This window comes from Narcine bancroftii, chromosome 4, assembly GCF_036971445.1.
Source record: "Narcine bancroftii isolate sNarBan1 chromosome 4, sNarBan1.hap1, whole genome shotgun sequence".
NCBI classification, from domain to species: domain Eukaryota; kingdom Metazoa; phylum Chordata; class Chondrichthyes; order Torpediniformes; family Narcinidae; genus Narcine; species Narcine bancroftii.
In genome coordinates this window covers 180,038,115-180,182,293 of record NC_091472.1, presented here as the reverse complement: position 1 = coordinate 180,182,293, position 144,179 = coordinate 180,038,115, and the positions used below count along the sequence as shown (strand labels likewise).

At 40.7% G+C, this 144,179-nt stretch overlaps 1 long non-coding RNA gene across 3 annotated transcripts; it reads left to right on the top strand.

The window, feature by feature from the left end:
• The first annotated feature begins 55,732 nt into the window (after nucleotides 1-55,732).
• On the top strand, nucleotides 55,733-104,624 carry LOC138759996 (uncharacterized). 3 transcript variants are annotated; one of them, XR_011355311.1, is made up of 4 exons: nucleotides 55,733-56,341; nucleotides 97,574-97,630; nucleotides 100,535-100,738; nucleotides 104,302-104,624. It is a non-coding gene; the product is annotated as an uncharacterized lncRNA (long non-coding RNA). The 3 variants fall into 3 exon arrangements; XR_011355313.1 differs by lacking the exon at nucleotides 104,302-104,624 and adding an exon at nucleotides 102,544-103,097; XR_011355312.1 differs by lacking the exon at nucleotides 97,574-97,630.
• The last annotated feature ends 39,555 nt before the right edge of the window (nucleotides 104,625-144,179 follow it).

The following is a 144,179-nucleotide window of genomic DNA, read 5'->3' as shown; positions in this document are numbered from 1 at the left end:
GCCTTCTTAACCACCTTTTCAACATGGGAATCCATCTTCAAGGAACCCTGCACCATAACTCTAAGATCTCTTTGTTCTTGTGCATTCCCCAATGTTCTCCCCTTTACTACATATGTCCTATTCTTATTTTTTCTAAAATGAAGCATCTCACACTTCTCTACATTAAATTCCATCTGCCATATTTCAGCCCAATTTTCCAGACAAACCAAATCCCTCTGTAATCCCTGAAAACCCTCCTCACTATCAACCACTCCCCCTATTTTTGTATCACCTGCATATTTACTTACCCAGTTAACCACCCCATCATCTAAAGCATTAATATAAATTATGAACAACAGGGGACCTAACACCAATCCTTGAGGCACACCGCTGGTCACAAGCTTCCATCCTGACAGACAGTTGTGCACCATGACCCTCTGCTGTCTCTCCTCCAGCCACCTCTGAACCCATCTTACTATTTCTCTATTAATCCCTAGTGACTGAACCTTCCTTACTAACCTTTCAAAAGCTTTACTAAAATCCAGATAGACTACATCAACTGCCCTATCTTTACCCACCTTTCTTGTCACTTCTTCGAAAAACTCAACAAGGTTCGACAAACATGACTTCCCCTTCACAAACCCATGCTGGGTACTCCTGATCAATCCCTGCCTATCCAGATATTTATACACACCATCTCTAAGAATACTCTACATAACTTTCCCTACCACCGAAGTCAAGCTTACAGGCCTATAATTAATTGGCTGACACCTCGTGCCTTTTTTAAATAATGGAACTACATTAGCAACCCTCCAATCCCGCGGCACCACACCCTCCTCCAGTGATCATTGAAAAAAATTACTGACAGTGCCTCCGCTATTTGCTCCCTGACCTCCCTTAACGTCCTGGGGAAAATCCCATCAGGACCAGGAGATATCCACTTTTACTGAACCTAGAAGCTCCAAAACCCTCTCTTTACTAATCCCTATCTTTTCCATAACTAAGCCATTTGCCTCACTTATCTCACATAGTCCAATGTCCTTTTCCTTCGTGAACAAAGATGAGGAAAAAATTGTTTAATATCTCTCCCATCTGATACAGTTCCTCGCACAGTTCACCGCTCTCATTTTCCAGCGATCCTATTCTATCCTTAACCCTTCTTTTACTATTCACATATCTGTAAAAACCCTTTGGATTCATTTTTACCTTATCAGTTATTGTCACCTCATACCTTCTTTTTGCCTTTCTAATTTCCTTCTTCAGGTTTTTTCTGCAATCTATGTAATAATCATACATCTTATCCATTTTTTGCTTCTTAAATTTAGTATATGCCCCTCTCTTATCCTGAACCAACTTCCCAATTTTTTTTCTAGAAATCCATGGTTCCCTTGAACTTTTGACCTTGCCTTTTGATCTGATTGGCACATAAAGATCCTGTACTCTCAATATCTCTTCTTTAAATACCCTCCAAATCTCCTCTCCATCCTTTCCAGAAAAAAGATCAGCCCATAAAATTTTCTGCAAATCCCTTCTCATTTCTTCAAATCTGGCCTTCCCCCACTGAAGACCTTCAACCTTGGACCTGACCTATCCCTTTCCATGTTTAAGTTGAAGCTAATGGACCCTTGATCACTGGATCCATTCCAGATTATTAAAAAGTATTCCATGTTTTCCATTGCAGAAATTCTATGTCTACAAATCACTTTAGTCATATCAGATGCTGTTGCCATTCCATGCTCTTTAATTTTTATCTTTCCTCTGTTAGTTCAGCTAATGATGCACCATCTTCATGTTGCTTAATAATTTCCAGCTTCTTTTCCAATGTTAGCCATTTATGTTTATTCCCTTCACCGCGTTTCCTTTTTCTGCTCATATTGCTTGAATCAGTGCACTTTTACACAGCAGAATTAGAATACACCTGTATTTCAGAGAAGCCACTGCCTTCCTGCTCAAGAGTCTGGAGCAATACTATTACAAAGTAGACAATAATGACAAAGAATGATCACAGGTGAGCATTAAATTATTGCACCACTCATAAAATTTAACAATTTTTGGACATGACTATATTAAAATTATAAAAAGCATTATATCAAAACCATGCTATAAAAAAAAACCTTGTTATATAGGGTATGCCTGCAGTTTGTCATGAGGCCTGACTTTTTAAAACAAACAATATGTTCTTCTGACAGAGAGGTCGTTCTTTGGCTAGTGCAGCAGTTTATGAACTGTTCTTACATCTCCAGATCTGGGATGGATTCTAACCCAGACAGATAAGGGGAAATAAAATCACCTTTCTCTTTCAGCTGTTTAATCAAATCAACTCTGTGTGGCTCTAAACCAGATCTCCTTAGAATTATCACCAGGGTTCATAAATGACCGTGGTTTAAAATAAACCTGCAGTTTCATCCAGGGAGGTGATGCAGATGGTCGATTTCCAGCCTGTAGCCGAACCTGGACAGCAACAGCCTGAGGCTGACAAGTGGAAATTAGCATTTATGTCACACAATTGGCAGGCAATGACCACCTCCTACAGGAAAAGGCATAAATGCTACTTCCCCCGTGATCTTCAATGGTTCCATTAACACCAGGTCTCCCAGAAAAATCTGGGTAGTACTATCGGAAGCTGAACTTTGACCAGCTATGTCAACATCCTTACTACAAGAACAGAACAGGAGCTTTGTACACCATGGCAAGTACTTCACCTCCTGACCCATCGTTTCTTCCCCACCTTCCAACGTGATCCAAGTTGGGGGAAGGGATAGAACACTCACCATTCGTCAAGAGCTGCTGCAGCCCTTGAAGCTATTTGACACCATTCTGGGCAACTGGAAAGTTTGTCGCTGTTTTTATTGGCCTAAATGCTCCTGAGAGTGCTATTGCATGGAATGCCAAACATCGGAACCTTCAGGATTCCTGCACAGATGGGCAAGAACATTGAATCCCAAACTTTCTTAGTTGCGGTCTCTCTCCGTCAGTGTCCTTTCTGCACCTCAACAATAGGCTTCTCACAGCAGTCAATACTGTAGCCAAGAATTAATATTTGCCATGGGAACTTATCACAATGTTGTTCTCCATAAATGATAAAAGACAAGAAATTACAACTGGAAATGAGAAATGTTGTACATTAGATCTATATCCAAAGGGAGATTAAATTAAAAACTTCCAAATGGTGTTTTAATTTGAATTTTCATATCCAGAAAGGACATAAGTCTTATTTTGCAATTGCACTTTTGTTTCCTCCTCTAGGACTTAGAGCACACAGTCGCCACTTAATTTATCCATAACTAAATGACTTAATATCTCACTTGAAAGCATAGAGGAAGTGGATACATTTCTGATAACTTTTGTACAATAACATTGACACCAACCATTTCCACCCTGAAGTTCCCAGTGCAAAAAGTATTGAACCAGTTACAGTACTATTGTATTGATTACTTGGAGAGACAGTCTAATTGAACATATGTGTAGAAAATGAAGCCAGTGAATTGTGTGATAACTAAAATATTATTCATTAAAAGTATTTTGCTGGTAACACATTGTTTATAAATAAGCAATTCCAAGTGTACCAAAGTAACAGACATGGGAATGATACTTCCTTCAATGGAGAATAGACACTCATTTCTAAACATTTAAGAAATATCCTTCACTGTTTGAGATTATATATTTGCATCCCACTAAATTGGCCATTCAGTGTCCCAGGATAGGAATGGTGTTTTTCCTGTTTATCCTTGACCATTCTTAACTGAGGCACTGCATGCATTCACACATGCAAGAAGCCATCCCCAGTGTTAGGACTGTTCCACCTTCTACCGGTGATGTCATGACACATCGAGTGATGGTGGACTTGTCCTAGATCCTGATCAATGTATTACAATCTCATACTTAAACAAAATTAATCATGCCTAATTATAACATAATTAAGCTTTACGTACAGCACAGTATAAGACTTGAGCCCCTGTTGTTGTTCTGCCGACCTATATAAACCTTTATAAGGGACTGTGGGAAGTGCTAGCAATAAATAACAATAGCAGACAATTGTTAAACAATGCGGGAAAGTTGGTAGCGCTACAGTGCACAATATAGAAATGCTGTGGGAAGAAGCAATGGTGGACCTGCCCTCCCAGAATTACGTGTGGAAGAGAAAGGGCTGTCTGCACAGCTGCATGCATGGAGCACTCATGGAGGGGGTTTTCTGCTGCACGGCATTCCAGGAAGTCAGGTCCATGGAGGGGGTTTTCTGCTGCATGGCATCCTAGGAAGTCAGGTCCACCATTGCTTCTTTTCTGCGGACTTTTTAAATAATGCTCTATCTATAGTGCTGTTTAAAAATTGTCCGTTATTGCTATTTATTTCCTCTCTCTCTCTCTCTCTCTCTTTCTCTCCTGCTACAACTTTCCCATGACAAAGTTTATACCTTCATTTTAATCTTTTCTTCCTTCGTGCTCCTACACTCACGCGCAAACTTGGGTCATTTCTATTCCAGAATGCAATTGCCCATTCTACACTTACCTGATTGCAATGCCGGAGTCTGCAGACGCCAGGGATTATACTAGGGGTCGAGGCAGTCTATCCCTGGGATGAGATGGCATCATTTCACACCTGCATTGAGAAGATTTTCCTTTCACACTAGACCAGTGGTTTTCAAACTGCCCCCTAAACTCACATTCCACCTTAAGCAATCCCTGTGCCATAAGTGCTCTGTGATTAGTAAGGGATTGTTTAAGGTGCTATGGGAAAGAAAATGTTTGAAAACTACTGTTTTAATCATATCTAATTGACTCATTATGTGCATGGTTTCATATCTCCTGTGACAATTTTTCTCAAGCAAAATATTTCACTAACTATTGGGTCTAGACCAGTGGTTTGTAACCTTCCCTTCCCACTCACATACCACCTTAAGCAAACCCTTATCATTCGCAGAGTACGTATGGTATAGGGATTGCTTAAGGTGGAAGTTTAGGGGAGCAGTTTGAAAACCACTTCACTAGATAGACCTTTTTAGGCCGATTGGCCATTAATTCCTGCGACCACTTGCAAGTGTGTAAGTGGCTGCCGAATCTGCTCTGTCTTATTTCACAGTACATCCTTTTTACTTTGGACCACAGTTGTTTTCAAATTTTAAATTTGTTCTTATATTGGTACCAGCAAAAATGACAGCTTTCAAATTATCAATGAGCAATGAGAAAATTATTGATTGCAAGTGATTCATCTTGCAATCACTTTTGCACACTAATTTATTTTTTTATAATTGCATTTACGGAATTAAAATTTATAATAATTTAGCATCTTGTTCTGCACATTTCTGCTGCTGGAAAGTAACACATTTTGTGACACATGTTCATGACAATAAACCTGATTCTGAAAATTGTAAAAAAATTAGATTTATCCTTGATTGCCAAGAAATTCAATGACCAATATATTTTGTATTAAGATCATAAGATATAGGAGCAGAAGTAGGCCATTCATCCCATCGAGTCTGCTCTTGCCATTCCACCAGGAGCTGATCCATTTTCCCACTCTGCCTTCTCCCCATAATCTTTGATACCCTGACTATTCAGATACCCATTAATCTCTGCCTTAAAATATACCCAATGACCTGGCTTCCACTGCCGCCTGTGATAGAAAATTCCAGAGGTTCACTACTCTCTGGCTCAAGAAATTTCTCTGCATTGGTTTTAAATGGGTGACCTTAAATCCTGAAGTTGCGACCTCTTGATCCCCTGTATCATGAGAAACAACGTGGCCACATTTACTCTGTCCAGGCCTTTCAACATTCAAAATGTTTCAATGGGGTCCCCCTCATTCTTCTAAACTCCAAGGAGTACAGCTCTAGAGCCGTCATGTTCCTCATATGCTAATCCACTCATTCCAAGAATCATTCTAGTGAATGTTCTCTGAACTCCCTCCAATGCCAGTACAACCTTTCTTAAATAAAGAACCCCAAACTGTACCCCATACACTAAGTAGGCCTCACCAATGCTCTATAAAGCCTCAACATCACATCCCTGCTCTTATATCCTTGTCCTCCAAATACCAACTGTATTCACCTTCTTCGCCACTGGCTCAAACTGGAGGTTATCGTTGCCGATATCCTGCACGAGGGCTCCCAAGTCCCATTACACTTCTGAATGTTGAATTTTCTCCCCATCCAAATAATACTTGGCCCTTTTATTCCTACTAGCAAAATGCATAAGAGTACACTTATCCAACATTGTATTTCATTTGTGAATTTGCCCTTTCTCCTAATCCAAGTCTCTGCAGTCTCTCTATTTCTTCATCACTACCTGACTATGTATCAATCAATTCGTTAGAAGAGATTTTTTAACTTACTCAGAGCCACCAACAGACAACTCCAATGCATCAGTGAAAATGTGTGAGAATTGAAAATTAATTCAGGTTCTTGAAAATTCCAGCTTGTCATGGTTATTTGATGGGTCACAATTTTGTCACATTCTTTTAACCACTCATAATTGTAATTGATGCCAAGATTGCCATTGTGTTTATCATTCAATCATCTCTGAACCAAGTGCTATTTGTTTAAGTTAAATGTACTGTGGTATGACATGGATTCAGAATTTATATATCAATAGGAACAAGACAATGGTTATACTTGAAGAACCCCTCCACATAGATGTAACAATATTGTTGGCAAAGGCTTCCCATTTCCAATGGTTGCTGTCAAATACAACTAGAAAAAGTAGCTGAGCACAAAAATATCATTTATTTTACAGGCAGAAAGCTGGAAACGGAAAAGCACACTTTTTAACCAGTCCTTGAAATATTTTGCAGAGTCTGAAATAAAGATTGGGAAAATTAACGTATGCTCAAGGGTCAAAACAAAACAAAAAAAAACGACATATGTTTCAGGGTATTTTCTGGTGGAACTGGTCCATAAATACCCAAAATAACATCTGACACTGTAGAACATTGTCAACAACTCAAAATATTCAGCAGGGTTGCCATTACTGTGAAACGGTGCACCTGCTGAAAGGCCAAGATCACTAGCAGCTACCTGATGCAATGGCATTGGATGACATTATCGTCACATAATCCAGGCATTCAGACATTCAATGCAAGTGCAGGTCTTAAATGAATCTATTAATTTTAAGTTCATTATAAGCTTTATGTCAAAAACGTATCTGATAATAAATTGATTTGACACTAGGATTCCTGCTTGTTGATTCATTTGCATTTACTTGTCGCTCCATTTATTTATTTATGTATTTCCCGGTGTGCTCACTACTCTCGTGAATTTCACTGGTGTTTGTTTCACCATTGTGGTGGAACACAGTACTGCAGGCATGTCCTCACTAGGCTGTACCTGTAGCCCCCTCTCCATAAGATCCCCTAATAAAGGCTGAGAGCCCTAGTCTCCTGCCTCATACCTGCCTTGGACATGAGCCAGCAGCATGTCGAGACGTGGCTGGGTTTTCTGATTAATAAAGCCTTTGACTGCTTGCTTCACGTCTGCAGGTGGTCATTGATTATGCTACAATTTATTAACCAGAACACCCAGGCTGCTAGCTCATGTCCAAGGCACAGACGTTAATTGCTCACTTTGTTTCTGGGCACCTTGTTCATTTGATGGTGATTCTTGCACTATTACATTTCATTGATTTTGCTTCTCTATTCTTTGGATTCAATTGGTCACCCAAAATGGAAGACAAGCTCTGGAATTGGCATAAACCTACAGCCATCAAGATCATCTGCAAAGCCATCTATCCAATCTACTCTATGGCAAGTTTCAGAAGATGTCCCAAGTTGCTAGGGTCCAATAAATATGAAATCCATTAGGATCATTAGCCAGGAAATATCCGCATTACCTCCATGCACAAATTGAATAACAATTATCTGAAACTGTAAAACATATTTAGTTCTTTGCCGGAATCCATTTGATAAATGCATTTGTCAGAGTAGATTATTTGACAATTTTTTCAGTAATGAAATGTATCTCTTCAATTTCCCCTCTTTGGGATGTTTCCTTCCTTTTACCATTATTATTGCTACCGTGATAAATACGTTAGTAAATTGAAGCATTTTACAAGGTGAGTAAAGAATTTCATTGTGTTTGGATTGTCCAGCAGAACGTTAAGATGTTTACAATATGGGTAGCATGGTTTAATCTATATTTTAGTTGAAACTTAGCTGCAAACAATTATAGGTAGCCTTATCTGCTTCCAGTATTATTGTACCAAGGAATAGATAGGTCACTAAAATTCTTGGCATAATCCTCATCTTGCTCCATATAGAAATGTTATTTTTTATGCTCTATGCTGAAATGCTGGGATTTCTCTCTGAAAACTCGGGCCCCCAAAGTCCTGACGGATCTTCAGTGGCCTGCTCTGGAATCCCCTCTTGTCTTGTCTCCTCGCGAAGCCCACTAACAAAGCAAAATCATGCAGAGGAATTTGAACATGTCTCTTGTCCCTACAATCTTCCAACCTAAAGTATCCATTGATGGAGTGCTTTGTATTTTTACACAGTGAATGGAATTGAATACATTTTTGAAGGTAGTTTTTTTTAAATTTCCCAAATCATTCATACATTTAAAGCAAGGCAGTCAGACAAGGACAGACACCCTATCATCTTCACCTTGCTTCCTCTGCTTTCACCTCCTTCCCTTCCTTCTTTCTGTGCAGAGTGCATTTTTTTCTCAGCCCTCTCCACCTTTCTCCATCGCCTCAGCTTTCTTTTATTCATTGTATTCGCCTGCCAGATTGTGTTCCTCCCCACCTCCCCAACCCCACCCTCTTATTATGACATCAGTCCCATTCTTGCTATTTCTGATGAAGAGTTTCTGGCCTGAAATATAGTCTGTCTATTGCTTTCCATGGATGCTGCCAGACTTGTTGACTTACAGTACTTTCTGTGTAGCTTTCGATAAGAACAAATGTCAGAACATGTTTCTTTATAACATAACAATATGGAAAATCCAATTTCCATTGTGCTATAAACTTGGATATTGCATTCAGCTTGGTTAATGACTTTTCATTGCTCAAATAGCTGTTTAAAATAATTACATTGTTAACCCTTTCATTTTATGCAAACATACTAGCCGTTGCAATACAAATGCATCAGAAAAGGATGAAATTTCTGTTCAAAATGGTAAATCTAAATACTATTGTGGTTTTGCATGAAATAGAAGCTTTCTATTGACATGGAATCCCTGGAAATAAATACATCTTTTAAAAACCAGTTCTTTGCCTCAAGTCCAAATTAGAGACTCAAAACAATTGCTGCCTTATTTGTACAGCATTTTTGTGTTTATGTTTCATAATTCTAGTTCTAAGATATATGTTTCTAAGCAATTGAACCACAAGGCTTGAGTATCTTGTAAGACTTAACATTTAACTCTTTCCTTGATGCACACATGTTCCATTTTAAGGACAGTTTCCATGACAAATAGACAAATAACGTTGCATTATTTTCATTCATTAAAACCCGGCTAGCTTCTAAATAGAGAAAGCTCATTTGTGATCAACAGAGAGAGAGAGAAAACAACCATTCCTGGGTTAGAATTCAAGAGTGTACAGGATTCAAAAGAAACCAAAGAAACTATTTTTTCCAGCGGAAGACAATTTTTTAAATACATATATTTCATATAGAAATATATATCATACAAATAAATTAAAGTGTATATTTACATTTATTAATTTAGACATTTGGCTCAGTAACAGGCCCTTCTGGTCCAAGAGCCGTGCCACCCAATTACCCCAATTAATTTCCAACCCTGTATATTTATGAAAGGGGGCAGGAAACCAGAGCACTTGAAGGAAACCCATGCAGACACAGGGAGAACATACAAACTCTTTAGAGACAATACCTGATTAGAGCTGAGGTTGCTGGGGCTGTAATAACTAACCGTGACTCTGTGTGTGTGTGTGTGTGTGTGTGTGTGTGTGTGTGTGTGTGTGTGTGTGTGTGTGTGTGTGTGTGTGTGTGTGTGTGTGTGTGTGTGTGTGTGTGTGTGTGTGTGGTGTGTGTGTGTGTGTGTGTGTGTGTGTGTGCGCGCACGCGCGCGCGCATGCACATATAAAAAAGTATACATATTATACATATATATCGTATATTTTGGCATATGTCGACTGGCGTATAAATGAACCCCCCCTTTTTCAGTCTCATTTTAAGCTTTTTATGGTATATCTGGTGTATAAGTTGACCTCCATTTTCTGGCTGGCATCCATTGACCACCATATAAGTCGACCCCCAAAGCTCACAATGCCTGACATGGGCCGTTGACCGACGTGTATGTCAACCCCTGTAGATTGCGCGGATTGATCTACTGGACACTGGCTGGAGGTGATTGCTATCATGGAGGGTCCATTGACATAACGCAGCACATGATGAAAATATGAAGCGAGCTTTAAGTTGAAAGTGATAGAACTGGCCAGGAAAACCAGCAGTTGAACTGCTGCAAGAACATTTGATGTGGATGAGAAGTTGGTAAGAGATTGGTCCAAGAAAGAAGAGACTTTAAGAAAAATACCAAAAGGGCAATGTTATTTGAGAAAAGGAATCGCTCGTTGGCCAGAGATGGAAAATCACGTTGCAGAATGGGTACGTGAATAGAGGAAAGATTGCTACATTGTCAGAGAAATAAAATAAGAAAATTTGCACTGCAGTGGGTCAAGTCGCACCCAGACCTCAGTGATGATGTTGAGGCTACAGTAGGCTGATGCAATCATTTCATGAACAGGAAAAATCTGGTATTATGTCAAAAAACAAAAATTGCACAGAAACTACCAAAAGATTTTGATCATAAAGTTGTAAGTTTTCACCAGTTTATTATATGGTACCAGCAGAAACACCAGTTTACATTGGCAAATATCAGAAACATGATGAAACTCCCATGAATTTTGACATGATAAGCAATAGAACAGTGGAATGGAAAGGTGTTAAAACTGTGCAAACCAGAAGTACAGGCCTCAAAAGGACCAAGTTTACCTGGTGTCATCGTGCATGGTCAACGGGACAAAGTTAAGATCCATGGTCATCTTCAAATAAAAAGTTAAACGGAAAATGAAATTCCCTGCAGATATTTTTATACATTTTCATGAAAAAGGATGGATGGATGAAAATGGTATAAAACTATGGATAGACAATGTGTGGAACAGGCAGCCAGGTGGTTTACGCAAAGAACAGAATTTGCTGGTCTGGAAAGTGTTTCATAGCCACTTAACTGAGAACACTAAAACCCTGATGGTTTGACGTCTATATTTCAACCTCTCGATGTCTGCTTGAACAAGCCATTCAAGGACAATGTGTGTGAGGAATGGAATACATAGATGTCAAGTGCAGAAATGTCGTTTACAAAAGGTGGGGCAATGTGTGCTACATCACTTGATATGCTGTGTAACTTTGTGCTCAAGGCATGGGACAAAGTCAAAGTAGAGACTGTGATAAAATCATTTAAAAAGTGCAGTATCTCTTGTGCTATTGATGGCAGGGAAGAATGTTTGCTGTGCTCTGTGATTACAAAAATGTGGCTCTAGACTCTGCTGCTTCTGTGAAGACATGAGTTGGACAATACATTTACATAAGTGAGAACCCAGAAATTGGTGCACAAATGTCTCTGTTGTAAAGACCTGCTCAGAAGAGATAGGGTACATGATGGTGAAATGCAGACCGTTTTACAGGTCCAGGGAATTCTCGGCCACGCTAATTGTCACAGTTTACATTCCATCTTCAGCTAATGAAGGTGAAACATGAAGGAGCTTTACTGTCCTATCTGTGTAGCCCTGCCTGACATTCCACTCCAATGGTGTTATGATTGTAGTTGGTAACTTCAACAATTCAGTCACCAGAGTTTCAACAGAACGGAAACTTCGCCACCAGAGTTGAGAATACCTGGTTCAGGTATACACCCACATCCCTGGTATGTGCAAGACTGCCCCCTGTCCCCACCTTGGTGACACAGATCACACATCTGTCCTGCTAACCCCAGCCCTCAGATTGCTGGAAAAACCATCTAGTCCAGTTCGCAGGGAGATCAGGATGTGGCCAGGGAAGAGCTGTGTTACAGGACTGCTTTGAAACCACAGACTGGAGCAGGCCACCTACAACAGTTATATAAACATCAAGAAGTATAGGAGCTCAGCGACTGGCTACATTAGCAAGCGCACTGAGGATGTTACAAAGATCAAATGTTTCCTAATTAAAGCTATCCAGAAACCTAGGCTAGATGCGGAGGTCTGGGCACTTTTCAGAACTCTTGATGCTGCCTTCAGGACATGAAACAAGATGGCACTAAGACAGCCATTTCTCTCCCATGCAATCTGGAAGGCAAAGCATTGGTATGCACAAAAGATGCATAGATAGCTGCCCAATACCAGAGACATGAGGTGCAAGGGGTCAGGACTAGAAGAGATCATAAGACAATGTTGTGAGTTAAAGACAATGATGCCTCCCTCCCGGCAGACTGAACCATCTTCTGTGCACGGTTCAATGAAAACAGTAGGCTGATGCTAAAGAAAGCTCAGCATCACCCTGATGAATGGGCTCTCTGCAAAGCCACAGCCAATGTGAGCAGAACTTGCATCTCTAGAAATGCTGGATTTTGCCAGGAATGTTCCACCCAATGCCATTCGGTCAAATGGCCGTCGGCAAAGAATTGGCTTAAGGGATTGTCTTACAAGGGAAGAGAGCAGAGATGGAGAAACTTGAGGGAGGGGTGGAAATCATAGAGCTTTGGGTCCTGGCAGCTGGAGGATGAGAATAGATTTCTTGAGCAAACGCAAAAATCTTAGCATTATATTGTTGGAGGTGGTGAGTATCATGGAAACAAGGATGAAAACATGAAAGCATCATCATTTCCTCGAGAGATCTGAAGGCTCACAAATACATCGAGTGTGGTTGGATTGTACAATTTGAGTTGGACATGCACAGCAGGTTTTGACCACTCCAGCTTAATGAAAATTAGAACATGGGATGTCAAAAAAGAGTGATTTCTAAAGGTACCAAATGCATTGATGATGTTTACATGAACCGAGGCAAAGGCAAGTTAGCAATTGTGGAAATAGGTGGGGTTAGTGATAGCATAGATTTATGATTATGGTATCACCATGGGGTCAGATATGGCACGAAGACAGTGAGCTGTCTTGATCAGCACCTGTTGCCAGGGAGATTGCTGGCTTGAAACATTTAATAATACAAATGTTGATGGTTTCCATGGAGATGTGGCTTCAGGATCTGTTCCATTATGGCCGGTCTTTTGTTCTTGAGCTACTCAGCTTTGTGAAATGAGTTACTCCAGCTCAATCATAAAAGCTACAGCACAGCATGTGGAGAGGGACTCAAAATTCTGCTCAACCCCACTTCTGTTCTTGAAATTGTGTGTTGTGGTGCAGACGTTGTGAATACCATCAATATTACAAAGACCAGGTTTTCAGATCCATTCCCATATAAATGCAGAAATCTCCTTCAAATATCCAAAAGTAAATCTTATTGCATGCCCTGGATTCTTAAAACCACTAATGAGAAATTTTATATTATAATCCACTTGTCAACACAGGACTTTGTAGAAACCTACACACCAACATTAATTCTCACTAAAGCCTCATGAAAGTGTCTATCTGCATATGAATTGGAAGAAACTTGGAGAAATCCTTTGTGCGTTCTGAGAGGGAGTCAGTAAACTTATTTAGCTTCGTCTTTAACACAAGCTTGGCTCCTTTACAAGTATTCCTCCTTGCTGCCTGTGGTCATCTTTGCTCTAAAATATATGCTTGGCAATAAAGGCCTAATGGAATCAACTGGCCAAGGACCAGTTCTTGAAAACAGGTCATCCCAGATTTACGACTGCAATAGGGCAAGGATTGGTTGTAACTCGGGTTGGTTATAAGTCGGATTCACTCCACTGCGCATGCCCGAGGCCATGCAACATTCAACAAATGAGCTTTTCATGGGGACCTCAGGCTGACACGGGGAACGGGGATCTCAGGCTGCTGGCAGGGACGGGGAACGTGGACTTTGGGCTGTCACCGGGAGTGGCAAACACTACTTGCAGTACTTTTAATACAAAATATGTACTTGTACAGTACTTTTAATAAAGATTTTTTGAAAAAAAATTTGGTTGTATGTGCGGGTGGACGCAACTCGCGCAAGTCGGAAGTCGAAGGCTACTTGTAGACCTGAACAGTATACCCAAGGCATTCTGCAACTAAAAAGACCAAAATAAGGCATGGCATCTGCCAAGATCCAATTAGGTCTTGAGCACTTTATCTATCCAAGAATTCCATAATACAGAAAAATACTGATTTGCAAATTTTGTTTGAAATTGCACTGAGATTGGGAGTATAAAGGGTTACAATTTTAATCCAGTGGGAGAGACTGAACAGTTGGGGCTGATTGTTCCCATGTTCCAATCTTATTTGATTGGCCATTGGCATCCTTCCTTATTAGCTCCCCATAACAATCCCATCAATCCAGGTGAAGAGGAGACAACAACTAACCAACTAGGAGTCTAAATTGATCCCTTAAATGCATTGATGTTTGCTCCTCTGTGGTTTACTGTAACCCTTCCATGGTCTACCTCAAGGGCTGCTGTCAATGAAGTAAACTGGGTGGCTTTGTATGGCTGGACTGCTTGCAGAGGAATAAATGCCTCATCATCTAGCCTAAATATGCCAATGGGTCAAATAATTTACACTTCAATGATCCATTGGGGAAATTCTTAAAATTAGAGAAAACTACAACATTTGTCTGTTTAGTGTACGTTTGCACACTCTCTCTGGAAGAGCAGCATGCTTAGCTCCTCTCCGAGTTCGGATGACAGGCCAGCTACCTGAAAGTCCCAGCATTCTTTGCTTTTTCCTTTGGTTTCACATCCCTGGTGAAACTTTGTAAGCTCCTCATTCTCAAGTTACTTCTTTCCCCTTCACACATCATGCATTCCAGGCCTCTTCAGAAAAGGCAAAAATTCTCATCCCCGTTTAGATTTGAAATTAATGACCTCCAATTGTTGATCCATTCATCTGGGGAGATAGTTTTCTTTACCCATACCATTTAAACCATCTTAAAAATAGTTCCAAATTCTATTTTGCTTTGAATTCCTTTGCTCTTGGTATTTTTCCCATCAGCATAAATTTGACTCCTTCTTACAGAGGCTGTTGGCAAAATATATAGTCCACTATCTAGCCCCTTTTCCACTGGAACCTTGACTCAGGAATTGACGGCCAATTTTACTGGTCTAGGGTCCAGTAGAAAAGAGAAACAATCAATACGCCTGGGTCAAATGACGTAGCATCTTGCCGGGGATTGACATTCTCGACCCCTACTCACATCCCCGGCGTCAGCTGATGCCGGCGTGCTGATTAAACCAGTGGACAAAGGGCAACTTAGTTGCATCTCTATTGTTGAAGGTACACTCTCCTATCCCCAGAGATGTCTTGTCGTTAGTGGGAAAGTAGTTTGTGTCCCAGTTAAAAGTGGCCCAGCAGAAACAGCAAAAAAATATTTCTTTAACCGGGACACTGCACGGCCAATTAACTGGGATGCCAGTGGAAAAAGGGCTTCTGATCATGAAAAAACACCAATGAGGTCAATAATCAAAAGTTAGTTAAGCTTACAAATTTGGGATATAATTAAGGAAAGAACGCCATAAAGAAATAAAGTTTACATTCATTACACTAGTGGAACATCTAATTTTTTCTAAAGACGAACAAGCCATCCTATCATATTGAGAGGGATTGGGAGGGACAGCATCTTTCCATTTCATTAGTATGGCCCTTCTGTCAATCAGGAAAGTAAAAGCTACAACATGGGATTGTGAAGTACTCGATATCAGATTATTGGGTGCAATCACTTTTCTCAATCTACCTGCAAAAGATACCTCGGATAAACATAGAGATAAGCCCTTCCTTGTTGAAAGCATTTTAACCCTTTGACGTTTTCTGGTCTCTGCATAGTTACCACAAAACCAATTCTGTTGTGGTCACTATGGGCCAATTATCTACCACACAATCTTCTTGCCTTATGACCACTTCAAACTTGCATTCTTCTACAATTTCCACAATTCCATCGTTTAACATCTCTGGTATGATTTTTCAGATTAAATTGACTCTCCCACCTAGCACTAGGCATTTCCTCATCTAAATTTCTAATTAAAATTGACTATCAAATTCACTCCACCTTTGCTGTGCACATTGGAAATTTGCTGATTTGTGTTATCTAGATAAACCTCTTCTATAATGGTTCTGGTTTCCAGAACACTAACCTGTGCAAAGAATACACTTAGTCTCTTGCTAGTGGGCTGAGTTTTCTGCAGCTCAGTTTGGTACTACCCCTGCTCGGAATTCAGCTCCAGGGAAATTGGTTGAATCCTGGTCTCTGCTTCTGATTGTGTGAAGTTTGCATGTTCACTCTGCAGGCGGACAAGTTTACCTGGGTTTGCTCCTCCATGCTAAAAAGTTGCAGGTAGGTTAATAGTTTCCAGTGTGGGTGTGATTTGTAGGAACAGAAATGTTATATAGAAATGTGGTGATGAATTGGGATTGCAGGAAGATGTGGGAAACAAAGGGAATCCTGTGACAAAAAGCCCAAATATTGTCCCACTCTGTTTTATTGTTTGGATTCCTGAGATTTTAACAGTCATTATAATCACATTCTGGGATCTGTTCATTTTTCCATGAAAAATCCAGGATGTGAAGTGTAACCATTGTGCCTTTCAATCTCAAATTACAGCAGTGATTTAAAATGAGGGTGATTTTCCGAGAGCCTTGCTTACTGAAAGCATAGAGCAGAGATCGGCATGCCCAATGCACAGTACTGCTGATTTTCCGGTAGTTAATTTCAACGACCAGAAAATAGAGCCTATTAATTGACCTCATCATCTGATTCACTGATCCTGGCTCCCAGTGAGTAGTATTCTGCAGAAGGAGCCTTGCATTGTGGAATGACTTACATAATATCTGAGGAATTTATCATTGCTTCATTATATAATCCAATGGATACATGATATTATTACCAGATCTATTAAAGTAGCAAGTTCAGGGAAGAAAAATCCTGCAATTAAATTGCTTCAGTCTCCAGCTCCGACTGTTCTGCTATGCCTTACAGAGAATTTACCACCTTTCTTTTTTATAGGGGTATTCATTGCAAGAACCATGGGTGCAACTTTCACATAGCAAGGTGCTACAAACAGCAAATACAATAGCGGCCAGATTTTGACTGTATTAGTTGGTTAAGTATTGTCCTGGATATCAGGAAAAGCTCCCCCCGCTCTTTGAAACAATGCCATTTGAGAGTGTAACTGGAGCACTCATTGGACGCCTCACGGAATAACATTGCGAATTTCTGGATATATTTATAGATCTTACTTTTATACAGCAGCCTTTATCATATCTGCAATCAGGAAACATTTGCATCTGCAATAAATATGTGGTCCTCAGGAATAAGCAGAGTACAATGAAATAAAAATAAATTGTTTGTGTGAGGAGTGCTTAATTTGTGCCATAATCTAACTTTAGCATAAAAAAAAACTACAGCGAGGAGAGACATTTTCATTGTATTGCGGGCTGTCCTAGGAGCCAGTTCAATTGTAAGCAAAACCATTTTTTTTTAAATTGCATCAAGAGATTGCATTTCTTAGCATCTTCTTGAAATGTCGATGCGTGAAAATCAAATTTTGAGCCACAAAGAATTGTAGCAACATTCCATTCAATTTTAGTTCTGTACACCAAAAGCAGCTTCAAGTGGGATGCTAAATTTTATTTTCTGCACTTGGTTACACGTATCAACACAAGCAATCCCTTGCTAAATCTGGTTAAAGCAACAGCCTTTTCAGACTCTTGAATTTAAGTTAAATTTTGTCCTGCGTTGGATTTGATCCAAATGCATCACAGCTTAGGACGGGAATGCTCTCCCCAAGAAATTGCTGAAAGTTGTGAACACATCTCAGGCCATCATGCAAACCAATCTCCCCTTCACCAGGTTCGTCTGCTCTTCCTGCTACATCCATCCCAGTCATACTTCCATCCCAGTCATACTCTCTTCTTTCTTCCCCCATCCAACCTCCCCACCATCAGAAATGAGCTTGAAAACATACAATGCCAGTTTCAAGGGAGAATTTCTTCTTGTTGTTAAAAAAACACATGGAAATGCTGAAAGAACTCAGCAGGTCTTGCAACATCCATTGTAGTTAAAGATATATTATTGACATTATGGGCTTAAGCCCTTCTTCAAGCTATGTGAGAAAGTAAGACAGCACTTGAATAAAAGGACCATGGGGGCATGAGTACAGACTAACAGACAGAAGATGATGCAGTAATTGGATATGGAGAAGAGTCCAGGAGACAGGAAAGGCTAAAATAAATAGGGGGGGGGGTATGTGTGTGAGAGGTTTGGTTCTGTGAATACAGAGCAGATGTAAAGGAGACAATGGAAAAGAGAAGAGGGAGAGACGCAGAGTTACAGGAAAGGAGGCATGTGGGGGGGGGGCGGTATGGGGGCTAATGGAAACTGGAGAAGTCAATGTGAATTCCATCCAGTTGGAGGGTGCCCAAACGGAATACGTGTAGCTCCTTCATTTCATGGGTGGTCTCAGTATGGCAGCGCACAAGACCATGGACAGATACATCGGCCAGGAAATGGGGTGGAGAATTGAACAGGGTGATCACTGGGAGGCCCCTGCATTTGCATCAGACAGCGCCGAGGTGCTCAACAAAGCAGTCTCCCAGTCTGTGTCCCATGTAGAGGAGATTACAATAGGGGAACCGGATGCAGTAGATAACCCCTGCAGATTCACGAGTGAAATGTTGCTTTCACCTGGAAGGACGTTTTGGGGCCCTGAATGGTGGTGAGGGAGTTGCTGTAGGTGCAAGTGGAGCATCTCCTGCGGTCAAGGAGGGAGGACTGGACAAGGGAATAATGGAGGGAGCGGTCTCTGGGGAAGGTGGAAAAGGGTGGAGCAGGGATAGATTCTTTAAGGAAGGAAATCTGACATCTTTGTCCAACATTTGTGACTCTCGACACACAAAATGTCTGGATTTTCACTGCCTCTTCAGTTCAGCCATTTGGTGGTGGAGAATAAACACCACCTAGGAGTACATTTTGGAAAAATCAGCAAGAGGAATTCACAACTGCATGGAAAGCATATCCAGATATTTCCCACATCTTTCAACACCCAATGGTGATGCCAAAGAAGAAAATAAGAATGGACTATGAAATATTCTCCTTTGTATTTAACCATTTTTAGATCAGATGGCTAGATCTAATATTTTTGAAGGAAGTATCAGTGTGTTAAATTTAAAAACATGCAAATATTGGAAAATTGAAATAAAAATAGAACCTGCTACAAAATATTTAGCAAGCATTTGCGGAGAGAGAAAAAGAGTTAACATTTTAGAGTGACAAACTCTGCACAACTTCTGATGAATGCTGCTTTTTTTACTTCACATACCATTATTTGTTCAGTTTATTTTCTAGAATGCACAGTGCATTCCAAAAAAATTGTATATGCGCTAAAACAATTTAAGCTGCATCAACTATTCAATGTGATTTAGCCATGTGGCTTGGGACTGAAATAATAGACACAGATCTCGAGACAGATCAACAATTCACCACTCAATATAAATGAGAATCTAACTTACAGAGAATGACAAAGAAATATCAAAGCCATGTGCAATCAGACACACAAACCGAAAGAGTAATTTGCTAATCTCGAGATAATTTTCTGGGGAAGCCTTAGAACATTTGGCAAAAGCAAAACATTTATAATGTACAAATGTGCAACGCAAACCTCCACAATCCAAACAGTGGTGATGTGGACTTAAAATGTTGATCATTAACACATATGGCAATGAATGGGAGGGGAAGAAGGAATAAATGTCAAAATAAAATAAGAAGAGATTTAATAGGAAATAAACTAACCACAGGAAGGATGGGAAAAGGTACAGAAGAGGTTTACCAAGATTAGAGCGTACGAGTTATGGGAAGAGATCGGACAAACTAGAGTTGTTTGCTTCGGAATGTAGGAGGCTGAGGTGAGCCCTGATGGAAGTTTATGAAAATGTGAGAAGCATTAATTGGGTGGACAGTCAGAATCTTTCTCCCCTGGGTAGATGTTCTCTAACTTTAGGACACGTGTTTAAGTAAAATATTTTACACAGAGCAGTGGATGCCTGGAATGGGCTGCCAGGAGTAATGATGGAAGGAGATACAATAGTGGCATTTAGAGGCTGCTAGAGAGACCTGCGCACATGAAGGGGATGGAGGGGTGCTCATCAGATGCAAGCGGAAGAGTTTGATTTGGACATCATGTTCGGCACAGGCATGTGGACTGGATGGCCTGCTCTTTGCTGTACTGTTCCACGATCAGTTACAACCACAATGGGTTAAATGGCCTCAAATGTAACTGTGTTGACCAGGTACTCAGCATTTTATTGTTTGTAAATGATCAAACAATGAAAACACAGGGAGTTTGTCCTACTGTGACAGTTGAGAAGTGGAAATACTTCAAAAGAAAAGCTGAAATAAAATGCAAGCATTGAAAATGGTGACCAAAAATCCATCAGATTGGGATTACAAGGTCAATTCAATTCACTGATTCCCATTCGGGAAGACAATGAATTGTTCTTAGGCTACGTGCCAATGCAGACACCAACATGACTGACTCTCAATTTGCACCTTTCTTTAAAAAGGCCTGGTTAAGACTGTGACTTCACCACTTTAGATCATGGTAGGTCAACAACTGACACCTCTTCTACACATTGTACAGACACAACTATACACTTTACTACATGCCACAGCACTCCTGTTCATGGCTACATCAATGTAAACATCTGAATGTAGTTCCAAGGCCCTTTGTGCTTTCCATACTCCGTGAAGTTTTATGCTTCCAGTGTAGTGTGCCAAATACTGTAAGATTGAGAAATGCTCAAGTTAATGTAAACGAAGCAAATACTCTATAAATGAAGATGTGGATGAATTAGTCACGAGTCAGTGGACTCAAAGGCAACTTGTATGAATTTAATTGAATCAGCACAGAAAGCATCACTTTATTTTCCACACAAGATGTCAACACCACACTTAAGTATATTCAAATATAAATTGTGTTCAAAAGTAGTTTGGTTCAAAGCACAAATTCTACTGTATAAATTGCCTCCATGGGATCCCTGTTACTCTCCAGAGGAAAGTGAGAAAGAACAAAGTCAACCTTTGAACTTCCTTATAATACTAACCTTGAAATTCCAAAACATAAATTAAGCAGTTGCAAAATTATCTGCAAGGAAATCCAAACAAACAATTCAGTTTGAAGAGCACAACATTAGAAGCAAGGTTTTAAACACAGAACATAGAACACCACAGCACAGTAAAGGCCCTTTGGCCCTCAATGTTGTGCCGATCTACATAATCCTGCCAAAAAAAACCTAAACCCGCCCTACCTCATAACCCTCTATTTTACTCCATCCATGCATCTGTCTAAGAGTCTCTTAAATGCCCCTAATATTTTGGCATCCACCACCATCCCTGGCAAGGCATTCCAGGCACCCACAACTCCCTGTGTAAACAACTTAACCCTGATGTCTCCCCTAACTTTTCTCTCTTCACTTTGTAGAGATATCCCCTGGTGTTTGCTATTAGTGTCCTGGGAAAAAGATGCTGGCTGTCCACCTAATCTATGCCTCTCAGAATCTTGTAGACCTCTATTTGGTCTCCTCTCATCCTTCTTCACTCCAAAGAGAAAAGTCCCAGCTCTGCTAATCTTGCCCTCATAAGATTTATTTTCCAATCCAGGCAACATTTTGCTAAATCTTTTCTGCACCCTCTCCATAGTTTACACATCCTTCCTATAATGAGGTGATGAGAACTGAACTCACCAGAGATTTGTGGGGTTGCAACAGGACCACTTGACACTTGAACTCAGTCCCCCTAGGAGTTGGGAGGTGATGTTGAGATTGTATAAGACGTTGGTGCGGCCTAATTTGGAGTTCTGTGTGCAGTTCTGGTCGCCTAATTATAGGAAGGATATAAACAGAGTGGAGAGAGTGCAGAGAAGGTTTACCAGAATGTTACCTGGGTTTAAGCATCTAGAGTATAGGGAGAGATTGGAAAGATTAGGTCTTTATTCTTTGGAGCGTAGAAGGTTGAGAGGTGATTTGATAGAAGTATTTAAGATTATGAAAGGGATAGACAGAGTGGATGTGGATAGACTATTTCCGATAAGAGGAGGAAAGATTAAAACAAGAGGACATGAGTTAAGAATTAAGGGGCAGAGGTTTAGAGGTAACATGAGGGGGAACTTCTTTACTCAGAGAGTGGTAGCCGTGTGGAATGAGCTTCCGGGAGAAATAGTGGCGGCGGAGTCAATTGTATTATTTAAGAAAAGGTTGGACAGGTATATGGATGAGAAGAAGATGGAGGGTTATGGGCATTGTGCAGGTAGGTGGGACTAGAGAGGAGTGTTTGGTTCGGTGCGGACTAGAAGGGCCTAATGGCCTGTTTCCGTGCTGTAATTGTTATGTTATGTTATGTTATTAATGAAGCCCAGCATTCAATAGCTTTCTTAGCAATCAACCTGCATGTCAACCTTGAGAGATGTATGGATTTGGACCCCAACATCCCTCTGTTCCTTCACACTGTCAAGTATCCGAGTAGTAACCCTGTACTCAGACTTATGGTTTGACCTTCCAAAATGCATCACCTTACACTTATTTGGATTGAACTCCATCTGCCACTTCTCCATCCAACACTGCACTCTGTCTATATCCTTTTGTGACATACGACCACCTTCAGCACCATCCACAACTCCTCCAACATTCGTATCATCCACAAACTTAATGATCCATTTCTTCTGCTTCTTCGTCTAGACAATATATAAAAATCACCAAGTGCAGGGGTCCCTGCAGAACCGTCTCGTTCTTCAATAGTATTTTTGAATATTGGAAAAGGACTTCTCATATTGCGGTGCGTCGATGTACATAGGATGGCCTGGTAGCCACATGGAGCCCACCTTCTTTTCTCCCAAAGCCCCATTATTTTTAGTATCCCATTTGTATCTCACAACTGATGGAGAGATTATGCATACAAATATTTAAGTTCGGCAAATAATCTTCCTCGGGTATCAGAAAGACAATGTAAAATCTAAGGAGAGGTATAGCATATATTGCAGAAGAATGAAGGTACGTGGGTGGAGGAAGAAGGATATGGAGATGGGATTAAGATGAAGTATGGTGGGGGGGGGTTCTTGAGGAGATAAATTGATCAGAATGAACTGCTCCTGAGCTGTACATTCAAGGGCCCAAATTTCATCCAAAACCCTGCTGTTTCTCCACCAAACTGCTGGCTCTTTAGCTCCTTTGCCACAACTGCAGCATCGAAATCTGAAGCATCCGCACACATTATGCAGCTTCCCAGATTTTTTTTTTTGCCAACAGCAAGAGGTTCAGAAGCTCCCTTCATTTCAGCCTTGACATATATAAGGGAAGAAGCACACATCTATGTAGATGTCAACCAACGTTGGCCAAGCTGTGTCGATGGTATAAGCAGGAAATCCCATCAAAGTCTCAGAAACCCGAGGAAATTTGGCATGTCCTTCTTTCCAGCTTTTATAGATGCAGCAGATTTCAGATTTATTGTCAGAGTACATACATGATGTCACATACAATCCTGAAATTCCTTTTTCCTGCAGGTGCAGCAGAATTACCACTAATTGGTAGTGCAAAAAATAAACTATACACAGCATAAACATGTAAACAAGCAAAGAACTGTAAACAGATAATGAATGCAAACAAACTGACTGTGCAAAGAAAATCAATGAAGTGCACAAGTAAGAGTCCTTAAATGAACCTCTGATTGACTTTGTCATTATGGATTCTGATAGCAGAGGGGTAGAAACTGTTCTTGAACCTGGTGGTGAGAGTCTTGTGGCACCTATACCTTTTCTCTGATGGCAGCAGCGAGAACAGAGCGTGTGCTGCGTGGTGTGGGTCTTTGACGATTGCTGCTGCCCTGGGATTGCAGCGTTCCTGGTAGGTGTACTCAATGGTGGGGATGGTTTTGCCTGTGATGTTTTGGGCTATGTCCACTACCTGTTGGAGGACTTTATATTCAGGGATATTGGTGTCACCATACCAGACCATGATGCAGTTGGTCAGCACACTTTCCACCTCACATCTGTATCATACAAAACACCAGGAAGTAGAGGCGCTGATGTGGTTTCTTCACGATGCCATTGGTGTATTGGGTCCAGGAAAGATCCTCCATGATCGTGACTCCTAAGAACCTAAATTTGCTCACCCTCTCCACCTGTGATCTCCCAATCATCACTGGATTGCATATTTCTGGCTTTCCAATCAGCTCCTTATTTTTGATGACACTGAGTGCAAGGTTGTTGTTGGGGCACCATTCAGCCAAGTTTTCAATCTCTATCCTGTGTGGTGACTCATGCCTTTTCTTTATACAACCCACTACTGTGGTATAGTTGGCAAATTTGTAGATGGTGTTATTGTTATTGTCGTACCGAGCTACACAGTCGTGTAAAGTGAGTAGAGCAGGGGGCTATGAACACAGCCCTGTGGTGCTCTGGTAATGATGGAGATTGTGGAGAAGTTCTTACCAATCTTCACACAACATGGTCCAGATATATCAAAGTTTGGAGCAGGAACCTCAACAAACAGAGTAAATGCTTCACAGGTCATCATGTAAACCAATCCCCCCACCCCATCAACCCCATCCATGTCCCATATTGACCCAGAAAAGCTGCTAGCATCTTAAAGAAAATATCCCATTCTCCCTCCTTTGATCAGACAGAAGATATATTTGCTTGAAAACATGGACCTCCAAATTCAAGGACAGCTTCTTTCTTCCTTTTATCAGCCTCTCAAGTGGATCTTGTGCTAGCAAAAGATGATGCCCTTACACTGTTTCTGGAATACCTTTCTATGACCTACAATATTTGACACTGGAACATGATTCCTTACATGGTTTATTTATCATTACTGAACTACTTGCTTTTATGAGTCGACTTGCCTGAACAGCATGCAAAGAAAGCTTTTTATGTATGCATGTGACAAAAAAAAAACAATTCAATGGAGGAAAATGAATTTGCGGGTTTTCTTAAAATTTAATTCAGTGATTTTAATTGCATGCTTATTTTTCATTCTCCATCTCCACAAAACTTTCAATATCAGTGATATTCAGTGATTTTCACCATTCACATTTTCTAACAGGCAGAAGGTTTGGTTCTTCTGAACTCTCAAAGCATTTCTTTGATTTAATACCTTCCCTGATAAATTTGAAACCCCATGCATGACATAACCCAGAGAATCAGAACACAAGGAACATTTCCTATACATTTTGAGATAACAAGACCCAGTAAAGAGCAAGAAAATTATTCAGCGAACACTCCAACATAAGCAAATGGTGGTGGTCCAGCAGTTAAATTACTCAACAAATAATCCACAGACACAAGTTGAAATCCGCCTGTAGTGGCTGCGGAAGTTAATACAGTAAAACTCAGATAATCCAAGAACATCAAGGCTTTTCTGCCTGCTGAACTGGCAGAAATCCCAGCCTATTGAATGTTAGGCATATTATGACCAAGCTACTTATAACTCATATTGTTTTATGTTTTACACATAAATGTATTTTTTTAAATTTCTGTGAACTAGTGAAAATCTGCAGACACCGTGAATGAAGTAAAAACACGATGCTGGAGAAACTTAGCAGGTCAAACCATGTCCTTTAACAGCAAAGGAAAAAAAATACAAAACCAAGGAATGGGAAAATGTTGGCAGGTGTCTGAGTGAAAGAGTAAAGGGGTGGGGGGGAGGTGTGGTCGCAAAGGCAGGAGAAGATAACTGGAGAAGGGAGGGAGGGGACAACAGTGATCAAGGGGAGGAGGGATGGCTGGGTGAATGGAGGGGAAAGGAGAGAGGAGAACTGGAAAAGGGAAGGGAAAGGGGGATGGGAAGAGGAGAGCAGGTTAGTGAAAAACAAATAAAATTGATGTTAATGGCATTTGAATGGAGAGTGGCCTGATGGAAAATCAGGTGTTGTTCCTCCCATTTGTAGTGATCTTTTTGAGATTGTACACAAGGCCATGGACAGACATGTGAGTATGGGAGTGTGACACAGAACTGAAATGGTTAGCTACTGGGAGGTTTCTGTTGCTGGTGCAGATGGAGCGAAGGTACTCAGCAAAGTGATCTCTCAATTTGCGCCCAGTCTCTCAGGTGTAGAGAAAATGGAGCACCAGGTGCAGTAAATTAGTCTTGTGGATACACAAGTGAAGTGTTGCTTCACTTGAAAGGCCTGTTTAGGGTCCAGGACCATGGTGAGGGGGGAAATGTTAGATGTGAAGGCTGGTGGGATGGTAGGTGAGGATAAGGCGTATTCATGGTTATTGTGACTGGGGGCAGATGAGTGGGAAATAGAGGAGATGCAGGTGAGGCGTGAGTTGATGGTGGTGGAGGGGAAGCCACATTGTGGAAGAAGGTAGACAGTTCAGAAGATCTGGACTGGAAGATCTAATCTTGGGAACAGATGCAGTGGATACGAAGAAATTGAGAGAAGAGGGTAGAATCCTTTCAGGGGATAGGGTGTGAGGAAATGTAGTCAAGGTAGTTGTGGGAGTTAGTGGGCTTGTAATATATGTCAGTGGAAAGCTTGTCTCCCAAGACGGAGGGGGGGGGGGGCTCCGGCAAGCTTTATGGGGGAAACAAATAAGTTATAGAGACCACAAAACTCTGGACCATTGTAAAATCCCATCTGGCTTCATTAACATCCTCCTGGGAGATATGCTATGCTTACTTGGTTGGTTAGTCAGTCCCTTGGTATCAAGGACAACTACTTGTGGTTCTGTGGTTTCAAAATGACTCATGAGGTTAATGAGAAAATCCAGAATTTTCCACTGCTGCAAAAGGAGGAACTCAATATTGCAGACAAGTGTGCAGATAGTATACTCACTCAGCACCGATTCTATTTGCTCTCAATGTGGCTGAGAAGATACAATATGCATGAATCAAAAACATCTTAAGGAAACCTAAGGTTATTGTAACACATGATTTTCATGATGTTAATGAGCCATCAAATATATGAAGAGGGTATTCTTTTACATTCATGAACTAAATCTGCATTCTGGTGCCAGCTACTTAAACAATTCAAGTGGAATTTTTTGTTTGTAATTACTGAACCAATCAACATAAGTTACTTCCCAAATTCCTCTTGATTTTTTAAAGTTCTGTGTATAGGTACAACTGCATGTTGAAGATTGCCTCCAACTTTAAAGCCTTAAAATAAATTGGACTTGATTTCTTCAGCATTGGTGTCAACCCAGTCAGCATCAAAGATGAAAGTCACTCATAGGTTGATCTAAATTAACCTTGTGATTGGACCACACCTTCAAACAATCAATCCTTTTGCTGACAGAGATCCCTATGAACTTTGGTTGAAGTTTCATAATTACAGAAAGAAATGATTAAGGCAAAATTTCAGCTTTGATACCCACAAAAATGTTGTTCAAATGGCTTCTTTCCCTTCCCCTATGGTAGAACAGATGATTAAAGAATTAATTTCATTTGATTACACTTAAGCTCTTTCTGGTCTCAATGTTATACCTGGATCACAGTTAAAAACCAGATTAAATCAGAACTTGCAATTGAAATTAAATAGATATAATTCTTCTCACGCTATGTCAATTTTGCATAACTTTTATGTTATATTTTTTAAGTGTTCTGCCAGTTGGCTATTTACAGTATGACATTAGAGATCTATACAAAACAACAGAGAGGATGTATCTTAGCAATTAGTCAAGAGAGAGAGAGAAAAAAAACATTTCTATTAATTTCAGATATCATTTTGGATGTTTTGAATATTTTATTTAAAATCAGCACATATAAAACAATAAAAAGCATATATCACATTGTTACAAATAATGAATACATATTGAACTATATAAAAAGAGAAAAAGGTAAGAAAAAAACTATAAAATGAAAACCCAACTAAACCCCCTCATCCCCATCCACTACTTACCCCCACTAAAAATTGTAGTAAACTAAAAAAAATAAATTGCTAAAATATTATAAAAATAAATAGATATATATTAAATTGGGTTGCTTTAGGAAACACTCAAAGTTCCCAAAAACATTTCACAAAGGAACATAATTTATTAAAGGAAAACTTCACTGGTCTGGAGGATTCAAAGGAATTATTTATAAATTCAAACATAATGTTCGAACATACAGGGTCGAAATCTGTAAAAATGTAAAATATTTACCTCTCAAATTATACATTTTTTTTCCAATGGAATACAACTTTGAATCTCTGTTTGCCATCTTCCTAATAAAGAAACATCTGATTTCCAAGTAATGGTGATACATTTCCTTGCTATCACCAGAGCCAATTTAACAAATTTCAATTGAAAATCTGATAAAAGTAATTTAGGAGTTAAATTTTCAAAATTCCCCATCAAAAAATGACTCAGGATTCAATGGAAAAACAATACCTGTAATCTGTTGCAAAAACATACTACTGGAAATCCAAAAAGGTTTAACTTTTGAACAGGACCATGTAGAATGAAGAAAAGTTCTGAAATCTTCACCATATTTAAAACATTGATCCGATATGTCCGATTTCCATCTGTTCAATTTTTGATAAGTAAATATACAATTGATATAAAAAATCATACTGAAGTAATCTATATCTTACATTAATTGTATTAGTCTAGCATCTTTATATAGATTTTGCAAAATTTGTTGATCATTTGATATATTTAAATCATGTTCCCATCTTTCCTTTGACCTAAATAAACCCAATTTTGGTGTTTTATTTTGTGATTTCATAAAAGCTAATGAAATAAACTTCTTAACAACTCTGTCAATAATCAATTGTTCTAATTCTGTAGTCGTTTAAAACCATTTCCAGTCCTAGATTTTCTCTCAAATATGCTCTCAATTGAAAATAACAAAAAAGAGTATTATGTGGAATATTATGTCTAATTCTCAATTAATCAAATGACATCAATCTACCACCCTCATAACAATTTCCTATTTTGTATTATGTTAATGCAGTTTACATTCAAACAAGTGGTGTCACAAGTGTGAGATATTTTGACTCTGGAATTTCCATGAGTCTGAATCACAAATTTATTCACTTTGCCAAATCAGGAAAACGAAACTCACATGCAATCATTAGAAATGAAATATAACAAAATCTGAAATTTCTTCCAAAACTATTCTCTGCGTAATTTTAAGTAGTTGACTGACTGCTCTGAAGAATTTGGCTGTCAAAATTGTAATCTTTTGCCACAGGACATTTCCATTCTATCCGTGAGATATGACAATTGCAGTATCACATCAATGTAAGTTAGGAACAGCCCAAAAGAAGGAAGAAATGATTCTGCAAACTCTCTTTAAATAGAACTAATAAGATCAAAATGAATAGATTTTCAAAAAAATATTAAAATTCATTCCAAAAATATAAGGATTCAATTCAAATGAACTTTACTGTCTAGACATGAACTTACGGTCAACAGAATGTCACAGGTCAGGAATATAGTATTTGGTTGCGATTCCCCTTGACCAGACTCTTGGTAGTACAGTATACCTGAATTAATGCCAGTCACACACACCATGATAGATTCATTTTCTGCTCCCTGTTAGTGTTCAGTGATCACATAGATCATACCCATAAATTCACTGCACATCTGCTTCCAAAAGGAATGTAACTCCTAACCCTGTTCCCAAAATTTATTTTTATCATTTTTATTCTATTCCATTACAAATGTATCAGTTGAGGTATGTTCTAAAAATGTACCATCTTGGACTTCATGTTGGACTTCACATGCAATATTTCTGCCTTTTCCAGTGTGCATTTGACTATAAGGAGATCTAAAGATTGGACAAGAGAAGGACTTGCTCTTCCATTCACGAAGGGCATGGCGATGTGATCTTTGCTTTTTTTTACCAAATTTTTACAAATTTTAAGCCACAATAATAATGACAGGTCCTTTAAATTATTTCAAAAAGTGATACATGTGGTATTGATCTTTGCTTCAACTCCAGTTTCTTCGCGGTTGTTCAAACAATTAGCATTGGTAGAGTCAAAAAATCTTCATTTGTCAGCTTTCAATATATTCAAAAGCCAGAGGTCTTTGGGTAGAGAATTCCAAAGACCCACAATTATCTATAAAAATAAATTCCTCTTCATCCCTATCTTATGTGGATAAACTCTTGTCCTGCTATACGTCTCCTAGTTCCAGAATGTTCCATGAGGAGAAATATTTTCTCAGCATCTAACATGTCAAGCTGGGCCAAAATGTCTTATGTTTCAATGAAATCACCTCTTAACATTCTAAACACCAACGAGTACAGTCCTATTCTGTTCAAGCATTCGTCATAAGACAATTCTTTTATTTTTGGAATCAGCCTTGGAAACCTTCTCTTTACTGCCTTCAATACCAGTGTATCTCTCCTTAAACATTGGAATATAGAAGTGAGATAGAGGGACTAGGCATGGTGCTGTCAGCAACCTCTCTCCTCTCATATTAGCAAGCCCCAGGAGCGAGTCATAGACTTCTAGGAGGGATGGAGCTCACTCCACGGTACACATTCATGGTGATGAGGTGGAAATAGCAGACAGCCCGATGCTCCTATGAGTTAACATCTCCAGCCATGTTGATGCCATGTACAAAAATGTGAACCAGCACCTCTACTTCCAGAGAAGCCTGATGACATTTGGCTTGTCCCCTGTGCCCCTGAACATCTTCTACATTCAAAGTATCCTGTCAGGGTTGCCTCACCTGCTTCCCATCTTTGTTTCAGATTTCTAGTATCTGCTGTTTCGATTTTCAGAAATAGCTCCAGCAAAGAGGGATTTTACCTACAAAATTAAGCTGTGGGGTAGCATTCTGTTTGGCTCAAGGAGTGTTCAGAGGAGATGTGAAAGAGGTATACAAGATCGGAATGGGTTTAGACAGGTCAAACCGGTGGTTCTCAACCTTTTTATTTCCACTCACATCCCTATGCCATAGGGATTGCTTAAGGTGATATGTGGATGGAAAGAAAACATTTGAAAACCACTGTTTTAATTGTACCTAATTGACTTGTTATGTGCATGGTTTCATAACTCCAAAGGAAATAGGCCAATGACAATTTTTCTCAAGCAAAATATTTCAGTAACAATTAGATCTAGAGCAGTGACTCTCAACCTTCTCTTCCCACTCACATACCACCTTAAGCAATCCTTTACTAATCACAGAGCACCGATGGTATACGGAATACTTAAAATGGTATGTGAGTGGAAAGAAAAAAGGTTGAGAACCATTTGCGTTAAACAGAGGAATGTTCTTCCCATCAGCATATGGTTCAAGGACCAGATGGCACAGATTAAATAGGGTGGACTGAAGATTCAAGGGGGTTATGAAGAGATACTTTTAGATTCGGAAAATAGTCATGATCTGGAATTCACTGTCTATAACTATAATGAAAATGAATTATTAGCAACTTCAAAAGCATGTGCACTGGTGAGAGAATAATTTGGAAAGCTGTACCCAAGGACCAGAATAATAGGATTGACGGCTCACTTGCTCGGACATGGCACAATGGGCTAAAAGACCTTCTAACCTATTATAATTCCATAATTCCATAATTTCAGTCATTCATAATTTTTCTGATTGTCCATCCTTTCTTTAACTCGAACATTGAGTCAAAAAAGGGCAAAATACTGGACGTGGAATCTAAAATGCAAGCAAGTAATGCAGGAGATTTTAGGAAAGTCAGGCAGCACCTGGGAGAGAAAAGCAGGTTGATGTGATTTAGTGGAACTAATTCAATACATTAGAGTTTTATAGATGCAGAGTTGCAGATGACTGCAGCAGAAGCAGAACTAAAAGGGAGAACTCGACTAAGGTGAAGGGCAGGAGTGTCTGGCGACAAAAGTGATGATGGTGCAAAGCAAATGGAATAGAGACAACTAGAAGAACGATGAAGAGACAAACTGGTGAGAGGGAAAAAAAACGAGAGGCAGAGTGAGAAGAGGAGAAGGGCAGGAGAGATGCAGACGGGAAAACAGGAACAAACAGGGCACAGCCAGAAAAGACACACTGCGTGCTCCAAATGACTTCATGCAATACATTGGGAGATCCCCTACTTTCCTGAAAAACATAACTGATTATATTTATTACATTGCCTGTATAAACAAACCATGCAGTAGATGGCAAAGGGGGTGGAATTCATTTTGATCAGAAACTATATTTTACATCATTCTTCCTCTGTCTTTTTTTGTGCATCTGGAAGTTGGCACAGGACATTTGAGGAAAGGAATTTGTCACAGACTTATTTCATATTTCGGAATGTTGTTGATCCTTTACATTTTTCTTCCCTTCTTGTCTGTAAGAAGCAACTTTATTTCGTTTAACCCCATAGATTTTGACACCAAACGTCTTTTCTCCATATGTGAACATAGATGAGGGCAATGCTATATTGGATACTCCAAAGGTGTGCACTTAGGTCATATAGAGGGACTGAACTTGTACTGTTCCATCCTTACATTTCCATGGAGGTAAAATGAGAGAATCAATAAAGAGACCGAACTCATGCTTGATTATTTCTGAATGACATTGAAAGAGCTTATTCAACTTGTTAAAGCTCTGAGGATTCCGACCTATTTCCCTATATAGATGAGCAAATTGTTTTATTGTCATATATATCTGAATAGAGTAAGATGCTTCTTTTTGAGTGCTATCCAGGCAATGCAACACATCCAGCAGGTAGTGCAATAGTAACAAATAAAATAAACAAATAGACAAAATAAGTGAAACAATGAATTTGGGAGTCATGGGATTAATGTAACAGTTGTCAAATGGTGCAGCATTTGGAGATTAGTATCATGGAATAGAGAAATGTACAGTTACAGAACAATATAGTACAAGTGCATTTTTTTTCCATCTCTGTGAGAACCCTGCAAAGGTGTGATAACATTAGGAAAGAAAATGTCCTTGAGTATGGATGTTTTTGTTCTCAAGCAGAGAATGACCTGGGTAGGGATAGGTACAGAGAGGAAAAGGTATAGATGAGGTCAATGGAAATTCGTTTGAATAATGATCTGAGCAGTATTTACCATGCTCTGCAGCTTTTTGTGGTCTTGGTCAGAGCAGAATTCTCTCCTACTCATTCATTAGCTCGGCACAGATTGTCCTATTGCTCACTTACACTAGGGTACTTTAAACGAGCTTTCTAACTGACCAACCAACCCATCTTTGCAATGGAGCATGAAAAGGCCCTTTGGCAACAAGAGGTCATGGGGTGAACATGTCAACTCCACATGGGTAGCACCTGAGATCAGCTTTAAAGCTGTGTGGCAATGGTACCACCTGCTGTAACACTGTGCCACCAATTTTGAAGAGTTGTAAACTTGTCAATGGGGCTCAACATCAATACCAGTTTATTCTTCTGCAGCCTGGGATCTATAAGTAACACAGAGCCACCTGACAGGATACATGATTGCAAACTGCATATTCAGGGAGGATCAGGATTTTCATGGTTGGTCCTTTGGGTCAATCATCAAAGTGGAACATCACTACATTGAGGTTGAAACCCATGTGATACCAGGGAATGTACAGGACTTCAATATCACCTAACGTCCACACATAAGGTCCCGCCAATTAAAAAAAATGCAGAAATGTGTTTTAATATACAGAAAATATATAATTTTCCAAGGGAAAATTAAGGCAAATGAAGACACATCTCTTCTCCATAGGGTGGGCAATTTTTTAAAATTCCATTCATGTGACAAGAAACATGAGCATAATGCCAGCTGTGCCTTATGGTCTGAGGGATCTCCACTGAAGTACTGTACATGCAGAACAAAACTGTTGTTTTTTAATCTTTTTATTGATGTTTTACAATATAAACAATTGTACAGTACAATGCGCTTCAAAATTCGAGAAAGAAAAAACATTAAAACATTATACAATATTATCATAATAATTATAAAGAATAATAATTCCTATGCACAGACCACCATCATAACTATAAGATTTTACAACAAAAATGTACAATTCTCTTTCCTTCTATAATAATTTTATCGATGTTTACTTATTTGCAATTAAACAAAAGAATATATCTATTATATTATCAAAATCAAAAGAAAGAAAAACAACCTTGTAAATTTAAACCCCAAACACTAAGCAAGGTTAAAAAAATAGATTCATGGGAATTAGGTGACACCAACCCAGAACCAGACAGCTCAACATCAGAGCATCTAAACACCCAAAATTCTTTCGGTTATGATAATAGTCCCTAAATGGACCCTACATCTTTTGGAAGTTAATATTTGAATCTTCAATAGGAAATCTAATTTTTTTTCTAGATTTAGTTAAGACACGATATCACTTAACCATTGTGTATGTGTAGGTGGAGTATTTCTTTCCATTTAATCAAAATTCCACGTCTGGCTCTCAATGAAGTAAAAGATAAAATTCAGTTTTGAGTGGAGTCAGTAAAACATTATCTTCTTGAAATGATCTGAATAAACCAATTAAAAGGAAAGATTCTAATTTGACCTTGAGAATCACCATTAAGGTTTGAAAGATGGGAGGAGTCATGTGATGGAGTAGTGGCCGGACGGTGAACTCCAGCCCTCTCCAGAAAAGTCGGGAAAAACAAGAGAAAATATAAAGGCACAGAAATAAAAGTTAAAGAAAAGTGAGTATAAAGGTGGAAAGAAGATGGCGACAAAAAAAGAAAAATCAAAATCAACGGTAAGAAGAGAGGAAGAGAAGACAACGGAGGAAGAAGGAGAAGGCCTTACCTGTCCGAAGAGGCCCGCTGTGGAGAGAGAAGCCCGCTTCCTCAGGTCGGTAGAAATAGGACTACAAAAATGGCTCGCAGAGCCGAGTAAAAGTGTGCAACCGCGCATGCGCGAGGAGTCGCGCATGCGCAATGCGCATGAAAAAAAACACACCGACGGGAGGGGGGACCAGCTGGGGAGTCGATCTCCACAGCCAGCAATGACAGCAGCAGAACATCTGCAGCAAGAAGAGACCACAGAAGACAATGAAAACAAGAAAGAAGAGAAGAAAAGGGCAACAAAGAAACAACAGATGGCCAACCAAGAGGAAGAAGAAGAGGAAGAGTACAGTGAAATAGAAGAAGGGAAAGGCAAGGTAAAGGATATACTTTCTCTTGTTAGAGGATACATGGAGTCATTTAAAGAATGGCAAACACAGGAATTTAATGATTTAAGAAGAAGAATAAACAACACAGAAGAGAAAGTGAATAAAATAGATATGACCTTAACAGAAATGGGAAAGAAAATGGACAAGATGGAAGAGCGGGCAGTAGCAGCAGAAATGGAGGTAGAAGACTTAAAAAAGAAATTGGAGGAATCTAATAAAAAAACTAAAGAGACACAAGAACTACTAGCTCAAAAAATAGATATAATGGAAAATTATAACAGAAGAAATAACATAAAGATAGTGGGCCTTAAGGAAGATGAAGAAGGCAAGAATATGAGGGAGTTTATAAAAGAGTGGATCCCTAAGACCCTAGGATGTCCAGAACTACAGCAAGAAATGGAAATAGAAAGGGCACATAGAGCATTGGCCTCTAAACCACAACCACAACAAAAACCAAGATCTATTTTAGTAAAATTCCTAAGATATACTACAAGAGAAAAGGTACTGGAGAAGACAATGGAAAAAGTAAGAGAGGGCAACAAACCACTGGAGTATAAAGGGCAAAAAATCTTCATTTATCCAGATATAAATTTTGAACTCCTAAAGAAGAGAAAAGAGTTCAATACAGCAAAGGCGATTTTATGGAAGAAAGGGTATAAATTTATACTAAAGCATCCAGCGGTATTGAAAATATTTATTCCAGGACAACAAAACAGACTATTCTCGGATCCAGAAGAAGCACGAAAATTTGCAAAACAATTACAAAAATAGACTGAGGGATGAAGACGGGTAATGAGAGTAAAAATGATCACGATTGATATGTATGTGGGTAAAGACAAAAATAGACTGAGGGATGAAGACGGGTAATGAGAGTAAAAATGATAACGATTGATATGTATGCGGGTAAAGAGGTATAAGAGTGAATAGAGACAATGTGCATACGTGAATGTATCTGTACTTAGAGGAAAATATAGATAGTATAGACAAGAATTAATAAGGGAAGGTAATGGAATAGAGAGAATAAGGAGGGAATTAAAAGAGTGACCTTTGTGACATATGAAAAGTGAAATCTTTTCTGGGGGGGGCTGGGTGGGGGGAAATAGCGGTCACTGCAAAATCAGTTGACGCTGCGAGTGGATTCGCAAATCCAAATGGAGAGGGGAGATGTGGTTGTCCGACAAGGGATAAAGGACAACTCAGGAGGGGAAGGGGAGATTGGGGATAAAGAAGATATAAATAGGAGAATAAGGAAAATGTTGGATGTTGTAGGAATGTTGTCTTATAAAGAGTTGAAAATAAGAAAACAGAAATGGAAAAGGAGGAAAGGTAATGATGGAAAAACGGAAAGAGAAGATAAACAAAATATAAAATGGCTACGCTGAACTATATGACTTTAAATATTAATGGAATACATAACCAAATTAAAAGGGAGAAACTACTAAATTTACTGAAAAAGGAAAAAATTGATATAGCATTTGTCCAAGAAACACACTTAACTGAATTGGAGCACAAGAAATTAAAGAGAGATTGGGTAGGACATGTAACAGCAGCATCGTATAATTCAAAAGCAAGAGGAGTGTCTATATTAATTGGTAAAAATGTGCCATTTAAAATAGAAGAGGAAATAATAGATCCAGCAGGGAGATATGTTATGATAAAATGTCAGATATATTCGGAGTTTTGGAATCTACTTAATATATATTCACCTAACGAAGAAGATCAAAAGTTTATGCAAGATATCTTTTTGAAGGTAGCTAATACGCAAGGGAACATACTAATAGGAGGGGATTTCAACCTGAATTTGGATCCAAATATGGATAAAACGGGGAAAAAAATTAACAGGAAGAACAAAGTAACCAAATTTATAATTAAATCAATGCAAGAAATGAAACTTTTGGATATATGGAGGAAACAAAACCCAAAAGAAAAGGAATACTCATACTACTCGGCTAGACATAAAACATACTCAAGAATAGACCTATTTTTGTTATCAGCTAGTATGCAGGATAGAGTAAGAAAAACAGAATATAAAGCGAGAATGCTATCGGACCATTCACCCTTAATATTGACAGTAAAGCTAGAGGACATCCCTCCAAGAATGTATAGATGGAGATTAAACCCCATGCTACTTAAAAGGCAGGATTTTAGAGAATTTATTGAAAAACAATTAAAAATGTATTTTGAAGTAAATACGGAATCAGTGGAAGATAAGTTTATACTATGGGATGCAATGAAAGCATTCATTAGAGGGCAAATAATAAGTTATGTAACCAAGATGAAGAAGGACTATAATCAGGAAACAGAGCAGTTGGAAAGGGAAAAAGTAAACATAGAAAAAAAATTAGCAATGAAGGAAGATACAACTAAAAGAAGAGAATTGGCGGATAAAAAAATAAAATATGAAACATTACAAACATATAAGGTAGAGAAGAATATAATGAAGACAAAACAGAAATATTATGAACTAGGTGAAAAAACGCACAAAATCCTAGCATGGCAGCTTAAGACAGAGCAAGCTAAGAAAATGGTATTGGCATCAAGGAAAAAAGACAAACAAATTACATATAATCCAAAAGAAATTAAGGAAAACTTTAGAGAATTCTATGAACAATTATACCGAACTGAAAACGAAGGGAAAGAAGGGAAAATAGATGAATTTTTGACTAAAATTGAACTACCAAAGCTACAAATAGAGGAACAAAATAAATTAACAGAACCATTTGGAACAGTAGAAATACAAGAGATAATAAAAAAATTACCAAATAATAAGACACCAGGAGAGGATGGATTTCCAATAGAATTCTACAAAACATTTAAAGACTTATTAATACCGCCCCTCCTGGATGTAATCAACCAGATTGATGAGACACAAAACTTACCAGATTCATGTAAAACAGCAATAATTACAGTAATACTAAAACAAGGGAAAGATCCACTCTCACCAGCGTCATATAGACCAATATCTTTGCTAAACACAGATTATAAGATAATAGCTAAACTATTAGCAAACAGATTAGCAGAACAGGTACCGAAAATGGTAAATTTAGACCAAACTGGATTTATCAAAAAAAGACGCACAACAGACAATATTTGTAAATTTATTAACTTAATTCATGCAGTAGAAGGAAATAAAGCACCTACAGTAGCAGTTGCTTTAGACGCAGAGAAGGCCTTCGACAGAGTAGAATGGAATTATTTGTTCAAAGTATTGCAAAAATTCAGTTTACCGGAGAAGTATATTAATTGGATTAAAGCATTATATAAGAGACCATTAGCGAAAGTGACAGTAAATGGACATGTATCAAAGCAATTTAACTTAAGCAGGTCAACGCGGCAGGGATGCCCACTATCACCTTTATTGTTTGCGCTAGCTATAGAACCACTAGCAGAATTGATAAGAATAGATAATAATATAAAAGGAATAAAAATAAAAGACAGGGAATATAAAATCAGTCTATTTGCGGATGATGTTATAGTGTACTTAACAGAACCAGAACTATCAATAAAAGAATTATATAAGAAATTGAAGGAATATGGAGAAGTGTCGGGTTACAAGATAAACGTAAATAAAAGTGAAGCAATGCCTATGAATAATGCGGATTTCTCAAAATTTAAGAAGGAATCTCCATTCAGATGGCAAATGCAGGCAATAAGATACCTAGGTATACAAATAAACAAAAATCTAGGCCAATTATATAAACTCAATTACAATCCACTAATGAAAAAATTACAGGACGATTTAGAGCATTGGAAAGATCTACCACTAACACTGATAGGAAGGATAAACTGTATTAAAATGAACATTTTTCCAAGGATACTATACTTATTTCAGGCATTGCCAATACAACTGACAGAAAAATTCTTCAAAGAGTTAAAGAAAATAATAAGGAAATTTTTATGGAGAGGGGGGAAACCGAGGATAGCACTAGATAAATTAACAGAATGGTATAAACAAGGAGGCTTACAATTGCCAAATTTCAAAAATTATTATAGAGCCGCACAATTAAGATACCTATCAGATTTTTATCAAACAAGGGAAAAACCAGACTGGACGAGATTAGAATTAGATAAAATAGGGGAAAAGATACCTGAACACATATTATATAAATGGGATGAAAAATTGGTACAACATAGAACTTCTCCAGTATTACATCATCTCCTCAATATTTGGAAGAAGATCCATGTAGAAAAAAATAAAACAAATTATCAATTACCAAAACTAATATTGACGCAAAATAAGCTACTCCCTTTTACAATAGACAACCTTTCCTTTAGAGAATGGGAAAAAAAAAGGGATTAAAAGAATAGAAAATTGTTTTTCAGGAAGTAGATTCTTATTCTTTGAACAAATGAGAGATAAGTACAATATAACTGGAGATACAGCGCTGGCATATTACCAACTGAGATCCTACTTGAAAGATAAATTAGGAAGCAATTTGAGTTTACCAGAGGGAAGTAACCTTGAATATGTGATTACAGATACAATGTTAATCAAAAGATTTATAACAAATATGTATATTAAACTGCAAGAAAATGAGAATGAGGAAACAAATGGTAAAACTAAACAAAAATGGGAACAAGATTTAAATATAAAGATAAAAAAGGAAACATGGGAGAAATTATGTTCTGGAACGATGAGAAATACAATAAATACGAGGCTACGTATGATACAATATAATTGGTTACACAGACTATACATTACACTGCAAAAGTTAAATAAATGGGACCCAACAGTATCTGATAGATGTTTTCGATGTAAAAAAGAAATGGGAACAACAATTCATGCAATCTGGACATGTGAGAGAGTAGAAAAATTTTGGGATGATCTCAATCAGATATTAAATAAAATAACAGAAAACAATATACCAAAGAATCCAGAGATCTTTCTCCTAAGTAACATAAAAAACAAAGAATTTGGAATTGATTTGGAGGATGCACAAAAAAGATTTGTTAAGATAGCCCTAGCCGTAGCAAAAAAATGTATTATGTCAACCTGGAAATTGGAAGATAATTTGAAAATACAACTATGGTATATAGAATTGAATAAATGTATTCCATTAGAAAAAATAACATATAGTTTAAGAAATAATATTGAAATATTCGAACAATTATGGGAGCCTTACATTAAATACAATAGCGAAAACCTACCGGGGACAAACATTACCTAAGTTGATGGAAGGAGAAGGAAAGAAAAGAATGGACTCAGTAGAATTTCTGGTGTATTTTTGTTGAATGACAACATTGTCTGACTGGTTTAATGCAACCTAGATTGTATACCTAAAATGGATGAGAGGGGGTGGGTGGGGGGGTGGCTTGGGAGGAGGGGGGGGGAGAAAAAGTCACTGTATATGTGTGAAAAAGAAAAAGTGTATATCATGGCTAATGTGATTTATGGTGTGAAAAATAAAAAAAAATTAAAAAAAAAGGTTTGAAAGATGTCTTCACAAAATGTTTCTAGACTAGGGCAAATCCAGAACAAGTGAATCAAAGAAACGTCAAAAATTTGGCATTTGTCACATAGAGGATTTATATCTGAATAAAAATGAGACAATATAACTTTAGACACATGGACCACTTTTAAATTGCAGCAAACAATATAGAACACAAAATAGATAGTTTTAATCAGATTACAAATAAAATCTCAAACCTCATCCAAAAATGATAAATTCAAATCGTGTTCCAATCATTTTTGATCTTAATTAGTGAGGCTATTCTTAAGTCCAGCAAATTGTTATAAATAATTCATATTGAACCTTTTTGAGAAGTTTGCCCATCAAAAAGTAAATTAAGAATATTTGCCTCAGGAATTCGCAGAAAGTCAGAGATATGAGATTGAAGAAAATGTCTAACTTGTAAATATTTTTTTTAAATGAGTGTTTGGTAAGTTAAATTTTACCACCAGTTGTTCAAAGGAACCCAAATTGTTTTGAATAAAAAGGTGTTTAAAGCATTTAATACCTAATCTATGCCAGTCCTTAAAAACAGCATCTAATAAAGAAGGTTGATAAAGATGGTGAGATGTAATAGAACTGGGCAAGAGAAAACTGAAATCCAAAATTAGCTTTCTAAATTGTGCTTATAAACAATGTCTTATTATTGGATGATCAGTCTATTTCCATCAAGAATAGGATTTAAAAACGACCCTCAAATTGCCAACACAGATGTGCTTTTAGTAAAGTTCAGTTCCATTTCCACCCATGAAGGCTGGTCAACTAATTTATCAAAATGTAACAAAAGAAGCAAATTACAGAAATTGACAACCCAATAATATAATCTAAAATTAGGAAGTACCAATCCAACATTTTAAAAAATTTTTTGATGATGGGCTTTAATTTAAGAGAGGGTGTTTTCCTTGCCATATGTAGGAAGATATAAGTGAATCAAGTAAATCAAAAAAGGTGTTAAAGGTGTTACGAGCCCAGAAGACCCCAAAACTCAGCAGCAATAGAAAATCACCAAGACAAATGGTGACTTAAACAGAAGTTGCTTTTAATTTTCTTTAAACATAAAAACAGGATCAAACTTTAACTTATTTCTATTAACTTAACTCAACCTAACTTAAGACCCTTCTAATTCTCAGTGCATGTGTATGTAATGTGTATATGTTCAGGAAAGTTCTTTGATTCACAATCCAATCTCACTTCTCACTCCTCCAAGTTCACCGATATCAGGCAATTCTTATACTGTGCACAGAATTCAACATTTATGAATTTTCACCAGGCTTCACCATGCTTAAAGTTCAATGGTTACTGCTCAGAAAGTTCATTGTCAGTTTCAAAGAGATATTTGTTGCTTGTTGGACACACACAAACTGATTTCCTCCAATCAGCCATTTCAGTGCCTTGCCAAAGAAACTTGCCCCAGCATGGGTTTTCCCAAATGATATCCTCTCCTTCCAGGTCACCACAGAGTTCCTCTTGTTTCCCTTATTTCAGGAGAAACACTCTAGCCAGCCATTTCCTCTTGTAAGGACTACAAGGGTTTTCAACAGGCTGAACTCAGAACTCACAACCCATCTTCAAAATGGGGTTTTTGACAAGCTGCCAGCTTGCCACGTTGCAGCCTCCAAAAGCAACTGCAAAACTCACCTCTCTCTCTCTCTCTCTCTCTCTCTCTCTCTCTCTCTATGAGAAATCCTGTTTGTGATTTTTTTTTCTCTTTTTATGCTTGTAAAAACCAGAACATCTCCCCAAGGCTCCAAAACCCAATCATTGAAAGATCTTATCGGCTCTTTCAGTCTAGACGGTTTCATTTGTACCTGTTTTTGAAATTCTTTCCAAAGCAGTTTAATTGTCTTTGCAAAATCACTGGTGCCTGGATGTTTAGCTTCAGCCAAGGATCTTGCATTTTAAATGAGATGTGAAGAGTAAGTACCTGTTTGTGAAGTGACCTACATTAAATCCTCCAAAATTTATCTCTTTTAAAGATATTTATATATATAATATATAACCTGTAACAAAAGATTTGGGGATAAATATTGGTATTGTTTGGAAGAGATACAAAAATTTAGGTAAAATGTTCATTTTAATAGAATTAATACATATCATCATGGAAAAAAAAATAAATGTGACCATCTCAATAACAATAATGTAATCTGATTAAGTAATACAGAAAATATTTCCTTAAGAAGGTGTTTATAACTCCTATTAATTGTAGTACCAACAGAAGTAAATTAATCCTTCACAATCTTAAAATGGAAATTAGAATATCTTAATATAGAAACATTTAAAAGTAATACTTCATTTTTATGCAGATTCATGTTATACCCAGAGAACTGACTACTATGAGAAATAAGGCTATTACACTGGGTAAAGGAACATCTGGATTGGCTATAAAAAGCAAAAGATCATCTACATATAAGGAAGCCTTATGTTCAATGCCATTCCTAAGTATCCCTATAAAATCTCTACTTCACAAAGAGCAATTGCTAGAGGTTCTAATACCAGGTCAAAAAGCAAAGGACTCAAAGGACAAATTTGGTGAGTACCCCACTGAAGATTAAAGGCTTTTGATTGCTGTGATTTAGTAGGAATTGAGGCAGTAGGATATAAATATAATAATTTAATCCATTTAATAAAACATGGTCCAAAATTAAATTTTTACCAAGTGACAACTAAATAATCCCATTCCACCTGATCAAAAGCCTTCTCTGCAACTAAAGAAAGAACACATTCAGTGGCAGGAGTAAAAGGTAAATATAAAAGATTTAATAATATATTTAATATATTAAATATTTAATTTAATATTAAATTAAGATTAACAATTCTTAATAAAACCAGTTTGGTCTTCAGAAATAATGGTAAAAATATTCTCCAATCTATGGGCCAATACTTTGGACAAAATCTTCATATCTAGGTTAAGTAACGAAATAGGCCTATAAGAAGCACATTCAGAAGGTTCCTTCCTTTTTTTCCAAAACAAGATAGATATAAGCTTCATTAAAAGATAACAGAAATTTTCCCATATTTAAAAAAAAATCATTAAACACAAAACTTAAATGAGGCACAACAAGCCATTTGAAAAAGGATTAATAAAATTCAACATATTCTGGAGCTTTACCAGATTATAAATAGGAAACTGCAAAAAGTATTTCTCTTAAGAAATAGGCGTCTCCAGACTTGTCTGTTTATACTGAGAAAGCGTAGGCAGACTAAAGCAGTTCATAAAATCCAGCATTGAAGTACAATCTTTATTAGATTCAGAAGTCATCAATCTTGAATAGATTTCTCTAAAGGTATCATTTATTTTAAAATGGTCAGTAGTCACCATACCATTTCCCATCCAGATCTTGTTCATTTTTCTTTTAGCAGCCATTCCTTTCAGTTGGCTAGCCAAAATCTTACCACATTTTTGACAACGATGTAGAACTGACTCTTACATCTGAACAGTTGCTGTTCAATGGGATAAGTAGAAAGAAGATCAAGTTTAGTTTTAAGTTCAACTCTCCATTTATATAAATCAGGATTTTTTTAAAATCTTGGGTGTATTATAAATCAATTTATTTAAGCTGATTAATTCATTCCAATCTTTCCTTATTTAGTCTTCTTTATATTAGCTGTATAAGAAATAATTAGCCCTCTCAGATTTGTTTTCATGGTGTTCCAGACAGGTTATAAATAGAAGAATTTGTAGTGAAGAAAACTGTACTTGTTCTTACATAAAATTTAAAAAAAAATTATTAACTGGGAGTAAGGTCGAATTAAAATGCCAAAGCCTCTTTGTAAAGAATATCAGAAAAATTTAAAGACAAAATAACAGGAGCAGGATCAGACACTACTATTCCTTGATATTCACATGATTTGGTCATTGAAATCAATTGATTAATTATTAAAAATTAATCAATCCAAGTATAGGAATGTTGCACATTTGGAAAAAAAAATCTTTTATTTGGATATAAAAACTGCCAAATACCTGAAATACTAGAATTTGTTTAAAAAAAAAAGAATGGATTGCAGCTGCAGATTTACTTAAAACAGTCAGTCTAGAGGAAGAACAATCAAAAACCGTATTTAGCCAACAATTAAAGTCCCCTCCCAAAATCAGTGAGTATTTACAAAGCAGGTAGGGCTGAAAAAATATCAAAAAGTTCTGGCTCAACAGTGTTCATGAGCAAATACATATACATGAACACCATTCTTGTTATACAATTTACCTGTAAGAATAATATAATAACCTTGATTATTTGATATAGCATTATGAAGTGCAAATGGAATATTTTGATTAATTAAAATTGAAATTCCCCTGGTTTTAGCATCAGAATAAAAATGAAAATATTTTCCCTTCCTTTTAGTCATAAGCTTATCTGTATCAGAATTCCTAATATGAGTTTCTTGAAGAAAAACAATATCAGCCTTTAAATGTCTAACTTGGGCAAATGCCCTATGATGTTTAATTGTTCCATTCATACCTTTAATATTCCACAATATGAACCTAATAGGATTAAATATGAATCAATTCATATTAGTTAATTATGTGAAAATGCTCCAGCTGCCTCTGTCACCATTCCAAGAGGTTTCACCTTCAAACCATACTGAAACACAAAATATGTTGACCATGAAATACAAATAACCCTGCAAATCCTATAAAAATCCAAACCATCCCTTCCCAACCTCCCAGCTCTGGTTTATTGAAGTTGGAACCTGCTCACAAACATACCTTGTAACCCCCACTCACTTCTGCTGAAGATTTTATTATAGCTCCTTATATTAAAAAAATAATAATTAATATTTTTCCCAAATAAAGACAAATTCTATTAAGAAGAAATTTAATCAAAGTGAGAATACCAAACTTGTTGTAAAAATAAACAATATAAGGACATGTGCAGTAGAGTCGTGTCTAATATCCACTATCAGCCAAAATTTAAAAAAAACATACACAGCTGCATTAATATCAGCAAAACAAACTTTCATAATAATATCTACTCATTAAAAATTAAAAAAGAAGGTTCCTTAAATTAAGAAACACATTTCATTTTCAAAACTCAGTACCTTAAACACTAACCCTTATACTTGATTGTTATAAATTTTTTCAGTCTTAAAATAAATTAAATGCATATATGTTATTTCAATGGGGACCACATTTTCCCACTGTCCAATAATAAACTAACTGATGTAACTAACTTTCCCACAGTCAAACAATAAACTACCTGTATTATATCACTTGCCATATTCTTTTGATTTGATAGATGCAAACTATCAGTTACTAAAGTAAAATTAGTATCATCTATATAAATCTTAATAAAAAGAATAAATAAAATATACTAAATAAATGAAATTAATATAATCCCTCCCCACACATAATTATTACATCAACTAACCCTTCAATTAACAAAGGAAAACAAAACCCTATTCAGGCTTCCCCCGTTAGAGAGAAAGTAAAACCCTTCAGAAAAGAGAAAACTTCAGACACAGAGTATTAACTCATGTTGGACTTGAGGTTAAAACGGAGTCAGCCAGAACTTTGCAAGCATCTTCCACTGAGTCTAAGAACTTCTTGTGGCCATTTTCCAATGTGATCCTCAGACAAACTGGGTGCAGCAGAGCCGGTCTGAGTTCTTCGTTGTAAAGCGCAACCATAACATCTCTGTATTTTTTTTTAGATTTCCGATGCGCTCAGCTTTCTGTTGCGATGGGCTCCATGGATAACATGCTCCTTTTCTTGGAAGTAAAGAAACTGAAGAATTACTGAAGGTGAACGATTTTCCGAGTTAGGCTTTGGAACAAATAACCTGTGTGTGGGCTCAGTTACAAAAAAAACTCTTTTCCAAACACTTCCATAAGTAATTTAGAGAAAAAGTCAGTTAACTGACCTTTCTCAGAATCTTCTTTAAGCCCAAACTTCTAATGTTTTAACGTCTGCTCCTGCTTTCCAAGTCGACCACCCTTGAAGTTAACTTGAGTTGGCTCACTGTCATTTCTTCATAATGACTTCTTAACTTCTCTATTCGGTTATTAACAGATACCAACTCGAGCTCCACACCATCCAAACAATCATCATTTGCTGAAATTGATTGTATAACCTTTTCAAGCTTGGAATCTATCTTTTGATGGCATTCTTTCATAGCCACAATTATTTCTTAATTATTTCCTGTGATTGATTTTTCATCATGTCTAAGATGAGGTCTGAAGTCAGAGGGGCTGTTTCTTCTTTACCATTTTTTGCTGCCTTGTCACATCTAAGCATCTTCATTTTCAGAAACAATGATATTAAATATTGAAGGAACAAAGTTTAAGCCTTTTTGGTTAAAAAAAATTAAGTTAAATGAGTGGGAAATGTTTGAAAGATGGCACCATGTAGTCACCAGCCAAAAGTCAAAACTGTTGAATGAAGAAGTTGCAATGTGTGCACCATGCAAAGTGTGGAGTAATAACGACACGCACGCACACACACACACACACGCACACACACACACACACATGCACACACGCACACACACACACACGCACACACACACACGCACACACGTGCACATGCACACACACGCACACACGCACACACTCACACACACGCACGCACGCACACACGCACGCACGCACGCACGCACGCACACACCCACACACACACGCACACATGCACACACGCACGCACGCACACACGCACACGCACGCACGCACACACACACGCACACACACACACACACACACACACACACGCACACACACACACACACACACAGATGAGTCGAGGCGGAAGACTGATTTATTGCACTGGCAGCTCTGCTTATATTCACTCCCTGCCTTTGACGACAGAAATGACATTATCGCAGCGCTGCCCTCCGAGTGGCCGGTGTTCCCGCTGTTGCCTGCTGTTTCCCACAATGTGGGAGGTCACGGGAATGACGGCTGCCGGTCACTGTGGGGCCCTGGCGATCACTGCGTTCGCCGGCCAATTTGTGAGCCGGGTCGTGACATCATTCGCGGGCCGTTACAAAATGACTTAGTGGCACTATAACAAAAAACAGGCATGTCTTCTGATTTTTTTTTTCCTTAGGACTTACTTTACCTAAAGCCCTGTATTTAATGACACCATTTCAAAGAATAAAACAAACACATTCTGCACTTTGACTTTCTTTTTACTTTATATGTACTCTTCAAATACTATAGTTTTGGCACCAGATTCTTTTGGAATCTGTGCAATTGGAAACCTCGATAAATTTTGTATCATACATGAGCAAATGGACACGTCAGGATATTTTATAATGAGACAACAGCAATTCTTTCCCTTTTCCACACAATGTAATTATACAGTATATTATACAGTCAAATTATATATTTGATTCAACAATACCTTTGTTGGGATTGACAATGCCACAAGAGCATCTATATGGTAGATAGTACTGAAAATTGCATAGTTGATGCTTGGTAATAATTGAGCTTTTCATAAGAACATAAGAAATAGGAGCAGGAGTAGGTAATTGGCCCATTGATCCTGCTCCAATATTCAATAAGGTGGGTAAGTGGAGCGGATCTGGTTGTGGTCTCAGCTCCACTTACCCGCCATTTCTCAAGAACCATTAATTATCTTACTATCTAACATCTATCTAACTGTGCCTTAAATACATTCAATTAGATAGTCCCTCCAGCTTCCTTGGGCGGATAATTTCACAGATTCACTCCCTGGGAAAAGCAGTTCTTAATTTAAAAAAAAATAGACATACTGCATGTTAACAGGCCATTTCGGCTCACGAGTCTGTGCCACCCAATTCACACCCAATTAACCTACGCCCCCGGTATGTTTTGAATGGTGGGAGGAAGCCGGAAGCCCTGGGGAAAACCTACACAGACATTGGGAGAATGCATCCATTCCTTACAGAGAGCTTGGGATTTGAGTCCCGGTCCCGATCGTTGGCCCTGTAACTGCCCCTAACTGCTATGCCAACTGTGCCTCCTTATCTCCATCCTAAATCTATTCCTCCAAACCTTGAAGCTTTTCCCCCTAGTTCTGGTATCACCCACCAGTGGAAACAACATTCTTGCCTCTATCTATCCTTTTCATAGTTTTATGTTTCCATCAAGATTCCCCTCATTCTTCTGAATTCCACTGAGCACAGTCCCAAGTGAATCAATCTCTCCTCACACACTAACTCTGGAATCAACTCAGGGAAGCTCCTCTGGATCACCTCCAAAACCAGTTTCTCTTTTCACTTTTATATTTTTATTTGTTGCATTTCTGCAGTGGAAGTTAATTTCACGTACTCGTACAAGGCATAGCTGCCTTGAAGGAAAATACACTGATGGTTAGAATTGTTTTAAAAACAGGACATGAGCAGATTTCAAATTGAACCTTTGCTCTATTTGCACCAATTTACTGCTCACCTTTTCTCTCAACATGCAGAACATCATTATGCCACCTAAAATCACTAAACCTCCTGATTAAATGACTCATTCCTCCACAAAATGTCCTTGATTGATTACCTACACTTCCTTAATCCAAGAATTAAACACTCAAAAACCTTAATTAGGATAAAGTCATGAGCGATAAATCTAACTTTACACAAAGTTGTTCAATACTCGGGTTAAATTACAGAATTAAAAAAAACCACCTATTTCTGGCTTTCATTTAAATTACTGCATTAGTTTTATTAAGCATTTTGAGTACTTTGCATTTAGTCCAAATTGGGTGGACTTTTTTTTTAAAAATCACCCGCAACAACTTTGCTCATTCACTTTAGTAGTAAAGGCACTCTGTCATAGCTGAATTAATCTTGAAAGATAATATCGATTCAGACAATGCTGGTTCCACAGTCTCTCAGCAGTGCAGTCCATCCTCGATCAATATGTGACTGAAAGGAGGTATATTTCACAGGTACAAACCTCCATTCCTTACCACCATCTGTCACACACCTTTCAATAACCTAATAGACCTAATGTGTGAAAATTGATTTGGTGGGTGAATGTGAATTTCCAATGATTTACACCCTATTTTGTATTGATAAAATTCAATTGATTTCAACAAGTAATAAAATATTTAGGTAAATCTCACTGGTGCTTTTAAAACTCTGTCAGCAGAAGCTGAGCACATCGGAAAGTGAAGTGATTAAAAATGAAGCTTTTTGAAGCAGGGACAACAAAATGGCTGAGCACAAAGATGCCTGTTTTGCACAATTTTAAATGCGTCATCCTCTTTTCAAAATTGCATATTTTTTGAACTTTTTTCCTCTCTTCCGATGAAATTGCTGTTAAAGTGCATGAATAGGATATCAAGGTTTAACTTAAAATTGCTTTTAAAAGTATTGTTTCATCAGCTAACAGTGAACTTGGCCAAAATTTGAAGTGAGCCTTGATGTTAACCTGAACAAGAAATAAACATGTTAGATATAAAAACAAACCTTTGTGAGATTTTGCCTTGGATTGAGTTCTGGTGCAGGCAGTGTTTTGGGGGAATTTTCATCCATCCAACCTCTAACGTTCAGCACCATCTCCATGCACTGCGGAGCTGACACTGCCAGGGTATAAGTCCACCAGTCTTATGGCAGGCTTGCCACTGACCTCAGTGCTGGTCCAAAGCTGCAGGACTGTGAATACACTTCTCATCTGGTCCTTCAGCTTTGCAACAGCAGGAACCCCATGTATCTGAATGGGGGTGGGGGGGGGGTTAGTGGGGGTCACTGAATTTATTCAAAAGACAATTTCAAGGCATGTAATATTTACAATGGATTTACTGTAGCTTATTGGACTTTAACTACTCTTATTTATCTTTTAAATTATTTGAATCCCTTCATGTGCTTTTGAAACATGCCAATCTGAACTGTCAGAAATGGTCACTGAAAATCTTGGAGCCACATACGGTGCACTATGCTTTGTGCAAGGGTTGCACAGGATCATTCTGGGACTCCAGAGAATCATTTGGTGCTGAAATAGGGACCATGAAGACTGGGGAAGAGTGGGGGGAAAACACAAGGTGGGTGCATGATGAAGTGTAATTTATCTCAACGGCATTGTTCATGACCGACGATTCTGGGTGGAATGAAGGCTCAAGAATTATCCCAAGCAAAGAAAAATAGCTGAAGTACATCAAAAGAGAAAATTATTTTAAATATTGCAATTTTAAAAGCAACATAAAACATGTTAAAGGGAGGTTTTAGGAAAACGATCAGAAGGCTGAGTCTAGGACTCCACGGGTCCTTCAAAGATGCACAGGGTAAGGGCGGATGGTTCTTCAAACCTTTGATACATTGCAGTCCTCTCACACTTCATGTTTGTCCATCAGATGAGCAAATCAAATTATCTACATTTGTAATAAAGCTTTAAAAATAATAGATTTATATGAAGGGAAAGAAGAAAGAGAAAAGAAGACCCAGCTTAAACTAACTTTGGAGCCACAAAGTTCAGATCACTTTGAGACACAGTGAAGCTTTACATCTTTTTATTTGAATGACTCTGCTTAGACACATCAAATCAGCGGGAAAAAAAATTACGGACAATTGAATAAATGATAAGCAAAGCCCGTTTAGTACTTAACTCATAGATTGCAACTAATCTATTTAGAGCAAAGCTTTGGGAAAATGATGATGTCCACACAGTTGTGAATTCAGAGAGCAACATTTATTCAGAATTTTGTTCCAGTTTATCAGTCAAACTGGTTTCCATATTTTAAAAAAAAAAGAATTTACAGCAAAAGTCAGGAATCTGATCCAATTCTGGAAGTTGTGTGGGAGTCGTTTTTATTTATGAAATATTACTTGAACAAAATGAGGTCTGGAGAGGCCACACATTTTTTTTGTTGCAGTAAGCCAAAATCTTACAAGGACAGGGAAATGGGCTTCAAATGCAGTGGCAATTGCAAATATTACTTTGACCATGAGAAAGACAGGAGTGGGAGATTCAACCCATCAAACCTCTTCTGATATCATGGTTGATATGACCCCAGCTCCTTTTCTCTCCATACCCGAATCTAACTAAAATCCATCAATCACATTTTAAAATTTCAATTGACCTTTTCTCAGCAGCTTTTTTTGAAGCCAAGTGATTTTCCCTTCATATGAAGAAGTGCTTTTTGAAACTACTGTATTTCCGATTGGCCTTGCTCTAATTTCAATCTTTTTTTTTTCTGGATTTTCCTACCAGTTAAAATAATCTCCTGCATCAAATCCTTTAATCATATCAAACATTTCAATCATATTAGTTGTTCATATTTTATAGTTCAGGTTAAATTATCCTGGTTTATGCATCCGTACCTCATAAAGTAAGACCTGTGAATCTGTACTGCGGTGTCTCTGAGGCCAGCATGTCTTGCAATAGGGAGGACCGAATGCATTGTGCTAGATGCATTCACACCACTTGACATTTCACCAACACACTTCTAATAATTTTGGTTCCAAAGGCAGAATTACTCTTGCCTCAATACAAGACTCAGCACTATATCTGAGAATTAGGATAAGGAATCTAGCATTCATAATATGCTGTCTCAGCCTTCTTAACTTTGTAACTTTTTATTGAAAGAGCTATGTAATATGGTTGAGCATGAGTCTGTTTTAGTCTTTTTGCTGGTCACCATTAAATACACCTCCACCCACACATTATTAAACTATGTTCAGTAGATGCACCTTCTTTTCTAAATCTGTGTCATCTGGTTACTCCTAATACTGGTTACACTAATTCTTAGCTCACACCATCAAAAATACCATTATATCTGAAAATAACTCGCTGACTGTTCCTTGAGCCCACTGATAGACCCACTGATACAGGTGACACTCACATTGCCCAATTTGTAACGAGCAGGTACAGAATCCGTGATAGGAAATCATCAGAAATTCTTAAAGTCTCAGCGTGAGTCTGTACTTTCAGGAGGGGAGGAAACTGGACACAAACCAAATAGTTTTTTTTTCAAATTCAACATGTGCATCAAAAAAAATTATTTCGTTAACTGCATTTAAAACAGTAATCTGAAAAAAAAATATAGCTTAATTAGCTTCTCTGACCATACTTGATTAATCAAAGGCCAACAATTGCAGCAAACACTTGGCTCTGAAATACTGCTGGCTTACTGAATTTGTCCCGACTGCTTAATTGCCTTTCCTCAAGATGCTTATAGCTCTCACTCGCCATCCATCATGAGAAAGTCGGCATTGTTTGCAAGAAGTGAAGGGGGAAGGAATACTGTGCAAGGTGAATGTGTTCATGAATTTTAATGCATCATCTTGCATTTTGGTTAAATCTGTGGTGATAAGTATGAAGAGCCATTGACTTCAATGAGCAATAACTTGTCTCCATGAATGTAACCAAGAAAATGTAACCAAAGGCACTAAAGGAAACTTGGAGTGAATGCAAAGACGATGACGAAGTGAATATTTAATTCCATATAAAATCTCAACTCTCTTCTGAATGGTGTTTATATGAATATTCAATAACAAATTATGAATATTGCTAACAAGCATGAAAATCCCACTGCCCAGATGCATGTGGCACTGTGTACATTTACAGTCGTTTTCAGAACGTGAAACTCAATACACCACCAATGAAGATTACTAAGTTATATGAATGTTCACATTAAATGAGGCAACAAAAAAAAATGTTGACCAACACTTTAAAGGTCATTTCCCTTTAGGCATTTTGTACAACTGTACATGTACAACTCAAGCACAACTGCTGAAAATCATGGAACACATCTAAATCCACAAGAAGGTGTAATGGAAATGCAATTTAATTATTATTGTCGTTAGTATATCTTATGCACTTGTGTGGCTGCAGCCAGTAAAAATGTCAGTGCATCTGTTCACTGGACTTATAGATATGACAATAAACTTTGATCATCGTCAGGGATGGAAGGCAGGGAATTCTGCCCATCTTGACCCTGTTGGTATTCACGTTCTGCAGAGATTCTGTTCCTTTCTCCCTCGTTTGCCTTCATTAACAGTCACCAGAGATGAAATATTTTTTTTAAATCTCAACAATTTAAAATCCTAATATTTCATTAATCTTTGGGTAAAATGGAAGCTGAGGCTTTCTAACACCAGAGGGAAGGACCAGACAAATCCTTCAATGGACCATCGGTGGTGTGCAGGGAAGAAAAAAAACATTAACTCCTGGCTGCTTGCAGAAGTTTTGCCTCTGACTGGCAAGGTGTGTTCTGAATATCAGCCTTTAAAATTGTTCCTGCTGTCAATTTGATGTTTAAAAGCAGACCGGATCCCAAATGTTTCCTTGCTCTTGGTCCCTATGGTGTACGTCACGCCACTCCAGTGATGGATTTTGTTTGAACTCCTGAACTGGACGCATTCTAGCAATAAATCCCAAGCCCTCAATTCATCAGCAGATGGAGTAGCAAAAATGACTACAACACGAGTGATAGAGAGAGGTCACCATTTTGTGTTAATAGTAGCTCCATAAATGTTTTAACTCTTCTGATTAATGTAATCTCCGGGCCAGATAGCACGGTTTATGTGAAGCAAAAGATCACAGATATTAGATCTGAACATTGTAAATCACACTGAGCTGGAAAGTATATATATATATGTGTGTGTGTGTGTGTGTGTGTGTGTGTGTGTGTGTGTGTGTGTGTGTGTATATATACATGTTGTCATACCCACACTCCTGTTCGGCTCCGAATCATGGGTCCTCTACCGGCATCACCTACGGCTCCTAGAACGCTTCCACCAGCGTTGTCTCCGCTCCATCCTCAACATCCATTGGAGCGCTTACACCCCTAACGTCGAAGTACTCGAGATGGCAGAGGTCGACAGCATCGAGTCCACGCTGCTGAAGATCCAGCTGCGCTGGATGGGTCACGTCTCCAGAATGGAGGACCATCGCCTTCCCAAGATCGTGTTATATGGCGAGCTCTCCACTGGCCACCGTGACAGAGGTGCACCAAAGAAAAGGTACAAGGACTGCCTAAAGAAATCTCTTGGTGCCTGCCACATTGACCACCGCCAGTGGGCTGATAACGCCTCAAACCGTGCATCTTGGCGCCTCACAGTTTGGCGGGCAGCAACCTCCTTTGAAGAAGACCACAGAGCCCACCTCACTGACAAAAGGCAAAGGAGGAAAAACCCAACACCCAACCCCAACCAACCAATTTTCCCCTGCAGCCGCTGCAACCGTGTCTGCCTGTCCCGCATCGGACTTGTCAGCCACAAACGAGCCTGCAGCTGACGTGGACTTTTAAATCTATGGAGGGGGTAAAAAGTCCACGTCAGCTGCAGGCTCGTTTGTGGCTGACAAGTCCGATGCGGGACAGGCAGACACGGTTGCAGCGGCTGCAGGGGAAAATTGGTTGGTTGGGGTTGGGTGTTGGGTTTTTCCTCCTTTGCCTTTTGTCAGTGAGGTGGGCTCTGCGGTCTTCTTCAAAGGAGGTTGCTGCCCGCCAAACTGTGAGGTGCCAAGATGCACGGTTTGAGGCGGTATCAGCCCACTGGCGGTGGTCAATGTGGCAGGCACCAAGAGATTTCTTTAGGCAGTCCTTGTACCTTTTCTTTGGTGCACCTCTGTCACGGTGGCCATTTGAGAGCTCGCCATATAACACGATCTTGGGAAGGCGATGGTCCTCCATATATAAAAGAAACTTTGCGGTCCAACTGACGGCAGGAAGCAGAAGCCGCTTTTTTTCTTTTGGCGAGAGGTGAAAAAGTGCAACTGCAATCAAAGAGGTTTCCAGTGTCTGCAACGACGCTTCTTAACCGCTTCGCTACCAGAAGGAAGGACATTGCACGGGGTGGTTCTCCAATCCCGCACTCGGCACAGCAGCGGGCTCCAGAAGTCTGATGGATACTTTAAATAAGTATCTTGTCCTCTCCATCGGGTTCTGATTTCGTGACGTTGAAATCTCCACCCTACATGATTCAAGTCTGGTCAGTGAGGTCTTTTCAAAGAGCCATGTATCGAAAGGTTTCCCGAAACTCACCGAACTTCCAGCCCCCAATTCCGCAGGTCAAAGCACACCTCAACCCCGGTTGTCCAGGCTAAAACTAAAGGGAAGCATCTCGCTAGCTCTGTTACCCAAGCGGAACACTCTCCCACCCTTGGAGACAATCATTTCAAAGGTCTGAGTCCGTTTATTTCATCCTCCAAGGCGCGCAACTCGTCAATTCGAAACGAGCAACTGAGATATGAAATCATGAGGCGTGTTTTCTATTCAGCGCCCTTATCCAGCTGAAATGTTAGTTTGCATTCGATCAGTGGTCACGGCTCTCTTGACGGAGTATCCGCCTGAAATGTCAACGCCCTGCCTCTCTCCATAGACGCTGCCCGATCTGTGGAGCATTTCCAGTATTTTCTAGTTTTCTTTTCAAATGTCCAGAATCCGTAGTTTTGTTTCCGAATTTCAGAACCGTCTTGTAGAAACACAGCAGGGCTCTCCACCAACTGTATCACACATTCCTCTTTTTTTTTGGGTGGTCTTAAATACTACGTGCTAATTAGAGTCGGGGGGTGGGGGATTTCTCTTTTTGCCAAAAACAAATATCCAATGCTTGTCTTGTGATCATTTCGAAGTCGCTTTTCAAAGTGATTTTCTTCTCACTTTCCAGAAACATTGGTGTAGATTTTGGGCTGGGTATAAAGTGTGATAACTTTGGTCGATTTGGAGTTCTGGATAAACGAAGACATTTCTGTGGGCTTCGTCAGTTCCCTGGAATGTTCCAATGTTCAACGTTCAGAGCAGTTCAGTTTGTGTAACCTGAGGGATTTGTAAACCGCGAAGGACGCTTGGGCTTCGGAAGATTGAACCGGGAGTTTCGGACCAGTTACGTGGGAAAGCACAGCGTTAAATCGAAGGACACAGCTGACTTCCTGACCTTTGAAGGCGGGGAAGGTAAGACCTCTGGGCATTGTCGTTTCATTGAGCTTCCATTAATCACACACTCAATTTTTATCCCTTGCATTACAAAATATGCCTCTTTCCGTTGAGAATCTTTGACCAAGTTGTTGCGAGCAAATAGCCCTGGTTTAAGATTCGCTGACTATCTGGCTAGTAACATCGTTGAGTCAAAGTCACAAAGTCATGCAGTGCACGAAGTGCAGGAGAAACTCAGTAGGTCAAATGATATCAATGGTGTTGAATACACGGATTCTTCCAGGTAGGTCCAATGGGACTAAAATTAATGTTAGTGTCCAAATGCATCTTTCAATAAAGACCACCTTGGACCACCCTAACCCTAACCCTAATGTCTCATAACTCTTCACTGCTTTTCCACTTATCACTGACAAAGCCTCCTGTTGGCATCCATACTTTAAGCCCCTTTCACATTGCCAACCCTCCTCGGAAACGGGAAAAATTGCAGGGCAAGCTGAACGCGGGAGCCTTTCACACTGAACCATTATTTGCAGGTAATTCTGCAACTAGGGATTTTAAAGGTGGGGGGGGGGGGGGGGTGGGTCCCGCCTCCAGCGGTATCGTCACAAATTATGTATCACATGCAGGCTCTGACAGCCCAGGTGATTGCACAGTTACATTTCACAGCTGTCAAAGCCGTCCAGCCTCCCTCTGACAGCCTTGGCAACTAGTTCATGGCCAATCTTTTTTTTTCATACACACCAAATCAGCTGCAAGTAAAAATCCCCTCCCCTGGTATATCTATTCCCTCTCCAGTGAGAACATTCACGTTTCTTTTGCTAACATGTTGCCATAACATTTATTAGCCTGAGTATCTGCTTCTGATTGGTGTAATTCAGCCTTCCAAAATTAGATTGACAACATTGTTTATTTTTCAATTGAACATAATTCTGCTGGGAACGCACTGTTATGTTCTTTTTTTTTGGCCAACTGGTTAATAGTGTTCAACTTGATCACATAATTTTTCAAGGGGAAGAAACAATCTTTCAGAGTTGCCCAACTTGCCGCAGCGTGGTTCATTCTAAGAGAACCGTCTGTTTCATTTTGAAGCCAAATTCCATGTAGTTCTTCATTTGTTCAGTTCAGCCTGAAAGGGTGCAAAAGGGGCAGGTGCACCTTGTCCAGAGAGGAGAGAGTGGCCAAGAAGCCCCAGCTACTTGAGTGGAATAGGCAGTGGACGCTGCGCTTTCCCCTGCTGGGGCAGCTCGGGCAGGGTCTGTTCAATGCCCTTCATGCCCAGTGCATCATTGCAGTAGGAGAACATCGTGGAGGGGAAACCCTCACGCTGCTCCCCCAGGTAACCCAACTGTTATTTGAAGAGGAGCAGTGGCTGCTTTCGATGGAGTTAAACCATAGAGGAGAGCTCAGTTTGTGCTTGGATAGCATGGGAAGATGGGCACTGTTTTAACCGTGTGTACCCTCGGCAGCCTGGAGTCATGTCTGTGCACCAGTGCACCTTGTTATGCAGTTGATCCCCCAATTCCAAGAATTCTACAGTCACTAGATTAATCATTTGGCTTCTGGGTACGCTTGCAGCTTGTATTATGCTGTCACCAGGCATAGCAATGCAACTAAAAATATTCCAGGTTTTTTTTTGTGAAGAACTGCGCAGCGGAGCAATGGGACTGTCGTGATGGTGTGGGGTGGTGGGATCAGTGTGGGGCTGATAGGGAGGGAGATGGGGCAAGAGGAAGTGGGAATGGAAGAGAGAGGGAGGGGATGGGGAGGGAGGAGAATGGAGGAGGAAGGGAGCAGGGTAGTGGGGCAGTCAGAGCCCAGGAAGTAGAGTGGGGATGCTGTCAAGCAGTGGGGTGGGGGATCTGTCAGGTAGCAGGACTCAAGTAACGGGACTCAGGCAGCAAGACAGGGGGATGACAGAATGCGGGCAGCTCTGCAGTGAAATATAACTGCCAGACTGACGCAAGTACGTCATTAATGGTACTTGATAAGTTGATTAGACCATTCGCACCACGAGAAGGCAATTGGTGGGTTAACTCAGCCTGGCTCTCATATGTGCCCCCACCATGCATCAGACCCCAGTTGAAATTGACTCACCCTGCCCGGTTATGTCATTTTACACTGCACGATTCATGCAATTTGACCCACCAAATTGGAGGGTTAACTCACAGTGTGAAAGGGCTTTCTTTTCTCTCATTCCATCCTCCTGCTCTCTCCAGACCCATCCCTAAAATCAAAGACCCAACTCTCGACAATTTTGGTCACAGCAATTCCTTCTCATACCCTTGCAACATATACATGAGACACGAGAACAGATGTAGGCCAAATGCTCCTTCAAAATTACAAAATGGCCTTGTCTGCCTCTAGCCTCATCAGCATGTTGCTTAATCCCTTTAATGTACAAAAATCTATAAATTTCAGCCTTGAATGCACTAAATAGAGCATTTACAGTCTTGAAGAGGAAAAAGAATCAAACATTTAAAACCTTTTAATAAAGAATTTCTACTCATGTCAGGCCTAAAATGCTGAACTTCATCTCAAGACAAGGTATTATTCAACTACTACCCTTGGATTGAAACAAGGCCTCTTGACAAAGGTGAACATGGAAAGAAGTTTCTTCTGGTGAGAAAATCTAGAACCAGGGTCACTGTTTAAAAACCAAAGTCAGAATCAGTATGAGGGAATTTCCTGATGCAGCGTCTCGGCCCGCAACATCATCGATCGTTTTCCTTCCATGGATGCTGTCTGATCTACAGAGTTCATCCAGCATTTTGTATGTTTCTCTCTTTTTTTTTGTCTGAGTTGATTGTGGGCCTCCAGAACTCTGTTCTTCAAGGGACAATGCAATGAAAATCTATTAAAGGGTAGAGATGAGTAGATACTTCATAAGGAATGGTACTTCTGCATGTTGCCACTCATGATCATATTGGCTTCCTTTAGGCATACTATGGCAAAAAATTAAATACTTGGATTTTGTGTATTCAGATCCAGTTATACAGGAGCTTCTCACCATGTAAAATTAAAATTATTTGCAGCAACTTCTCTAACTGAAGTTGATAGTGTTGCATTATCCCATATTTCCCTGCATTCATGACATTTTTAATCCAAATTTAGCGTTTCCATCATCCTTTGCACAGCTCAACTTTCTCACCCACCTTCGGGACATCAGCAAAATTGACCCTGATGGTGCTCTCTTTTAATGTCAGTCATTAATATATGTTGTAAATATGATCTTTGTGGCAACCTGATAACCTGGAACAACCAATTAATTTCTGGCCTTTACCCAGTATCCATGTTAATGTATTATTGTCAACTCTGAGAACCCTCACTTAATGAGGCAACCTTTTGTAAAAATTGAAAAGAAACAGATGCTTGATGAACACCCTATTCACTACTCTAAATATTAATTTTCTCCATCACTGGTGCACAGTCACTACAATGTGGATCATGTAATGAGTGCACTGGAGTTAATCAATACTGCAACAGCATGCCCATGATTTCCTATGAAGAAGCAATAGATGGATAAGGACTTTACCTTCCAAGCCACTCACTATCTGGACCAAGAAGCATATCACTGCTTGAATTTCAATCCGAGAACAACATCCTCAACAATGTTGTGGAATATCTTCACCAGAAAATAAATTGCCACAGTTCAAGAAGGTGGCTCACATCATTTCACAAGGCATTGGAAAATTAATGCTGGCCTTGGAAGTGACCTGGAAACCTAATAAACAAGAGAAACTTCCAGGCAAACCTCAAAGCAAAGCTCGAGGATGCAATCCGCCTCATGGACTCATCCCATGAAACCCTCTGGGATCAGCTGAAGACTGCCATACTACAATCCACTGAAAAGGTACTGGGCTTCTCCTCCAGGAAAAAACAAGGACTGGTTCGATGAAAACAACCAGGAAATCCAGGAGCTGCTGGCAAAGAAGCGAGCTGCCCACCAGGCTCACCTTGCAAAGCCGTCCTGGCCAGAGAAGAAACGAGCCTTCTGTCGCACATGCAGCCATCTTCAGCGCAAACTCCGGGAGATCCAAAATGAGTGGAGGACTAGCCTCGCCAAACGAACCCAGCTCAGCGCGTACATTGGCGACTTCAGGGGTTTTTACGAGGCTCTAAAAGCTGTGTACGGCCCCTCACCCCGTCCAAAGCCGCTGCGCAGCTCAGATGGCAAAGTCCTCCTCAGCGACAAGATCTCCATCCTCAACCGATGGTCAGAACACTTTCAATCTCTTTTCCATGCCAACCGCTCAGTCCAAGAATCTGCTCTGCTCCAGCTCCCTCAACAGCCCTTAATGCTAGAGCTGGATGAGGTCCTCACCCGGGAAGAGACATATAAGGCAATTGAACAACTGAAAAGTGGCAAAGCAGCAGGTATGGATGGAATTTCCCCCCCAGAGGTCTGGAAGGCTGGCGGCAAAACTCTGCATGCCAAACTGCATGAGTTTTTCAAGCTTTGCTGGGACCAAGGAAAGCTGCCTCAGGACCTTCATGATGCCATCATCATCACCCTGCACAAAAACAAAGGCGAGAAATCAGACTGCTCAAACTAAAGGGGAATCACGCTACTCTCCATTGTAAGCAAAATCATTGCTAGGATTCTCCTAAATAGAATAATACCTAGTATCGCCAAAAATGTTCTCCCAGAATCACAGTGGGGCTTTCGCGCAAACAGAGGAACTACTGACATGGTCTTTGCCCTCAGACAGCTCCAAGAAAAGTGCAGAGAACAAAACAAAGGACTCTACATCACCTTTGTTGACCTCACCAAAGCCTTTGACACCGTGAGTAGGAAAGGGCTTTGGCAAATACTAGAGCGCCTTGGATGCCCCCCAAAGTTCCTCAACATGGTTATCCAACTGCACGAAAACCAACAAGGTCGGGTCAGATACAGCAATGAGCTCTCTGAACCCTTCTCCATAAACAATGGCGTGAAGCAAGGCTACGTTCTTGCACCAACCCTCTTTTCAATCTTCTTCAGCATGATGCTGAAACAAGCCTTGAAAGACCTCAACAATGAAGACGCTGGTTTGCATCCGGTACCGCATGGATGGCAGTCCCTTCAATCTGAGGCGCCTGCAAGCTCACACCAAGACACAAGAGCAACTTGTCCGTGAACTATTCTTTGCAGACGACGCCGCTTTAGTTGCCCATTCAGAGCCAGCTCTTCAGCGCTTGACGTCCTGTTTTGCGGAAACTGCCAAAATGTTTGGCCTGGAAGTCAGCCTGAAGAAAACTGAGGTCCTCCATCAGCCAGCTCCCCACCATGACTACCAGCCCACCCACATCTCCATCGGGCACACAAAACTCAAAACGGTCAACCAGTTTACCTATCTCGGCTGCACCATTTCATCGGATGCAAGGATCGACAACGAGATAGACAACAGACTCGCCAAGGCAAATAGTGCCTTTAGAAGACTACACAAAAGAGTCTGGAAAAACAACCAACTGAAAAACCTCACAAAGATTAGCGTTTACAGAGCCGTTGTCATACCCACACTCCTGTTCGACTCCGAATCATGGGTCCTTTACCGGCATCACCTACAGCTCCTAGAACGCTTCCACCAGCGTTGTCTCCGCTCCATCCTCAACATTCATTGGAGCGACTTCATCTCCAACATCGAAGTACTCGAGATGGCAGAGGCCGACAGCATCGAATCCACGCTGCTGAAGATCAAACTGCGCTGGGTAGTGTTAGGTCTGCTTTGTTCATGAATGAGTGAGACAAACACCAGGCTGAGTCGAAATCAGGGTTCTTTGTTCTTTATTACCGGATTGTAACACTTGCGACCAACCAGGTTAGTCGGAGAATGCATTCTGCCGTTATCAGCAAAATGGTGATTTTTTATACCCTTGGATATGTGCTTAGAACATCATCATATCATTACTTGTCCAATGACTAAAACTGTTGCTATCCTTTCCCTGCTAGCTTCCTGCCTCTCAATCCATCAATGTCTCTCTTATCTTGTAAGTACAAGGATGCATTCACATCTTGTTACTGCCCCGTACATTCCCATCTCATGATGTTTTACCTTACAGTAGGTCACATCTCCAGAATGGAGGACTATCGCCTTCCCAAGATCGTGTTATATGGCGAACTCTCCACTGGCCACCAAGACAGAGATGCTCCAAAGAAGAGGTACAAGGACTGCCTAAAGAAAGCTCTTGGTGCCTGCCACATTGACCACCGCCAGTGGGCTGATCTCGCCACAAACCGTGCATCTTGGGGCCTCACAGTTCGGCGGGCAGCAACCTCCTTTGAAGAAGACCGCAGAGCCCACCTCACTGTCAAAAGACAAAGGAGGAAAAACCCAACACCCAACCCCAACCCACCAATTTTCCCTTGCAACCGCTGCAGCCGTGTCTGCCTGTCCCACATCGGACTTGTCAGCCACAAACGAGCCTGCAGCTGACGTGGACTTTACTCCTCCATAAATCTTCGTCCGCGAAGCCAAGCCAAAGATATGCTGCATTAACATGGATTTCCTGTGAAGTCTATACCCAAAAATCTCTCATTTACCAAACTTGTTATTTTGCTTTTATAAAATCAAAGTTATTATGTCTAATCATAATATGAATTTCAAAATATCATGTGACATTTTTCTGTCATTTTCCTGACAACTGATGTATTGTTAATTTGTATTGAGTTAAATAAGGAATATGGTGAGGTAATGGGTTATCTATGATTTATCAAATGGAACGAGAGGCCAAATGGGTGAATCCTTCTATTTATTTACGTTCATGTGTTCTGTGGTTCCTTATTTACTCTTTCTCTCCCTTCTTTTTACTGTTGCCATTCTTGGTGGATGGCCTTTCACCTACTTAATTCTCTACAGTTTCTGCCATACATCTATTCAACTTTTCAGTAATGTCTCCTCCTTCAAGGCACAACCCATTAACTCAATTATAAGCTTTTTTTCCATTTCTGCCATGTGTCATGTAGAAATCTGACCATTCAGTAGCCACCACAAAATCAATTACAGAGTGACAGTTTATAAGATATTTTGAGCTCCAGTTATTTCAAACAGTTCAATGGTTTCCGATTAGTTGCCCGTTTTTCAATGTAAGTATATGAATCATAAATGCAATGCATGCTCTTCTAAAACTACTTTAAAGCTGTGAAAAGAGATTTGTAAAGAAGGAGAATAGAGGAAAACAAGCCATTGGAATAAGCTGTGGATTCATAGGATGCTGTGTGATCTTACCACTTGAATGTAGTTTGATTTCAACTTATAAATAATTCTTTTGTATTTTCTGTGGAACATAGTAGGTTTCTCATAATATAACACTAGAGGACTTTTGCGATATTACAATAAAAAATAAAGTAATAATAACACTAACAGTGCACAAAAAGTAAGGCAGCGTCTTTGATTCATTGATTATTCAGGAATCTGATGGCAGCGGGGAAGAAGCTGTCCCTGTGCCATTGAGTGCTCGTCTTTAGGCTCCTCTACCTTTTTCCCGATGGTAGCAGAGTAAAGAGGGCATGGCCTGGGTGGTGGTGGGGGTCTTTGACAATAAGGCTGTTTTTGAAGACACCACCTCGTGTAGATGTCCTTGATGGAGTGAAGTCTGGTGCCTGTGATGTCACAGGCTGAGTTAACAACCAGCCAGAATGCTCTCCACAATACACCTGTAGAAGTTACGAGAGTCTTCATGACAAACCGAATCTCCTCAGAGATCTCACAAAGTTGGCGAGTTTTTTTTGTGATTGCATCAACATGGAGGCTCCAGGACAGATCGTTGGAGATGTTGACACCCAGGAATTTGAAGTTCTTTACCCTCTCCACTATTGAGCCCTCGATGCAGACTGGGTTGTGTTCCCCTGACTTCATCCTGAAGGTCACAATCCTTGCTTTTGTTCAAATTGAGTGCAAGATTGTTGTTATTACACCATTCAATGAGCTGAACCATCTCCCTTCTGTAATCCTGTCGACAACTGTGGTGTCATCGGCAAACTTGTAGATAGCATTGGAACTGTGCCTGGCCACAGATATAGGTTTATAATGAATAGGGCAGTGGACTAAGCACACACACTTGGGGTGGGCGTGTGTTGATAATCAGTCAGGAGGAGACGTTGTTTCCAATTTGTACTGATGTAGTCCCTGATGAGGAAGTTAAGGATACAGTTGCAGAGGGGTGTAAAGAGGCCTAGAGTTTGCAGTTTCTTGACCAGTTCTGAGGGAATAATGGTATTAAGGGCTGAGCTGTTGTCAATGAAGAGCAGCTGTCCTGGAGCCTCCATATTGATGCAATCACAAAGAGTATGAGTTATTGTTTTTGAGGTGGTCTAGAGCTGAATGGAGAGCCAACGCTATTGCATCTGCTACGGAGCAATTGTGACAATAGGCAAATTGCAGCGGATCAAGATCTTTGCTTAACTATGTGTTAATTCTAGTCATGACCAGCCCCTCAAAGCATTTCATCAGAAGTTAGTGCTACTGGGTGGTAGTCGTTGAGGCAGCTCACACAGTTCTTCTTGGGTACCGGGACGATTTTTTTTTTTTAAAATTTTTTATTTTTCACACCATAAATCACATTAGCCATGATGTACACTTTTTCTTTTTCACACATATACAGTGACTTTTTCTTCCCCCCCCCCTCCCTCCTCCCAAGCCACCCCCCCACGCCCCCTCTCATCCATTTTAGGTATACAATCTAGGTTGCATTAAGCCAGTCAGACAATGTTGTCATTCAACAAAAATACACCAGAAATTCTACTGAGTCCATTCTTTTCTTTCCTTCTCCTTCCATCAACTTAGGTAATGTTTGTCCCCGGTAGGTTTTCGCTATTGTATTTAATGTAAGGCTCCCATACTTGTTCGAATATTTCAATATTATTTCTTAAACTATATGTTATTTTTTCTAATGGAATACATTTATTCATTTCTATATACCATAGTTGTATTTTCAAATTATCTTCCAATTTCCAGGTTGACATAATACATTTTTTTGCTACGGCTAGGGCTATCTTAACAAATCTTTTTTGTACATCCTCCAAATCAATTCGAAATTCTTTGTTTGTTATGTTACTTAGGAGAAAGATCTCTGGATTCTTTGGTATATTGTTTTCTGTTATTTTATTTAATATCTGACTGAGATCATCCCAAAATTTTTCTACTCTCTCACATGTCCAGATTGCATGAATTGTTGTTCCCATTTCTTTTTTACATCGAAAACATCTATCAGATACTGTTGGGTCCCATTTATTTAACTTTTGCGGTGTAATGTATAGTCTGTGTAACCAATTATATTGTATCATATGTAGCCTCGTATTTATTGTATTTCTTATCGTTCCAGAACATAATTTCTCCCATGTTTCCTTTTTTATCTTTATATTTAAATCTTGTTCCCATTTTTGTTTAGTTTTACCATTTGTTTCCTCATTCTCATTTTCTTGCAGTTTAATATACATATTTGTTATAAATCTTTTGATTAACATTGTATCTGTAATCACATATTCAAGGTTACTTCCCTCTGGTAAACTCAAATTGCTTCCTAATTTATCTTTCAAGTAGGATCTCAGTTGGTAATATGCCAGCGCTGTATCTCCAGTTATATTGTACTTATCTCTCATTTGTTCAAAGGATAAGAATCTACTTCCTGAAAAACAATTTTCTATTCTTTTAATCCCTTTTTTTTCCCATTTTCTAAAGGAAAGGTTGTCTATTGTAAAAGGGAGTAGCTTATTTTGCGTCAATATTAGTTTTGGTAATTGATAATTTATTTTATTTCTTTCTACATGAATCTTCTTCCAAATATTGAGGAGATGATGTAATACTGGAGAAGTTCTATGTTGTACCAATTTTTCGTCCCATTTATATAATATGTGTTCAGGTATCTTTTCCCCTATTTTATCTAATTCTAATCTCGTCCAGTCTGGTTTTTCCCTTGTTTGATAAAAATCTGATAGGTATCTTAATTGTGCAGCTCTATAATAATTTTTGAAGTTTGGCAATTGTAAGCCTCCTTGTTTATACCATTCTGTTAATTTATCTAGTGCTATCCTCGGTTTCCCCCCTCTCCATAAAAATTTCCTTATTATTTTCTTTAACTCTTTGAAGAATTTTTCTGTCAGTTGTATTGGCAATGCCTGAAATAAGTATAGTATCCTTGGAAAAATGTTCATTTTAATACAGTTTATCCTTCCTATCAGTGTTAGTGGTAGATCTTTCCAATGCTCTAAATCGTCCTGTAATTTTTTCATTAGTGGATTGTAATTGAGTTTATATAATTGGCCTAGATTTTTGTTTATTTGTACACCTAGGTATCTTATTGCCTGCATTTGCCATCTGAATGGAGATTCCTTCTTAAATTTTGAGAAATCCACATTATTCATAGGCATTGCTTCACTTTTATTTACATTTATCTTGTAACCCGACACTTCTCCATATTCCTTCAATTTCTTATATAATTCTTTTATTGATAGTTCTGGTTCTGTTAAGTACACTATAACATCATCCGCAAATAGACTGATTTTATATTCCCTGTCTTTTATTTTTATTCCTTTTATATTATTATCTATTCTTATCAATTCTGCTAGTGGTTCTATAGCTAGCGCAAACAATAAAGGTGATAGTGGGCATCCCTGCCGCGTTGACCTGCTTAAGTTAAATTGCTTTGATACATGTCCATTTACTGTCACTTTCGCTAACGGTCCCTTATATAATGCTTTAATCCAATTAATATACTTCTCCGGTAAACTGAATTTTTGCAATACTTTGAACAAATAATTCCATTCTACTCTGTCGAAGGCCTTCTCTGCGTCTATTGATGCCCTTTTGAAGCAGGTGGGAACCTTTGACTGCAGCAGGGAGAGGCTGAAAATGTCTGTGAACACTCCAGCTAGCTGGTTAGCACAGATTTTCAGTACCCTGCCATCGGGGCCTAGCGCCTTGCGAGGATTCACCCTCTTGAATGATGTGGGGTATAGAGAGTTATAGAGAGACCCTCTTGAATATGCAGGGAATAGAGAGATATGGATCATGTGCAAGAAGCAGACATTTAGTTTAAGTTGGCATTGTATTCTGTTCAGGCATCATGAGCTGAAGGGTTGATTCCTACACTGTACTGTTCTACATTCTAATTGCAACACTGCATTGCAGAGGATGAAATGAAGAGCACTGCACAACCTGTTATGTTTTAACTACTTATTGTGCAACTATTGCATTAACACCAAACACCTGTGATAAGTGGCAGTATCTGCATCTCATTTTGTGCTTCAGTTTTGTTGGTGAAGTAGATCAAAGCTAATAAACATCAATAAGCCTTTAGGATCATATGAAATCATTCTAACCCAAATGTATTTTTCTGTTAAATTGATCCTATTAATTAATCATTGTTAAATGACTGATCTTTGTAAAATAATATACTGAAAGTAACACTCAATAGAAAAGTGCATTCTGCATGTGAACATCGACACACAGATATTAAGGAACTCATGGAAGTAGATTGTGATGTCTTGAAGTGAGTCAACATCACAGAAGATGAAATACTGGAAGGGTCTAAAATTATAAATCCCAGAGGCTAATCATATATGCTGAGACAATGCAGGAAGCTGGTGAACTGACCAAGTTAAAGCTAACCTACCCTCTGATTTGCCTCAAATTTTATTACTGTGACCTAACTCACTAACCCAGATCAGGACCTAAACTGTAGGAAATGTTTGGAAGTGACCACACTTACTGTACACAGGCACTGTACCATGTGACCCAGGAGGTATTTTAAATACATTTCACAAAATTCAGAAGGCAAAGATATTAGCAAGACATTTGAAACAAAATCACATTTCTTGATCACATAAGTAAAATTAAAGGCATACTCTCCATGCAGTTAGAATAAAAGTCCTTCCCTTTCTCAAGGATTGTGTTATGTCAGATTATTTTATGCTGTATCCTTAATTGATTGAACTGTGGAGGCAATTAAGAGTCAACCATGTTGATAGGTCTTTTTCACATATAGAACACACCAAGAAAGGATAGAAGATTCCTTTCCCTGAAGGCAGATTAGAGTCAACCAGATGGGTTTTTGTAACAATCCAATGGTTTTATGGCTTTTCCCAAATTCTAGAGTTATTGAGTTAACATAACAATTACAGCACGGAAACAGGCCATTAGGCCCTTCTAGTCTGCTCCAAACCAAACACCCCTCTCTAGTCCCACCTCCCTGCACAATGCAGGGAGTTACTTGAAGTTAGGTTCCCAGTTGTCTCACTTGAAGTCAAATTCATGTTTTGAGATTGGAGGTCCAAAACTCTGACTCTTTGCCCCAATAACAACCATTATGTAATTGTATCCTGGAAATAATGGGAAACATAAATGAATCTGTAGCGGCGGCTACACTGCTCCTGCAATAACACATGCAACCAGACGGGTTGAGCTCAGTGAGCAGACTAGTTTATTGCAGGCTGCTGGGCTGCATTTATACTCCCAACCTGGACCTGGCTGAGAACCACACTGGAGGGTGCTGACGTCACCCAGGCATCATGTGGTCCCCAAACGCGGGTCTCTGAGCCTCGAACTGGAAGGAAGGGAAACCCCCCGATGGTGCCATTTTGGCTGGCTGCCCCGCCGAGTGGCTTACAAGTGGGGCCGGTTCGCCTGCCTTGTGGTGAGCCACCACACAGCCCTTCCTAGAACCAGCGCCAATGTCCTTTATTGCCGGGCGGCATCGCTTCTTGGGCTGGGCAACGACCATGGGCTCGGTGGGATCAAGGTGCACTGGCTTCAGCCTGTCCATGGTAAACAGCTCATGCCTGCTGCCCAAGTCCAGCGTGAACGACGAGCCGCAACACTGTATAAACCTGTACAGCCCCTCGTATGGTCGCTGCAGAGGTGCCACGGTCAGGCCCCACCGAACGAAAACAAACTCCGTGAACGATCAATCAGTCCATTAGCCTGCGGGTGGTAGGCCTTGGTGTGATGTAGCTGTAACCCCAACCTGTTGGTGAGCTGTGTCCAGAGCGCAGATGTGAACTGGGCGCCCCGATCGCTGGTGATGTGAGCCAGGACGCCGAACTGGGTGACCCAACCATGCAACGGGGCTTGGGAGCAGGAGTCGGTGGAGGCGTTAGGCATCGGGATCACCTCAGGCCAGCGAGTGGTGTGGTCTACCACCATAAACAGGTAACGGTTGCCCCGGGAAATGGGTAAGGGCCCGACGATGTCCACATGAATGTGGCTGAACTGTTCCCGGACGTGCTCAAACTCTTATACGGTCGCCCTGGTGTGCCTGTGCAACTTGGACATCTGGCAATGGGTGCATGTTCTGTCCCAGCCCGTGATCTGCTTACGCAGCCCCCCATGCCATATGAACCATTCTGCCACCATCCAGACCATGGACCTGATGGACAGATGTGAAAGGTCATGGATGTGATGGAAGTCCCGCCTGTGCCACTGCTGGGGAACCACTGGCCGCGGTGTGCCCATGGAGATATCAGACAGGATGGTGCCTTCGCCTCTCGGAGTCGGGAGGTCTTGGAACCGCAGTCTGGTGATGGCAGTCTTGAAGGCCCTAGTCTCCTCATCAGCTTCCTGGTTCCGGGCGAGATGGTCGAAGTCAAGGCCGGGCCTCAGTGCGCAGATGGCCGGTCGCTAGAGTGCATCGACAACTACATTGTCCTTCCCCGCTTTGTGCCAAATGTCGGTGGTAAACTCTGACACAAAGGAAAGGTGATGCTTCTGGTGGACCGACCAGAGATCCTTTGCCATCGCCAGCGCCTGGGTGAGGGGCTTGTGGTCGGTGAAGATGGTAAAAGTCCTCTCCTCCAAAAAATAGTGGAAATGCCGCACCGCCAGGTACATGCCCAGTAACTCATGGTCGAAGGCACTATCCATGCATTCAGGCAGAGCAGGTGGCTGAAGAATGCCAGCGGCTTCCAATGCCCATTCACTTGCTGCTCCAGGATGGCACTGATGGCTGTGGCAGAGGCATCGACAATGAGTGCCATATGCAGGTTGGTGTGAGGGCGTCCTTGGTGGCCTCGAATGCAGTTCAGGCTTCTGGGGTTCTGGGTTCCAAGTGAGCGTCCAAGCGAGAGGCTGCGATGAGGGCGAACAGCGGCTGCACGATACATGTAGCTCCCGGGATGAAGCGAACTCCTGCAGCCCCTTGAGGCTGTTCGGGCATGGGAACTCCCTGATAGCGGCAACCTTTGGAGTGGCGGGCAAGGCTCCTTCGGCCGTGATAGTATGGCCCAGGAACTGCATGGACTCTTTCCCAAACTGGCACTGGCCAAAGTCGGCCAGCTGGGAGAAAAGCCCACATTGGTGGGTCTTGTGTTGCGCCCGATCCCTACTGGCAATGAAGATGTCATCTAAGTAAATGAAGATGAAATCCAGGTCCCTGCCCACTGAGTCCACGAGGTGCTGGAAAGTCTGAGCGGCATTCTTGAACCTGAATGACGTGCAGGAATTCGAACAGGCCAAATGGGGTGATGATGGCTGTCTTGGGTATGTCCTCAGGGTGCACCGGAATCTGGTGATATCCGTGCACCAGGTCAATCTTGGAGAAGACCCTCACGCCGTGCAGGTTGGCTGTAAAATCCTGGATGTGAGGGATGGGGTAACAGTCAGGAACAGTTGCCTCATTGAGCCGTTGATAGTCTCCACAGGGAGGTTTTTGGGACCAGGTGGAGTGGCAAGGCCCATGGGCTGTCAGACTGCCAAATGATCCCCAGCGCCAACAGGTGTGAAAACTCCTCCTTCGCTACCTGGAGCTTGTCAGGCAGGAGCTGGCATGCCTTGGCATGAATTGGCAGGCCCTGGGTGGGGATGTGGTGGAACACCCATGGTGCGGTGAGGCAGCAGAGAACAGTGGCTTGAGGAGTGTCGGGAACTCATCCAGGATCTGCTGGAACTCATCTCTGGGTGTGCTGATCATGGCCACCTGCGGGAGGCGTCGAGGCAAACAGCCTGGAAGGTACGGGCTTCCACCAGGCACCTACCTCGAATGTCCACCAGAACTCCATGTGCAAGGGGGAAGTCTGCACCCAGGATGGCAGTCAGGAGGGATGAGACAGTGAACCTCCATGCAAAATTCCGTTGGCCGATCTGGAAGTGGACTGTCTTGTCTTCATACGTCCGGATTGCCGTTACGTTGGTCACATGGAGGGGAGGTCCATGAGGTTGGTTCCTAGATTCGATGGCCGTGGCCGAGATGATGCTGATCTGGGCTCCAGTGTCAATGAGGAACCGCCGGCCGCTGACTGAGTCCCACAGGTAGAGAAGGCTGTGTCTTTGGCCAGCCACTGCAGCCATTAACAGCGGCCAGCCTGGTCATTTCCCTGGAATGAGCAGGGCTGACGACACTTCTAAACCATGGCTCTCCAGCGCTGGTGGTAGAAGCAGAGGCCTGAAGCAGATGCTGTGGCCTTGGTTATGCTTTTGGGGGCCCCTGCAGGGGCTGGGTGCTCTACCGCAGTGCTAGGGGCGGGCTTGGCGTGGTCGTGCCCGTGCCCATGCCTCGTGACCTCCTGGACCACTGAGCCTTCCGAGTATCGTACGAACCAAAGCTCTTGGGCCTTCTGGGCGACCTTCCTCGGGTCAGTGAAGCTCTCCTGAACCAGCAGCGGGCAGATGTCCCCGGGCATATGTTCGAGGAAGATGTGTTCGAAAGTAGGCAGTTGGTGTGCTCACCCATGAGTGCGAGCATCTCGTCCATCAGTTCCATTGGAGACCTGTCCCCCAGGGCATCAAGGGGCAGCATCCGAGTGGCACGCTGGTGTCTGGATAGTCCAAGGGACCCAGTAAGCATTTGCTTGATGGTCTCATACTTGTCCTCGGCGGGTGGGTGCTGAACAAGGTGCAGCACACGTCTGGCAGTGGCCTGGTCCAGGGCAGCGACCACATGGTATAATTTGGTCGTGTCGGACAAAATCTGGTGGAGGTGAAACTGGGCCTCCGCATAGCCGAACCAGGTCTCCGGCTCCTGAACCCAGAATTCAGGCAGTTTCATGACTACAGGGCTGATCCCAGGCTCGCTCATGATGTTTGAACCAGTCGGGGTCACCAATTGTAGCGGCGGCTACACTGCTCCTGCAATAACACATGCAACCAGACGGGTTGAGCTCAGTGAGCAGACTAATTTATTGTAGGCTGCTGGGCTGCACTTATACTCCCAGCCCGGACCTGGCTGAGAAGTGCGCTGGAGGGTGCTGACGTCACCCGGGCGTCACGTGGCCCCCAAGCGCGGGTTTCTGAGCCTCAAGCTGGAAGAAAGGGAAACCCCCGATGGCACCGTCTAGGCCAGCTGCCCTGCCGGGTGGCTTACCAGCGGGGCCGGTTCACCTGCCTTATGGTGAGCCACCACAAATCGTACATTATGGATTTCTTTCCAATTTCCAACCCAATGCAGTGGCTTATAGGTGATAGATTACTTCAAACTAGATAAATATTCACTACAATCAAATGAACAAGTGTAGTGTGGATTATGGATTGCAGTGGGCCTGACACAGATCCAGAACTATGGTCAATGCAGGAAACTGGGTTCATTTGATATACTTGTTACTGTTCATTAATGTCCTGTGACTGTGGATGGATGAGCATTGTGTATTTCACTCTTGCATTCCCAACTGGGAGTTGGGAATGTTTAGCAGTGATTTATTTCCACAGAATCTGTTAGTGTTAGTCTGTGAGTGTGTGCCCCTTTGTGCGTTCCCCTGAATGTTGTTCAGTCTTGATTCTCTTTGAACCCATTGAACCTGTTCTGAACACAAAACGTGACTTAAATGGAAGTGTAGGCACCAATCATCAGTATTACTGGGCAATGACATACAGGAGGGAAATGAAAAATCTTCCGTTGAAAAGGTTTAGCTGAAGGAAGGCAAACCTGAGAGAACATTTAATAAAATTATGAGAGACATATGTCAGGTAGATAGTCAGAATCTTTTGCCCAGTGTGGTGATATGTCCACCAGCCCACTGCAGGGTGCGATCTCTGTACCTGCAGGAAGACCACTTAAGAAGCTGACTCCACCTGTCTGGCTATCAATCAGTTGACCTTAATAGACCCCCTAGAGCACACATGTCAAACTCTAGCCCGCGGGCCAAATGCCCCCGCAATGTCGTTGTCCAACCCGATCGCCCGCAAACCCCGCCCTCCCGCACACAGGCCTGAGTGAGTATTATGAATTTTAATCTCAGGATAAAACGATCTTCCAATAGTTTCATGTCACAGTGATAATTATATTCCTGGTTAAAAATGGTCCTGCACCTGGATACAAGCTCATTAGGCATAAAACTTGAAAAGTGTGTAAATCAAAGGATATCTGTACCAATGGAAAAAGGGCATGGCAAATAACCCTGCTAGAGTTCATGCCCACAATCAGTCACCCATTTGATTGTTTCGGGAATCATGTTATTCTCCCACATTCTCAATAGCCCTCAGATTTTACTATTCGACAGCACACTAGCAACATTTGACAAATACTCTACAGAGAAATATTATTTATTGAATATTTTATTTCTCATTTGTTAATGCTTCTGGAAAGAGTTTATTCAGAACTATTATTAAACATTTATTTTAATAAGAAAAAGTTTAACATTACATATGGTGAAAGAAGAGAAAACATGCAAATGTTGTTGAAAATTTTCAATAAATATTTAGTTCGGCCCTCGACTTAGTCCAAGTTTTTAATTTTGGCCCTCCGTGAATTTGAGTTTGACACCCCTGCCCTAGAGGGTTGACTCCACCTGGCTGGCTATCAATCAGCTGACCTGAGCTGGCCCCTCCTGAGCCAGTCACACAGGGAACCACCAAGACATGAAATGGTGTGCAGACTTTTACTGGAATTTGAGTTTTGTGCTTGCTCGCTGCTACCTAAGCGCACCACACCCAGGAAGTTAAAAATTCACAGAGAATAAATGTGTTTAAAATGAGGGGTGGGGGGAATGCAAAGATATATGAAATGTGTTTTATACAGAGAGTGGTAGGTGTCTTGAACAGGTGTCAGGGATAGTGGAGGAAGTAGATACAATCATAGCATTCAACAGGCTTTTAGACAGACACATGAACATGCAGAAATAGAGGGATATATATCATTTGCAAACAACAGAGTTTTAGTTTTGGGCATCATATTTGGTGCAGACATGTGGCCTAAAGGGCCTGTTCCTGTGTTGTTCTCTTCTATGTTCGATGTTCTACACCACAGAACATGCAACTGTCTGCTATGTACAAACACACACACACACACACACACACACACACACACACACACACACAGCCACATTGCACATTAGTTATCACATGACTAATGTTCCACTTGCATGTTCCTCTCCCAACCAAAAGAGATTTATAGCAAATTTTCTTGCAAAATGGCTGGTAGTTGCCTGGAACACGCTGTCAATGGAAGTAGTGGAAGGAGATATGACAATGACATTTAAGATGACTTTCAAAAGGCCCAGAAACAGGCAGTGAATGGATACAGACCACATTCAGGCAGATGTAGTTTAATTTGGCATCACGGATGGCACAGACGTCGTGGGCTGAAGGGCCTGTTCCTGCACTGTGCTGCTTTATATTCTATGATTTGACTCATTTCCATGGTATCACCAGAATGTATTTTAGAAATCTATTGGTCAAGGGAGCAAGGCCACCTGGATAGGAATAATAACGATAACAAAGGTAGGATGGAGATTAGGGTAAAAGGTAGAAAAGAGAATATATGTGAGGGTCATTCTCTGAAATGCATATATTTTAATGCAAGAAGCATTTTAATGCAACAAGGTAGATGAGCTTAGAGCATGGACAGATACTTGGGGTCATGATATTTTGGCAATTAGTGAGACCTGGCTACAGGAGGGGCAGGACTGGCAACTTAATATTTCAGGAAACATTTGTTTTAGATGCGATAGATCAGGGGGTAAAAAAGGGTGAGGAGTTGCTCTGCTTGTTAAGGAGAACATTACTGCCGTGAGGTGGCAGGATGGTCTGGAGGGATCATCCAGTGAGGCTGGATTGGGTGGAATTGAGGGTTGAAGGAGACATGAGAGTGCTAATAGGGGTGTATTATAGACCACCAAATGGGCCAAGAAAATTAGAGGAACAAATTTGTAGCGAGATAACGTATATGTGTGAGAATCATAAGGTAGTGATCATGGGAGATTTTAACTTCCCTCACATTGATTGGGATACCCATACAGTTAGAGGGCTGGATGGGCTAGAGTTCGTTAAATGTGTTCAAGATTGTTTTCTAAATCAATTAGTAGAAGAACCGACTCGGGACGGTGTAATACTGGATCTCCTGTTAGGGAACGAGCTAGGTCAGGTATCGGACATTAATGTTGGAGAACAAATTGGGTCTAGTGATCATAACTCTGTTAGTTTTAGGGTAGTTTTAGGGAAGAGCAAGGAGGGACCTAAAGTTGAGGTTCTGGATTGGAGAAGAGCAAATTTCGAAGGAATAAGAAGGGATTTTGGGAGTATTGAGTGGGACAGGATATTTTCAGGTAAGGATGTAAATGAAAAATGGAGGATATTCAAAAAAGAAATTTTGAGGGTACAGAGTAGATATGTCCCAGTGAGGATCAAAGGAAAGGCTGGAAGTGATAGGGAGGCTTGATTTTCGAGGAATATTGGAAAATTGGTTAGGAGAAAAAGGGAGGTGTACAAGAGGTATAAAGAGCAGGGAGCTGAGAATTTGAAGGAGGACTATAAGGAGTGTAGAAGGAATCTTAAGAAAGAAATTAGAAAGACCAAAAAAAGGCAAGAAGAGGCTTTGGCAGACAGAGTAAAAATAAATCCAAAGGGTTTCTATAGGTACATTAAAAGTAAAAGATTAGTGAGGGATAAAATTGGACCCCTTGTAGATAGCGAGGGTAGGCTGAGTGAGAAGTCAGAGGAAATGGGGGAAATTTTGAATGATTTCTTTGCCTCGGTATTCACTAGGGAAAAAAAATATTGAACCAGTCGAAGTAAAGAAAAATAGTGGGGAGGTCATGAAGCTTATAAGGATAACCAAGGAGGTAGTGATGGCTGTGTTGAAAAAGATAAAGGTGGATAAATCACCGGGACTGGACAAAATATTCCCAAGGGCACTCAGGGAGGCTTGTGGACAGATAGTGGGGCAATTAACAGAGATATTTAGGATGTCACTGGCCATGGGGGTAGTGCCAAAGGATTGGAGGGTGGCGCAAGTGGTTCCACTGTTTAAGAAGGGGTCCAAATGTAAACTTAGGAATTATAGGCCTGTGAGTCTGACGTCTGTGGTGGGCAAGTTGATGGAAAGTGTTCTGAGGGAAGGTATTTACAAATATTTGGAGGTACAGGGATAGATAGGGAGTAATCAATATGGTTTGGTCAGGGGTAGATCATGCTTGACAAACCTGATTGAGTTTTTCGAGGGGGTTACAAAAAAAGTTGATGAAGGGAAAGCTGTGGATGTTGTCTATTTAGACTTTAGTAAAGCTTTTGACAAAGTTCCCCACAGGAGGTTAGGAAAAAAGGTGGAGGCATTAGGTATAAATAAGGAGGTAGTGAAATGGATTCAGCAATGGTTGGATGGGAGGTGTCAGAGAGTAGTGGTAGAAAATTGTTTGTCCAATTGGAGGCCGGTGACTAGTGGAGTTCCTCAGGGATCGGTCCTGGGTCCACTATTGTTTGTTATATATATTAACGATCTGGAAGTAGGGGTGGAGAATTGGATAAGCAAGTTTATGGATGATACAAAGATTGGTGGTGTTGTGGACAGTTAGGAAGATTATCGTAGATTAAAAGGTGATTTAGAAAGGCTGGAGGTGTGGGCTGAGAAATGGCTGATGGAATTTAATACAGATAAGTGTGAGGTGTTACATTTTGGAAAGGCAAATCTAAATAGATCATATGCATTAAATGGTAGGCTATTGAGATGTGCAGAGCAACAAAGGGATTTAGGAGTGATGGTAAATAGTACCCTCAAGGCTGATACTCAGGTAGATGGTGTGGTGAAGAAGGCATTTGGAATGTTGGCCTTCATAAATCGGAGTATTGAATTGAAGAGTAGGGAGGTTATGATGAAATTGTACAAGGCATTGGTGAGGCCAAATTTGGAGTACTGTGTACAGTTTTGGTCATCAAATTATAGGAAAGATATAAACAAAATAGAAAGAGTGCAGAGAAGGTTCAAGAGAATGTTGACAGGATTTCAAGGTTTGAGTTACAGGGAAAGATTGTGCAAACTAGGGCTTTTTTCTCTGGAGCGTAGAAGATTGAGGGGGGACTTGATAGAGGTGTTTAAGATTTTAAAAGGGACAGACAGAGTAAATGTGGATAGGCTTTTTCAATTAAGAGTGGGGGAGATTCAAACTAGAGGGCATGGTTTAAGATTGAAGGGAGAAAATTATAAGGGGAACATGAGGGGAAATTTCTTTATGCAAAGGGTGGTAGGCATGTGGAATGAGCTTCCGGCAGACGTGGTTGAGTCGGGATTGTTGGTTACATTTAAGGAAAGACTGGATAGTTACATGGAGAGGAGAGGACTGGATGGGTATGGACCGGGTGCTGGTCAGTGGGACTAGGAGGGTAGGGATTTCTTACGGCATGGACTAGTAGGGCCGAACTGGCCTGTTCTGTGCTGTAAGTGGTTTTATGGTTATTATATGGTTAAATGGATGTCTGCCAAGTGGGAATTTAATTGAAACATTTAACAAGTTAATCTGCCAGGTTACCAGATTGACATGGTATTCATTTTGAAAAGTTATGAGAGGCAGAAGGAGATTTCCAGGTTAATTAATGCAGGGAAGAGTATTGCAGAAGGCCATTAAAAAAAGGGGCAAGATGCAAGAGGGCATTAACAAGAATTCATGGGATAATGGTGCAGGATTTACATGCCAACAGTAACATAAGCTTGATGTTGTTTGTTACTCAGCTCATTAAATTTGAGACGTATCCCACTCAAGTGGAATCTTTCTTGATCACTATCAGCCAACATTTGTAAAGTAGCATAAACAAAATGAAACATTTCCCGGGAATTTACAGATTACATATAACACCAAACCAAAGTCGGTTACCAAATGTAAGTTGGAAAGATATTAGGGTGCTGGAATTCTGAAGATGAAAACAGAAGATATTTCAAATACTCAGCAGGTCAGGCCATATCTGTGGGGAGCAAAACAGTTTTATGTCAGTGCCATTACAATAGGTTAAGGTATAGACAAATGTGGAGTGGGGAAGTTAGGGGTGATGAGGAGAGAATAAAAAGGTCCTTTATCGGGAGGAGACATTTAATGACACTCTGATATTGCACGGTCAGCCAAACCTATCAGATTTTTATCAAACAAGGGAAAAACCAGATTGGACCAGATTAGAGCTAGATCAAATAGGGGAGAAGGTACCTGAACATATAAGTGGGATGAAAAGCTGGTGCAACATGGGAATTCACCAGTACTGCACCATCTGCTCAACATTTGGAAGAAGATTCACGTAGAAAGGAAAAAAACAAACTACCAACTACCAAAATTAATATTAACGGAAAATCAATTAATCCCTTTCACAATAGATAACCTTTCCTTTAGAGAATGGGAGAGAAATGGGATCAAAAGAATAGAAAATAGTTTTTTTTGGGAAATAAATTCTTATCTTTTGAACAAATGAAGTACAAATATGGAATAACTCACAGTACAATGTTTGCATACCACCAACTGAAAACCTACTTGAAGGACAAATTGGGAAGCAGACTGAGGTTACCAGAAGGAAGCGGTTTTGAATATGTGATTACAGGCACAATGATAATTAAAAGATTTATAACAAACATGTACATCAAACTGCAAGAGAAAGAGAACGATGAAATAAGCTGTAAACCCAAACAAAAGTGGGCACAAGATCTAAACATAAAGATAAAGAATGAAACATGGGAAAAGCTATGCTCCAGAACTATGAGAAATACAATAAACATGAGGTTACGCATGATACAATATAATTGGTTACACAGGCTACACACCATACCCAAAAAGTTAAATAAATGGGACCCAACAGTATCAGATAGATGTTTTCACTGTAAGAAGGAAACGGGTACAACAGTACATTTAATTTGGGCATGTGAGAAAGTGGAAAAAGTTTTGGGAAGATGTAAATCAGGTATTAAATAAAATCACAAAAAATAACATACCAAAAATCCAGAGATCTTTTTTCTAAGTAATATAAGAAGTAAAGAACTTGGCCTCCATTTGGATGAAGCACAAAAAAGATTTATTATGATAGCCTTAGCTGTAGCAAAAAAATGTATAATGTCAACCTGGAAATCAGAAGATAGCCTAAGAATACAACAATGGTACATAGAAATGAATAAATGTATTCCATTGGAAAAAAATAACATATAATTTAAGAAATAACATCACAGTATTCAAACAAATTTGGGAACCGTAAATGGAACACAACAGAGCAGTCCTACCGCGGACCTCCACCACCTAAAATGACAGAATGAGAAGAAGATGAAATGAACTGACCCAGTGTGTAAACGTAGAAGACACAATTTTCTGGTTTATTTTCATTGTGTGATGACATTGTTTAATGGGTTTAATGTATCGTTAATGTTGAACGTTTAGTGGGTGGGGGGGGGTGAAGGAGGGAGGGAAGGGAGGGGGGGAAAAGGGGAGAAAATGACACTGTGTATATTCAAGAGGGAAATATTTGTGTGTATTTTGTGGCACTTTCTTTTAATTTCTCTTGTCTCTCACCCATTTGTCCTCTCCCTTTCTCTATGTCTCAGAATAATTTTTCCAGCGACTTCCAATTCTAATGAAAGTTCATTGACCCGTAACACTAATTCTGCTTTCCTCACCACAGAAGCTGCCTGGCAGAATGAGCATTCCCAACACTTCCTGTTTTCAGGTTGCACCACTCTGTATTTATTATACCACGTTGTTGTTTTACGACAGGTTTTTTTTTCCAACGAATTAGAATAAAGCTTTGCTTTGACAGATCATGACCAAGTTCCATGTCGTAGGTTCAGAAATACAATGAAAGAGTTTTTAAACTTCCAAATTTATTAGGCCACCAATGGAGTAACTTTGCTCATCTCTAATCTCTCTCACATGTTCTCACTCACACTCGCTACCCCATCTGTAATCCCAAATTTGCCAATAAACCTGCTATCACATGGTTCAACATGGCTCCTGTTAGATATCCCCACTTCATGTGTTCTGTGTACTGACATCTTTCATACAAACATTATTTCAAAAAAAGCACATTTAATGGAATTAGCAAGAAAAAAAAAGTGAAATTGGTAAATTTGTTGCCCTGAAATATCCTTGTTATATTATAGATCTGAATATCTGAGTGGTTCAGGCATTTAGGAGTGTTATTTTTTAAAAAGGTTCAGTCAGTCTTAATGTAATGCAGGATTTTTCACTCCTTGTGAAGTCATTTGAAAAGGTTTTTGTGTCAAAATGATGTAAATATATTCTTCTTTGAACCTTTTATGTGAATAATTTTCTACTGCTAACACGAGGACATTTTTTGACACATCCCTTGCCCAGCTGCACACTTCTGTGAAATGCTTTTCAACATTCGCAGCAAACTGGAGAGCACAGCACTTGGTTTTCCAGCAATGCGTGATGCAAAATTGATTTTACAGAGAGAGAATTGCGTTAGCAATGATCTCTGAATAAAATTATGACTTTTACAAAACTGGACAGGGTACATCTGGTCAAGATCCATGCCAGCATTACCGATCCTTACACAGCATCAGAAATGCATCAAATCATGGAATAAATTTGGCACCACATCTTTCACCTGCTGTTGACCAAAATTGGACCTCCTGTGTCCCAACAATGACTCACATATGTTGAAATCCTCCAGAGACAAGAATGAAAAGATTTTCAATGTGATACTTATGTGCTGGACATAACAACTGCCAACCTCATTTTTCAATGTTCAAGACATTTGTAAATTCATTATTGTTTGATTCAATGATGATTGTGACCATTTTATTTTGTTGCACTCAGTGCAATAAACTGCTGCCCTTGTGGCCTAGCATCTCACAGTGTAATGCGATGAGTGTTGGCAGAGGACTCCACCAGTACAAGCGATTTTGTGAGGGCAGGCCATGTGGAAAGGGTCTACCTCCCATCTGTGGCGCCTATCTGTGACTGCCACGGGTAGAACTCCCTCAAGGTCTGACAAGCTGATCAGCATGGAATAGATCTGATAGTTAGGAGTGCAACCATTGAGAAATATGCAACTTGAGGATTATGAAGTAGGACGTTCACTAGGATGGCACCATTGTAGTGCAGCAAGTAGAACCACTGCCTCATTTCTCCAAGATTCAGATTAAATTCTGACCTCAGGTATTGACCCACTATAACAGTTTGGGTTTCCTCCAGGAGCTCCAGTTTCCTCTCACATTCCGAAAGTCTGTGGGTTGCTAGGCTCATTGGACTTTATAAATTGCCAATTGAGTGTATAGTGAATGAAAGACTATAATGTGGGAAGAATAAAATATGGGATTAATGCAGGATAAGAGAAATGGTTAGCACAGACTTGTTTGGCTGAACTGTATCTCTCCATGATACTATGATTAATAGTATTCTTTCAAGGAACTTTCCAATCAAATTAATGATTTATTCTCCAAATGGTGGAGAGAAATATTCAGTGATGCTAACCTTGCATCTTTTAGGCTATATTGGTGGATCCAATTTGGAGGCAACTCTTTCAGACTGAAGGTGATATTTAAATGCAATCTATTATTGCTGTTAATCGCTTACTTTCTGAGAATTCTGGTGATGATACTGAGATTCCAGTATATCAGCATTTATGCCTTTGAAGCTTTGAAAGTTGTTAAACTGACAAGAAGGCCTCTAAATAATCTTGACCTTTGTTTAACTGGAGGTTACTTGATCAATATTCACCACTTTTGTTTTGCCATAAAGTTCTATTCGGAGACAGGATTTTTATAGCAATATCTAAAGTTGAAGCATTGGTTAATAAATCAATAAATTTTGGGTTTTCACTTCTCTATAATGCAATGATAATTTTCTGACATAAATTAAACATACTATGGTGTTTTCAATTTTCATATCAAATCAGCTTGAAAAATACAATTATAATTTGCAATTTTAATTTATTTGTGAGGTACAATTTGATTTACCAGCAGTAAATTCAGAATATTTTTCATCTCCCATGATGACGATGGCAATCATAATGTCACATTTCACCCCGGCTGGACATTTGACTGAGATCCGAGCACTGATACAGGAAATAGGGCACACTTCATGGACACAGGAGGTCTGTAACCATCACCTTGATGGTGCATGGAGCAGATTCTGAAAGAATTTGATCAAAGCCCATCAAAATCGATCTTTGATTATTGTATCAGAGTCTGCCAATGAGTTCTGTTCTGAGTCATTAGCTCAAGCTACTTGCGATTGATGGAATTCGGCCTTCAGAATGTCTTTGAAGTGCTTGAACAGGTTATTCTTACCAGAAATATTTTTTTCCCATTTACAGGATTAGGACCTTACTAGCGAAGCCACCAATATTGTCCATCCATAATTGCCCTTCAGAAAATGATAGTGAGCAGACTTATAGTTGTAGATAGATACAATATTTCTGGAGGAAGTTCACGCATAGTGCTAGGAGGTAAGGACTTCCAGTATGTGGATCCAGCAACCATGAAGGATTAGCATTACATTTCCATATCACAGTGGGATCTGATGGGGACGGGAATCTGTAAGTGGCTCTCGGGCTTGTTCATCTTGGTGGGGAAGTTTGCAGATTTGGGAGATTCTGCTAAAGTGATCTTGTCTAGTAACTGCAATGAAGAGCATAGAAATCGACAGCCAGTACAGGACCTACAGCCCAGTGTGGTGCCCACATAATAACATTCTCTACCAATTGCCTAGAATTTCTCTATTGCATAACCCTCAATTTTTGTCTGTTTCATGCACCAACCTAATAGTTTCTTGAAAGATCCTATTGTACTTGGCTTCACCACCATTGGAGGCAGCGTATACCATGAACCCACAGCTCTTTGTCTGAAGAACCTACCTCCTACATCCCCTCTGTAATAACTCGCAAGCATCAAATGATGCCCCCCTGGTGTTAGCCATTTCAGCCCTGGGATAAAAGCCTCTGACCATCCACATGATCATTGCCTCTCATCATCCTGTACACCTCTATCAGGTCACCCCTCATTCTCTGTCACTCCAAGGAGAAAGGACCATGTTCACTCAGCCTATCCTCATAAGGCATACTCTCCAATCCAGGAAACATCGTTGTAAATCTCCTCTGTACCCTCTCCATAGCATCTACATCCTTCCTGTAGTGAGGTGACTAGAACTGGACACAATACTCCAAGTGAGGTCTAGCCAAGGTCTTATATAACTGAAACATTACTTCATGGCTCTCGAACTCAGTCCCATAGTTAATGAAGGCCAGCACATCATACACTTCCTTAACCACTCTCTCAACATACACAGCAGCTTTGAGTGTCCTTTGGACATGGACTCCAAGATCTCTCGGTTTGACCCCATAGTCAGAGTCCATGCATCAACCTTGTATTCTGCTTTCAAATTTGACCTTCTAAAATTAATCACCTTGCACTTTTCTCAATTAAATACCACCTGCCACTTCTCAGCCTAGCTCTGCATCCTATCAATGTCCCTTTGTAATTGTGGGCAGCTCTCCAGAATATCCGCAACACCACGCACTTTCATGTGAAATGCAAACTTATTAGCCCACCATTCCACTTCCTCATCCAGGACATTTATAAAAATAAAAAGAGAAGTCCCAGAATATATCCCTATGGAACACATGTGTCTACCATAGTGTGGTTGTGATAGAGTGAATGATGTGTGATGGATGGAGTAGCTTTCAAATAAGATCATAAGAATATAAGAGCGAGAATAGGGTATTTGTGGCCTGTCCGGTCTGCTTGGTTATTCAATAAGACCATGGCTGATCTGATGATGGGCACATCTCCACCTACCTGCCTTTCCCCCTTATCCCGTAATTTCCCTGCTGTGTAAAACTCCATCCATCCTTGTCTTGAATATTTTACTAAGGTAGCTTCCACTGTTTCAATCGGAAGAGAATATTCACCACTCTCTGGGAAAAGCAGTTCCTCCTCATTTCCATGCTAAATCTACTACCCAGAATCTGGAGGCTATGTCTCACATTTCTAATCTCATTTACTCGTGGAACCAACTGACTGTACCTACTTCGATCTTATCTATGCCTTTCAAATCTTATACTTCTGAACTCCAGTGAGTACAGTGTGAGATGTCACAATCTCTCTTCACAGGTTAACCCCCTCATCATTGGAATCAACCTAATGAACCTCCTCTGCACAGCCTCCAAAGCCAGTATATCCTTCCTCAAGTAAGGTGATAAGCATCTTATTGGAAATGCACTCTTCTGAGTTTGTGTTAGGGATAACATCATGATCTGAAAATGATAGAATGCTATAGGGAGTCAGAAGGTGAGGCTCTTCCCATACACTCCTTAGTCTCTGACCTACCCTTGTAGCCACAATATTTGCTTAGTTGATCCACCTTCTAGTCAATAGTGATCCATAAAATGTAGCCAGAGAAAATCACACCATTGAGTGTCAAGTGTAGACAGTTAGTGACTCCTTTCCTAGAGATAGTCGTTGGTTAACTATGCTTATGCAAGCTCTGTTAAAAGAACCAATGGGTTTCTATTAAATCATGAAGTCAAATACAGGTTATTTATTCAAATCTTATAACAGTGGCAGCAGATATAAAGATTACTAGCAGGATACCCGGCATTGCCAGGGAAATAAAACATTTAGTAGTTGGCTACATAGTTGCAACAAAATACCCCAAAAATGTGATGGTAATTCTCCATAAATATATATTTTTTATTTCCTCCTGCCTGCTCCTTGTTTGCCTGGAGGCCTGAGCAGTGAGGTGGCTCTGGTGTTGCTGTGCTGTTTCCTGCTGCCTTTCCCTTGCCCGACTGGAGGCCTGAGCACTGAGACGGGCATATCGCTGCTGTCCTGTTTCCTGCCGCCTGCTCCTTGCATGTCTGGAAGCATCAACAGTGAGGCGAGACTGATGTTCCTCTGTGGTCTTTTGTTCTCTCCTTTGTCTACAAGCTTGTGAAGAGCTTCTGCTGATTTGGCTTTGCTTTTTTAAGCCAAATGGAACTGGGTTTGTTTTCTGAATGTACATTGATGCACAGCACGGTAACTAATTGAGATGTCTCTGGTGGAAGTTCAATTCATCCAGCATCAAATGTTACTCCTACTGAACATCCTCGAACATTTCTAGAGTGCTCCATATTGAGTTGCATGGAGAACAGATGAACAATCAGACAAACATCCACAAATATTTATTAGTATTATATATAATATAATCTCTGCAGAATGAAATTCCTATTTTCAATCAAAACAACTGTCAAGGGGACAGTTATCACTACACTAAATTAGTTTTCAAGTATCACTTTGCAACAGAATTGTAATCGTAAATCAAATATGATAATGATGAATATAGACGATTAAATTATTGAAAAATGCTGAAATGAAAGCTGTGCAATATGATAAAAATACACTGAAATGCTGAAGGAACTCTGTCTTTTTAACATCCATAAAAAGCACCAATCCGAACCTCACCAACAAACCTGCAGAGAAGCTTGGTGCTGTTGTAGTCTGGCGCACTGACCTCTATCTGGCCGAAGCCAGATGACAACTCTCAGTCGCCTCCTCTTACTTACCCCTCCAACAGGACCCCACCAAAACTCATCAGACAGCTGTATCTCGCTCCGTCTCTGAACTCATCTCATCCAGTCACCTCCCTGGCACAGCCACAATTGTTTCCCAACCCTGCAGCATCTATTTCTCCTTCTTCCCCAAGATTCACAAACCCAATTGTCCCAGCAGACCCTTCGTTTCTGCGTCCTCCTGCCCTACGAAATTGGTCTCCACTTACCTCTAATCTATTTTGTTCCCCCTGTCCAGTCTGTCCCCACTTACATCTGGGACACATCACATGCCCACCATCACTTCAACAATTTCCATTTATTTCTCTGAACTCGATCATCTCATGTTTACTGTGGACATCCAATCCCTTTTCACCTCCATTTCCCATATTGCAGGCCTCAAAGCCTTTTGTTTCTTTCTGGACATTGGACCCAATCAGTCCCCCTCCTCTGGCTGGCAGAACTTGTCCTCACCCTCAATAATTTCTCTTTTGGCATCCCACTTTCACCAGGTCAAAGGAGTAGCCATGGGTACGCACATGGGCTCCAGCAATTCCTGCCTTTTTGTTGGCTATGTGGAGTAATCCATACTACAAGCCACACAGGCAAGGCCTCTCAACTCTTCCTCCAGTAAATTGATGACTGCTTTGGTGCTGCCTCATTTACCCATGATGATCTCATTGATTCATCAACTTTGCTGCCAACTTCCATCCGACCTCAAATTCACTTGGTCCATCTCTAGCAACACTGTCCCTTTCCTTAACTTCTCTGTCTTCATCTTGCAAGACAAACTCTCAACAGACATCTTCTGTAAACCCACCAATTCCCACAGCTATCTTGACTGCACCTCTTCCCACCCTGCCCCTGTAAGGATTCGATTCCATTCTCTCAATTCCTCCGTCTCCATCACATCTGCATCCACGATAAGGACTTCCATGCCGGATCAGCAGAGATGTCCTCCTTCTTCAAACAATGTGGCTTTCCCTCACCATCATCAACTCGGCCCTCACCCACGTATCCTCCATTCCCCGCACTTCTGCCCTGGCCCCCTCCATTCCTACGCACAACAAGGACAGGATTCCTGTTGTCCTCATCTACCACCTCACCAGCCTCTGCATCCAATGCATCCTCCTCTGCCATTTCTGCAACCTACCATGTGTCCCACCACACATAATCCCCTCTCCTCCCTTCTTCATGACTCCCTTGTATACTCCTCCCTCCCCACCAATTGTCCCCTTGGAACCTACCCCTGTGACTATAGAAGCTGCTCCACTTGCGCCCACAATTCCTGTCTCAGCACCATTCAGGGCCCCAAATAATCCTTTGCAACATTTCAATTGTAAATCTGGAGGTGTCAACTACTGCATCTGGTGCTCCTGTTGTGATCTCCTCCAAATCAGAGAGACTACATCAGATGCGCAGTGGGAGATCACTTTGTTGAGCACCTCGGTTCTGTCCACCACAATAGCATGGTTTTTCAGTGGCTACCGATTTTAATTCCCCATCCCATTCCCTTGCTGACATGTCTGTCCCATGGTCTCATGCAATGCCAGACTGAGATGACCATCGAATTGGAGGAACAACACCTCATCCTCCGACTGGACACATTCCAGCCAGATGGCATTAATATCGCCTTTTCTTGTTTTTGTTAAACCAAACTGCCCCCCCCCCCCCAACTTCTTCCTCTGTCGCCTTCCCCTAGTTCTCTTTCTCTTCCTTTCCCCTGTCTCTTTTTGTGCAAACGTGATAAATTTTTACCTCATCCCTTACCATATCCAATTAACATCGTTTGTTTGTCCGGATTCCTCCCCCAGCTCGCATTGTCTGAATTCTGAGATTTTCTGAGATTTCCTGCTTCTGGCCAATTCTGCTTATTCATTGAAGCAGGGAGTTAGGCCCGAAACGTCGACAATATAACCTGGCTTCTTATGGATGCTGAAAAGACTGGCTGAGTTCCTTGAGAATTTTGGAACATTTTTACTAAAATTACAGTGTCTGAAGACTTTCATGTTTCACTCTGCAGTACAAGTGGCTTTTAATCAAGACAAGTCATTGAATATTTGGCCCAGAAATGTCTGTAACTGGATGTCTTCCTTCCATCCAAGTCAGCCTACATCTCAATGGAATAAACAGTTAATTTTCCAAATTATGGTAACCATCAATTCCTGCATCCCCATCCCTCCTTCCTTCCTCTACATGTCCTGCCCAAATATTTTTTTCCCTTTCCCACAACATCTCTCTTGTCTGGGCCCAAACCGCCCCCCCACCATACACCTTTTAGGTTCTATCAAGTTACTGCCCATTTTCTATCTGGTTAAATTGTGTCCTTCACCTCTTCCTTATGAACCAGATTCTAGCACTGATGGCTTTTGTGTTCCTGCTTATCACCCTCCAGCAGCTATTTCCACCTTCACTCTCCTCCCACCTCCCCCACTCCCCCGACTTGATTCCACCTGGTCCTTTTTCTCTCTCTTTTTCTACAGTCGTCTCATTGCTTCAGACTTATAATCACGCTCCTGCCTCACCTGCCCCTTTCTGTCTGTTGTTCTTCACCTTTCCTCGGACAATATTCATCCATTTTCCTTTCCTTATTACAGTGGATATCTTCCCTCTCAATGTTAAGCCTTGATGAAGGGTTTCCACCTGAAACGTCAATGCTCCATTTCCCTCCACTGGTGCCGACTGATTGACACTGTTGAGTTCATCCAGCTTTCAGATCTAGCAGTCAGGGCATTTACCTGAATTTATTATTTGGGCGTTTACCTGAATTTTGCTGTTCGTGCTGAAGAGTTCCGGCCCCAAATTTCAACTGCCTCTTGATTTCCATAGATGCCATGAACCTCTTGAGTTTCTCCAGTAATTTTGTGTATTGTTTGACAGCTTCTGAGATGGAACAATATGTGAGGAGGATGATTTCAATGATCCATGCCAACGTAGCCATCTGACAACTGTCCATGAGGCAATCTTAATGGTGATTGGGGACTGCCCTGCATCTTAAACCTGCTGAGGTGGTCTGGTTGAGAGAATGATGGAAAGCAAAAAAAGAAAGATTAAAATAAGGTTATAATGTTGAATATGTAAATTATGGTGGCTCCTTTAACTTGCACATTCAATTGACTGGGGCAATCTGTCAAGGTCTATTAGGGAACTTTATCAGACAGAAATGGTTAAAGCTATTAGTTGCACTCATTCATAAAACTATATCCAAATGATTAGCTTTCCAAAGTTTACTTTAATGTTGATGCACATATTGATTTTTGAACTATAAATATTGACACCAGAATAAACTTTGAATGACTACTCGGCAGATAAGAGTTTTGATCAATTCATATTGACTGCTGGAGTATACTAGCTCCATTAGCTACAAAGCATCTTGGGGCATGTTGCGAAAAGTCTATCCAAAATCATTTTGAGAAACCGGCCATTTGTAAGTTTCTTTCGTAGTTATTGTACATACATTGACTTCTCAGCAGTTCTGGATTTGATGCATGAGCCAATATCATCCGGGCATCCATAAACAATGTGGAAGCAGTCAATGCATTCATCAAGCAGCTCTGAGAATTATGCTGAGTATATCCTGGAGCATATATAATGCTTTCCACTCTCTGCAATGCTAATGGCAATAAAAACAAGTTAGCTCTTGCCTTCTCTGGACGTGTGATAAAAGCCTTGGGGTGGGGGAGGGGGGGGAGAGGAAGCAGTTTGAAAGCTTCTGATCTGTGATGCTCCATGATACATTCAACTGTAACTGCCCAAGAATTGATCTGAGCTGATAATACAGCCTATGCACCAGCACTGCTACAGAGGTGATCCTAAAGCATATTTTGCATCGTTCTTTCAGACAGGTTGCTAATTGTTAAGTGCATTATCTCGTGTTAGAGCTGGGCTTAACTCTTGCAGCAGCCAGGAGCATCTTATTCTGAGAGTAAATATCAAAGTGTTGACTGATCCTGCTTTTACTTTGGTATTGATTCAGCGTCATAAACATAACAAGGCAGCCACTGATGCCATGGCAACTGTTGACAATAAGAAAAATATACTAAAGCTTGATGAACAACATTGTTTCATCCAAAAGTTAAAACAGAACTTGTGTTAAAAAGTTATCAGGGAAGGCAATTGCCGGTGACAACATGCATAACTTGTGAAGCATTTGATAATTTTATATGGAGAGCAGGCGTTAAGCACCGTAATTAACAGGGATCAACGACAAAAATCAAATGTCTTCATTTTGTACAGGAATACAAGTCGTCGTGGCTAGGTCTTTCATAAGTGTGGCTGAGCATTGAGAATAAGGCCATTAAAAGGTGTCCTATTATCACCTTCCTTAACTTTCTCATAGAGTGGAGTTTGGTGCCATTGCAAATGACTGAAGAGAGTGACAGTATTAGGGGCATACCCAAACTGAGTTGGGTGGCCAAATTTAGTTTACATTGGTCACCTCACCTTTCAGCTTTGCATGACCAGTCTATGCACGGAGAATTCATTCATTTTGGGGTTGCAGTCCTTGATTTAAAAGGTCAGGAAAGTTGTGATTCAATCTTTTCTTTATTTTGCTTACACTTAACATCTTTAATTCATTTTTTGCAGTCTAAATATGTTTATTAAGTAATCTTTTATTGTTTTATTACTCAAATCCATGATTTTATATGTCTCTGATCAAATGCACCGAAGTATTTTTCAAAGGCCTTTGAACACAGTATCAACCAAACTGAGGCTGAGATGCTCCTTGTGGATTGGGCTGCCTTGTTCGATACCAACAGTGGCGAGGTTTCAAAGACAAACAGAGATATAGGACTGCAAAAGGTCAATAAGGTTGTGGGTATAGCACAGGAAGTGAGCATGAGTGGTGGACCAGATTGAGCACGTGGCCCATTTTTAAAAAAATTAATCAACATGGTCCATTAAGTTATGGCCCTTGAAACTAACTAAGAGTGTTTAAATAGTTGTCACAGTGCCAAATATGACTAATACAAACAAATATTATTTTATCACATGGTTAGAATGAAATTTGCCTTCCTCTCCCATACACTTCCAGAACAGGAAAGGCTTTTAGAACTATGATCTCAGGAGAGCTAGCAAGTTGTGTTGCAAATGCCATTAGTGTGATTCTGAACGTAGCTTTCTCATGGTAGAGTGCCTTGTGATGCAGTTAATTTTACTTATTATCAGAGTGGTGCATGATGACGTGATCAATAATTAAATATAATTACTATAGCAATAATGCATTTTTTTTAATACGGTCCCTTCGCACTTCCTTGCACCCCCTTCATATTTTTCAAGTAAATTGTCTTGTCCAAGGTGATGTCAATAACTAGAGACTTGAACAAATAAATGAAAGCAGGGGCATGGCCAACTTTCCCCAGTAGTAACCTAAGAAATAGATTTAACATGTGACATTGGATGCTCATGCGCACCTTAGCCCTATATTTTAAGTGTGAGTGTGTGCGTATGTACATATCATGAATAATGTTTAATTGGAAATTCCACGCACGCGCGCGCGCACACACGCACACACACACACTCACTCACACACACACACACACACACACACACACACACACACACACACACACACACACACACACACACACACAATATATATTACCTGTGTGTGCAGGTACACACACACTTGCCCAATGCACACACAGGTAATATATATTACATGCACACTTGGCACACACACAAAATATATTATATGCACATACACATAATATATATTAGATGCGCCTACACACTAATAATACATATTAGATGCATACGCGCACACACAGAGAGTTGCTCCTCCTTTCCCTCAAATCACCATCATTTAAAGTTGATGGGCTGAATTGCCTTTTCCCTTGTTATCAGAAGTATAACTAGCAAGCCATGTTCTTATTCAAACGAATATTATTGTAAAAGTCACATACAGGTCACACTTCAATTAACTTTGGATAGTGAGAATAAAACTGAAAATAAAAATTGAAAATGCTCAGCAGATTGGGCAGGTATCATTACAGAAAACCTTTCCTAGACTTAGTTCATCAAATTTGCCAGTTTAATCATCAATTTTTACAAGTAATTTAAATGTTTGGTTCAAGGCAAAATTAAAAATTACAATAAAGTATACCATTTTCAGGCAAAAATTGAAAATATAAAATTTATCATTAGATGATAACTTCTACTTGATTTTGGTTCCCAGATAACATAGAATCAATCAATAGAAGTAATTTTTCCTACTATCTCAACTGGAGGAATTACTGTTCTAGTCACAAATCAAGTGGATAAAGACCCGGTTAAAGGGTGGAAAGTACATAAATGTATTCTAAATTATCAAGATGCATCTTGTACCATGTAAGAGGGATCTCTATTTTTTCCATACATAAATGAAATGATCATGAACACTCGAAATAATAATTTGATTTTCTTTATGAAGTTACAAGACACACTGGAACGTGAGAAATAAAAGCAGATGCCTACAATAGAAGAGAAACTGGTTTGGCAAAAAATAACTTTATTATGTTCAGCACACATGCCCACACCTCCTCCCTCATCCCCAAACAGTCCTTTCAAGTGAAGCAACACTTCACTTGTGTATCTGCAAGAATCGTCTACTGCGTCTGGTGCTCTCTTTGTGGAGAGACTGGAGATTGCTTCACTGAGCACCTTCACTCTGCGAATCAAGGATAAAACGCAACCAAAAAAAATCATCCATAAATGTAACTTATAGAAATTGGAACATGGAACAGAAATGAATATATCCAAGATAGTAAAATTACCAGAATAAAACAAGAAGAGTACAAGTCTGAGTCAAGTGGCAAAGATACTAAAAAGTTAAATTAAATTCCTGTTTTCTATGCAGAGGACAAAAATAGTGAGAAGGCAATGGTGGTGCTAAAGATATTGAATTTCATAGGGTATAGCTTCAGCTCTCCTCCTGAAAGAATCTGGAATCAGTAAAACAGTATCTCACTGGGATTCCACCTGAATACAAGAATACAATTAGGATGTGGATTCCAAAATTAGAATTTTATTCATCAAAAAAGTGAAGCTGTAGGGAACAGTTGGAATAAATGGAATTATTAATTAGTGTGATTACCTCATGGTTCAATTGCAAACCAAGTGTGTACAACTGGAATTAGCATTGGAAGTAGAAAAGGAAAGGCTTAGAAAGAATAGTTAATGTGAAGATTTAATTCCATATGGAGTCCTTTACTGTAAATGACTACTATTGTTATCTCAGTCAATACATGTAAAAGGGAACAAGATAAGAGTGAGCAAAAAAGGACAGGGAAGAGACAGGTAATGGGGTTGGAGTCACTATCTCCAATGGGACAAATTAGCACCGGCAAGGATGAAGGGGATAAATGCACTGGAATTTCTATTATTTTAGGCCCAATTTCTCATTACTGATAGATAAACTGGTTGAATACAAATTTGTGTTAAATATTCAGTAAGGCTCACTCCAAATAAAAGCTGCAGTAGAATAGGTAGCATTTATAGCAAAGAATGGATCTGTTTATTCAAAATTAAGATTCCTTTATTATTATGTGCATAATGAACAAAATGAGTTCACTTTTGCTTGCAGTACAGACGCACAAAGAAGTACCACTAGCCTGGTGTCAACGCCAATAAGAGAAAGAGAAGCAAGAATGTCCCATCAGAGATACCAAGTGACCATGGATTCAATTCCTGTGCTCCAGTAACTTCTGCAGCCACACGACCTCCTGTTCCTTCTAGCATTGAACCCGGGCTCCTGTTTCTGAACCTTCGATATGACCAGGAAGCTGTTAACACCCGCGGGATGCCTGATTCTCACGAACGTCTCCCTGGCTGCTGTGAATCCTTCAGACTCCGGGCCCCTTGCCAGCCCACTGCTGTGGTCTCCTACCCTATAGGAGATTTCCAAGGGCTCTCCTTCTCGGTGAAGTGGTGTAGGTGCGTGGCTGTTCTCCCACTCTGGCGCTCTGGCCTGGTCTGCTGTTTCTCCGGAGCCCACAATCATCATGGTCTACTGCCCTACCTGGGTGCCGTCATCTTGGACATGGACTGCCCTGGGTTTGTTGACACCACTAGCTCCTCTGGAGGCTGTTTAAGACCTCTTCATGCACATTAGTATAACCATCGGGCAGTAGGACCCAACAGAGGTGTGCTATGTCTCCACGCACCGGGTCTGCATCACCAGCAGTGCTGCAGTTTGGTAGCTGCAGTAACATCACCATTTCCTCGTGTAGGTTTGAGGGGGGGGGGTGCATTTTCACCAGTTAAAGGGTTAAATAACAGAAGTGATACCATGCGGGAAACCCGATACCAATGATCCAATTTACAGATTTAATCTGCAATGTCAACATGCTAATCATTTGTTGAAGTTGATATTTACAGGAGTTTGGGTCTTACATGGTCAGTAAAATCAAGGTCAGAACTCAATGGTACTGATCGGGAACTGAAAAAGTAACAAGCAATAAATACTGCAGCCTCACAGAGCCTTTCTTGAGTGTCTCTGAAAGGCTGGTTCGTCTCACAGAGTTACGTTGGGAAGTGGAGTATAATAAAAAAGTTCTGTTGGAATATGTGGAAACTTTGCAGTTTGCAAATTTTGGAAGTGCCCTCTTTTTCATTGTAATTTCCTACTCTCCTCACCAAGTTAATAAATGATTTTTATACGAGCCCGTAGAAATGACCCACATCAAGGCACGTGCCTTTGTGGAACATAAATTTTGACTCTTCCTCTTCCTGGAGCTCCCAGCTACAATTCCTGTGGCTCCAATGAACTGAAACGGTGTTAGTCAATGCTTTCCTCTGGCAAGTTTCTTCACTGGCTGATCCTCCTTCACCCTTTAAGGTGCCATCAGACACAACCAAAAAATAAATTTCTGACTGATAGTGGGCAAGGATCTTGCAATGAGTCAGATATGGAGTTTATTTGAGCTCTTCTAAATTCTCTATTGTGCACATCCATCTTAAAGCCGTGCAGGACTTCCCTGCTAGAATGAACAGGTGAATGGCCAAGGCCTGGAAATTCATTCCTCGTAACAGAGATAAATACACTGCATAGCAGCCAGGATCATTATTCTGAATGTACTCCTTTGCTGAAGTTCATTCCGTTCTGATTGTCATACAACTAAAAGGACCTTTAAAGCTATTACGCGAGCGATGAATTTCTCGCACATAAGGTATGTTCATTCACAGTGACAATCATTTTGGTATTGAGGCTTCAGCTAAGATGCTTCTCTTTCCATGGAAGAATACAGCTTTACAAAGTTTTGTTACATTATTCTGTGCTCCAGGTTCAGTAACCCTTCAATAACCCTCCGAGCATGTACAATGTGATCATTACAGATGACATCTAATATTTTATTTCATTATTTTAGTTTAGAGATACAACACAGTAACTGGCCTGTCTAGCCCATGCCGCCCATTTACCAAATAACTTCCTGAATCTTTACGTCTTTGGAACGTTGGAGGAAACCAGAGAATCCGGAAGCAATCCTTGTGGCCACAGGAAGACAGTGACAGATTTGAACCCTGGTCACAGTTGCTATAATAGTATCCGTGCTGCCATTATTAGATGATGTATCACCCTGGTTCCAACCTCTTCTCATTGCTACCTTCAGGCTGAAGGAACAGAAGCCTAAACCTCAATGTTCAAGGATAATTTCTTTCCAACAGTTATCCGGCTCTTGAACCTCCCCTTGTTATACTAATCATGGACTGCTCCAACATCACAAAAGGACTGTCTGCACTTTATTTATTTTTTTGGTACCAAGATAACTGTTATTTATTAAAGATTTTGTGTATTTATTGTCCTGTTAATTCAATGACGTATTTAAAATGTTGTTTTTTAGTTGTTTTGTATTTTTTTAACAAAGTGCATAAGGTCACGGCCATCGCCCACCATCAGTCCCACCCTCCCACCCTCCCACCCTCCTCTGGTGTCACCAGAGTGCATCAAGTGTCACTAGCGGCTAATGACGCTCAATGCCATAAAAGCATCTACTTCGGAGGGGCGGATGATAGTAACAGCACCCCCTCCCACTGAGCGAGTTTATTAGCGTTACATCATGCCACCCCCCCCTCCCCAACACACTAATGCCCCCTCCCAACATTCGTTCTGGCGCCGACAATGCAAAGTAACCATTCAGTTGCAGAAAATAAGAACGCTGATACATATATCCACCTGGTGCGCTGTCGGTCAGAAGCAAACTCACAAAGCCAAACGACTGTACAACAGCCTTTATTCGACGTAAACCTCCACAGAGCCAGTTGTGAGATTGTTCTGCTGTAAGCTCTGAGAGTGACTTCAAAATGGCCGGCTCAGGCTTATATCCCGGAGGGTGATTGACACCTGACTGGGTGGGGCTTGGTCCATTCAGATCGTCTGATTGACAGCCGGCCAGGTGTCGTCTTGTCTCCATGCTCTTCTGCAGGTACAGGGATTGCCCCCTGCAGTAGGCCAGTGGTGTAGCACCACAACATCGTACAATGTAATAATGATGATACATTGTACAACGAGAATAAACATTATCGCCATTATCATGCAAGTTGGACATGTTCAGTCAAAACTAACTTTAAAATATGAGTAGATGCACTGACAATGTTTATGTTACGGTTCAAAGTTAGAGAATACAACTGATTTATTAAGATGGAATTTCATTCCCTTCTCAGAGCAAATCAGCTTGAAAAGGAGATCAAATTGAATGACTACTTTTCACACTTGGTTGGGTTTTTGAAGGACTTCCCAGAATCAGGCTGATGTTTGACTGATATATATTAAAAAAAAATTGTGTCACTCAGCTTACACTCCAGGGTAAGGTTAACATCCTGCCTCTTGGAGTAATTTTCCTCTAGTGAAATCTGGTGAATGCATAGTGAAGGCTAAAGTAGGTGAGTTTAAAAAAAAAATCTTTGAATGCTGGGAGAAGCCTGATTTTTTTTTCAGGACGCGAATGGATAATTGGGGCCTCTGCCACCCAGAGCTCCGCGTTCATTCCCACCCACAGAATCCCATGTCATCAGTCAATAAGCACCTGAAGAACAAACAAGTGTTGCAGTTAACGGTGTTGGTAACGCTGCAAGCCAACCCCTACTTTCAATTGATCATTTACACAGTGCTTAAGGTCTCACCCTAATGGATGATAACTCACAACTTTATAGCATGTAAACCACTTCTGCCAGGTCTGTCAAACCAACATGACCTACAACAGTATGAAATTAAAAGAAGGTGTAACCCAGTGACCACTGTGGCTCTTGGGACTGACTTTCTTTTATAGCTCCAGAAATTCATCTCGATGATCTCTGTAGGAGAATTTTAAAGGAGACTGGGTTAGGTCCACTTTACAAGCTGTTTCAATAATCAATGAAGGGGAGCATTAAAAAAGAAAACCAGGTGGAAATTAGGATCTGTAAATTATTAAAAAAAGATCAGTGAGGTCTGCTTTTTGCTGCAGATTAAAATTAATGAACTTCCTTTGCTTTGTAATATTTTATATATACTATTTCTCTCAAAGAATTTCAGCATTTTATGTGCAATGGGAAATGGAATTCTCACAAACCAATGCACAAACTCATAAGTTCCAGAAATGAATTTCTCATGATAATGCAATGCATAACCTGACATGATTTACTTTATTTTCCAATGTTTCAGAAAGAACAGAACAAAGAAAACTCCATTAAGTGAAAGAGGAAATTAAATTTACTTCAGGTAGAGAGATCAAATCATACAACTTCATGTAACTTGACCCCAAAAATCTGAAAAATGGCAAAGTCAAGTAAATAGTCTTGGAACACTTCCTGTTTAAAAGACAAGGCATTTTTTTTCTTAGTCTGGCTGTACAGTAAATCCTAATACTTCATAAAGAACACAACTATGGGGAATGAAAAAAATACACAGATGATCAACCATAATTTAAATTGCAGCAGGAGAACCATCAAAAGTAACTTTTCAAACTACTACTGTCTGATATGTGACAACTTACATGCCTGCTCTTTTAGAGGGAAAAAAAAATCTAAGTATTGTGAGGCTAAGCTGGGAACACGAACGACTTAAAAGCATCACAAGGACAGCTAGAGTGATACAATTTTAAGCGACAGCAAATCACGCTGTAGCCAGGAAGGCAGGAGCTCCTTGAACCCACTTAGAGTTGGAGCCACAAGAGGCAATAAAACTCATTAATGCCATTCCCTCAGTCTGTAGGGAGCCAGTTGTGTCCGTTACAGCAGCCTTTTTTTTAAGCATTTACTTACATGATGTATGTAAGAGCTAAGATCGCACAAACCAACAGTGGATTGGAAATCTTCCACAGCTGGGTCAGCACAGCACCTCTGGGCTGGCAATTTCAGAATATTTTCATTTTATTTATTTTTTAGATCACAGTGAAGTATCTTGAAAAAAGAGAGTCGGCAGCAAGATCTCTCCAAGGTTAATATTAAACCTCAGATGGTCTGATCCAGTTAAATTAGATGGCATGTCAGAAATCTAGTGAGCGGAAAACAAATATTCTAAAGGGACAGGGAAAAGTTAATAGGTTGTATGCAGAACAGAATCAAACTTGATTTTGCCCATTTCCCTCTTGCAAATTCTAATGTTGTGATGAGATGACCAAGAAAGTTTGTACTTTCATAGAATCATAAAATCATAGAACATTACAGCACAGAAACAGGCCCCTTTGGCCCTTCTAGTCTGTGCCAAGCATTATTCTGCCTAGTCCCACTGACATGCAGGCAGTCCATAATGCCTCCAATCTTTGTGTCATCTGCCTGAAAACAACTTATTCCAATCCATGCATTCTTGATCCTTCCTCATTTCCTCAAAACTGGCCTTTTCCAATTTAGAACCTCAACCAGAGCCCCAGACCTATCGTCCATAACTAATTTGAAACTAATGGCATTATGATAACTAAAGAATGAGTATATCCCACCTGGGCCAAAGGAATGGTCACTTTTGAACAGCTGCCTCACTCCTTCACCAATATACATCAATGCAAGACATTTTTTTGGGCATGCTTAATTGCAGATGAGTGCAACACTCTACTAAAAGATTTTCCTAGGTGAAATGCACCAATCATGGATAGGATTATAGGATTCTATTCGTGTTTAACCAAAAATATTAAGAAAACTGCTTCCTTTTTTATAAATAGCCTCCTTTTTCTAATTTATCCTTTCATTTATCTGCTCCTCTCTGAGAATTCATGGTTGCAGCAAAAGGCTGTAAAATCGGACAATCTACAGTTAAGCCTCCCACATTTGTTCAGCTCCCTCAGTCAGGATATTGTGTTTATTCCTGGGAAGGCAATTGAACACTGCAGGAACTCAAGGAGACTTCAGAAATGGCCTCAGGGCTGTATGACCACCAAAGACTAGTCTATAGATACAGCAGTACGTGGAACCAATTACATCCCAGTTAAGATGAAATTACAGGAGATTTATAACATGAGTGTGAGAGTTCATTGTCACATACACAAACACAGTGTACAGCCTCACTGAAATTCTTACTGCTTCAACCACACAGGTACGTAAGGTATTCCAACAACAATAGTATAAATTAAATTACCACAATATGCTATGAGACTGAAAAAGGGACAATGAATATAAAATGATATAAAAATAAATATTCACAGTTTGCTGTTAGTGAAAAAAAGGGGCATTTCAATAATGCAGACGGATCTTTTGGTGGTCCTGAAGTTGTTTAGGGTAGCACAGAAAGGTTCAAACACCTGATAGCTGTTAGAGAAAAAAAACAACTGGTCTTGAACTGAGAGGTGCTGGACTTCAGGCTTCTGTACCTTCTGCCCAAAGACGGCAGCAAGAAGAGAGTGACGGAGGGTAACAAGATTTCACCACTCTCTTAGCTGCCACAGTTACCGTTTGGATAATTCAGTCTCTCTTGGTCTTCACCTTACCATCAATATTCTGCTTGCACTCTCCATCCCTTCCCCTTCTTATCATTATGATGGAACAGGTAGTCTCCCATCTCCAGCTATCACAACCTCCAGTAAAGTGGCAGTGAACTTTGCATGTTGCGTCTGTGATTTAATGCTCCTGGGTTCTTCAGGTTCCTCGCACATTCCAGACACGTGTTAATTAGTAGCTTCATTGACTCTGTACATTCGCTATGGAGTACGTTGGTATTCAGGGGTACAGAAAGAAGGAGATGGTCATGTGAGGGAGAATAAGTTCCAAGGAAACAAGTGGGAAGGTGGGATTGATGAGAATGCTATATTTAAAATCATTTTTAATATTACAGTAAAACCTTGGTATGGGGATTGATAGATGCCCAGTTAAGTTAATTTTCCGGTTGCTTGAAATTGCATGATGTGTGATTGGCACATCAATTTTAAACTTACATATTCCTTACCTATTCATTTTCCTCAATTTTTTGTTGCCAGTTGCTTGATTTCTGGATAACGGGTGTTTTACCGTATAATTAAATAATAATAAAAAATATTGATTAATTAAAATTAATTGTACAATCATTTATAATGTTTATAATTTTATCATTTATAATATTTTAAAATGCTTATTTTTTAACCTTTTCTAGTTCTGTTGGAATGCGATCAACCAGAGAGATGTTAACTCCCTGAACTGACCTATTATTTTCTTATCATAGCTGGTTCAATGGAACTGGAATTCACAGTCATCAAACTCTGCACATCAGATCAAGAATAATTGTTCGCTGAAACCAAAATAACATCATTCAAGAGGAACTGATGTGGGGAGAGGTTCATTTGAAGGAAAAACTGGTGATCTTTTATTGGCATTAAAACATAGAAATGCTGGAGGAAGTCAGCAGATTGCGCAGTGTCAAAAGGAGGTAAAGATGTATTATTGATGTTTCAAGCCCGAGTCCTTCCTCAAGGTATAAGTAAGAAGCAGGCAGCTGCCTGAATTAAAAGGTTGGGGTGAAGGGGAGAGTGGGCAGAAGAAGGAGTTCAGACTAATGGACAAAAGGTGTAACTTGGACGTAGATAGGAGGACAGGAGGGAGGAAAGGTGAGAATTGATGAGGGGGGGGTGTTCTTAGCTCTGTGAAAACTGAGCTGGGTGAAAGATGACAGAGGGAAAGAGAGATAACTAGAGGAAATGAGACAAAAGGAAAGATGGTGGGGTGGGGGTGTTAAAGAAACCGGAGAAGTTGATGTTAATGTCATCTGGTTGAAGGATGCCCAGACGGAATGTGAGGCATTGGTTCTCCAATTTGGTTGTGGCCCCCATCTGGCAGTGCATGAGACCATAGACAGCCTCGTAGGCAAGGGAAAGGAGCAGTGAATTGAAATGGGTAGCCACTGAGAGATCCCCACTATTGCGGCTGACAGAGGCGAGGTACTCAACGAAGCAATCTCTTAGTCTGCATCCACTCCTTCTGATGCAGAAAAGACCAGGATGGGAGCTCTGGATGCAACAGATGACCCCAGCAGATACACAAGCAAACTTTTGCTTCACCTCGAATGACAGTTTGGGGCCCCGAATGGTGGTGAGGGAGGAGGTGTGGGCTCAAGCAGACCACCTCCTTTCAACGCAGGGATAGGTACCGAGGGAGCAATTGGTGGGAAGAGAGGAGTGGGACAAGAGAGCCACTGAGGTAGCAGTCCCTGTGGAAGGAGGAGAGGGGAGGAGAAGGGAAGATGCGACAGGCAGCAGGACCATGTAGTACATGGCGGAAAAGGTGGAGGGTGACATGTTGGACACTGAGGCTGGCGGGGCAGCAGGAGAGGATGACGAATCCTTCCCCTGCTCTTGTGGGGACAGAGGGGGCCAGGGCAGATGCGTGGGTAATGGAGGATATACAGGTGAGGCCCGAGCTGATAGCGGCAGAGGGGAAGCCACGTTTTTTTAAGAAGGAGAACATCTCTGACGATCTGGCATGGAAGGCGTCATTTTTTTTTCCCACTTTATTCTATGCATCTGGTTAATTTTTGATACTTGTTTAACCGCAAAATTAAAATCAAATATTCCAAAAAAAGTGGAATGCTTTGTCCCATCAATATGCAATTGCTAAGGAGAGGAATGCAAGCTGGCTGAAAATGTGAGAACAGTCTGTCGAAACTTGAATGTATGATCTGTGAACAAGTTCTGATCTTGCTTTGATTTATTAAAAGAATGAGCGTTTTTCACACGGCGAGCAGCTGATTGCAGGAGGGTTAACAAAAGAAGGCATCGACTAGAGGCCAAATGTTTCCCCAAGGGGTAGAGGGACAGATATTGATCACGACATGTCCCTCAGGCTGCTTTTAACTGAGAGACTGGAGAACTGATTTTGTCCATAGTAATTTGGCTGAGAATAATGCCTAGCATGTGGGGGGTGGGGGGGGGGGGGAACAAGTTATTTAAGTTACAGGACTGTTTTAATATTTTACGCTAAACCAGACACTGTAGAACTTAAAGGGGCAGCACAGTTTGAAATTGTTTTTATATTTAAAGACTGCCATAATTGACAAATATGTTGCTTTGTTATGGACTGTTATTGTGAAAGATACCACAGTATTATTCAGCATGGAGACAGGTCCTATGGCCCATCAAGTCTACATGGATGACCAGCACCTATCCACATAATACTGAATTAATTCTTGTTCTTCCTGTCAATTTCCTTGATTTTCCATCCCTCACCCATACACTGCAGAAAATCTACCGTGAATAGTTGGAACACAATCCTGCAAGTTATCGAGCTACTGGAGGAAACAAAACTGCACAGAGGACACCTACGGTGTCCGAAGTGCATGTGAACTGTACATAGGCATCACCAGAGGTTAAGATTGAATCCAAATCATTGGAATTGTGGGGAAGTTACTCTGCAAGCCAAACCATTGTGCCGTCCCCAACTTGCCTTGATCCAGCAATTTAAGGTACATTTTTGGTCATGCGGAGTCATTGGGCAATTTTTGAGACTATACTGCTGCAGAGTACCCAATCGGGGATGGGGGCCAGATGGAAATGCAAAGAGGAGAAGCTAATAAAACTTTGTCTGCTTAAGGTGTGGACTAATATAAAGCACCTTTGGAGGTAATGTGCCATACTGAGGGAAGTGCAATCCTATTGTTTGGTTCCCGATCGGAGATGGATTGAAGCATCCAACAGCAACACTTGATTAATTAATAGGTGCAATGATGAAATATAGAAGACACTTTGACATATGTGTAGATAGGAAGGACTGAGGTGCTCACCAGCATCCTTTCAAGGGCAATAAATGCTCATCTTTCCATCAAGGTCCATATCTTGTAAAATGAATAAAATAAAAAGAAACAAATGCACAGTCCATGGGTGATGTGTGATTTTTTTTTGTTTATAGCTTCCTCTTTCCAAAGTGAACAGGATGGCAATGGCACAGTAGACCAGGTCAGATCCATTAATAGCATTGTGAACTCCTCCCTTTTACAAACTTCCGGTGGTGACTCAACTGTAATATACTGTACTGAGAGGTAAAGGGGGTATTGAACTCTGCCCAAGTGTAGTTTCAACTGTGCACAGTCGAATGCATCGCCAAAATGTATTTCCTCCCTGCTGATTTGGCTAATGAGAAAAGAAGTTGAAGGTTTGCTTTGTTAACTTGATCTTTGCCTTTTGCATCTCATTCTTACGTCGGCTGAATCTGCAGGTTACTCCCCCTACACAGAGGCACCCGAAAGATGAACAATTACATTATGGATAATTAAACCAACCCCCTCCCCCAAAATTTACAGATAAAGCCTCTGATCGGGGATTACTAAGACACTTAAGAGCATCACCCCAGCAACCGGTGGCATCAACTTTGGCAACACCATTGCTGTTTCACGCAATTTTATTCAATCAGCTGCTAAGAGCAAAGCAAGAACAAGGCACTTCGCTGCCTGAATATTTGCTCCCATCTTCACCAAAGGTTTACATGTTACTTCAGAGAGCATTTAGTTTTACAATTGTAAACTTATGTTTGTTTTTACCTATTATTTTATTCTTATTTATTTCCATCTATAAAATCTATTTTCATTGATTTTTATCTTTTGCTGGCTGCTTGAATTCTGGATACCATAAGTTTTGCTAATATTTAAAGGAAGAAAGAGCAGACATTATATCCTACCTAACATATGCTCAGGACGGTACATGTACATGAAATGCCATGAAGGTGTTCGATTATTTCTCTTACCATTAGCTAACAGCGTTAGTGTATAACAAGTTCATACAGCAGCAAATGTGGCCACTGGTTGGTTCATTTATCCTGACAGTGTCCACTTGAAACAGGGCAGCCCTCATCCGATCGCCCACTCGATGATGGAGTTCGAGGTAAAGCTATAAAAAACACTTCAAATGTTATATGCTAAAAACAATGAGAAGGAAATTTATTCGTGATCACTTATGCAAAATGAGAGGGCACCGAAATTTGTTTCTGAATTTTTTTTCATTTCAGACCACAATCAGTGAAGATTGGTAAGAACATCTCCATCAGTATCGGAGCACCACAGGGCTGTATTCTTAGCCCCCCTGCTCTACTCACTTTACACCTATGACCGTGTGGCTCAGTACGACAATAACACCATCTATAAATTTGGCGACGAATCTGTGGTGATATGTATATACTGTTCTATGCTGTCCTGTGTATAAGTGGCTGGTCTGGCCACTGATGACTTGGTCCCCTGTATCCCCTCCCCCTGTAACTTGCCCATAAAGGTCGACCTCCCTCCCCCCTTCCATTCATTTGAGCACATGGATTTAAAGCCTGCTGAAATCTAATGTGTATTAAAGCCTATCGTTCCTCACTAAGTCTTTGGAGTCATTGATAGTGCGAATTAATTTAATACACATTAATTTTCCACACGGGATGGACAAGCTGCTGAGATCTGACAGACTCGAAATTGATCCACAGATGCCCGAAGCTGCTGAACGGTGCGAGCAGTGGATCACCTGCTTTACAAACTTCGTCAAAGTCGCGGTGGGCCTGGTAGTCTTGGATGAGAAGAAACTCAAGGTCCTGCAAGCTAGAGTTGGCCACCGAGCGTACCTGGCAATCCGAAACTGTACGACCTACCCCGGAGGCCATGGCTGAACTCTGCATCCTCTACTGACCCCGGGTGAACAAAGTGTACTCGCAGTATCGACTGGCCTCAAGGAGACAGCAACCCGGTGAGTCCATGGACGAGTTCCTCCAAGCACTGTGTGACCTGGGGAGAGACCGCTGGGACACTGCTACAGCCCCTGAACCCATAGCCCAATGTGTGTAGGAGCTGGTCTGAGATGCCTGTGTGGTTGGAGTAAGGTTTGAAGAGAGCCTTCCAGCTTTCCAGGACCCTTGACTCATAACGCCGACGAGATCGCCGTTAAGAACAGGGCCTCCACATGCAGACCGCGGGAGTTGAGGCCCGGCATATGAGACAGTCTCTGCGATAGTGAGCCATGACCCCACCGCCTCCGCCACCATGATCGGACACCCGAGGTGCCACTACTGCAGCCAGCAGAAGCACCCCTGATGACTCTGCCTGGGAAAGGAAGTGATCTGTTTGGGATGCGGGAAGAAGGGACATTATCAGCATGTTTGTAAGTCTAAACCCTCCCAGGCGAGCAGCGCATTGCTGACATCATGTCCAGCCCCGAACAGCTTGACCGCGTGCACAACTCTGGAGTCGACATCTTACCCAACATCTCCTCCCCCCTCCTGGGTGACGTCATCTCCACCATCCGCCACCCGGTCGACATCACTTTCTCCTCCTTCCAACGAAGTGACAGCATAGTCAACATGATGGCCGCCATCTTACCGGTCAGACCTCCCCTCCGACAGCGACAATAACAATCTAGTCCTGGCCTTTGTGACTGAAACGGGGCAGCCCTCATCCGATCGCCCACTCAATGATGGAGATCGAGCTAAACGGGAAAAGGGATGAACTGCCTATTTGACAGTGGGAGCACAGAGAGCTTTATTCACCCAGACACAGCCCAGAAACTCTCTCTCTCTGTCAGACCCAAAAGAGGCACCATCTCTGTGGCTGCGAAGGATCAATCCGTGGAGATCTGGGAGTACTGCGTAGTGTTGTTAACAGTGAGGGGTGAATGTTATGATAACTTTAATTTACTTGTGATGCCACGGCTCTGTACGCTGATACTCCTGGGCCTTGACCTCCAGAGCCAGTTTAGGAGCATGACCATGGCTTTCGGAGGACTACAACCACCCATAACACTACACAATCCCTGACTCACAGCTCCCTCCCCCCGACAGCTGGCCCCCGCCTGCGGCCTCTCTACCCTCCACATATCACCTCCATCACTATTTGAGAACCTGACCCCGGACTGCCGGTCCATCGCGATGAATAGCATCGAAGACCGGGCATTCGTAAAGCCCGAGGTGAGGTGACTCCTGGCGGAGGGGATCATAGCTCCCAATTCGAGCCTGTGGCGGGCCCAGGTCGTGGTGGTCAGGGCTTCACCCAGCTAGATGCTTACCCCCTTCCCTGGATAGCTGACATGGTTAATAAAATAGCCCAGTACAATGTGTACTCTACAATTGACCTGGTTAGCATACCACCAACTCCCCCTTTGCCCAGGGGACTGCAAATATACCACCTTTGAAGCAGATGGCAGACTTTATCACTTCCTCAGGGTGCCCTCCAGAGTCACCAACGGGGTCTCAGTGTTCCAAAGGGAGATGGATCGGATGGTAGACAGGCATAAACTGACAACAACATTCCCTTCCCTTGACAATGTCACCATCTGCAACCATGACCAGCAGGACCACAACGCAAACCTGGCAAAATTTATCAGCACAGCCAAGTCCATGAATCTGACTTATAACAAGGAGAAGTGTGTGTTTTTAGCACCACTCGCCTGGCCCTCCTTGGATGCGACATGGCACATGGTGTCAATGGCCTTGACATGCATTCTCTTATGCAGCTCCCGATACCACACAACCTCAAGGAGCTGAAACGGTGCCTGGGGTTCTTTTCTTACTATGCCCAGTGGATGCCCAATTATGCCGATAAAGCCTTACCCTTAGTAAGGTCCACAAGTTTTCCCTTATCGGCAGAAGCCCGGACGGCATTCAACCAAATCAAAGGAGACTTTGCTAAAGCCATGATGCATGCCATGGACAAATCCATCCCATTCCAGGTGGAGAGCAATGTCTCCAACTTCACACTGGGTGTGACTCTCAACCAGGCGGGCAGGCCAATAGCATTTTTTTCCCACATCCTCCACGACTCCAAAACATGGCACTCCTCAGTTGAGAAGGAGGCACAGGTGATCGTTGGGCCCGTGCGCCACTGGTGTCACTACCTGGCTGGGAAAGGATTTACCCTGCCGACGGACCAAAGGCCATCACCTTCATGTTTAACAGAAAACTGCGGGGTAAAATCAAAAATGATAAAATCCTGAGGTGGAGAATCAAACTCTCCACCCATAACTATGATATCCAGGCAAACTCAATGATACCCCAGATGCCCTATCCTGGGGGATGTGCGCCAATGTGCATCTTGACTGCCTCCAGTCCCTCCATGATGACCTCTGCCACCCCAGAGTCATGAGGTTGTTGAACTTCATAGAAGCCCGGTACCTCCTGTACTCTATCGAGGACGTCAGTTCTCTGATCAGACACTGTCGGGTCTTCACAGAATGTAAACCGCAGTTCTTCAGGCCCGACAAGGCACACCTCACCTTCGAATGGTTGGGTGTCAATTTCAAGGGACCCCTGCCCTCAACCAATAGGTATGTCTATTTCTTTAATGTCATAGACGAGTTCTCCAGATTGCCGTTTGCCATCCCCTGTCCTGATATGATCTTTACCACAGTTATCAGGGCACTCCGCAGCATATTCATAATGATCGGGGGTCTTTGTTCATGAGCGATGAGCTGCGGCAGTACCTGATGGCTAGAGGCATATCCACTAGTAGGACCAGAAACTATAATCCCAGGCGAATTGGCCAGGTGGAGGGTGATCCTCCTGGTCCTTAAGTCAAAAGGCCTGACGAAGTCCTGCCAGAGGCACTCCATGCCATTCAATCCCTCCTATGTACTGCTACTAATATGACCCCACAAGAACGCATGTTTTCCTTCCCCAGGAGGTTGGCGACCGGAACCACTCTGCTGCCCTGGCTCTCATCTCTGGGACCCATCCTGCTGAGGAAACACACGAGGGTTCATAAGTCCAACCCGTTGGTGGAAGAGGTGCAGCTCCTGCATGCAAATCCACAATATGCTTACTTCCAGTACCCCAATGGCCATATGGACACAGTCCCTGTCCAGGACTTGGTGCATGCCAGAGACACCCACCCAACCCTGGCCTGACACAAACATCGTCCCCTACAGGGAGTTGGTGCAGGCTAGCGATGCCCCCCGGGTACCCACTCCACATGGCCCGGGACCCTCACCCAGCCGAGCTGACCACCATGATTGCCCTCACAGACAACCAAACGCTACCCCTATGGTGACAGCCTTGCCCACCCCCAGCTCAAGACACCCGACCAGCAATGGAGTCGACCAGTACACCCCCGGTGCAGCTGCGCAGGTCACAGAGGCAGAGGAAGTCACCTGACCAGCTGAACCTTTAGGGCTGGGGTTTTTTTTAAAAGAGGGGGTGAATATGGTGATATGTATATACTGTTGCTGCTCCGTGTATAAGTGGCTGGCCCACCCACTGATGACTCGATCCCCTGTAACCCCTCCCCCTTGTGACCTGGCCATAAAGGTCGACCTCCTTTTTCCCTTCCATTCATTCCAGCGCATGGAGTTGGGCCAGCTGAAATATAATGTGTATTAAAGCCTATTGTTCCTCACTCAGTCTTTGGAGTCATTGGTAGAGCTCATCAGATACCACGGTACTTGGTTGTATGAAGAAAGGTGATGAGTCAGCATACAGGAAGGAAAACTTGGCTGAATGGTGCACTCAATATCACCAAGACCAAGGAGGTGATTGTTGATATTTAGTGGCAAATGTGCTGACCAGCTGCATGACGACGGTCTGGTACGGTGACACCAATAACCCTGAGTGAAAATCCCCCCAATAGGTAGTGGACTCAGCCCATGATATCTCAAGCAAAATCTTCCCCACTATGAAGAACATCTACAGGGAATACTGCCATTGCAGAGCACCAGCAACCATTAAGTATGCACATCACCCAGCACATGCTCGGTTCTTGCTGGTGCCATCAGGAAAGAGGTATAGGTGCCGTAAGACCCATGTCACCAGGTCCAGGAACAGCTGCTACACCTCCACTATCAGACTCCTCAATAATAAACTCAATAGGGACTCAATTGAGGACGTGCACTTGATTGATTTTTTAAATTCTCTCTGAATTGCACAGTCAGCTTGTTTACATTCGTTATCTGTTTACAATTCTTATTTGTTTGCATGTGTGCACTGACTACAGTTTTTTTTGCACTACCAATAAGTGGTCATTCTGCCTTGCCCACAGGAAAAAAGAATCTCAGGGTTGTATGTGATGTCACGTATGTGCTCTGACAATAAATCTGAATGTGAAATTTAGTTGCGTATAAGGCAGTACAAATAAACCTCAGAGGCAAAAACTAACAAACAAGACACCACAACACACACTTTGCCACTGGATTGGCAAACCTGCACCATCACTTTGTCATAACGTTGCACTATCGCAGTCTATGCTAGATGACCCAACTCAGTTCAAGTACTTAGGGGATTTCAAATTGGAAATCTTGTGATTTGGTGTCATAACTGTCAAATAACTGAGTTATGCGAATACACAAGAAATGAATTATAACTTTGTGTCTACCTGTCATCATTCAAAACCTCTGTAATTCCTGGGGGGGAGAGCAGCCATTTTCAAAGAGCTTCAGTGGACCAGTGGACCTAAGAATTTTCCAAGGATTAGATTGGTTGTTACAAATGTTTTTGCATTACAAATAAATAATGGTTTGTACAATCCACAATTTTATTAATTTCTTTATAAGAAGCCAACAAGCAACCAGTTAGCAATTTATGCTTGTTTTCAAACAAAGTTGTAGCATTTAAAAGACATTTGGACAAGAACATAGATCGGAAAGGCTTTTAGAGGCATATGGGTTAAACGTAGACAAATGGGACAAGCTTGGGAAATCATCCAGGTCAGCATTAACAAGTTGGACTGAAGGGCCTGTTTCTATGCTGTAAAACTCTTTGATTATCACTTGTTACATCACAGACCAGCCACAATAGAAATTTGCCAGGACACCTATTTTAAAAATAATATTTTTATTAGTAATAACACCTTATTTAACTTATCTAAATTGAACCACCAACTATGCATGAATAGACTTATATGTGGATGTGTGATACCAAAACCATTAACAGCTTAGGCACAATTCTGGAAAGTCATTCCAAAGTCAGTCTTAGACATCCAATGTTGACATGAAGACTCTTAACTGAGGCACAAAGGAGGTGGGCGAGACTGAGTAACCACACTGTCAAAAACTCACAAATCCTTGTTGAGTTTCTTCCAGAACAAATGTCCTTTCGGGCAAGTTTTCCTTTCGTAGGGGGAACGGCAATGTGCAAAGCTTCTAAAACTCAGGCAACAGTCAACCACAGTGACTTTTCCTTTGGTCACAGTGTGGTCCAATAATTCCCCTGACAGGGAGTATCAAACAAATTGCCTATCACCACATAGAGCCACTCCAGCACAGTGTTCCTTCAGATGGCTGCTGCTCACTCAGTGCAGTTCCTCTTAAAATGGCTGCTGATCACACAGTGTGCTGTTACTTTAATTGTTTCACTCACCTCTCTCCACACCTGTCCCTGAATAAAAGCAACAAATGTTCCTTCACTTCCTCCAGAGGATAGACTTTGGGCACAGTCTGTACCTGACCATTGCCAACTCAATTCTCTCCACAGTTGTGAATGGTCACAGTTTATACTAGCTCTTAAAATGATAGTCTGACTAAAATGAAATGGGACTATCGTAATACATGTTGGGGCCCAAAGAACTGGTCCAAACATCTGATGATCTGCTCTCCCATTGGAAATAAACAGTAAGTACAAAATAATTTGATATTTTCTCCAAAGAATGCTTCAGTAAAATAAAAACACAAATGATTTTGATTTTGTATTTGAACATAATTAACATTTCAATGTTAATGAACTGATGAGGTGATTAGCTATGTTGCTGGAGGTTTGGATTTGTAGAGTTCACTTCCAGAATCTCATTGCAAATCTTTTTTCTTAGACTTGAAAGCAGCTTCTTGAAAGGCTGAAGGGAATAAGGTGGATGGGATCACAGGATGTGCAGGAAATGCCTCCTGAAAATAAGATTGAATAGGGCAACATTGAGTTGAAAGAGGATTAATTGTAAAACAGAATGATCAGACAACTAACTTAGCAGTGAGGCAGGCAAACACACTAACAGCAGAAAGTGCTTGGAACAGAGCTAAAAGGTTGTTCGCAACCTATGAATATAGCTGACAGGGTATCTTTGTACAACATAAAAAGCACTTTGCTTCCCTGTGTTTTTTTTTGCCTGGCATTAGTTAAACAGTGTTTCATTGACACTAACCCTTTCACATTATTAAACTTAGTAGTCTCTGGGCAAGTTTGGGGTCCATTAATATCAGCTTGGATGCTCAAGATTTATGCATCACTTTTCTCTGCCATACGAGGGAGTGACTTAAAACAGACATAGCAGCCCACAAAACCTAATGATCAGAAAGTGAGTACTCACAGGTAGATTTTCTGTGTCCATATATGGTTTATACCAGAGAAAGTTACCAGTCATATGTATATATGTTCAATTTACATGATATGAATGTCCTTGGATGGAATTGCACACTAGAACCCCCACAATGCATTGCTAACAGGAAGTGAATCTCATGACATGGAGCAACAGATTCCTTAAAAGTAACTCCGAAACTAACCACAGATGGATACAACTGTCCTAAGACAGGAGATTGTGGCGGTGAACCATTCACCAAAGCATCTTCTTATAGCAACTTTTTATTGAGCACAAAGGCCAGCTGAATAAGAGTTGCACATATAAAAATTATAACCTTGCCTATTGAGAGTCTGCCCTTCCATCTGCTGATGCTGTTCAAGAAGAAAATTGGGCTTGTCTGAAACCAAAAAGGATCACTGATAAAAGCGATGATCTCCTGGTTTCCTTTCTCAGCAGCCAAATGGTGAGATCAGGTTGCCAAAGTTGAAATTTCTTTGATGATAACAAAATGCTCAGCTCAAAACTTAATTAAGGCTTCATCAAATAAACCACAAATATCTTTCAGAAAAAGTTGCAAAGAAGAAAAAATTACCTCATTATTTGCCTAGCAATCACTTAATAGTTGTGAATTGTATTCAACAGAGATGCAATAAACATCCTAAAACCTGGACTTCTCTAGAAATGGGTTGGTCTGGATTTACTGGATTCTCAAGCAGTACTTTTAAAATTCAAATTTAAGGAGAATAAAGAAGAGATGAACAGGTCAACTTTGATATTTTATTAACAATATATTTTTTAACATTAAATACAAAGTACCAAAAATCCAAATATAGGTAAATACTTTTTTTCCATTTCCGTGACTTATGTACATCTGTGGTGCTTGTGCATGCATGCACACACACAAAAGCATTTTAAAAGTTTGAGAGTTTTCGAAAAGTTTTGATTCTAGGGTGGTCTGGGTTTCTGGGATCTGGATTTTTGAACTTTTACCGTATTCCTTATTTTATTTCAACCAATAAAAATGTGACTCTCTCCCTTCCCAAACTGTGAAGAACTGAATCATCAAATTCTCTGTCAACAAAATAGTGGCCCTTGAAACCCAAGGATTGCAGTAAGCAATTATGTTAACAGCACTTTGAGAACAAAATGACAACGCTCTTCAGCTGTCATTGATTAACGGTCAATTAATCTACTATTTGTTGTCCCCTGTAGCACACGTGCTGTTGGAATGGATAGGTGAAGAACCTTGCTCTGGTAATCATAGGGTAAACAGGGGTTGGTCCTTCAGTGTCTGTTCCCTCTGAGATATTTTCATTAAAACCACATTTTAATGCTTTGGTATGCAAAGCAGAAAAAATGCATTGTGTTTACATGCAGGCAGTCTACAAGTTTCAAAATGAAACCAAGCTATAAACAAAATCCAGAACTGGCTGGATTTATTTTTTCCTCTGTGGAATAAAGCCAAGTTTCTCGATACAATTGTACAACTGCAAGAAACAAAAGCACAAACATTTTCTCTTACACCGAGACTGCATGGATAACCTGGGGTGTTCCTTTAAGGTAAGGCAGTTTTGATGGCTGGTGAACAAGCCAACGGAAAACCAGAATATGACAGCCCTAAACCCTGAAATATTTGTCTTGTAGGCTCAGAAGCCACCATGTTATTGCTTCTAGCCTATTACACAAGATGCCAATCTCCAGTGCAATTTCCTGCCGTTCTTTGGCAGCAATTTTCCCAGGGAACGCCATTCCAGTGATATTCTAACATTCCTTATGATTACTCAAATTTTAAAAGCATCCAAGACTGTGATTTTGTAATGAACCACAGGGTCATATGACATATGGTGGCTGTCTCGGGGTTTCCAGCAAAGGAAGGAGCTGGAAATTCACTGTGACAAATGCACAGAAATCAGAAAAAAATATTGCCTGAGTGTGAGCTGAGAGCCATTTCAGGTAAGATGGCCAATTGAGAGGAAAAGATAAATCAGCAATTGTTCATTACTTTCATGTAATGACCTTCCCCAGGCTTCTGTCTTTGTGCTTTCATTGTGTTAGATGCTGCCAGTCTCCCCAGGGCAGCTGATTACAATTCAGATTCAGATTGTCTTCCCTGATCTTCGGACTAAATGTCAGAATTACACATTCTTGTACTTGCATTGAATGCTTTAATTAGAGCAGTGTGTTTACCCTTCTCACACTGCTACCTCTTTCCACACAGGATCATTACCAGAGGCTCAAAATAAAATCTTTTATTACCCCCAGTGTTTGACTTGCCACAAATGAATCCTTATTTCAATGTTACTGCATATTATTAAAGTGAAAGACAATATTTCTGAACGGATTCATGAAGCTGTCATTTTTAATGAGCTCCCTCAACCTTTGCCTGCAAAATTAACTAACACTTTCAATTCACTGGAATTAAAGTAGCAATGTCTTTTCATTTATTCCATATCTGAGGGTGGTTGCCTTCAAGGTCATGTAACTTTCTATCCAAATTTGTTTTAACATTCTTGGCTTGTCCAATGTAAATACAGACTGCCATATTTGTACATAGAACCCCAGGCTACGAAAAATGCAGTGCACTCAGCTAATATTTTCCATCCTTTACATTAAACCACTCAATGGCATGGTTTATCTCAGTATTATTATATCATATACCATTCAGAAAATAAATAATTTAATGCCCATAAGAAACATTAGGCACAAAATTGGGCAGCCTGGCACCTTTCATTCAATTATATTTTGCGGAGTTGCTCCCAATTTGGCGAAGTGATCACATATTTTCAATTTGCTTGATGCTGCTTGGAAAACTCAGTAGCATGATGGGAATATGGTGAGCAGGCAGCTGGTGTGACATCATGCAACATTGGTTCGATCGCAGCCCTGCCTATCTGTGCCATGACAGGTCAACAAGTGTCAGGTATCAACTGAGGACAAGGCACCTGCTCACTCTGTCACCCCCGCTTCTGACTCCTACAATCTCCTCACAACCTGCACTCTTTCAGCTGGGTTTATTAGAAAGGGCTCCGGCACTTGATTGACATGAGAAGGTAACATTCTTCGAATGCTAGAGTGACATCTTCCTCGGGTGAGATCGCGTTCAAAATCTGGACCTGTACCCATATATGTTTGACGGCAGAAATAGATGCTATTGGTGAAGGGCCTGCATAGCAAGGTGATTGGCTTGTAGAGCCATGCAGGTTGGCATGTTAACTGGCCATTGAAATGAATACCAAGTTTGTGTTCACTATCAAGAACCTATCTTGACTAATCCTATACTCAGTTCAAAAAGGTTCATCTGTGGACATGAAGGTGACTTTGCAGTCCCAGTCTGGAAGTGCAAAATGGGGGCAGTGGAAGCCCATTTTTGTAATTACTGTGGCGGCTGCTTTGTGATGCTGTTCACAGTTTTCCATCAGTTTTTGGCAAAACATCTTCATTGCATTCATGGCACAGGGCTCACAGCGGGATCTGTTAGCAGCCACAGCCTCTAGCTCTCTAGGCTGGATGTCACAGTAGCGTAGGGTTTCCTTCACAGTGTCCTTATAGCGCTTGCGTCAGTTACCTTGAGTTCTCCTGCCAGTTTCCAATTCACAATAGAACAGCTGGTCGTCCATTCTGCTGACATGTCCCACCCACCACATCTGGGCTCTGATGATCAGGGACACAATGCTGGTGGTTGGAGGCACAGTCTAGCCAATGGATGCAAAGGATGGAACAGAGAGCGCGCATGTGAAATTTCTCCAGTTGTTTGCTGTAACATCAAACAAGGTCTCACGAGGTCCGGGTCTCACATCCATATAGGAGAGAAGGGATGACCACAGGTCTGTAGACTTTCAGCTTTGTGGAGCTGCAGGTGTTGTGTTGAATGAGCTCTCTGGTACATGGATGATCTTGCTGATACTGGAGTCAATTTCTTTGTCCAAAGACCCATCACTTAAGATGATGCTCCCCAGGTGCTTGAAGCTGTTTACATTTGTCAGCTGGGTGCCGTCAACAGTGATTTTTGATTCTACGGTTTTGGTGTTTGGCACAGAATGATGGAATATTTCAGTCTTGTTCAGGTTGATGGTCAGGCCAGAGAGCGTAGCAGCATCTGAGAATTTACACTATTCCAACATTAATCCCATTTTATTCACCTTAAATTCCCAGATCATTTCATTCCCCTGAAGATTCTACCATATACCTACAAAACTAGGGGTGATTTACATTGGCTAATTAACCTTTGGGATGTAAATGCAAAAAGAAGCACTGAGGGGAAATCAACACAGACACATGTAAACACCATACAGACAGCACTGGAGGTCACAATTGATCCTGGGTCACTGGACAAATGCTCCACTGTGGTACTCACCCTGTTGTAGCAGGGTGGTGAGGAAGAGGAGAAAGACTCTCTGTGGCTATCTGCTTCATGTCTTCAGGGATATTTTCACCCTAGAATTACTGCCAAGATCCATTCCAAGAGACAGCTTTCCACAAATCACATTTTATATGGTAGCGGCACTATAACATTCTTCTGGTTACTTCAAGTTACAACGCCAGCAATTGTGACTTGGGTTCAAATCCTGCGCTGCCTGTAAGGAATTTGTACGTTCTCCCCGTGTCTGTGTGGGTTTCCTCCAGATGCTCTGGTTTCCTCCCACTGTTCAAAAAAAAAATTACCGGGGGTTGTAGGTTAATTGGATGTGGTTGAGCAGAACAGGGTCATGGGCTGATAGGGCCTGTTTCCATGCTGTATGTCTAAATTAAAAAAAAATCTCCAGTTTTTCTGCAGTAATGGTGACTAGTAAGGAAAAAAACTGAAGCAAAGGGGTTTAAAGTGTAGAATTAGGTGTAAAAATTTTTACATTCAGGAATTTCATCTCTGGATTATGTACACTTAGACCTGTGATTTGCATGTTTTATGGGATCCTGATCAAGAATTTGTTTTTTTTCTCACCTGCTAAAACAATAACAAACCCAAGGAAGTTAATTATTTGGTTACTGCATCCAGTGCTCCCGTCGTGGTCTCCTCTACATTGAAGAGACTGGATGCAGACTGGGAGATCACTCCGTTGAGCACCTTGGCTCTGTCTGCCATAAATGGCCAACTATTTCAATTCCCTGTTCCATTGTCTTGCTGACACGTCTGTGCATGGTCTCCTGTGCTGCCAGACTGAGACCACCACCAAATTAGAGGAACAACACTTAACCTTCTGACTGGGTGCCCTCCAACCGGATGGCATCAATGTTGACTTCTCCAGGTTTCATTAAACCCTTCCTCCTTTCTTCTTCCCCCCTGTCACCTTTCTCCCAGCACTGTTTCTCTCTCTCTCTCTCTCTTTCCTTTGTCATCTTTAATGGAGACAAAATCAATTCTCACCTTTCCTCTTATCGTATCCAATTAACACCTTTTGGTCTGGATTCCTCCCCCTCCCGTTCTTTCCCCTTTTTCTCTCCAGCCTCTATTCATTAATCAGATGACTTCCAGGTCTTTGTTAGACCTCGAAGAAGGGCTCAGGCCTGAAACGTCGATAATACATTTTTACCTGCTATGGACGCTGCGAGGCCGGCGGGGGTATTTCTGTGTTTTTACAACAATCACAGCATCTGCAGACTTTCGTGTTTCCCTCCTTAATTATACAGTATACTGCTTAAATGCGGAATTAAAGCAAATTGAAAATAGCAATATTGATTTTGAAGAAAAAGATGACAAAAAGACAAAAATAATTTGGGAAAGTTGTTACAAAGAAATTTGGAAGAAAATCAGAGAATTTATTAATTAATTTAAAAGTAAATAATATAGTCCTATTGATGCTTTAGTAAAAATATTGGAGCTATGCAATGTTGAGCAAAGTACATATTTAAGTAATTGTCAGCAGTACTTTGTCATTACATTCCATTCACATTTATTGGAGAATATATAATCAGTACATCACAGAAAGATAATGTTGAAAATAATATGAGTGCAGTAGGAAAAGAAATTATGGAATTAATGGAAAAAAAATCTATCCCATAAGGATGAAAAAAGCCAAGTTTCTGATGTTTTAAGGAAACGGGAGGAGATATCAGGAAAAGTTGCAGAATAGTGCCAGAAAACCAACACACACAAAATTTTGTTCCCAGATACATAAAGCAAGCTAGAACTAAAAAAAGAAATTGTAAGTCAACTTTTAATGCTAGTAAGAGACTGAAATCCTTACAAAAAGAATTTAGACCTAACTAAGGAATCTGGGATTCTGTTTGATCCTCTGCAACTGGATTCTTAACTTTCTCATCAATCAACGTGGCACAATTAGCGAAGCGATTAGATCAATGCTATTACAACGCCAGCGACCTGGGTTCAAACCTGCCGCTGTCTGTAAGGAGTTTGTACATTCTACCCATGTCTGCGTAGGGTTCCTCCTAGTGCTCTGGTTTCCTCCCACCCTTAAAAATGTACCAAGGTCATAGGTTAATTTTGCTGGTATGGACTTAAATGCAGAATGGCAACATCACCTACTCTACGTTGATCATAAACACAGGAACACCCCAAGGCCCCTATAGAGTTAGTCCCCCATTCTATTCCTAGTACACTCATGACTGCATTGCCATGTTCAGCTCCAATGCAATCTATAAATTTACTGAAGACACAAACTGACGTAGGCCAAATGATTGGAAATCATTATTCAGAACAGGATGGAGATCAAAAATCTGCTTGGGTGGTGCCGGAACATCTTCGTCTCCTTGAAACCAAATCAAGGATCTTATTATTGATTGTAGGGAGGGGAACCAAAGGGACCTAACACCTCAGCACTGATGAGATAGAGTTGGAGAGGGTTAGAACCTTCAAGTTCCTGGGAGTCCATCTATCAGAAAACCTCTCCTGGAGCCAGAAAATCAAGGCAACTATGAAGAAGACACATCGATGCCTCTCTGTTCTAAGAAGTCTGAGATTTGGCATGTCATGGTATGCTCTATCAAACTTCTACAGGGCCACTATGGAAAGTATCCTAACTGGTTGCATCACAGTCTGGTAATTTGAGTGCCCAAGCTGCAGAAGGTAGCAAACATAGTCAGGTCCATCACAGGCTCCAACCTCCCACCCATTGATGTTAGGCGCTGTCTCAAGAAGGCAATCAATATCATAAAGGACCCCTATCACCCTGGTCCCTGCCTTTTCTCTTTGAGAATGTCAGGCAGAGGTACAGGAACTTGAAGTCCAATATCTATCAGTTCAAAACAGTTTCTTTCCAACAGCTCTCAGGCTCATGCACCTCCCCTTAACAACCCAAATATAAAATACTCGGTCACCACAAAAAAAAGACAGCCTACACCAGTCTTTTTTCAGCTATGGCCCCCCTTCAAGATTCTGCTCAAAGTCTATGGGCTCCCTTCCCAAATTTTGGTCTCTTCCGTACTTCTCTCCAACTACACAAAAAACATTAAAAATGTTTATATTACATGAAGCAAAAAGCAAACAAGGCTTTTACTTAAATGTCCTGTGGCCCTCCCACCCCTAGGGGAGACATAGGGTCACCATTGAGAATGGCAGGTCTACACAATTTATACCCCACTTGTTTTACTTGCACGATGGTAACTGTGCATATTTATTATCTATCTTTTGCATTTAAATCTCTTTAATTTGAAGAATATCATGCTATTAGAACGTATGTCTATTGAACTTAGGTAAATGTTGTAGAGTTGGTACACCAAACAGTGAATATTTAATACCCTTTTTTTAAGGCTCGGGGTGGGGGGGGGGTTGTTTTTTTTTTCTTTTTGTGTTTTTTTTTAGTTTGGGGGAGGGGTTGTAGTTCGTAGTGTTTAATTTTTGTTTGCTGTATTTTATTTGTATTTGGATTTTGTAAAATTATTAAATAAAATTTTCAAAAAAATAATGTGCTAGTTTTATCTTTAGAAAGTACCTGTTTAGCTGCAGCAAGTAAGAATGTGGGTGCATGTGCTCATTGTACTCAAGTATATGACAATAAGTCAATCTTATTATCATGATTAAAAATAATATGGGCCCAGAAATCATAATAAAAATGCTGGCCTAATTAACCAGGTGAACATTTTTTTTGAAGAGGTAGAAAAAAGATCCCCCCCCCCCCCTCCCCACAAAATAACTGCCTCACCATTCAACAAGTTTGGCTTAATGTTCGCATAATGTTTTTACAGCGCCATCGATCCAGATTGGGTTTCAAGCCCCACACTGTCTGTAAGGAGTTTGAAAGTTCTCCCTGTGTCTGCATGGATTTTCCCTGTGGGGTGGTTCCAGATTCCTCCCATCATTCAAAACGTACAAGAGATGTAGGTTAATTGGGTGCAATTTAGGTGGCATGGAGTTGTGTGCCGAAATGGCCTGTAAACGTGTTCTATGCCTAAATTTAAATTAAAAAAAATGTCATGACTTGTTTGAATGAACTTATCTTCATTCCACCTAATCATGAACTTTCACAATTTAAAAGACTCAAAAAACATATAATTGAATTTTCACAAAACCATGGATAAGGTGCTCAATAGTCAGGAAGCTCCAGTGTGTTTTGGATAAATTGGGGAATGGGCCATACATGCCATACATGGCAAATGCACTACAATGTGGATAAATGAGAGGTTATCCACTTTGGTAATACAAACCGGAGGGCAGATTACTATTTGAATGGCAGTAGATTGGGAGATGAGGAAGTGCAGAGAGACCTAGGGGTTCTTGTGCACCAGTCACTGAAGGCAAGCATGCAGGTACAGCAGGCGGTTAAAAAGGCAAATGGTATGTTGGCCTTCATATCAAGAGGATTTAAGTATAGGAATAAGGATACCTTACTGCAGCTGTACAGAGCCTTGGTGAAACCACACCTGGAGTATTGTGTGTAGTTTTGGTCACCTTATCTAAGGAAGGATGTTCTTGCCATGGAGGGAGTGCAGAGGCGATTCACCAGGCTGATACCTGGAATGGCAGGAATGACTTATGAGGAAAGATTGCGCAAATTGGGATTGTACTCGCTGGAGTTTAGAAGATTGAGAGGGGATCTCATAGAGACATATAAAATTCTGGCAGGACTGGACAGAATGGATGCAGATGGGATGTTTCCGATGGTGGGGGAGTCCAGAACCCGGGGCCATGGTTCGAGGATAATAGGCAAACCATTTAGAACCGAGATGAGGAGGAATTTCTTTACCCAGAGGGTGGTAAATCTGTGAAATTCATTGCCACAGAGAGCAGTAGAGGCAGGTTCATTGAATATATTTAAGAGGGAATTAGATATATTTCTTCAGTATAAGGGAATTAGGGGTTACGGAGAGAAGGCAAGGACGGGGTACTGAACTTTAAGATCAGCCATGATCTCATTGAATGGCGGAGCAGGATTGAAGGGCCGAATGACCTACTCCTGCTCCTATCTTCTATGTTTCTATGTTTGAGATTGAGATCGTGCACTGTGTTAAATAAAACAACACATATTCCAGAAAAGAAGAAACTGCTTGAGGCTGACATACAAATGGATCAAGGAATACAACTGCAGAAACGATAGTTCAGTAAATCAACTTAAAATATGAACAGGGTCATGATATTTCCAGTAGTGATATTTTGTTACATTTCTATAGCATCCTGTTTAGGCTAACATTAGTACTGGGGCAAAACTTTGTCCTTGGTTGCACTAACTCTGAAAGCAAAATACTACAGATGCCAGAAAGCAGACATTGGTGGAAATATTCAACTGACCACTCAGCATCATTAAAAAAAATGTTTGTTGATGCTTCAGGTGAATGAATGGGAATGGGAAGAATGATTGCACAGGTATGAAAAAATCCACAACCTTAGAATCATAAATACATATGTTATTGATAAAGATACAAAAGTCATCAGAACTTTCTTGCCTCATGAGGAGTGTGCAATGGAATTAGCAAACCTATCAAAGCCCATCATGTTCACAGGCTTCTCCTTGAGGTTCTACGTCAAGACGGCAGCCAGGTTCTTAAAGGATCTCCATCACACTGTCTTCTCACTGCTACTTTTGAGCAGAAGATGCAGAAGCCTGAGGTCCAGCACCCCTACATTCAAGTACAGAATTTTTTTTCCCAGGCTCTTGGACCTTCCTGTCTTAATCTATCCAGAACACTACATCAAAACCATTAACGATCTCTCTGCAATATTGTAACACCTCTTTAGTTGCACCAACTACAACAGAATGTTTATCTATTCTTTTATGTTTATTGCCTTTTTCACCTTGTGTGGTAATTTAATTTATTGTTTGCTCATGTATTTTACATACTTGTGTGACTGCAGCATGCAATTTCATTGCAACTTAGAGATAGAATTTCGCTGTACCTCGGGACTTGACAATATGCATGATCATCATCAGAAAATGCATTGGGAAAATTGTTACGTTTTCACAAGGTAACAAGCCAAGTACAGGAGGGGAATGGAATAAAGAGCTAAAGTAAAGAACTTTGATGAGACAGGGAAAACTAGATGAATTTCTTGTGGAGTACAAGCATTGGCGGGGTTATTTGGGCAGGAGGAACTGTTGCGTACCAATGAGAATTGTAAATGTAGGTGTTTTATGAAGCCATGTTTTAAGTTGTTAGGTTGAATCTCTCTATTTTTTTAATACATTCACTCAATCTCTCAGCCAATTGAAGAGAGTCACTGTGTTGCACGTGAGCAACTGAATTCACAAATAGCCAAGCCCTTCCTAAATTGAGATACTGTGGAGACTGCAGATTGTGTATCATTGTTTTTATTGCCATCAGTCAGTCATCCAACCTACCCGTGCTTCTAGCCTCTCTGATTTCCATCCAACCTGCTCCCAGTGCATGCTGTCTGTCCAGATCACAATTCTCCTTACTCTACAGCAACCATTGTGAACCAAATCAATCACTTTCCCGGACTGAAGCAATGAACTGCAGTAAAGAGAAAAATAGAAGTGGTTATTAAATCAAAACACTCTGCAGGCAAGATTTAATGACATGATTGAAATGTTTTCAAAAAGTATAAACCATGTTTGAAGTTTAAGCCATTTTTCTCAGAAATGAACTCGGCAATTTACGACAACCAGAAAAGTATTACTTTCCACAATGTTGCCCCTTGTCCACAACTCAACTGCAACTATTTGAAGTTCATTGTTCAATTTAATTGAGGCAATACACATTGAATTAGTTATATTTTATGGTTACTTACCATTATGTGGATTTTTTTAACTGATGTGATTGGCTGAGCATCCCTGAATTTGGTTCTAAAACCCATTCACAAAATTCAGAAAGTTCATCTTTAAAAGATTGTTGGGTTGAGTTTTTAAAGCCTGCTGCTGTGTTAAAACAAGACCTGCATGCTTTCCAATGACAGTTTCATGATCACAGCTGCCATCTCTTTGTCATGAGGGATCATGGACAGCGAGTCACAACCAAAGGGAACCCGACGACAGCAGTCAAATACAGCAGAATAAGGCTTGAGAAGCATTGTGGGCTGAAACTAGATGAGGGGCATGAGTCTCAGTGCTTGCACCAACAAGTATTCTCCGAGCCCCCAGTGATTGTCCTTGTAGATTGAGTCCCAGGAAACAAGTGACCTCTCACCATTGCATGCTTGAGGTAATTATTTAGGCATATCAGTACCACGTCATTTTTAAAACAGTACCTGTACTTTTTACCTGTACTTTTCTCTATACCCTGCACAATTTGACTATTACTATTAACAACTACTCCCTACTTTGTTGTCTTAGTGATCTGTTTATTTGTTGTTATACTGCTTACTGTATGGGTTGACTTGCATGGATAGAATGTAAAACACTGCAAATCGCTAGAGGTGACAATAAAGCAATTCATTCATTCATGAGACTCACCAACTATGAAACAATATGCACGGCACTGAAAACTCGCAGACACAAGCAAAGAGGAAATACCAATGTGGCAGGCAAAACACTGTATACCATGTCGCCAGTCCACCCTGAAAATTTGCCGTTCGTTCACTGTGCATGCCTATCCACTCTCCTCTCTCTCTCGACCAGTCCCACCATGTAGGCGTCCTATTCCTCCTCCCTCTGCTTCCTCCAACCCCACCCCCGCCTCCCCCACCACCTCTGAGCATTCTGTGGCTGCTGGCATTGGGTGGTATTCTTGGAAGACCAATTGAAATTTGCCATCAATGACCTCAACAACATTGGACACTGCTGCAAGAACTCTCAGCATATCTCCAAAACCTGGCTCTCCTTCCACCTGTAATCATTGCCATTTCTGATTTTCCAAAAGTTAGTCGTATTCAGCATTTGGTCTGGATTCAAATTTGAAAAGTTGGACAGATATTACGTTCTGACAATGTTTTATTTATAAATACAAATACTGGAAAAAAGATTAGCTGACCAGCTTGTATCTGCAAAGAGAGCAAGAGGATTAATGTTTTTGGTTAATCTCCTTCTATCAAATATAACATTGCAAAACAAATGCAGAGGTAGCGAGCGGATGGGTGCACAAGGAGGGAAAAGAACCACTTGTACAGGAAAGGAGGACACACACACACACACACACACACACACACACACACACACACACACACACACACACACACACACACACACACACACACACACACACACACAAAACCAATTCCCACCCAGAAGGGTGAGGGGGGCACGCAATCTTTGGAAAGGAAGAGACACAAACACATACAGGGAGAGAGAGAACAAAGAAAATTTCTGGAAAAGGATATTTCATTCAGATTAGAGAGGTCTTAAGCAGTTCATCACTAAGATCATTACAATTCACTTCAACGGGTTCAAGCTCGAGAGGGGGGTCTGGGGTTGGGGCTGGAATTAGTTGTGGGGATTGTGGATAAGTGGAGTACTGGTTGGGGAAGTCAGCCATAATCTCTGTCTTATGATCACTGTTGCAAATATCATGCAGACAGACAACACAAGAAGGCATGATGTTATCCAATGTGCTACAAGTGGTCACCATTAAAAAATATCAATGAGCTTGGTCGAGGGAATAAAGAAGGGCAGAGTTGGGACCATACTCCTGTTGTCCATTAAAGTTCTGTTACCAGTGATTACAAAGTGTAGTTAATCTGCTGCCCAGTTTATATTGAAGCAGTTCTTTCATGCCATCGAAGTCCAGGTGAAGTTCAGAAAAGAAGGAATGAAGACTGTTTTTAGGGTTAAATCTATTTCATGAAACAAAGTTCATCAAAGTATAAAAACTGTGGAATTGCCACACTTCTTTTCTAACTGAATGACCCATTTTATTAACAGGTCAAAATATATTATGTTCTCTGTGCTGAAGTCTGCAGGAATTTTATTGTTCCCGCTGTGATGAAGTACAGTGAACTGGCTTCTGCCAAACTCAGCTTTGTTAAAAAAAACAAGAGTTCAATGAGTCAAATTTCATTGCATGAAGAATGTCACGGGTAACCTCATTAACAAGGCAAGTGTGAGAGCATTTTCATAACTGTGTTTATGCTTGGAGAGTTCACCCCATCTCCAAACACAAAGTACTTAGGGAGCTTCACTTTCCTCCTCAGGAGGACAAGGAGAGGCTCAGCCCAGAAAGCAGCCATTCAATTTTCCTTCTGACCACTGCAGAGAATCATGGCAGACGCTTAACTGTGTTTATTACCGAATATAAACATCACAGCGCCACTTCCTTATGTTATGAGACCCCACTATTAATTGCTGGTTGCCAAAGTCAGGCAACAGAGACTGTCAAGCTCTTTCGCAATACGTGATAGGAAACAGGTTTTTTTTAAACTGTGAGCAAGCAGATCACAGATGGTGTGGCCCAGAGATAAAACTAAACATTTTTGGAGTTTTCTGTATAGGAAGTAATTTTCTGCATTATCCAAACATGCACATTTGAAATGTCTCCAACTCATCCTAAATTTCATTTGACACTGATGTGCTGTTAAATCCTACTCCCTCCTCCCTTAAAAGGGAGCCTTATACTTTGTATTGCAGATTTTTTTTTGTACTTTGCTCTCTGCTTAAGTATTGAATTTCTCTAATGAGACAACATTCCAAAATCATCTGATAAACAGGCAATACTGATGAGAGATGGATGGTTAAGTGTTACCAAAAGAGCAAAGTTTATTCAGATGGGTCTTGGTTTGCCATGCTAAAGTTCAAAATAAGTTGATCTTGTAAAGTCCTTTATTGAGTGCAGTATTTGATTCTACATGTTCTCAAATCACTGTTATAACCAAAAGGTTAGAATTGTTAACCTTGGCACATATAAACCACAGAGCAAAGGACTAACCTTTCCTTTTGCTAAATTTTATGGTCAGTAGTCTATTAAATTAGCAGAAAGCGCTTTTATTTACTTGTTTTCGTTTGTGTGGGGGAAATCAAGTACATAATGGTGCTCACACACTTGCATACTTTAATAAGATAAACTGATATCATTCACATTACGAACAGACCACCTCAAAACTGATTTGGTTTAAATATTAACTGTATGATTGGCATCATGCTTCAGAGTATCAATGAATAAAAAAGATTCAAGATTCCCATTATTGTCATGTAAACAAAATACACAAAAATATTTTTTCCAGTTTTTGCCCTGTAAAGTTGTCTGGTTATAATAATTATATAACTTAAGGTGTTTTTTTTTCAGTCAGTGTAATGTCTGACAGGAGCTAGAACCTGACTGGTTAAATTAACTTTTACTATTCAAATGGTTCGGTCTAAATCTCATGCAACACCAAGCAGATATTTAGTTGGTAATAAGCCAAGAGTCTGCAAGTGGAGAGGAAATGAGACGCAGGAAATGTTCAGGTGTGGAGCATCCACTGTTTGCTTTCGCCCATCCTCTGCATTCTTTGCCTCAATCAATTGACATGTGGTGTGATTTAAAAGGACACTGCAAACTTGTCAGTTGGAACAACCAGTGGGAGGAAAGTATGAGAATGAACTCTTGGAAAGCCGTTGACTGTCTTCACTTTCTCCTTGGAATGATGCTGGTATCTGCATGGACCCAAAGTGAAATGCTTAATGGAAGAAGTTGATGGCAACAGGACAACAAAGAGACAAGTCTGGGAGTGTTTTTTTTAAGGTTCGCAGCAGGCTTATGATTTCACACTAATTCTGAAGTAATTCAATGAATTAAGTAGATAAAGGAAAGGTGGAAGAAAGTCATGGTTACTTACCTTGAGCCTGATTTCTCCAACAGTTTGATTTTCCTGTCTTTAACTTATACTTGCATTCATAAGGATAACATGGTGCTTAGGTTGTAGCGGCCCACGCGTGGAGACACAAACTGGCCTGCAAAATGGTCAACGAATGCAGCGACCACACAGATTTGGGGGTGACACCAGCCATCTTACCAGGTGACCTCTGCAAGGCAGGAAGACAGGGAACATTGGCGGGAATGCCAGCCAACCCAAGGTTGGCGTGCTGATTATGCGGGTTCCTGACATCAGCACCAGGGACCCATATAAGCAGAGCTTCCAGTACAATAAATCAGTCTTCAACTTCAACTGTGTGTGTGTGTGTGTGTGTGTGTGTGTGTGTGTGTGTGCCACACAAAACCTATCTAAAGTGAATCAAATGGATTTACTCTTCATCGCCCGCGCAACCTTTTAAAAGCCTGAATCATGCACTCAACATGCGCTGACATCATCACACACTGACATCACATGGCTGGTTTGATGTCTCCTGGGAGTTGTAGTGCCACCGCAGTGCCGCTACAGGCTGAGGCTCAGTTCCAGCTTTGTCACATCATTGCCAATGACTCCCACTACATCTACGTCGTGAGTGCCCTCAATCAGGACACAGATATTTTAAGAATGTTGACTGCGACCATTTTCCCCTAAATGAAATAGAATTAATGTTTAATGTAAACCAAAGCATCCTGTCCAACCCCTCAGCTTTCCATTTGCTTAATAAAATACCCTTGTTAATTTGAATCTGGGATAGTTTTGAGATTTCTGTTGCCTAAAGATGTAGCTAACCATGAGGAAAAAAAAGTGAAAGGAGAAAGAAAACAAGATATAATTGCATCTCATTAGTCAAAAGAGAATTATATGCTACCGTTAAGGCCCAAAGTGATTCTGGAGAATGCATTAAGGGCAGAATGCGACCTGCCTAGAAATGCAGCAGTTGACCATGATTGGTTCTTATACCAACAGGCAGGAGCAGGGAAATTCCTTTGATATTTACTTAACTGAGCTAAGATTGGAGACTGGTATTTGCAGTTTCACTGACTTGAAGTAGCTGTGCTCATAGATCAGGGTTGTTTGTGAAAACTATTGAGCCCTTGCCTTGCCCCACCCTGACCCACTGGGAGAACTAAGCCTCATATGCCAGGTTTCAGCTTGGAATTTAATGGATGGTAGAGAAGCTGTCCTCACTGAGACTCAGTACCCCTCCCTGTAACTAGATTCTGGACTTCTTAACGGAAAGACCACAGTCTGTCCAGATTGGCAGCAGAAGATTAAGTTCCATTCCACTTGGCACTGCTGCTCCTCAGGGCTGTGAGCTCAGTCCGCTCCTGTTCAAACTACTGACCCTTGTCTGCAATGCCAGATCCATCACCAACAGAGTCATCAATTTTGCAGATAACACGACAGTTGTTGGCCTCATCAGTAACTAGGATGAGTCGAAATAAAAATAAGAGATGGAGAATGTACCAAAATGGTGCAAGAATAACAATTTGAGTCTCAACGTGGACAAGACAGAGGAGAAGATTGTGGACTTTTCAGAAGGACCAGGGATGGTCATCCTCCGCTGCACATTAAGTGGCAGTGGCAAAAGTGGAGAGCACCAAGTTCCTTGAATTCCACTTAAGAAGGGACCTATCCTGGACATATTTCCCTTTGGTTAAAGGGTGTTCCCTTGTTATTGATTTCCCTTTGGTTAGAGAGTCCTCCCTTGTTACTGATTTCCCTTTGGTTAGAGAGTGTTCCCTTGTTATTAGTTTCCCTTTGGTTAGAGAGTGTTCCCTTGTTATTGATTTCCCTTTGGTTAGAGAGTACTCCCTTGTTATTGATTTCCCTTTAGTTAGAGAGTGCTCCCTTGTTATTGATTTTCATTTGGTTAGAGAGTGTTCCCTTGTTATTGATTTTCCTTTGGTTAGAGAGTGTTCCCTTGTTATTGATTTCCCTTTGGTTAATGGGTATTCACTTGTTATTGATTTCCCTTTGGTTAGAGAGTGCTCCCTTGTTACTGGTTTCCCTTTGTTTAGAGAGTGTTCCCTTGTTATTGATTTCCCTTTGGTTAGAGAGTGCTCCCTTGTTATTGATTTCCCTTTGGTTAGAGAGTGCTCCCTTGTTATTGATTTCCCTTTGGTTAGAGAGTGTTCCCTTGTTATTGATTTCCCTTTGGTTAGAGAATGTTCCCTTGATATTGATTTCCCTTTGGTTAGAGAGTGTTCCCTTGATAGTGATTTTCATTTGGTTAGAGAGTGTTCCCTTGTTATTGATTTTCCTTTGGTTAGAGAGTGTTCCCTTGTTATTGATTTCCCTTTGCTTAGAGAGTGCTCCCTTGTTATTGATTTCCCTTTGATTAGAGAGTGTTCCCTTGTTATTGGTTTCCCTTTGGTTAGAGAGTGTTCCCTTGTTATTGATTTCCCTTTGCTTAGAGAGTGCTCCCTTGTTATTGATTTCCCTTTGATTAGAGAGTGTTCCCTTGTTATTGGTTTCCCTTTGGTTAGAGTGTGTTCCCTTGTTATTGATTTCCCTTTGGTTAGAGAATGTTCCCTTGTTAGTGATTTCCCTTTGATTAGAGAGTGTTCTCTTGTTATTGGTTTCCCTTTGGTTAGAGAGTGCTCCCTTGTTATTGATTTCCCTTTGGTTAAAGGGTGTTCCCTTGTTATTGATTTCCCTTTGATTAGAGAGTGTTCCCTTGTTATTGATTTCCCTTTGGTTAGAGGGTGTTCCCTTGTTATTGATTTCCCTTTGGTTAGAGAGTGCTCCCTTGTTATTGATTTCCTTTTGATTAGAGAGTGTTCCCTTGTTATTGATTTCCCTTTGGTTAAAGGGTGTTCCCTTGTTATTGATTTCCCTTTGATTAGAGAGTGTTCCCTTGTTATTGGTTTCCCTTTGGTTAGAGAGTGTTCCCTTGTTATTGATTTCCCTTTGGTTAGAGAGTGCTCCCTTGTTATTGATTTCCCTTTGATTAGAGAGTGTTCCCTTGTTATTGGTTTCCCTTTGGTTAGAGAGTGCTCCCTTGTTATTGATTTCCCTTTGGTTAAAGGGTGTTCCCTTGTTATTGATTTCCCTTTGGTTAGAGAGTGTTCCCTTGTTTTTGGTTTCCCTTTGGTTAGAGAGTGTTCCCTTGTTATTGGCTTGAATCCCCAATTATTTTTCCGGAACTTCTGCACATTCAGCTTTGACCGAGATTCTCAGCCACAAATAATAGACCTCATCAAAATTAACCGTACCCCACATCCCATTATTTTCATTTGAAGGCTGTTTATTTCTCTCCATGTAGGATAAGTGAGTGCAGACCACAAGGTAGAGGCAGAAATCTGGAGTTGGTCCTCCACATCTCTCTCAGAGCGAACAAGTACAAAGAGGCAAGATATTGAGACGCTGTAGACCTAGCTTCTGGAGATGGAGAGATGCCAGCAAATGAAATATGAGTTAGTTGGCTTGTTAACTCCCATTAATCTCTCTTGGAATGTTTCTTTATTATATTAGTTTCTCCAAGTTTATCACTTTTTAGTGCTTCTTACTTACAAAATGATTTTACTTTAATTATGAAGTTGGTATTTGTTTAATATCCAAACCTAAGAAAACAAAAAGAAAATAGGGGCAGGTTCCTCGTCCTCCTTGCTATTCAAACCTCAACCATCCCATAGGCCAACATTCCCAATCTTAGCAAAGCATATCAAAACTTAATTCCCTTTACAACTTCTCCTGTGTCCTCTCAGAAGGTCATGTGTTTGCTTGTCTCTTTCAAAATACCTTTGGAGACTGTTCCAATTTATAACACTCACAGGTTTACTCATATGTTATCTTTCTCTCTGTGTTTCATAGCAAATCATTTTTTTTAACAGCTGTCCAGGTTTGAAACAGCATGCAGTGTAAGGCATATTTTAAATGGTGTCATTTTGTACAGTGGATTCTTTTATTGATTCCAGCAATGGAGAAACTTAAAGCCAAAATAAAATACAGATTTTTTTTTAATGCCTTTTTTCTTGACAGCCTTCATTCTTTCTGAAATTGTTGGCTCAACATTGACACCATCTAAAATATTATCCAATAGCTATAAATAGGATGAAAGTCTTGATAACAGGGGCTAGTGCCTTTTGAATCTGAGAGTGGATAAGGAGGGCAAAATTACAGGCAACCCTGATGCATAAATGGCACAAGCAAAGTTACACACAAATGTATTTTGATAATAATTATTTCTCTGAAATGAAGGGAATGTATTTCTTGAACCATTTCTCCGATAGCAATGGAGCAAAATTGAATTGGATAAGACCAACCAACTGGTTGCAAAACTTGGATTACCTACTCAGAGGGTAATATTGGAGACACTGTTACTTTACTAATGGATTGAAGCTGACATATTGAGAGATGACTTAAGAATTCTATCAATTCACCCAAAATTCTTCGACCTCCAATGGCACTGACCTCCACCATTATGTCTGTTGATGGACATATGAAAGTGCATGTAGCTTTTTAATTTGCCTTCAAATTGAACAATTCCACTGATGGTGCTATGGCCTTGTTCCTCCAATCTGTCCTTGGCTACCTGGAGAATGACATCACATACGCCAGGCAGCTGTTCTTGACTTCAGCTTGGCATTTAATACAATCATTCCCCACAGGCTGGGAAGAAGCTGTTCTTGCTGCGACTCAACTCCCCTCTTGAAAACTGGATTCTAGAATTCCTAACAGAAAGGCCACAGTCTGTCCGGGTTGGTAGCAGAATGTTCAGCACCATCACGCTGTGCACTGCTGCACTTAGGACTTTGTGGTCAGCCCACTCCGGTTCATGCTACTGACCCATCACTGCAACGCCAGCTTCAGCTCCAACAGATTCACCAAGTTTGCAGATGACACAAAAGTAGTTGGCCTCACCAGCAACATCTATGAGTCAAAGAATGGAGAAGAGATGGAAAATCTTGTGATACCGTGTGAGAATAACAATATCAAGTCTCAACATGGACAAGATGAAGGAGATGATTGTGGACTTCAGGAAGATCAGGGATGACCACTTTCCACTACACATTGAGAGCTCAGTAGCAGAAAGAGTAAATAATTCTTTGGAATCCACTTATGAAGTGAACTATCCTGGACATGTAACATCTCCTCACTTGAAGGCACAGCAGCAACTGCAATTCCTGAGAAGAATGAGGTGGGGAAGGCTACCAGCCATCCTTCAGTCAACTTTCTACAGAAGCTCTATCAAGAGCTTCCTGGACAGCTGCATCACAGTGTGGTAGGGTTGCTGTAGAACACTGGATTGGAGGGAATCAGTTAGGGTTAGGGTTAGGGATCTCCCCCCAACAATTGATGGGATTTACTGTGATCATTGTGTAAAGAGGGGTCACAAAAATACCCCACACATGGCATCTTCCAGCTACTCCTATCGGGGAAATGATACAGAAATGTCAAAGCAGAATGACTAGGGTGAGTAACAGCTTCTTCCCTCGGGCATTGAGACTGCTGAACGACCACTAAAACAACTCTCTGTGTCTTCACTATTTAATAGGAATATTTGCGTTTATATATGTACAGATATACTGTGCATTTGTTTCATTTATCTATGTGTGTGTTATGCCTATATGCATGTTTTGCACTGTTCTGCATTGTGGACAGGAGAACGCAGTTTCGTTGGGTTGTACTGACGCAATCAGACAACAAATAAGCTTGAACTTGAACGTACCAAATCGTTTGACCAGAACTACTCAGCAAAACAAATCGCATGGGCTCAGATAGTTTCCCAGGCAGCTGTATACAATTGAGGAGAATAAGTTATTACAATTGCCACTGGCAGGAAGGTATGGACCACTGCCCCTTGTTATTCTGCAGCAGACATCCATCAACACATGGGGAAAAATTACACATATAAAGGGTCCATATATATATGGGCTATAAACTAGACTGTATCACAGACATTCACAAGTAATTGCTGAAAACATTTAATACTTTTCAACTCTTTTTTAAATGGTGCCTCAAAGCAGTCACTTGAGAGGATTAAGATATTAACGAGCAGCACTGACTGCACCATTAGAGTTAAGCACAGCAGTTACTGAAATCATGGTCACATCTATATCTTCCATTAACTGCATTATCTTCCAAGGTCAAGACATTCATGGGCACAAGACTTCAGAAACAAGAATGAGCCGAGACTGTGAAGCTCCTGAACTATCCAGACAGAACAGCTATTGGTCAGTGGGGATGAGAAGTGACCTGGAGCGCTCTTTTTCACATGAGAAAGCAGAGACTTGGCCCTGCCGGAGCTGCTGTATACAGAATCAGTGGGATAATTCGATGGGTGCCACTAGTTTGTGAGATATTAATCCATCCTGAGGACACAAACAGAGCAACACTTCTAAATTAGCAACTCTCTGGTTATTGCAAGATCTGCTAAACCGAGCTGTCTGGAGGGAGTGCCTGATTTTTCTGAAATAATTAAACTAATTCTTTTCGCTTTCAAAACCAGAACAGTCAACAGAAAAGGTCAAGCCCTGGCAGCGACAGGAACATGGGTGCCTTTTTGACAAACATAATAGCAAGGCATGATGACATTAAGAGAATTAGTTTAATGGCAATATTACCCAGCGTATGTACAACATTTTCACGTACATGTTCGGCAGAAAGCAGCAGCAAATAAGCAAAAGCATGTGATGAAAATAGCAAGGGAACCTCTGTGTCAAATTACCCTGCAGCATTTAAACTGGTGTGTAAAGAAAAATTAATTCTTCTTGGATCAGCAGTGGCTGGAGGCTTTGGAAAGTGCCATTAAAATATAATCCAAAGAAGTGCTAAATCAAATGCTGTCTTTGCAGATTTGAATGCATCACATAATCATAAGGTTTATTTAAAACAAAGGTAATTAAAAAAACCTTGATTTCTTTTAACTAAAGAGGCAATTTAAGATTTTAGAATATGAAACATGCTCAGAATTATTAATAATAGTTCAAAAGTAAGTATGTGCATGTTCACATGTCACTTGCAAAGTACAACCCCTCAAGTTTTTTTTTGCATGTTTGCCTCACACAAACACTGAAAATGTCAAAGGTTGTCCCCTCACTTCGAAGTACGGAACATAATATTTTAATGGCATGCTTACTACAACTGCAGATGCGGAGTGCTTTGTCCAATAAACCACATTGTACACAAATTTCTAACACAGAATTAACATCGTCTGCACAGTTAGAACAAAGAGGATAATAAAATATGATAGTGTTGTTGAGAGAAATGGCTGTTAACAGAGTAGACATCAGCTTTCAATTAATGTGAAAGGAGCCTTCCATAATACATCAACCCAAACAGCATTGGCTATTTCTAGAGTTTTCAAAATCCGATCACACGGTTAAATTGACATGTTGAAAATAATATAAAAAGCAATAATAAGTGTCAATAGATTATTATTGGTTCAATCATTTTTATACCAAAATTTGAATGACTTAAGTTAAGATAAGTGCTGACGACTGAACTTTTAAGACATCTCTATCTTGCACCAAGTAAGTTAATTTTCAAAAAAGCATTGTAAAATTTCTGTGTGCAATCTTGGAATGCTTATTTATTCAAAGATGTAAACAAATTACTGATTTAATTCAGTAATATATTGACTCGAAATTTCCAGTTTAAAAAGAATGTTACCACGAAAATGAGCAGGATGTTTAGTTTTTACACACACACACAGCCACCCCCAAACCCCCCCCCCCCAGCTGTTTTGCACAATAAATAGCAGTTGTCTCAATTCAATGAGGAAAAGTAGCAAGATACTTTTGCCTCACCTATTAAATCATTTCAAGAATTAGAAATGCTTTTGGTTAGCTCACAAAGAGAGAGTGCACCAAAACATTTCAGTTAACATTTCTTTCAAGTCAGGCGTGAAGAATGCCAAGTTATCTAAGTACAACTACAGTGAGCAAACTGTGTGCTCCCCAAATACTTGGCAAATATATAGCCTGCTAAATTAATGAAGCCAGAGAAAGGATAGTGTCAATGGAGTGAGATACTGCAGAGGGGTGGAAAAAGGGTCAAAACCATTATTCAAAGAAGTATGTTTCAACAGAGTCTAATTTTTAAATCTAGAATTGCAGTGAGCAGGAGCTCATTAGGTGCCAAAATAAGCAAATTAATTGAAAAAGATGATCGCTCTGGGTTTAGAATGTAACTTAAGTGGCTAAGCTAGACAGACTGGTGGGTGGCAAGTCAATGGATCTGGTTTGTGCTTTAATCTTTACTGGAGTGTCATTTCAGAGGTCACAGTAAATGATCACTTTCCCCTCTGATAACAGTCTGCATGGAACAAATAAATTCCTTACAAGTCATTTGAAATAGGATTTCACAAAAGAAACCTTCCACTTTGGTCCAACTGTAAGTTTGTTCTTCCACGCCACGAAGACCGTGTCACCAATATTATTGAAGCGTTGCAAAAATTGAGAGGGAAATTGTTGCTTCATCGAAACCATCATTCGCTTTGAATTTTTAGAATATCAGAATGGAGATGTGCAAGAAACCATCGTTGTCACTTGTCTTCTGGTATGTGGGACACAGCACATTTAAGGGGGCCACGGACAGAAATCATAAAATATTTTTCACGTGGTTGGTAGGAGAGAAGTATGGAAGAAACCAACCAAATTTGACTGCTTCACTGGGAAGGGGACCCATAAATCTAAGGCAGAATCCCAAGGGATTAAAGGTGAAGAATGGTGGATTAGATGATGGCATCTTCAGGATACCACAGCTGCTTTGTTGGTTGAGGTCCATGACCATGGATTGAACATAACATCTTTTATTTTACATGATTTACTTCACAAGCCTCACGACTACCAGAACATTTCAGTTGATGCACCCTGCACTTGTTTCAGAAACACATTTGATTGATGAAGATTGCCTAACTCTAAATCGTTAGGTGTACAAACCTGATTTCTCCCATTGTCACCTTGTTTGATTCATAATTTGTAAATCACCACATACTTAAAATTCCTTAACCTCTGCACAAAATCCTGTGAATTCAATCACACCTACTTATTCAAAACCTCACTGTTTCCTGTCTCCCACCAAATTGCTTTTATTTTCCTTTCACTGTTTCCTCTTATTCCAAAGATCATCAAACAGAAGATATGCGAGGTGGAGCAACTGGTAGAAGGAGCAGGGAAAAAATGTTAGAGTAGGTAAGGAGGAGATGGAATCAGTGGAACCAGAGAGGGGTGAGGGTTAACTTACATTAAAAAAAACAATGTTTATGCCATTCAGAAAGAGAATCAGAATTTATTGTCATGAGCAAGTCATGAAATTTGGTGTTTTGTGGCAACATTACAGTACAAACATTCATGCCATCATCATCCTACAACAAAAATATATATGTGTAAAAATAATAGTGCACAAAAAGTAAGGCAGTGTCTTTGGTTCATTGATTATTCAGGACTCTGACGGCAGTGGGGAAGAGGCTGACCTTGTGCCGTTGAGTGCTTGTCTTTAGGTTCCTGTACCTTTTCCTTGATGACAGCAAAGAGAAGAAGGCATGGCCTAGGTGGTGGGGACTTTGAGGATAGAGGCTGCTTTTTTAAGACACCGCCTCATATAGATGTCCTTGATGGAGTGAAGTCTGGTGCCTTGTGATGTCACAGGCCAAGTTAATAACCCTCTGGAGTTCATTCTTGTGCTGAGAGTTGGTGCCTCGATACCAGGCAGTGATGCAAACAGCCAGTATGATCTCCACGGTACACCTGTCAAAGTTTGAGAGTCTTCGGTGACATATCAAATCTCCTTGGGCACCTCACAAAGTGTAGCCTCTGGTGGGCCTTCTGGTGGCACAGAACCTCGGAGATGTTGACACCCAGGAATTTGAAGGTCCTGACCCTCTCCGCTGCTGACCCCTCGATGAGGACTGGCTTTGAGGCTGTCCAGGAAGAATATGATGTTTACATTTAGCCTCAATGGATGAGGCTAAGGACAAACATTTTGTTACAGCCACAGCCTGGGTTGTCACTGGGGCTTGCGGCAGTGGAGGTTGAGTGTGCACACATCACTATAGAGCCCAAATATTTAGTGCCTTACTCAATTTTATTTTCAGTGGAATTAATAGACCAAAAATTTAAGTAAAAGTGGGGTGAATAGTTTATTTTTGTTTACACATTCTGTTTCAATGGCACCTGAGGCTTTCAGTTTGCCACAACTGGGGTCTACATAATGTGCCCATTTTGCTGCAGGGAAATTCTAGTCTGCTTTTAGAATTGAAAGCGACTTGAGTAAGTTAATGTTGGTGAGTTTTTTGTCACATACATTGTACCATGCACATATGCACCAAAATTCTTGTACCCGAACTTTGTAAAAAAAAAACCCATAAACACAACTAAAAAAAATTATCTGCAATGGCATACTTAGCTGAATTTTTTTTTAAAAAAGAGAGAATAAATAGATAAACAAAATGGATAGATAATAAATATTCACTATTATTCTGTGCAAAAAATAAAATGCTTTTGAAATAGGGCAGACTGTCCTTTTGTGGAGTTGGAGCAGTCCACGATTAGTGTCACAAGAGATTCAAGAGCCTAATAGCTGTTGGAATATTACAAAATCTATGATTTGCTGTCCTACATACCGTGTTTTTGCATCTGTCAAGGCAGAGCCTACTAAAACACGTAATGGTTTTCTTTTTTGATAGTTGCTAATTCCTCACTGGTAGCAGTTTCTTATATGAACATTTTTATCAAGCGATACTTTCACATGTCATGGCCTTTTCTATGTTGTTTTAATGAACGAGCCATTCAAATGAATCAGCATTGTGTTTTTTTAGTAGATCATGCCCTATGATTCACTTGGGTAGCTTTCAAGGACGCCATGTAAGGGGTGGCCACACATTGTGGAAATTTATTCCACACACACACACACACACACACACACACACACACACACACACACACACACACACACACACACACACACACACAAAATATATAAAACTATCACTCTCCTGCAGTCTGCACTCCTCTTTTCTCTGGTGTCCACTAATGAAAAGAAATGAAAGTCAGATGGATTTACACGAAAGTACCCAGTGACTGGCTTTTGCACTTTTCCCCCAAACTTGTTTAATTCGCCTGAAGCTAAGCAGGCAATAGATGCAAGACGCTTAATTGCACAGATGTTTCAATATGATTAAGCCACATATTACCACTCAAAACAAAACTGTATGTAACCATTTGGAGAATATCGGTACAGTGTAAATTATTAGGAATTTATAAACCTTAGAATATTTGTAAGCAGAAATGTTATCATTCTCAAATTTCAAAGTTCCCTTTCATTGAACAACAGAAATTGTGGCTGTATCACATGACATTTTTTTGCCAAAGAATTTACATTTATCCCTGAATTTTGATTAAAGTAGATCAAAGCAGCAAGCCATTCTGACCATGTGCAAAATGACCCAGTTGCGCAATTTCCAACCCTCCCCACCCCCCACCCCCCCCCCCGCCCCCTCCCAATTCAATGCTGCTGTGTTGGTGTGGTGTTAGACAGGATAAGATGAACTTCAACGATCCAGTGCCACAGACAAGCAAAACAATCAGGACTTCAAATAAAAGGACAGGAGTGGAAGAACTTTTTTGGGAGGTAAAAAAAAGGTCAAAGCACTGCTGTAATTTTATTTAGGCAGATTTGATCAAACAATCTATATGAGTTTACATTTTGGCCATCACACTGCACTTAAGCATATCCTCCTTAAAACTATCGCATTGTCTGGACAGAACAAGAACCCAATGCAAAAAATGTCAAAAATAGCAGCTAGTACTTTACGAGTTTCAATGATACATTTGTCATTTCTTGATGGTTCTCCTTCTGTAATTGTTGGCGTGCAACAGCTGTCTTGCTCTTTGATTCCTGTGCATGTTTATGTAGCTGGCGCCACTTTTTTCTTGGCACAGTCTTCATCTGCCACAATCTACCTCTTTTTTTAGTGGGTGGCACCATCATCGTGGGCAGGATCTGACTCTTCCCACCAAATCTACGCCTCTCACTATTAATAGCTGAAGCAATGTCTCCCACCAGATACAAGCCATCTCAGTTGAAAAAAAAAGATGCTTGGCCAACTGTCAGTCTAATCATGTACAAGGAAGGAAAATATTTACAATTCTGGCTCCAGAGCTGAGTAGAAGCCAAAGAACCTTGATCCACACTGGTTTCCTCCCTGGACTATGGATTTCATGTCTTTCAAGTGCCTTTGTTCCAACACTTCTCCTCAGACATGGACCCTAAAACAGTCCAACCACGAATTGAAAGTCTTAATTATTATTTCTGCTGATACCATCAATACTTGAAATTAAGTGGCACCTGATTTGATCTCTGCAAATTCATTAACTGCTTCAGTAAAGCTACAACACACAGAAAAAGTGCAGGCAGAAATACTATCTATTTTACCATGCATTTTATTTTCATTTCACCTCTAGACATATGACAAAAAGTGGTACCTTACATTTCACAGGACCAGAATGTTGTAAAGTTTAAATAAATAAATCATAAATACTTATGGATGTTAAGAACGTACAACATTATGGCTTGTTATTCCTGTCAGAACATGCATGAGAGGATGCTTGCTTCGTCTTAGACTCTTTTAAAAATATATAAAGCAGGAAAGTTATTGTTACCATCACATGGTCCAATAGCAAAATGGAAGTCTGGATCATTATCATTTTCTTAAACCTCCCATTCGATTTGACCAACTTTGCTCTGATTTAGGATTCTTAATTTTTATTATAGATTTGACTCTTTAAATTATTGTCTGATGCACGGTGTGATACCATCTGGTCCATATGCAAGTGATTAGAGTTCAGACGCAGGGGTGATTCTTTTGTGATGAATGTTCCAGTGCAAATCACAGGGACAGAAACTGAAGAATGCTATATATCACATTTGCTCCATGTGCAGTCCCCTCAAAGAATCAACAACATGCACTTGGTGAAACTGGTGAAGATTGTGATGTAGAGGCTACTACAAAAGGATCAGAAAGTAAAGGTGGCTTTGGGGAGGTGGGACAATTGCATTTGACGGAACTTGGTGGCATCATTGGAAAGAATGATTGCAGGTGATCTCAGAGCAGTAGAAGTATACAAGCAAAACTGAATGGGAAAGTGAACGATTACCTTAATTCTCCCTCAGGGATTATTTGGTGTTCAATCAGATGGATTTGGCACTCTGGCATTTACTTCTGAAACGACTCTTGGAAGAAAAACATCACTAATGTCCCACCATCATTATGAGCAGATAATCCCCTCCACCACATTATGGTGTTCCCCAACCAGTCTCAAATATTGGCCGGGATGGAACCATTGAAAGTTTCCTTAATGACAATTGAATTAGTTCTGCACATTTAGTATTGCTTCAATAAAGAGAGAGGTATTGATGATTAATCAAATTTACTTCAGGGTTCTTGCCGTTTAACTTTCTTTTCATCGTGTTTCCTCCTCAAACCAGACTGGGAGGATGATCTGACTTAAACTCCTCAATTATGCTCCACATTGAGGGGCAGGAGGTCCAATTTAAATCGGTAACATATGGCTAATATCACTCTTTCCTTTGATAATCCATCTTTTTTTCCTCCCAGTGTTCCAGTTTCTCTTTTCCACCAGCCTCTGTCCTCCCCCTCACCCCAGCCCACCTCCAACACACCGACCACTGGTGTGAGTTGTTATCAGGAAAGATCAGCCCTCAAACTCTCAACTTTCTGGTTGGATAAGAGTCAAGCAATTGACAACCGAAACTGCTGGATTGTGTTCAGTGAAATGAGCATCCTAATCACAATTTCCCTACAATTAGTGCTATTTAAGAAAGAACAAAAACTAAAAAATGTTTTTACAACTTTGATCCTTGTAAACAGTAGTGAAAAATGTTCCCACTTTGCTCCGGGAAGTGAATTACATTACTGATTGCAGCATTCATTTTTGTTAGCTAAGCCATCCAGTGTTTTTCAAGTCACATATGGGGCCAAGATTATTAAAATCTGGAGCCTGTCAGTTCCAGGTCATGCATATGTATGTATATAGGTTACACAAATAGTAATCTTTAAGAAAAATACAGAGGAAATTAAAGGCTCTGTCCCATCATGACATATTTTGATTCCTGTATGCTTGAAGAATGAACTCTTGAACAATGCAACCAGCAATTTTCTCCACTCCATTTTTACTCCCTCACATTGCTTTGTCCATTTAGCCTGGAAGGCAGAGAGATAAATTGCCAACATCAACGCCACCTTATCTCACAAAGAAACTCAGCTTCTAATGCCTCCCCTCACCTGCAGCTACCCGTCATCCCCATCCATTGCACTAAGTTCTCCACAGTGTTTCAAAGCACCAGGTTGATGCATGGTTCAGAATCATTCTTCCACTTAGGCAGTCCCCTGGATTGAGTATGACCAGTTTGCACTTTACTTATACTGTAGGTGCTGATGAGGCCAATTTAATTTATTTTTTTAATCAAGACATACGACACAGTAACAGGCCCTTCTGGCTCACAAACCTATGCGGTCCAAATAACCCAATTAACCCACAACCCCCAGAGGCTTTGAAAGGTGGGAGGAAACTGGGGCACACAGAGGAAGCCCACAGAACGTACAAACTCCTTACAGACAGAGCTGGATTCGACCCTGGTTCACTGGCACTCCAACAATGTTATGCTAACCGCTATGCTAACCATGTCACCTGTGTGGGAGCCTGGTAACTAATGGTGGAGGATTTGTGAGGCTTCGATCTATTTGCCTCTAGAGTTTGGCATCAACACCCCTCTTATGCCCATATCTTTCCTAATGGATTCAGCAAACTCTCTATGCAACACACAAACAACAAAGGGGAGAACAGACAACACTACCTTAAGTTCAGATGATGGGCAACCCTGCCTTATTTCACACAACTGGGAAGTGATCTTTTAAGACTTAATAATAAGGACTGCACTACTGATATTCAAGCAGAGCAATTGGATCCAATTCTTTTTTTTTTCTTTGGCTTGGCTTCGCGGACGAAGATTTATGGAGGGGGTAAAAAGTCCACGTCAGCTGCAGGCTCGTTTGTGGCTGACAAGTCCGATGCGGGACAGGCAGACACGATTGCAGCGGTTGCAAGGGAAAATTGGTTGGTTGGGGTTGGGTGTTGGGTTTTTCCTCCTTTGCCTTTTGTCAGTGAGGTGGGCTCTGCGGTCTTCTACAAAGGAGGTTGCTGCTCGCCAAACTGTGAGGCGCCAAGATGCACGGTTTGAGGCGTTATCAGCCCACTGGCGGTGGTCAATGTGGCAGGCACCAAGAGATTTCTTTAGGCAGTCCTTGTACCTTTTCTTTGGTGCACCTCTGTCACGGTGGCCAGTGGAGAGCTCGCCATATAACACGATCTTGGGAAGGCGATGGTCCTCCATTCTGGAGACGTGACCCATCCAGCGCAGCTGGATCTTCAGCAGCGTGGACTCGATGCTGTCGATCTCTGCCATCTCGAGTACTTCGACGTTAGGGATGTAAGCGCTCCAATGGATGTTGAGGATGGAGCGGAGACAACGCTGGTGGAAGCGTTCTAGGAGCCGTAGGTGGTGCCGGTAGAGGACCCATGATTCGGAGCCGAACAGGAGTGTGGGTATGACAACGGCTCTGTATACGCTTATCTTTGTGAGGTTTTTCAGTTGGTTGTTTTTCCAGACTCTTTTGTGTAGTCTTCCAAAGGCGCTATTTGCCTTGGCGAGTCTGTTTATTCATAACCTAAAGCCCATTTTGGGGATCATGTCCCTCTGGTATAGATGTGATAGCCTGGTAAAGATTTTCTCCTTGCCCAAGCTAGTCAGGTAAATGCCCACCCACTTCTCACATGTAGTTAATGGTAGCTTTGAGCAGTGCAAGGTTATCAGAGCATTCACTTCTCCCACAACAGATTTGATCTGATTGAAGGGGAAGACTGACATTCGTGATGTTTGACTTCTACCCCAACTGAATGCAAATGAAGATGATACATCCTTCCTCATGGATATTTTCAAGCTGCTAGCCAGAAGGATAGTGCCCTTCCAGCAGGTCCGTCATCCAAGAACAACTCACTTCCAGGGATTTTACTCAGTTCAAGGTCACAGATGAGCCTGTTAGCTACACCAGGGTCCATGATTGGTCCAGACACATCTTCTCTCTGTTGTCAAAGACCTCTATAATGTAGGACCAGAAGTTCTGGGAGACTCAGCAAAAAGAATGGTGAAGAAGGATTTACAGCTTGTTCCTATATTTGCCTACGAGGATGATTCTGAACCTGTAAACTCTTAGATGAAATAACATGCTCGTGTCCCATACTTCATGATGCAGGCTGCATCATGGTGCGGTACAGTTGCTGTAAAGCATTGGATTGGAGGTCAATCCATAGGACCATAAAAATGGCAGGGTGGAGCACTGGGGTCACCCTTTGCCCCATCAATGTGATCTACTGGGATCATTGCCCGAAGATGGCTCGCAAAATTGTTAAGAACCCCTACAGCTGTGTACACTGCATCTTCCAGCTACTCCTGTTGGGAAAGAGATACAGACGTATCAAAGAGAGAACCACCAGGCTGAGTTTCTTCCCACGGGAAGTGAGAATGACTGATAAACTGCACAATCGCCCCAAGACTCTGCTATTCATTTAACAATATTTGTTTATTTTTACATTTGTACTGCATATAAATCGCTTGTAAATGTGTATGCTATGTCTACATATGTGTTTGAATGTTTTTACACCAAGGTCCGAAGAATGCTATATCATCCCGTTGTATTTGTTCAATTGTATGATAATAATAAACTTGAAATTCTTCATGGAATGGTCTCCGAATCAGATGAGCTTGGAAGATTCCAAACTAAATAGTGAGGATTGTGCTCCTCCCCCCTCCTTTACCTCTTAGAGTTCCTCTCTCACATCCACTCTCTAAACTGCAGAGGGTTAAGATTCTGCAAGGTCGTCTAGAATTGACACAATTCTATCTGTCGTGTTATCTAATCCCTGTTCAGGATGAAGAACCTTTTTAAGTTCTCCTTGGTCACTTCAAGATTGCATTTATTGTCATGTAATGAGAAGTGCTATATTACACAAAAATTGCTTTATCTGCTGGAAGGCAGACAGATGCACCATTGGCATAAATTGTCTGAAGCGCCTCTTATAGTCAGAGAAAGGGAAGCAAAAGAGAGAGATCCCCCCCCCCCCCCCCCACCAATCACCAAATGTCTGTGGATTCACCTCCAATGTTCCCGCAGAAACACCCAGATTCCATTTCTAGCCATCACCAACCTGAGCCCCAGGATCGAACCTCCCATACAATTAGGAACCCATCAGCGCCATCAGCACCTTTGTGCATACCGGTTCCAATACCTTCAGAAAGTTTTGAGCCAGTCTCCAGCAGTCTGCATTCTGGTGTGATTGCTTGGTCGCAGTTGTCAGCAGCCCACAGCCGGCTTGGTTCCTTCAAACCAGTGCATCAGGGAGTAAAAGGTTTGGGTGGGGGTTGGGGGTTCACATTCTCTAACCAGTGTTGCCCTCTTTAGTTCCTTGATGTTGTCTGGAGTCAGCTGCCTTATGTACAATTTCCATGACCCTTTTC